Below are 144,179 nucleotides of genomic sequence, written 5' to 3'. Positions count from 1 at the left end.
AAATCTATATATATAATTTTAATATATAGATATCCACTTGGAGGTGCCTGTAGACACCTTAGGAAGTAATGAATGAAGAAGTCAACTTTGAAGGAAATACAAAGTTTAGGATAAAATTGTGAGGCAAATCTAACATCTCATTTGAGTGAAATGGATGAAGAGCCAGCAAAAAAAAAAATGAAGAGTGATAAGAGAGCAGTGAAATTCCCAGGGTTCAGTGGGTATATTAGCTTGCCAGGGCTGTGTGATACTGTGATTTATAGTAAGAAATGTGTATTTGGTGTTTGACCCATTCTTGGCACAGAGCCCCCCAAATTCTTCTAATTTCCTAAGTGGTGATAGAGATAAGTGTCTTTTGGTATGTTAATGAGGTGACTATTGGAATACACCTAAGGAAGGGGGTTGGTTGCCAGGAGAACCAACCAAGTGATTAGAAGATTGGAACTTTCAGCTCCACCCCCGACCTGGGGATGGGATGGGGTGCGGGGTGCTTCTGGAGATTGAGTTTAATCATCATTGGCCAATGATTTCATGACTATTGCCTGTGTAATGAACCTTCATCAAATCCCCAAAGGAGAGATTTTGGAGAGCTAGATGCTTGGTGAATACATGGAGCTTCAGAGAGTGGCACCCTCAGAGAGGGTATGAAACTTCAGGCACTCTTCCTGTATGTTGCACCTGCATCTCTTCTACCTGGCTGTGCATGAGTTATATCCTTTCATAATAAACTGATGACCTAGTAAGTAAAATGTTTCTCTGAGTTCTGTGAGCCACTCCAGCAGATTAATCAAACACCAGGAAGAGGTCCCGGAAATCTCCATTCTCTAAATGGATCAGAAGTAACAAGCTGGGTTTGCCTTTGGCATCTGAAGTGAGGAGGGAGGCAATCTTGTAGGCCTGAGCCCTTAACCTGTAGAATATGGTGCTATCTGTGGGTAGAGAGTGTCAGAATTAAGTTGAGTCGTACACCCTGCTGGTGTCAGAGAATTGGTGGTGGTGTGGGGAAACCTCTCCACATTGCAATTGGATGCAGAATTCTTAGAATGCCATTAACAAAATACATAGGCTGAGTGGCTTAAACAGCAGAAACTTATTTTCTCACTGTTCTGGAGGCTGGAAGTCCAAGATCATGACATCAGTAGGTTTGGATTCTTCTGAGTCCTCTCTCTTGGTTTGCAGGTGGCTGCCTTTGTACTGTGTCCCTCAGGATCTTTTCTCTGTGCACAAGGATTGCTAGGGTCTCTTTGTGTGTCCTCATATCTTCTTATAAAGATATTGGTTGGATTGGATTAGGACTACCCTAATAGCCTCATTTTAACTTAATCACCTCTTTAATGGTATCTCCAAATATAGCCACATATTGAGGTACTTGGGGTTTAGGGTTTAATATATGAATTTTGAGGGGACACAATTTGACATAATGGGAGAAAGAAAAACATTTAAAGCAAAGCATAATGAAACATATCTACAATTAATTTTAGAGCAATCAAGGGGAAAGGGATTTTAAAATATAAGCTATGGAATTCATAAACAAAATTGTTTATTAGTGTGACAGAGATAGTAGACTGAATGTGAAGGGTTTAGATTGAGTGGTTGAATGGGAGAAGAAGACACGTATGAAGTCATTTGAGAGTATTACAAGACTGAAAGGATTATTTTTTTCTTTTTGAGTGCAAAGGTCAGAGTGTTCTAAGTTGAGTGGGAGAAGGTGCTAATAATGCAGACAAATAGATATGGCTGATGGAAAAATCTGTGAAGGGTATCTTAAGGAGAAACCTTAGGAAGAAAAGGGGATAAGGAGACTTAGTTTGCAGGTTTTTTGTTTTTTTTTTTAAGTTGTGGGTAGGAGACATTGAGTAAGTTCACGCCAGTTGGTCTCAGCATTTATTGTACAGTAGGTTGCTAGGCTATTTTCAAAGAATGAAAAGAGTTTGTCCTTCTGTGACTGGCTTATTTCACTTAGCAACTTGTAGGAGGTATCTAAAGTGGTCAGACACATAGATGAGAGTAGAATGGTGGTGTCAGTGGCTGGAGAGAGCCGGAAACTGGGCATTGCTTTCAGTGGGTACAAAGTTTCGGTTTTGTAAGATGATTACTCTAGAGACCTGCTGTACAACACTGTGCCTATGGTTACAACAGTGTACTGTACACTTAAAATTTTGTTAAGAGGGTAGATCTGGTGGTAAGTGTTCTTACTACAAAAAGTAAGCAGTGCAGCTCCAGCTTAGTGGTAAAGCAAATGAATGAGAAGAGGAGTGTTGCGGGGAACAAAAAAGAGGTAAAAGTAATGCTGATGTGGAGAAGGTTAAACAGGAAGAAATGAATGGGAGGTTTGAAAACAGGAAAATTGTATTCAGAGCAGTGTTTGGTGGAATGCTGGAAAAATAATAGGGATAGAATGTACTTGTGCTTTAGAAGAAACAATGCTAATAACATTACGAATTTCAAAGATTTTCTTTATTTATAAATTTATTTAATTAATTTATTTTGGCTGTGTCAGGTCTTCGTTGCTGTGCACGAGCTTTCTCTAGTTGTGGCGCATGAGCTTTCTCTAGTTGCAGCGATCAGGGACTACTCTTCATTTCTGTACGAGGGATTCTCATTGGGGTGGCTTCTCTTATTGCAGAGCACAGGCTCTAGGCACGCGGGCTTCAGTAGTTGCAGCACTCAGGCTCAGTAGTTAGGGCTTGCGGGCTCTAGATCGCAGGCTGAGTAGTTGTGGTACACAGGCTTAGTTGCTCCATGGTATGTGGGATCTTCCCGGACCAGGGCTCGAGACCGTGTCTCCCGCATTGGCAGGCAGATTTTTAACCACCGCGCCACAAGTGAAGCTCCCTCAAAGATTTGGTAAATAAAAGAAAGTAGATTAATTTCACTGAAAAATGAGTGAGAGAGGAACTAATATCAAGCAGCTGACATTAATCGACGTAAGCAACTATTTTTTTATCCTGTCTCTCTAGTGCCCCTGCTCACATAATAAACAATAGTAGGAGCTAAGGGGTTATTTTAGTTCTATAACAATGCCTCATCTTTGAATGATCTGAGTGGTTTTCATTATAAACTTTTGATGTAAATTTTAATAGGCTGAACATACACAGCCTTAGGAAAGTTAATTTGTTTCTAAGGAATCCTTTAATAGCTATTACAAAAACTAAGAAAAAACGGACCTAAAGGAAAAGATTAAAGCTGATTTAACTATGTCTCAGAAAATGCAAGCTAACTGAAAATACAAAATGCCTCAAAGCGTGGAAATTGTTGTCATAAATATAAATTATCTTAGGAGATATGTATTTAGAGAGTGGTAAATAATGCTATTCACTCATAAGAATATACTTTAAACTGGGGGAAAAAATTACTGACATCTCCCATTAAGAGAGATAGCCTCTTTGTTCCTGCATTATAGACACACTAAATGATAGAAAATCACAATACGGTCAGCAAGTCTGAAAACTCACAAGGTCATGTCTACACAATGATAGTAGTAGGATCTAGGTTCAAAAATTGTGCCCATGTTGCCTATTCTTACTCTATTACAAAATAATGTAACTGAAACAAACAGATTTTTATCTGTGGTTTCCTGGAATTAGAAGAGTTTGGTACCTAATCACACTCACAAGTAGATAAATTCAGCAGAAACACATATTCACTTCCACTGCAGTTCAGAGGCATAAAGAGCATGTCAACCCTGATTTCTCTCTCTGTGATCTGTTTTCCCTCAGAGGCCTCTATTCCCACGAGGCAGCTGAAAGAAAGAAAACTAAATTTACCCAATTCAGTAATCTTGAGTTAATAATGTTAAACCATTCTTTAAGTAATTCGTCTTTTTGGAATACAAATATTTTTTTTTCAGATTTCTATCTCTTCCCTTTCGAGAGAGGGCAATGACTTAGGCAGCCTCTTGTCAGCAAAAGAGATTCAGGCTGAGACCCACATGGAGTCCTTTGTGTCCTCTAGGATCTTGGCTATGGAGGGCCTTGGACTCGTCAGCTCTCTGGTCTGGTGAGGTGTGACTGACAATATTTCGCTCCCTGTGTGTCATGTGCTGGCAGCCACTGCTGAAGACTCTGGCTGCAGATTTTTGTCCTGGGTCTTCACATTCCTATCTGCAGTAGCTCCATCATGGACCTGTAGGTTTTACAGACTACCTACTGTCCCTCTTATCACATCTGCCTCCCTCACAGGGGATGCAGGGACTCCCAGAGCCTTGGACAAGTAAAGAAAGGCCTAGAGGAATGAACATGAATATCTACCTGCCTCTGGCCACCACCTCGGAGCCATGTTTACACCACATTGGATCCAGAGAATTTTCCCAGGGGGTTGCAGCCTCAATGACACAAGTTCCCACTTGCCACAGTGTTTCCCAGCTCTAACCTACAAGTATGGATATTTCTCAAAACCCTCAGCTTAAAGTTTTGGTACTGAGTGGGAATAGAAGAAAGAAGTTTTGACCCTGAAACTACTTTATCTTATCTACCTTAGGAGAATAAGACTTATGACCTAATCATCATAGGAAGGTGGAAGGTCTTCTCTGCAATATGAAAGGAAATCTATGGCTGGAGTCTGTAAGGTTTACTTCTTCATGTACTAAAAGAATTTAGAAGACTCATATCTCTTTAAAAAAAAGCTTAGATATCTAGATAATTGTTTTTCATCAAAATACTATTTTAAACATCATAAACTGAGTACAGCCATTAATTCTTTTTTTCTCTTTTCATTCCTGCTATGTCAACTGTTAGTCTCCACATACAAACCCAAAGGGATACCTTGTTTCTGACAGACTAGCGAGATAATCCTGAACACATTACAGAAAAAGAAAGAAAAATGCCTTAAAATATGTCAAAATATTAGATTTATTACATTGAATAAGGAAATTGTAGGGTTAGGGTGGAATTTATTTGAACTTGGAATCTATTATCTACCAATTTCTTCTGGACTTTCCACTAACTTCTTTTGAATTAAGAAAACCAAGCAAGCAGGGCTCACATCTTATCACTTCCCTATTATCTATGCATTTCTCAGGCCAAATCTGGAATTGAGTCCCTATGTAACATGAGTTATTCTTGAGAACATGTGACTCTGGGATGATACACTAATGATACAATGAAAATAAACAAATTTTAACACTCATTTTTTTGATGTGTGGAAGGATTTTATCAAAGTCTATTAATTGTCTACATTTCTTTGATACTGTTCTTATAGAAATCTTGCCTTAGTTTCTCATATGTCTATATTTTCTTTATCCATCACCTTCACCCTAAATTTGGCCCTTATAACCTACACTGGTCATACATGTTTTTCAGTCTGTTCAGTATGATTTCTGTATTAGTTATCAATAGCTCTATCACTTTCACCACATGCTATTTGTCAGAAGCAGATTTTTAAGTCCAGCCCACACTTAAGGGGGAAGGGAGGATTAAACTCTACCTCTTGAAGGGAAGAAAATCACATAATTTGTGGTTATATTGTAAACCACAACACCTTCCTACAGGGAACTACTCTTCTGCCGTAATAATGCATCTGACTTTCATAGTCCTGTCCTGGACCCAGAGGTTAACATATGATTGGACTAAGCCAATGACCTTCATGCACTGGACAATGCTGGTCCATTCCAGGTCGATTACTGAAGATCTTTCACTCTTCAACCCAAGAGATACACCCACTCTTATCTGTCATAATCCCTTTATAAGTACACTCTCTGCTCTCCTGAATCTGTATATTTGTTCACCAGATTTTCTCTGCCTGAAATACATTTCTAAATAATTTCCCCATCTTACTACATCTTCTTAATCTTTGTATATAAAATCCTGATACATCTTTGAGTTCTACCTCAAAGGCTACCTCATGTTAAAGTTTTCTGTATTAAGAATATCTCACTCCATTTTCCCATACTCTTACATTCTCTTAGCCTACCTTTTACTTCAGTCATTGCCTTAGCAACCAGCTTCACACAGGTATGACCTGATAGCACCTTCCCTTAGCTGTAACAGTTATCTTTTACTTTCTGTCCCAAGCTTGTCTGACACAGGACATCTATGGGAACCAATCTGGCCACTTACTCAAGTGTAATCTGGAAGTATTAGGGAGTTAATATCCCAATGGACAACTATTGATCAGTGGAGAGAGAATAGCTGTTATTAAGTTCTGATCTTTTTTGTCCCTCAGGAAGGCAGTTCTGGGGCACAACCTTCATGGCTCCACAAAAGGTCCAGGTAGAATCAAGCCAAGTTTTTACCAGTGGTGACCAATTCAAGAATGTAGTCTGGATTTAGCGTTTCCTCCTTAACTATTTCACTCTGCCTCATCTGCCACTCCTCTTCCCTGGGATTATTTCTGCCTACTTGCAAAAGTTGCAACCTCTGTTTCCAGGTGGATACCTTAAGTATGACATTCTCCCTGACAATCGATAGAAAACAATCACTTCTTTCTTCTCTATCAGAGTAGGCCTTTTATGTTGTTCTTATTATGTCTCCTTGTACTTGTCCATAAGATTCTTTAAGGTGGAAATTATGTGCAATTCATCTTCATAGCTGTGATGCCTACCCTAGGGTTTTCCACATCATAAGCTTTCAATCATTTCTTGAATGAAGACATAACTTTTAAATTCCTTAAAAGTAGATGACATAGAGGAATACATATGCCTGTTGTCTGTAAAAACAGATAAGTATCTTCCCTGTGAAATGTGCCCCATAAACATTTGGTCAATGATACAAATCAAATTGAGATTATTTAAAATTAAATTCTCAAAGGAGATGCAAACTGTGCCAATCTGAGTTTTCTGAGGCCTCTCTTCTGGAAGATTATAGCCATAGATTTATGGGTAACTTTCAGGAATTTTATGGACTTAAGCACAAAGCATCTTGGGAGGATCACCTGAGGCTGTATATATGACATCAGGAAAATAATAACTTAGCAAATAATCAGATTAATATAAAATGAAAAATATTATGTTAAAATAGAAAGAAGTCCCATCATTTCCCTTTGTCTTTATTTTATAATGTTCTGCCGTAATGAGGGAGACTTCCTCGTAAAACATCCTATTTATCTATTGATCATTCCCTAAATTTCCACAAAGTTAGCAGTTTTCATTTTAAAAGATTATAAGGTATAGTTCTCCCTGTTCCCACTTGACTTTGTTAAAATTAATTTCCCACACATAGCAACCAAAATATTTCTAAATGTACATCAAATCATATCATCACCCTGCTTAAAGCAGGGGATGTTAGAACAAATCCACCTCCTTACCTTGACCTAAACAACCCTGCGTGTTCTCACCCTTACTTGCCTATCCCACTTTCATACCATAATCAGTCTTGGTTACTGTGCTAGTCACAAGTCCTTTGTTGTCTAACATTCCACCTCTTTCTCATTTAGGGGTCTCCACCCTATTTCCCTCTATCTGGAGTTCTCTTCTATCTTTTTGTATGTCTCAGTCCTTATCATCTTCAGTTTCAGCTCAGTGTTACCTCATTAGGATAATTCTTCCCTGACAACCACATCTAAAGAAACCAGACTTGACCACTTTTTTCACAGTACCTTTTACATGCTGACATTAAATTATATGTTCATTTGTTTATTATCAGCTTTCCTTGTCTCTCTCTGCCCCGACAAGGTCCATGTGAGCTAGGATCTTGTCTTCTGCATGCATTACTATATCCCTAGTGATCTGACCATAGCAGGTAGTATTCAGTAAATCTCTGTTGAATGAATGAATGAGAAGAAGTCTAGCATGGTAGGAAAATCATGGGGCTTTGGAGACAGACTGATTCACTTTGAATATCAGCCTGACTGCCCACTAGCTATCTACCATGGGCAACTTACTTGACCTCACTGTGCCTCAGTAAAATGTAAATGATAAAAGGACCAGTTTCATAAAATTGTTATAAATGTTAAATGCTAAAAAAAAAAAAAAAAAAGATTAAATGCTTAGAACACAGTCCAGCATAATAAACACTCAATAAGCATTAGATATTATCAGGCAGGATGATTTTTCAAAAATGGAAAAAGAGCAACATAGTCTTATTTAGTGAGATAAAAGCTGCCTGAATCTCTACCACTCATTTTTTAAGTGAGAGACTCTAGTATTTGGAGGGGAGAGAGGAGGAGAGGAGAGTCACAGTAGATATTCTTTGCTCTCTTATGTAGAAAGAGAAATTTTAAAACTTCTCCTTCATTTTGGTCCCTGAAAAAACTGGCCATGATCATGTGGTGACTTAGAAATGGCTAAGAAAAATGTCTAGGAGGCAGTGATTGACCTTCATGGAATACGGCACCATTATGATGTGAAAGATTCTCTGAAAGAAAGGGCAAGGTGGATAAATGCTAGAATTTCCTAACATTAACTCATGTAAAGATTGGGTAGTTTTCCAAAAGAGGCTTTGTACAGATGAAAAACACAATTTTAAACTAGAAGCAATGGATAAGCTAAACAGCAAGTGTTGAACAGCAAGATGAAATGAGTACTAGAAAATGACAGATTCTATGAATCTGAGTTATAGTGTATACATTTTGAAATTACACACACACACACATACACACACACACACACACACATAAATACTCATTATAAATGGTTTTGAATAGCATTAAAAAAATACTGTGAAGAAATTCACCAAGTGGTGCCATGTCTGACACCAAGGAAGTGGTCCTCAAACTTGTGTGGACAAGAGAATCACATGGTGATATTACTCAATTACAGACCTGGAGTCTTTAAAGCCAAAGAGTCTGATTCAGTAGGGTTGAGTGGGCCTAGAATCTGCATTTTAAAATTTTGTTCAATGATTAATTATATGACAAGCTGTATGAGGACTAAATTTAAATAACACTCTATGTCCTAAAGATTTGTCAAAATGGTAGTTACGACAAATCAAGAAGGAGCCTTCATAGGGTCATTCCACAGGAGAGTAAGACTCCTAGATTTTAGACTGTATGGAAAGAAGGGAGTGAATCATTGAAAATACAAATGCCATTAGTTATGACCTGAAAACCTGGTAAGCAACATTTGTTGTATTAACTGTTAAGTAGAAAAAGTTGAAACATTTTAGAGAATGCAAGCTCTGTATAATCAAAAAGTTTAGGGAAAAGGAATCTTACAAAGAAAAGAAGACAACATTTCATATATTTTATTCTTCCATTCTCCCTAATTAATTCATTTCCAAATAGCTTAAATTATATCAAGTCAAATACCAGGCTGTCCCAACTGCTGACAAGCACCTTAATTTTATACTGATAAATGCACATAATCAAGGGAAATACGTTCCTATAGGAGCCTCAAGTGGCTTGAGCCTATTTGACTTTTAAAAAAGAATCTTCTTCCCATTGTGTGATTCCATCTACATGTTAAGTTCAGTGCCAAGCACAACAAATCTATGTTTTAGAGCTCAGGATTGTCCTTGCCCTTGGCGGAGGGCCAATAGTGCCAGAGGATGGGGGTCTGGGGAGGATGAGGGGGCTTTGGTGGCACTGATAGTGATCTAGGAGCTGGATGTACAAAAGTTTAAATTCACTGAGCTATATATTTAGGACGTGTACTTTCTAAAATAATTTTTTTTAATTTTAGAATAGTTTTAGATTTACAGAAAGACTGTGGAGGTCATACAGAGATTTCCCAAATATTTCACATCCAGTTTTCCCTATTATTAAGACCTTACATTTGCCACAGTTTACTCAGATTTCCTTAGTTTTTACTTATTGCCCTTTTTCTGTTCCAGGATTCCATCTAGGATTCCACACTGCATTTAGATGTCATGTTTCCTTAGCTGTGACCATTTCTCAGAGTTTTCTTAGTTTTGATAACCTTGACAGTTTTGAAGAATACTGGTCAGGTATTTTGCAGAATGTCCATCAGCTAGCATTTGTCTGATATTTTTCTCATGATTAGACTGGGTCATGGGTTATAGGGAGGAAATGTCAGCGTCACATCATATCAAGAGTACATACCATCAACATAACATGTCATTAGATGTTGACCTTCATCATCTGCCTAAGATAGTGATTGTCAGATTTCTCCTCTGAAAAGTTCCTTTTTTCTCTCCCTTTCTATACTGTGCTCTATGAAAGGAAGTCACTGTGTGCAGCCCACACTTAATAAGTGGGAAGTTATTCACTACCTCTCTGAGGTTGAAATACCCGCATAAATTATTTAGAATTCTTCTGCACAGGAGATTTGTCCACGTTCCTCTATCATTTATCATTTATCATTCTATCATTTAGTTATATCAACAAGAACTCATAAATATACTTTGAATTAAATATAATATTACTTTATGTATTATGTTGCTCAAATTCTTTCAACTTCAGCCTTTGCGAGCCATTTTAGTTGGTTTCTGTGCCTTTTTGGCACACTCTTACATTGTGTCTTTTTGGTTTTGCTGCATTTGTTCATTTGCTTGTTTGTTTTGGTAAGCATTTCCTTCCTTTCTGGCACTGCAAAATGCCCCAGGCTAATCTTATCTATTTTCTGCCCTTAGCCCAGAATCAGACATTCTGTTAAGGAGCAACTGGTTCTTTGTATAGGACAATGGTAACACCAAGGTCTGGGCGATGTGGTTATAGCTACTAGCATGTTGTTGATTCTAAGCCCTCTCAGCTGACAGACCAAGAAAATACATGGATGTGTATACTAAGCCCGTGTATGTACATATATCTATGCTTCTGTATGTCATCACCTAATTGTATTTTAAGCTGAATATGAATTAACACAGATGTAGCAAACTTGAATCCATTACTCCATGGATTCTTCTAGCATCTTCTCCTTGCTTATCTGTATGTAATCTCCCACTCCAACAATGAGAAACCTGGTTCCCACTATATGCCATTCATTAATTTAATTCTTCAATTCCAGTATACAGTTGGCCCTCCATATCCACGGGATTCACACCCATGAATTCAAAATATTCAAAATATTTCTCAGGTGAAAATACTTGAAAAAAAGATTCCAGAAAGTTCCAAAAACCCAAAACTTGAAATTGCCATGTGCCAGCAACTATTTATATAGCATTTACATTGTATTTATACCTATTTACATAGTGCTTACATTGTATTAAGTATTACAAGTAATACAGAGATGATTTAAAGTATACAGGAGGTTGTCCATAGGTTATATTGCAAATACTATGCCATTTTATATAAGGGATTAACGCATTCATAGATTTTGGTATCCGTAGGGGTTCTTGGAACCAAGTCCCCCATGGACAGGGAGGGACAACTGTACATGTAAAGCATTATGAGGATTGTTAACAAGTTCTGCTGTGTGAAACAATTTTATCAACTAGGGAACAGTGCTTATAAGCAATTTCTTTTGCCTTTAGTCATACAGACTCCCCCCATTTCTAGAATAACTTCAATCAGCACCTTTTACTCCATCCCCTTCAGTGAGGTTGTTTGATAGATTTAGATAATTTTGGCCACACTCTGCATTCTATCCTGTGGTATTCTTTTAAATCTTTTAAATGATTTTTAAAAAATTTGCATACATAAAGGTTCACTCTGTGCTGTAAAGTTCTGTGGGTTCTAACAAATACATAGTTTCATTTGTCCATCATTACAGTATCATAGTGAACAGTTTTGCCTTCTCAAAATTCCCATCCTCTGTACTTCAAAGATTCATCCTTCCCCTGCTACCATTGAACCCCTGGAAGTCACTGATCTGCTTATTGTCTCTATAGTTTTGCCCTTTCCAGAATGTGATATAATGGGAAGCATATGTATGTAGACTTTTCAGACTGGTTTCTTTCATTTAGCAATATGTATTTGAGATGAATCCATGTGTTTGTATGGCTTGATCCTTGATTGCTTTTTAAAATTGTTGAGTAGTATTCCATTGTATGGATGTAAAACAGCTTGTCTATCCATTTACCTATTAAGGGACATCTTGGTTACTTCCAGTCTTTGGTAATTATGATTGAAGCTGCTATATAAAAAATGTGTATGTGGGTTTTTTTGTGGACATATATTTTTAAGTCATTTGAGTAAATATCTAAGAGCTTGATGGCTGAATCACATGTTAAGATTATGTTCAGCTTTGTAAGAAACTGCCAAACTGTTCTCCAAAGTAGCTGTATCATTTTGCATTCCCTCCAGTAATGAATAAGAGTTCTTGTTGTTTAATGTTCTCATCAGCATTTGTAAATGTCTCTGGATTTTAGAGATTCTCATATGTATATAGTGGTATCTCATTGTAGTTTTAATTTGCATTTCCCTAATGACATATGATATTGAGCATCTTTTCATATACCTACTTGCTATCACTATATCTTCTTTGATGAGGTATTTGTTCAGCTCTTGTGCCCATTATTTACTGATTTAACTTATTTTTGTATTTTAACAATTCTCTGTGTATTTTGGATGTGTCCTTTATCATATATGTGTTTTGCAAATATTTTCTTACAGACTGTGTCTTGTTTTTCATTTTCTTAATATTATGTTTTGTGGAAAAGTTTTTAACTTTATTAAAGACCAACTTACCAATCTTTTTCTTTTATAAGTTTTTTTGTGTGTGTGTGAGAATGTATAATGGAGAGGAAGGGCAGACAGAAGTTGGGGGTAGCTTGCACATGGCATGCTCTCGAATTCTTAGGTGCCATAATGTTTGAGGCTCAATCCTGTAACATGGATTTTATGCTAAAGGAAAGACAAAGTAACTTGATTTGATTATATAAACTAAAGTTACTTTGTTCTTATGCAAATTTTACTTCAGCAACTGATACCAGGAGATTGCTGACAGCCAGATTGATTGACAGCTCCTTGGAAACCATAGCACAATTATAAGAAAGGCAAGCGGATGGGCATGGCTGACATTTTAAAAACTAGATTAAAAAAAAAAAACTAGATTCATTATACAGCTAATTCTAAAGTTGAAGTACTCTTCCTTGGGCTGGACTTCAGTATTTGTTAATTAAAAACCTATTTATCTAAATTTTATTAGGTTTCCCTCAAACTTGAAACGTGAACACCTGCAAGTGATGTTGATTTGGTTCTAAAGCCCAGGCTGCGTAGGAATTGGTGAGTTATTTTTCATTGTCAGAAATTCTGTTAATCCAGATCTTTCTATGAAGAAAATAAGTACATAATGGAATAAAAAATAAAGACCAACATTGTTCTCTGAGCATATGGATACTTTTTAGAGGCAATGAAACATCACTGTATTGATAAATCCTTATCATAAATTATTTTGCAGTAGATATTTGGAAGCAGTAAAATAATATGATAAATGAAAGCTCTGATGCCAGAGTACATGGGGTTCTATCCCAGCTCCAAAACTAACTGGATAGCGATCTTGCACAAGTTATTTAATCTCAGTTTCTTAACCTGTATGTAATCATAGTGGGTCTAATGTCAGCTATGCTCACAAGGACATACCTCACTGGTTTAATTTAGCACCGCTTTGTCCAGGAGTGAGGTTTTTTTCTTCAGCCGTATTTCTATCAGGATGCTCAAATATCCTACCATGTCTTCAAGGGGGAGCTTATAAACTTCAAACTGTGGTAGACCAGGTTGGTGGGGGATTCATGACCCACTGCAGTTCCATCTTAGATGACTCTCCAAACCATCCAGTCTCTCCTTTAGGTTTTAGATGCCATATCATTTTTTCCTCTCATTTTGACAGGCCTATTTTATTTATTTATTTTAACTTTTATTTTATATTATAGTTGATTTACAATGTTGTGTTAGTTTCAGGTGTATAGCAAAGTGATTCAGTTATACATATATCCATTCTTTTTCAGATTATTTTCCCATATAGGTTATTATAGAATATTGAGTTCCTTGTGCTATATAATAGGTCCTTGCTGATTATCTATTTTATATATAGTAGTGTGTATATGTTAACCCCAAACTCCTAATTTATCAACACATTTCCCTTTTGGTAACCATAAGTTTGTTTTCAAAGTCTGTGAGCCTGTTTCTGTTTTGTAAATAAGTTCATTTGTATCATTTTTTTTTTAGATTCCACATATAAGTCATATAATATGATATTTGTCTTTGTCTGACTTCACTTAGTATGATCATCTCTAGGTCCACCCATGTTGCTACAAATGGCATTATTTCATTTTTTATTGCTGAGTAATATTCCATTGTATATATGTACCACATCTTCTTTATCCATTCATCAGTTGATGGACATTTAGGTTGCTTCCATGTCTTGGCTATTGCAAATAGTGCTGCAATGAACATTGGGGTGCATGTACTTTTCAAATTATGGTTTTCTCTGGATATATGAATAGTAGTGGGATTGTTGGATCATATGGTAGTTCTATTTTTAGTTTTTAAGGAACCTCCATACTGTTCTCCATAGTGGCTACCAATTAACATGCCCACCAGCAGTATAGAAGGGTTCCCTTTTCTCTACATACTCTCCAGAATTTATTGTTTATAGAATTTTGATCATGGCCATTCTGACTGGTGTGAGGTGATAGCTCATTGTAGTTTTGATTTGCATTTCTCGAATAGCAATGTTGAACATTTTTTCATGTGCTTTTTGGCCACCTGTATGTCTTCTTTGGAGAAATGTCTATTTTTATCTTCTGCCCATTTTTTGATTAGATTGTTTGTTTTTTTGATATTGAGCTGCATGAGCTGTTTGTATATTTTGCAGTTTAATCCTTTGTCATTGCTTTGTTTGAAAATATTTTCTCCCATCCTGCATCTTTTCATTTTGCTTATGGTTTCCTTTGCTGTGCAGAAGCTTTTAATTAGGTCCCATTTGTTTATTTTTGTTTTTATTTTCATTACTCTAGAAGGTAGATCAAAAAAGATTGCTGCAATGTATGTCAAAGTGTTCTGCCTGTGTTTTCCTTTAAGAGTTTTACAGTGTCTGGTCTTACATTTAGGTCTCTAATCCATTTTGAGTTTATTTTGTGTATGGTGTTAGAGAATGTTCTAATTTCATTCTTTGACATGTAGCTGTCCAGTTTTCCCAGCACCACTTATTGATGACACTGTCTTTTCTCCATTGTACATTCTTGCCTCCTTTGTCATAGATTAATTGACCATAGGTTCATGGGTTTATTTCTGGGCTTTCTATCATGTTCCATTGATCTATATTTCTGTTTTTGTACCAGTACCATACTGTTTTGCTTACTGTAGCTTTGTAGTGTAGTCTGAAGTTAGGGAGCCTGATTTCTCCAACTTTGTTTTTCTTTCTCAGGATTGCTTTGGCTATTCAGGGTCTTTAGTGTTTCCATACAAATTTTAAGATTTAAAGCCTGTCTCTGAAAAGAAAATCATTTTCTTCCCCTTAGGTTGGCTGTTTCTTTCAATCTTTCTTTTTCCTTTAGTGTAAGATAGATGGAGGGAAAATAGCCCTTGGGGTACAAGTGCAAGAAAAGAGGGATAGAGAATTAGAGAATTAACTAGATTAATTAATACTTCAGGATATAACTCTATCATACATATAATACCATAAGCCCAGTGCCTTGCATGAGTAAGAGGGTAGAAACAGACTTATGTTATTTTCTAATCATAATCACCAGTATTATGATGACTGTCTTAGTTCGAGCTGCTATAACAAAATACCACAGATTGGGTAGCTTATAAACAACAGAAGTTTATTTCTAGAGTTCTGGAAACTGGAGGTTGGAGATAAAAGAGCCAGCATGGTTGGTGAGGGCCCTCTTTTGGATCACAGACTCTCATGTGTCCTCACATGGCAGAAGTAGCAAGGGAGCTCGCTGAGGATTCTTATGAGAGCACTATCCCCTTCACAAGAGTTCCACCTGCATGACCCAAGCACCTCCCAAAGACCCCACCTCCTAATACCCTCATCTTTGGGCATTAGGTTTTCAACATATGAATTTGGGGAGACACAAACATTCAGACCATAGAAGTGACTCAGAAAGTTTCACTAATTTGGAGGTTAGAAAAGATTACAAATAAGAATTTCTGACTAGAGAGACAAGAAAAAAATAAAAGGGAAAGCCATTTTAACCACTTGAAATAGCAACAAACAATAGAGACCTAAAGAAAGAGTGAACCAAGAGGTGAAGAAAAGGAATCAGAATTTTCCTGAATGCTTTCTCTGACTGGCTTGTACTTTACTCTCAATAGCAGCATCTTGATCTCAGATCTAGGAAAGAAAAAATCAGTCCTGCTCAGGAACCAATATATTTTTTGACCAGTGCCAAGAGAATGTTTTTTAATGAACAGCACAACAGGTAACACACATCTCTCTTGCATCAGTCTCGACTCTAGGTGTTGGTCTCTTCACAGCCTCAGTGCTCCATATGGGGCCAAGACAAGGGCTACTGCAGGAACCAGGCTGGGCGACCTCTAACTTGTTTCCTTTTCTATTCAGCAGAAATGATTACCAAGTCACTTGGGGTAAACAAATTTAATAAATAGGCAAGAAACTCTCACACTATTAGCTAATGTTTATTAACCAGAAGAATAATGTATTTAAGATATTGATTGCAACTTAAGGACTTAATCAATTTGAGAAATCGCTTGCTATTTCTTAAGCCATACTTGGGTCAGTTTTACATGTTGCATCCAGAAGCTAGAGTTTTTCCTTTTATTAAAACAAGCCATCAAGCCCACTCCTTTTCCTTCTATTTCTTTGAAATTCTAGGATATTTTCTGAAGCTACTCTGAGGCTACAGTGACCTAATCATAATTTTTAAAATTAGTTTTCACTAAACATGCAGATGTTTAGCACTGAACCTTATCTTGATTTTTTACATAATAGTCTATTTGCATATGTTTCACATGTTAAGTATTATACTGCTATTCTCTTTGCTATAATCAAAGTTAGCACTTCATTATAAAATCCTGTTTTTTAAGTTTTATAGCATGACAGTAAATATTCCCTGAAGCTAATACTAACCTACCCAATTATTTGCATTTCCTTTTTATATATTGAGATATACATGTGTATGTGTTTCTGTATTTGCGTGTGTGTGTATTTTCGCTAAGCTCGGGAATGGTAAAAAGTTTGGAAAGTCTTGTATTTTGGTTTTGTTTTCATTTCTTAGCCTCAAGTTGAAGTTTACTTCAGTTTTACAATGATTGAACAGTTTAATTAACACTTGTTTTGTCATTGCTACAAGTAGTTTGGGTTACATATATTTGAAGCTACGTTTTCTGTATCAAAACCTTTGATGTTAAATCATCTCTACTATCTCGTGATTTGTGTGAGTTCTGAATAATCCAACTATTTCTGAGTGGTCTTCTTGCAATGGAAATGGACCTTACCAGAACTTTGCTAAGGCCTAACACCAGTATTGACTCAACCAATCTTACTAACTTTAGAGACTCAAGGGGAACTCCAAAGCAGATATCATTTACTTTCTAAAACATAAACCATGTCTAGTTTCTCTTCCAAATCCATCTTTACTAACTTTGAAGAAAATATTCTAAAAAGCAGTTGTGACAATATGGATTGGTTGTCAAGAGACCCGAGTTCTACCTGGCAGTCTGTCCAGGTATAAGTCTCTTAGCTTTTCTGGTATTTGGTTTATAACATAAGGGTTTGCATGAGATCATTTACAGGGTCTTCTTTTAAAATTCTGAGATTCTGAGAGCTGAATTTTCAATATCAAAAGACCCATGTCCAAATCCCAAATCTACTCTGACAGACTACTTATTGGCTATTAACGTCCTTTGGGTTAGGCTTTCCATCTGTGAAACAATGGAGAGTATCTGATATCCATAGTCTTTTCCAGGTCACGTTAAGGGTTATAGATTACTAGATTCATATATAGTAGCAACAAAATAAAGAATAAAACTGCACATGATGACACATTGAATATATGCATTATGTTCTGCTCCTTCCTAAAATCCCATTAAATGACACCAAAATAATGTTTATAAGGTAGAAAATGACAGAAACAATGAGAATGGGCAACAAAATTTGGAAGCTGGAAAGCAGAGGCACAAGGAGGGACTGACTTGGTACACCCAAGAAAACTGAACCCAAAGCCAACAGTGGGGAAAGCAGAGGAACAATTATATTTATACCACGGAAACTTCAAAAGGCTCCAGAATTTAATAGTTGATTCTGGACATAGGGTGAAAATAGGGCTATACAAGGCTGACTGAAAATCTCTTCAGGTACTGGTAGACCTCTGCATACCTTCCCACTCTTGCAACCGGGCAATGACTCTTCCTCTATCCAGATAGTGATTGAAGTTCTAAGTTTTTGGATTGGGTCAAACTGAAGGTTTCTGGACTGGGGGACAGCAGACCAAGGTGAAAGTTGGGATCCATATAGAAAAGAGGGAGGAAGTAAAAATGTACATACTGATTGTTGAGTCCTCCAACTTTCTTCATACTTGGCCCCTAGAATGCTAGCAGCTAGGCAAGTGGTTGAAAGAATCTTTTCCAAGTAGCCTGGATCATAGGAAAAACCAAATCATACTGACAGGAAGTTTCTCAATAAATGGTCCAGAGAACATCTCACATTAAAAATACACTCAAGGGCTTCCCTGGTGGCACAGTGGTTGAGAATCCGCCTGCCGTTGCAGGGGACACGTGTTCGTGCCCCAGTCTGGGAAGATCCCACATGCTGCGGAGCGGCTGGGCCTGTGAGCCATGGCCGCTGAGCCTGTGTGTCTGGAGCCTGTGCTCCGCAATGGGAGAGGCCACAACAGTGAGAGGCCCGCGTACCACAAAAAAAAAAAAAAATACACTCAATATGTCCTACTCAGATGTTCCTATCAGGTTTTTATTGCCCATTCTGTAATATGAGTGGACAGCCAAGGGTAATCTGACATTTGAGGAGTGCATTTAATATGAAAGACAAGGCCAAAAAGGAACACAAAAACTGAGTGAAAAAATAGCTTGGAGAAAACAGAGACTAGACAATGAGGGAAAAACTCAAGATAACTTCTTCATGCTCAATTCTATAAACATTAAAAAAAAAATTTAAAAAACACAAATTTTAAAAAAAGCAAGGTGACAAAGAATGACCAAAAAGATTTGGAGAGATGAGGAGGAAGTGTAGGAATGGAAGAATGTGAAGGAGGAGAAGGAGGGGCATAGGGGAAGAAGGAGAGAAGAGACTACTCTCTGGGTAACGTAGTAAATGGAGCCAACTTTCAATCAACCAATGCCAAGAAAGAAAACTTTCTATGTTAATTGACCATTTCACTTCTTTCATTAATACAAAGAAATCAAAAAACAGTATAAGCAAGTAGGTACATTTCAGGCTCAAGGAATATTCAAAGAAACTCCTAAAGTAAGAACTGATAACGAACTTTTATTGTTTGGACGTATGGTCTCAATTTGCCACTCAATTTTGCTAGAAGAATTCTGGCTACAGTGAAACAATCATGCTGAATTCTTTCTTCTTTGCTTGTTTTGGAACTGATCCAGAAGAAGACCCCAAACAACCCCTTTGTATATCTAGAGGTCCTCTGGGGGACTTGCAGCAGCAATTCTAGAGGCTAGAGCTACACCTACATTGGGGAAACCACCAATTTACCCCTTGTCCTTTCTAGAACTCTGTGGTGAAGGGAGTGTTGGAGGTGTGAAGCAGCAAGAATCTTGGCAGATCTGTCTGAGACAACAGTACAGTCATCAGATGGAGAGAAGAGGCTCACTCTGCGGTCTGGGACCCCACTGGGGAGCTTCTGACTGTGCTCCTGAAAGGAAATGCATGTGTACATGGATCCATGTGTCTGATCTTCCTCCTTGGGGCATTGTTATCCAGGAGAAACAGGAGCCAGGCCCAGCTCATCACTTTCTGTCCTTTCTACAGAACAGGGCCCTTCTCAGTGTGTGCCATCCACAGGCCCAGTTGCCCACTTTTCTTTCTGCTTTGTCAATGACCAGTTTCCATGTTTTAGCCCAGTGCTTGACCAGACTCAGGAGCCTCCAACTCGGAGAGGAGACCATGCTGTGTAAAGTAGCCCCTCTGCTTTGCAAACTAGATTTGCCAGCCAGTAGAAGAGGCAGGACACAGATCTTCTAATATATTGTGTGGAAAAGGAAATCAATATGCTTCCTGTGTTTGTTTCTCTGGCACTGCTTTTTGATGAGTATGCAGGAGAGTAATTATTCTTTTTTTGAACACCAATTTTAATTGATGAGATTTTATCTTCTATTTTTAGGTGTGGAAATACTATTTAATCATACAGTCGTCCCTAATATCCCTTCTTGTTCCAATATTCCCTACTTACTTGACAAAGGTGGAAGAGATTGTCACACTTCAGTGGAGGATCCTTCATAAGCTGAGAGTGCTAGTTTGAGAAAGCTGACAGTTGAGAAACCACGCTGTGTTTCCATGGAAATGACTTACAGTTTTAAGAAAAACTCCGGTTTTAATCTCAAATGCAAGAAGTGCAGAACTACACATTCTAAATGGAGAAGAGGAATGGAAGAACTGCTAATGTGAAGGCACACAGTGATTGTTTTCTGCAAATTTAAAACTTTATCCTAAAGCTATATTTGTTGTGTGTGTATAGTTTACCAATAGTGTGTACCAATTTGATTTTGTCAGCGATCCAGGCACATGGAAAATGAAGCATTTTTAGTAAGAGGCTCTCATCTTCATTTTCAGGGGGAATTTGAGAAAGCCATTAAAAAGGAAGAGTACGATGAAGGAACAGTTTTATGATTATGTACAATGGGTTATGAAAGTTTGGCATAGACTCATCTCTGTGGAAGCATGACACTATCCCTAGGTACTAAATGGCAAATTATGTGTTAAACCTATGAGGACGGGCAGGTGTGTGAGAAGTATGTTAAACAAAGACTCAGAATAAGTGAGTAGAAGTCTTTTGTAATATTTACAATGAAAAATAAATGGGAAGAAAAGGAAAAGCTTTGTGACAATTTCAAAAACATTCATGGGTACATTGGCACCTATAAAGAGGAAGTTGGAAGGAGGTAAGAGGTATTGCCAGTCAGGATAAAGAAAAAGTCTTTTAAAAAGTTTTGAAAAATCTTTTTGATCTTTTCACCTTCTCGGGAAGGTCAAAGCTAACTAGAGGATTACTGAGTAGGGGATGAATCTTACAAAATGTTCTAACCAATTATTTTTCCTCAGTGAAAATCCTGGAGAAGAAAAGGATCAATTGATGAGAATTTCTTAAAAGCCTGGATAAATAGCGCTATGAAATTTAAATGAAGGGTTATTTTAAATGAATCATGGTGGTCAGGGACAAGGAGAATGGAGACAAAACCCCCTATTGCCCAGAAGGAAATAAAGGAACCTATCAGAAATGTGATAAGGTCATTTATACATAAATAGCTACAAATAAATTATAGCACATAGGTGATGAATCTATTGTATAACAGCAAATTCTTCATCAAGACAAACATTTTAATGGAAAACTGCCTTTTCTATCACTCAACCGGTGGTGATATTTTGATATTTTCATTTTCATGATTTGCTGCTGTGCTCATGCTTCACCTCTCCCCGGTGAACTTGTCTGCATTGTGAAACAGCAGTGAGTAAACAAAGGACCCACTAGGACATGGAACTTACATTCCAGAAAGGATGACAGACTCTAAATACAGCTATGGAACCTTGCCTCTTGGTGAAAGAGCCTTGAAGAAAAATGAAGCTGCGCACGGGAGGAGAAAGTGATATGGCTGCTAGTTTACATAGTATTCTCGGGGAAGGAATTTTGAGGAATTTCTAAGGGAACTCCATGCTGTTCTCCATGGCGACTCTACCAACTTACATCTCCCCCATAGTGTAAGAGGTTCCCTTTTCTCCACGTTCCCTCTAGCATGTGTTGTTTGTAGACTTTAAATCATGGCCATTGTGACTGCTGGCAGGTGGTAGGTAACCTCGTTGTAGTTGTGATTGGCATTTCTCTAATAATTAGCGATGTTTTTATGTTCCGTTTTGGACACAGGGGGCGCATGAACTGTACCTGTGGAAACTGGGGTCTTGAAAGTCGGCCCTGTTTTGAATTCGTTTGCGATTACCCACCCCAGGACATTTCTTGAGGCCTTGTGAATACGAAGTGCCCATAATCACCGGTTTTAAACTTGTCATTATGGGATGTGGCCACAGGGCAGCGGCATTTCTTCATGCCCAGATTTGGTTCCTGGAGCAACCAGACCCTTAGCCGAAGTGGTGTTCCTGGGTTGGAAATTAGGGTGGAATATGCCAGCACAGACATCCAAACGTTTGTGTCTCATTACTTCCCACTCCCGTTACACTTCACCACCCCCAGTTGCACCCCAACACCTGCAACACCTCGATCCTGAGGGTCCTGTCAGACATAGGTGGGGCGACGACTCTAAGGAAAAAGGCTGGAGGTGGGAAGCCCACCACCAGGAGACGGGGACACCAGGGGACTTTTCAAAGCTCTTCCAGCCCAGGGGGTCCACCATCCTTGGGTGTACTCGGCCTGCTTTAGCCATAGGAGGGCCCGCCTGGATCTGGAGATTGTGGTGCCATCCAGAGGGGACGAGTCACTCCAGGTCCAAGGGGGGTCTCGTGTGCTGGCACATCCTCCCCAACTCCCTCAGCCCCACGACGGTCCAGCCTTGGGACCCAGCTTGCTCGGGCTCCAGGGATGTGACCACAGCCTAGTTCCCCGAAGCCTGAGGAGAATAGAGAAGGCATTTCTTTTCTGTTTTTTTTTTTTTTAAATTCGATTTCATTTTATATGGGAGTAGAGTTTATTTTCAATGTTGTGTTTGTTTTAGGTGTACAGCAATGTGATTCGGTTACACATATACATATATCCATTCTTTTTCGGATTCCTTTCTCATATAGGTTATGACAGTGTTGAGTCGAGTTTCCTGTGCTCTACAGTGGGTCCTGGTTGATTATCTGTTTTATGTATATATGTATGTATATATATATATATATATATATATATATATATATATATATATGTGTATATATGTATACACATATATATATATATATACATGTATATATACACACACATATATATATATGTGTTAGTGTTTATATGTTAATCCCAAACTCCTAATTTACCCCTCCCCGCCACCTTTCCCCTTTGGTAACCGTAAGTGTGTTTTCTATGTCTGTAGGTCTGTTTTGGTTTTGGAAATACGTTCATTTGCATCCATTTTTAAACTTTACACATCCGTGGTATCAGATGATATTTGTCTTTGAAAATGAGGGTAGCAGTGAGCCTTGCAGATACCTTGTGGAGCATCATTCAAGGAAGGGGAAACAGCAGGGACCAAGGAAGGAGGAACCTGAGGCATGCACCAACTTACATTCCCACCAACAGTGTACAGCAGTGTACAGAGTGCTCCAGAGACAGCGAGAGGTCTGTGTGGCTGGGGTGGAGTGCACAAGGGAAGAGAGAAGGAAGAATGGTCAGGGCAGAAGGGAGGGCTAGATCATGCAGGCTTACATGCCTACCGTGTATACTTTGGATTTTATTCCTAGTGTTAAAGGAGCCACTGGATGGTTTGAAGAAATAAAATATCATAATGTACTTTAACATGTTATAAAGGATGACTCAATCAGCTACAAAGGGGCGGATAAGCTGTAAGTTTCCCCCAAAAAACAAAAAATAAACAAGGTGTGAGAAGGTACTGCCAGGGAAGAAAATGTTAGTGGCTAGAGCCAAAGTGGTCTTAGTGAATGGAATGAGAAAGTTTCATATTGAGAACACATTTTGAAGATAGAACTGGCAGATTCTCTGCAAAGGAATGAGTGTGGGATGGGAAATAAAGAGAGGAATCAAGATTGATTCCAAGGATTTTGGCATGAGGAACAGAAAGTATGCTAATGTCACTTCCTGGGAAAGCAAATATTTGCGGGATGCAGGAAAGTAAGAGTTCAATTTTTGAAAAGTTAAACTTGAGTTACCTGTTAGAAATCCAAGTGCAGATTAGATATATGAGCCTAGAGTTCAGATGAAAAGTCAGGGCTATAGATATAGTTTGGGAAGTGATACGCATATCCATGAGACTTAGAGCCATGGAACTAGACAAGGTTGACTAGGAAGGGGATGTGGATAGAGAAGAGAAAATGTGCAAGGACAAAGCTCAGAGCATTGTAAGATTTAGTGGTTAAGAAAGGCAGAAGGATACAGCAAGGTATTGAAAAGGAGCAGTCACTGTTAGAAGGAAAACCAGAAGTGGGGGATATCACCAAAACTAGAAGAAAGTGCTTCAAGGAGGAGGAAAATCAACTGTGTCACTGCAGAGGGTTTGAATAAGATGGAGACTGGGAATTACCTCTGAAATTTGTCAATTTGGACGTCATTAGGGACCCAAATAGGAGAACTTTTAATGGAGTGGGAGGAAAGAAAGACTAATTGGATCCAAAAGAGAATAGCAGGAGAAGTAAGTAAGAGAGTATAAACAACTCTTCTGAAATATTTCCTGTATCAGGGAACAAGGGTCTGTAACTAATGAGAGATGAAGTCCAGGGAAGTTTTTATTGTGGTTTTATGATGGGTGTATCATACATGGACTTCTTTGCAAATGTGAACTATCCAATAGAAAGGGAAAAAAATTAATGATGGTGAGGGAAAAATAATTACAGGAGAAAAGCCTTTGAGATGGAGAGAGGGAATTGAATCAAACGCACAAGTCAGAACTTAGGAGCATGGTAAGTTCTTCCATTTTAATAGGTGAGTCAGCTGAATAATCAAGAAAGAAAGGTAGGTAGATTAGAATACTTGCTGATGGATGTAGAAATTCTCTTCTGATGATCTCTATTTCCTCAGTGAATTCCAGAGGCCACAAAGAGTTGGGAATTCAAGGGTGTATTAGCTGCATATTGTTGGATGACATCACAATGTAGCAGCTTAAAGCAATTATTTGTCATCTCCCAATTTCTGTGGGTCAGGAGTCTAAGCATGGTTAATCTGGCCCTCTGAAAGGTTGCAATCAAGGTGTCAGCCAAAGCTATGCTCTTAAGACTTGACCGGGGAAGGATTCCCTTCCAAACCCATGTGATTGTTGGCAGAATTCAGACTTACAGACTAATGCATTCAGAGCCTTAGTTTCTTGCTGGCTGTTAGCTGGAGGTCACCCTTAGTTCTTTGTCACTATTCCAAATGAGGCAGCTTGCTTCATCAAAACCAGCAAGAGAGAGCGTCTTCCAGCAAAACAGACACTACAGTCTTGTATCTCATAAGCACAGATGTGATGTCTAGGTCTAGTTGTTTTTGTAGTATTCTGTTGGTTAGAATCAAGTCACAGGCCCCACCCACACTCAAGGGGAACAGATTACACAAGAACTTGAGTACCAGGAGGCTGGGAAAACTAGGGCTGTCTTAGAGTCTGTCAACTACAGGAAAGAATGGGAACTTGAATAAGAAAAGTTCAGTGCCATATGGAGCTAAATTGAGAAAGGATATGGGGTTTGGACTTCTTTTCAGGGGGACTAACATAAACAGGAGTATAGGACATAGTGTTAGTGGTAATGATGTTATCTTATGGAGAGATGGATGATTAAGTTGAAATGTAGACCCTTCTTGGATTTGGTTTAAAGTAAAGTGGGGTGATTAGAGCATGGGAAGTCATAGTCATAGTGAAAGTAAGCCAAGCTCTGTCATCCTCCTCACAGTTCAGTTGAAAGGGAGCAGTACAGGGGAAGGTGTTCTTTCCAGCAGCAGTTAGCTTTCAGTATGACATTATAGCACAATTAAATACACAAGGTCTAAAGTTATACAGGTCTGGGTTTAAATCCTGGTCCTATCCCTACTTAGCTTTACAACCCTAAGTAGGTTACTGTGTAGCACTTATTTCAACTAATAGCATATAACTCCAGGAGGTATGTGCTACTATTATTTTGTGTTTTATGGATGAGGAAACTAAAAATGGAGCTAAAGATAGCTCCCCTACCCCACAGGATGTTCTGAAGTTTAATGAGACAACAAAATTAAAGTACAACCATAGATACTCAGAAAATTTTAGCCAGAAATGTCATCCTTATCTATGATAAATTGACATGCTCTAATCAAAATATATGTAGGGAGTGATGCAATGTCAACTATTATCTTATTTAGAGTTTGTAATTCATGAAAATATGTAATAGGCCATTCATAGCCCATAAAGTTCAAGGCAGATTATAAAATGTAAAATGTAAAAATTATTTTGGTGTTTACAATTTAAGAATTGAAAAGAAAATTTTAAAAGATACATCATCCTACTTTTTTATTGAAGCATAGTTGATTTACAATGTGTTAATTTCTGCTGTACAGCAAAGTAATTTAGTTATACACATAATTGTTTATATTCTTTTCCATTATGGTTTATCACATGATATTGAAAATAGTTCCCTGTGCTCTACAGTGAGACCTCATTATTTATCCATTCTATATATAGTAGTTTGCATCTGCTAACCCCAAACTCCCAATCCATCCCTCCCCTCCTCCCCCTTCCCTGTGGCAACCACAACTCTGTTCTGTCTGTGAGTCTGTTTCTGTTTTGTAGATAAGCTCATCTGTATTTTTTTTTAGAGTCCACATATAAGTGATATCATATATTTGTCTTTCTCTTTCTGACTTAACTTCACTCAGTATGATAATCTCTAGGTCTATGCATGTTGCTGTAAATGGCATTATTACATTCTTTTTTATGGCTGAGTAGTATTCCATTGTATATGTACCACATCTTCTTTAACCATTCATTTGTCAATGGACATTTAGGTTGCTTCCATGTCTTGGCTATTGTGAATAGTGCTGCTATGAACATAGGGGTGCAGTTATATTTTTGAATTATAGTTTTGTCCAGATATATGCCTGGGAGTGGTACTGCTAGATCATATGGCAACTCTATTTTTAGTTTTTTGAGGAACCTCCATACTGTTTTCCATAGTAGCTGCAGCAACTTAAATTCCCACCAACAGTATAGGAGGGTTCCCTTTTCTCCACACCCTCTCCAGCATTTGTTATTTGTAGACTTTTTAATGATGGCCATTCTAACCTGTGTGAGGTGATACCTCATTGTAGTTCTGACGGCATCCTACTTTGGATCCTGATAGTTCTGTCTGTAAGAAATCTGATCTGGAGAAATGTCATTTGTAACACTAAGCTTTTTTTTTTTTTTCCTTTAATAAAGAAAGGAAGGGAAGAAGAGGAAAGAAGGGGGAAAAGCAGAAAGCAAGGAAAGAATGTAGAGAAAGAAAGTAAAAGATAAAAGTAAAAGTAAAAAGTAAAAGTAAAAAGAGAAAGTTTTTAGAGTTTGAAAATACATTTAAGCTTATTTCCAAAGTGCTTATCAATTTTTTTAGTGAAAGTGCCACTAAAGAATTGTTAGCTCACTTGAAGCTAGTTAGGTAAAATAGGTTTTTCATATTCATAGTAGATAATAACTTATTTCCTGGAGCACAGTAATTACCATTAAGAAGGCATGATGCTTCTAAATGGTGAATAAAAATATATCTTCTAGAGTTCCTGGAAATCTGTGCACAATAAAGAAGAAATATTTCAGCTTATAAATGCTTGGATTTGTGCATACAGAAGTTAAAAATTCAAAAAGACTGAAGTGTTACAGGGCATCATTAAAGAAAATCAGTATTTTCTCAGCTATTTTAATAATGTATGATGCCAAAATGCTAAGCAACAAAAGAACGGTGTCAATTAGAGATATCTTAATTAAAGAAAAATTTGGGGTGTTTCATTAATGATAAAGAGATGACTGAGATCCATCTACATGGAACTATAATCACGTCTGCAGAAAAGCAGATATTATTTGAATAAAATGAATATTTTATTAGGGATATTTACGAGAGGAAAAGTTTAAGAAGCCATAGCATATAGAAAAAATCTATATCAATTGGTGTTAGATGTTACTAGATTTTGTGAGCAAACAAATCTGAAGTTCTCTTAAAACTGTCAGCTCTTATAGGACTATTCATCCATTCTCAAAAATATTTACTTTTCCCCATAGAAATTAACATATATTTTTTGTAAAAATACCCTAGTTCTACTCAGAAATAAAGCATTTGAGAAACATCACACTAATGTGTCTCAAAAGTTTTTTTCTTTGCCTAAGTTGTATTCATGGAGAGGCCATCCACTAAGCCATCCAAGAAGTTGTCACCAGTACTATCTGATTCAATGTTTCAGCCACAGTAGGGGAAATACCTGATTCTCAGAAGAAATTGTACATAACTGTATGTACTCAGCAATCACTGCTCCACTCAGGAGTTAGCAGCCCACAGGTAGTAGACTTACAGTCTTATAAAATAAGATTTTATAAAAATAAACTCAGAGTTACTTTTATCTTCTTAAGCCTCATTTCTGTTTTACCCATTGGTCTCTAGTATACTAGAGACCAATTACTCTTAATTAAACCAAAGTTAGATGATTTCAGGCCTCAAATTATACCCCTTTGTAAGGAAATCCAATCCACAATAAATAAATTGTGTATTAGTTTGAGTTCTCAGAACACATGGCAAACGTTTCACAACCCACATATAAAACTTGTTTTCGTTAAAAAAAAAAAAAAAAGAAGAAAGGCATAGTGTGGAATTCAGCTGATGATTCAATTATCAGATGTAAACTTGGGCAAGGTATTGCTTTCTTCCTCAATTAGGAAACTGGTGACAATACTAGAATCTATTTCATAATGTATGTAATGTATTTAAGATAATGCTTGGCACACAGTGAGAACACAGATATTCAGTGAGGTGTTTCCCTTGTTTGCCCGTATGTTGAGCCCTTAGACTTTAAACCTTAAGAGTGACTCCTCTGTAAATGTTTCTGTAACCCTTCAGAGACGATTGACTTTTTCTTCCTAATGCCTTCTTCATATCTACCTCAATTTTGAAACTTATAACACTATATGCAGTTGTATTAAGCAGGACTCTCTCAGTTCCATGAAATAAATCCAACTAAAATTAACTTTATTGAAAAGGTTTACTGGCTAATGGAGTGGAGCCAAAAGGCTGGCATGGTTCAGGATAGAATTTGAAGGTTCGAAATACACCATCAAGGCTCTGTTTCTTAACCTCTTGCTGTTTCCTTCCACGTGTTGCCTTTTTTTTTTTTTTTTTTTTTCAGACAGAAGCTTTCCATGTTAGACAAAATATATCTATGAAGTGTTCCAAGTCTATATTATTAGAGCTCAGCTGAGCTTGGTTCACACGCCTAGCCCTAGAGCAAAGGGAGGAAAGTCATTTGCCGGTTGATACCATATGTCCAACCCCAAAATACAGAGATTAATAATGCCATGAGGGGCATACGGGGTGTATCTTTAAATATAAAGCATGGGATTTTTATCAGTGGGAGTTAAGGGACACTGGGCAATCAGAAACAACCGATATCTTATGAAGAAATTATTTTTTTGCTTTTAATCTGTGAACTCCTTGTACATGGATATATTGCATTTAAATAATTTCCTCATTATCTAAAAGTAAGCATACTATATGTGTCTGTTAAATGGAAATAGGTGGTGTAATCTAAAATAAAATAGGGTAGTCAAAGAAGGCCTCACTGGGAAGATGATATTTGAGTAAAGACCTCAAGAAGATGAGGAACCACCATGGTATATGTATCAAAGCTAAGAAGTAACATGGATTACTTCTGACTTTATTCAGATTTCAGCAATTGTTCCCTTAATGTCCTTTTACCGTAACAGGATCCAGTCACAGATACCATTTGCATTTCGTTTCTATGTTGTCCTAGTCTCCCCTGGTCTATGACAGTTTCTCAGTCTTCCCTTGTTTCATGTCCTTGACAATTTTGTGGAGTTTTGGTTAGGTATTTTTCAGAATGCCCCTCAATTAGAGTGCATCTGATGTGTTTTCTCATGACTAGACTGGGGTTATATAGCTGGAAAGAATACCACAGAGGGAGCATGCTTTTGGAAGTTGGAAGAAAACAGATACTGTTTGCTGATAGGAATGATTCACTAGAAAGGGGTAGATTTAATGATGTAGGAGTGAAAGAGGACCATTGTCAGAGGAATGTCTTTGAGCAAACAAGAGGAAATAGCGTTTAGAACACAGAGGGAGAGATTAGCCTTAGATGAAAACACGGACAGTTTACACATAGTTAAAAGAAGGGCTGACAGAGCTTATGAGAACAGATGATACATGCAAGAGAGTGCAGTGTTAGAAGATTGGGCATGTTTTCTTTTGACTGTGTATTAGTTTTCTATTGCTGTGTAACAGGTGATCACAAATTTAGCAACTTAAGACAACATATATTTTATTTTCTCACAGTTTTCATGAGTTAGGATACCTGGCATAGCTTAACCTGCTTCTCTGCTCAGGGTCTCACAGGGCTATAATCGAGGTGTCAGCTGGTGCTGAAGACACATGAAGTTCAGAGTCCTCTTCTCAGCTCACTTGCTTGTTGGGGAATTTCATTTCCTAGAAGCTTTAGACTTACAGTGGTTTGCTTCTTCAGGCCAGCAAGAAAATATCTGTCTTCTATCTCTAACCTCTTGACCTCTCTTAAAGGGCTCACCTGAATAGGTCAGTCCACTGATGATTCCTACGTTTCGATTAACTTAAAATCAACTGATTAGGATTCGCAATTACATCCTCAAAATCCCTTCACCTTTGCCATTTAATAATCACAGGAATGATAGCCCATTAACTTTACCTTATTCTGTTAGAGGTAAATTATAGATCTTGCCCATACACAAGGGAAAGGGATTCTCTAAGGGCATGGCTCACTGGGCATCATTTTCAATGGCTTCTACTTTCTTAGTTAAGTAGGAAGCAAAATCACAAATTGTTTGGACAGAAGAGAAGGTAGTGGAAGTTTGAGGAAATGGGAAAGAATAAAATGTATCTAAGAATGAGTGTACATTTTGACTCTGAACAATCTCTTCAAGATTTATAGGGTTTCTCCAGCATGTGGTCTCCTAGGATAACTGCTCAACCCAATTCTCACACTGTAGACAATTACTAGATATTCCAAAAGATATTTGTGGGGCTTTGTCACAAATAGTAAGAATTAATTCTGCTGTCCTTCTTAAGATTTATTGATCTATGAGGAATTATGATTAATGGAGAAATGAGGTTAATAGTCAACTCATGATTTCTAAATCTGAATATTGTCGATATTTACTTTTTAAAAATGTGTGGTTCATGCTCTGTTTTAATAGCTCTGTTAAATTTAGCAAAATATTTAGTGGAAAAAGCACAGGGATTACGCAAATAACTTAGAAGTTATGACTCTCTCAAGCATTATACTGTGAGAATAAATGACTGATTAAAAGTCTGTTAAACTGGGACACTTCTAGAATTTCTGCCACTAATATGTTAAATCAACACAAGAGTCTATTATGTAAGCAATGGAGTTTTTTTTTTTTTGTTTGCTTAGAGTTTTTGTTTGCTTTACAGAACTTCCCTAAAATTGACTTTGGATAAAAGGCTCATTAAATAATAACTTATGAAATAGAGCTACAGCTGTATTTTTTCTTTTTTAACATCTTTATTGCAGTATAATTGCTTTACAATGGTGTGTTTATTTCGGCTATATAACAAAGTTAATCAGCTACACAGACCCATACATCCCCACATCTCCTCCCTCTTGCGTTTCCCTCCCACCCATCTAGGTGGACACAAAGCACCGAGGTGATCTCCCTATCTGCTTCCCAATAACTACCTATTTTACTGCTTAACCCATTCTTTTTTAAAAATTTTTTTGTCTTACTGGAGAGTCTTTTTTTTCATTTTATTTAAAAATTTTTAAACATCTTTATTAGAGTATAATTGCTTTACAATGGTGTGTTAGTTTCTGCTTTATAACAAAGTAAATCAGCTATACATATATCCCCATATTGCCTCCCTCTTCCATCTGCCTCCCACCCTCCCTATCCCACCCTTCTACCTGGGATAAGGAGGGTGGGAGCACAGAGCTGATCTCCATGTGCTATGTGGTTGCTTCCCACTAGCTATCTTACATTTGGTAGTTATATATAAGTCCATGCCACTCTCTCACTTCGTCCCAGCTTACCCTTCCCCCTCCCCGTGCCCTAAAGTCCATTCTCTACATCTACACCTTTATTCCTATCCTGCCCCTAGGTTTTTCAGTACCGTTTTTTTTTTTTAATTCCATATATATGTGTTAGCATACGGTATGTTTCTCTTTCTGACTTACTTCACACTGTATGACAGTCTCTAGGTCTATACACCTCATTACAAATAACTCAATTTCGTTTCTTGTTATGGCTGGGTAATATTCCATTGTATATATGTGCCACATCTTCTTTATCCATTCATCTGTCGATGGACACTTAGGTTGCTTCCATGTCCTGGCTATTGTAAATAGAGCTGCAATGAACATTGTGGTACATGACTCTTTTTGAATTATGATTTTCTCAGAGTATATGCCCAGTAGTGGGATTGCTGGATCATATGGTAGGTCTATTTTTAGATTTTTAAGGAACCTCCATACTGTTCTCCATAGTGGCTGTATCCATTTACATTCCCACCAACAGTGCAAGAGGGTCCCCTTTTCTCTACACCCTCTCCAGCTTTTATTGTTTGTAGACCATTTGATGATGGCCGTTCTGAGCAACAGGTGTGAGGTGATACCTCACTAGTTTTGAAGTAGTTTTTTTGTTGTTGTAGGTATAGGACAGTAATGGGACATCTTGTATACCTGTGAGGAAGTTTGTGCTTTCTTCTGTAGGCAGGCAATTGGGAGTCACTTACATAATTTGAAGCAAGAGAATGGCCTAGACTCTGAGTCTAGAGGTTGATTTGAGTTAGACAATACTGTAGGTATATAAACTAATTGAGAAGATATAATAGACCAAGTGAAAAATGATGATGTCTTGGATATGATCAGAAACAGTACACACAGAGAATAGCATAAATATTTAGGAAATAGTTAGGGAAAAAAGGAAGTAGTACTTAATGGTTGATGGGATTTAGAGCATGAGGAAGTGTGATAAGGCAAAGAATGACCTTAGATTTTTGGTTGTGTGGCATGAATGACAGTGTCATGAATGGAGAGAATGAGGAGGGAAGATGAGAAAGTCTACTACTAGTGGAAGAGGAATTCTTGGTCATATGGTAAAGATAATGATTAACTCAACAAGAAAATGCCAAATGGTTTTTGAAAGTAGATGAAATGTTTTATACTAACACCAGAAAAGTATGAGAGCTTTAGCATTGTCCTTTTAATTTTAGCCATTTGTATCAGTGTGTAGTAATACCACATTGTGGGTTTTAAAAAATATTAATATATAGAAAATTCATTTGTTTTGGGTATGCTGGTAGGGGAGTTGTATAGCTTTGAATTTTGGCAGATGTATAGACTCAGGTAATCACTACCTCATTCAGGATACGGAATAGTTCCCTCACTTCTAAACCTTAGTGGCTACTAATCTGTCTGTAGTTCTGTCTTTTCCAGAATGTCATATAAATAGAATCATAAAGTACCTAATCCTTGGAGGCTGACTTCTTTTACTTAACATAATGTATTTGAAATTCATCCATGCAGTTGTATGTATCAGTGTTTTGTTACTTATTGTCAAGCAATACTGTATGAATGTACCAGGTTAATTTATCCTTTTACCCACTGAAGGACATTTGGGTTGTACTTTTGAGTATAAAAATGACAGTAATGGCCAACATTTGTTGAACATTACCATGTTTCAGGGCTGTTTTAGGCACTTTATTTGTATTAACATATTTAATATCCACAACAATGTGATCTGAAAGGAAAAGATTAGAGTAATAAAATAGAGTGGATGACAAATGTTAATTTTTGTTGTTGTTGTTGTTGTTGTTGTACGTGGGCCTCTCACTGTTGTGGCCTCTCCCGTTGTGGAGCACAGGATCTGGACATGCAGGCTTAGCAGCCATGGCTCATGGGCCCAGCCGCTCCGCGGCACGTGGGATCTTCCCAGATCGGGGCAAGAACCCGTGTCCCCTGCATCGGCAGGCGGATTCTCAAACACTGCGCCACCAGGGAAGCCCCTGACAAATGTTAATTTTAAGGTTGGTGTAATCTTATAGAATTCTTCCCCCCAACCCCCAGCAGATTTTTGTCTTAATTATAGAAATGCAGACTTTTTTTTCTTTTGATGCTGTTAATAACATTAATATAAAAATAATTTTAGTGCTGATTAGCAATCTGAGCCATCATCGAATCCAACCCCCTCCTATTAAAGACACGGAAACTGGACAGATCAGATTATAGTAAACGTTTTGATTTTTTGTTAATGAATGGTGAGCTATGGTTAATATACTACCAATTCAGCAAATGTAAATCTTTCTCTATATAAAATTCTGAGCTATATAGTTAATTTCATTTTCCTTTCTGGAACTAATCTATATTTGACTCAGTTGCCTTTCATTTTGATTATTTATGAGAAAAGCTCTGTCATGGCTATAGCTGATTAGACAAGGAATCCAAAACTGTAAACTGCATCACCTAAAACATAATGCTTTATAAGTTAAAAAATGTAAGTATCTTGAAAGAAGCTAGCACCTGACTTAAGTGTATATCCCCTTCACCACTACACTCATTATTAAGATATATACAATGGAATATTACTCAGCCATAAAAAGATTAATATAATCTTTATTGTATTATATTATTAGTATCCTCTTTATGAGATTCCTCAGAAGAAATTCCTCTCTTAATAGCAAAGCAGCTATACTATTCTTGAGAAATTAATTTCTAATACTATGGACAATGCACAATGTGTACATGATGAGATGTTCTTTTTCATACTGGCTCCTCAAAGCTTGGAGTTATATTTGTGACCACCAGTATAGCAGTGTATTTACCACATTATTCAATTTTTATTTAATGCTGGGCTCAATAAGTGTATTTTTATTCTTGCTCTCCTTTTAAGGCTATATTGTTACACGTTATGTATTCTAACAAATCACTAACATCCTTTCTGAAAGCAGATAAGAAAGGCAGGTGAATTGAGACTACGAAAGATAGGAAGGCTGAATAGCGGGCAGGTAGGCAGAGGCAGGCAGGCAGGCAGCAAAAGGACAGAAAGTAGGTTGCAAAAGTGAAGACTAGAATTAAACAGAGTTACCTACAGTTTTTTTTTCTACCTACTTGCCAGGCTTCCACAATGGATCTGTATCTAAAAAGCAACAAAATAAAAAGCATTCCAGGGGCTTCCCTGGTGGCGCAGTGGTTGAGAGTCCGCCTGCCAATGCCAGGGAAACGGGTTCATGCCCCGGTCTGGGAAAATCCCACATTCCGCAGAGTGGCTGGGCCCGTGAGCCATGGCCGCTGAGCCTGCGCGTCCGGAGCCTGTGCTCTGCAACGGGAGAGGCCACAACAGTGAGAGGCCCACGTACCGCAAAAAAAAAAAAAAATTCCAAGTCCCTCTCAGTGAGTATTAATTCAAATCAGCTATTCAAAAGTCAAATTAGGAGGAATAATAGAGAAGATTGGCTGAGAGATATGCACCTAAGTCACTTTCTTGGTGCCTTAATTTCTGATGAGATAAGACCTGGGGAAAGCTATCACATTATCAGAGCCACATGGATTCACTTTCACTGACTTGTGTTTTATTGTTTTATACTTGGAATATGTCCAATGATCATCACAATAACTAGTCATAAGAAATCCCCTTGAGTGTTATAAAACATTCAGGACATTTTTAATAATCCAGTTTTAATTATTTACATCAGCAGTCACAAACTAATGACCAATGAACTAGAGCCAACCAGTGAATATTTTAAAAATCTTTTGCAGTATCTGCCAGCATGTTATAATTAGAAAAATTTACAAACACGCAGGCATACATACTTCTTCGTTTTAGGGACGCACAGCTACAGAAGGGGCAACAGTGACAGGAGCTGTTAGCAACTACTCTTATTAGATGACAGTTGTCTACAGTCGCTATGACTCTATAGGGTTTAAACCTGATGCAATTACTTATATTGCCTGACAGTCTTCTATAGGTTTCTTCATTTTTGACCCTAGGTATAATGCCTATTTGAGAAATGTATTTTAAAATGTATTGACAAGGCAAAGTTTGCCTTGCATAGGAAAGGAGGTGCTTCTTTTCTGGTAACAAGAGCCATATAACATCTTGCATTAACTACTCAGAAGCTCTCAATACCAAATGTGTAGTCAACCATATATGCTTGTATCATACATGTATGTTCCTTTTAAAAATTCTGTCATTCGTTTATATATGTTTCTTATGAAAAATATGTCAAATCCTTTTTTCAAAGAATCAGCATGCACATATTCTTATAGGAGGAAACACTACCTACATTTTATTTAAGAATGACTCAAGTAAAAAAATGAAATGAGAAAATAATGTCCATTAATGGAGTATTTTATTTGAGGATTAAATTAAGCCTTTAGCTACAAACACTCATGAGGAAAAATAAAACAGAATTTCAGCTCAACTACTGTTCATATAATGACTGTCACTAAATATTGTTCTTACAAGATACCTAAAAAGCCAAGAGCATAATTTTCAAGAATGTACTTTAAATATAACAATGCAGCAAATTTTCAAGTAGAATTTAGCTATCAGATTTGCAGCTGACTTTTTACATGAAGTCAGACTGGACTGCACAATTTTAATAGCAATGGCTTAATAGTCTGCCATATGGATAATATGTTTGGGTAATTAACGATATATAGAATGGCAGTACTCAAATATAAATTTAGTGTGTATAAACTAAAAAAAGTGTGGCTGCTATTCTTAGGTGACTGTGTTCAAACATATACATTTCTTTCTTTTTTTTTTTTTTTGTGGTACACGGGCCTCTCACTGTTGTGGCCTCTCCCGTTGCGGAGCACAGGCTCCGGACGCGCAGGCTCAGCGGCCATGGCTCACAGGACCAGCCGCTCCGCAGCATGTGGGATCTTTCCGGACCAGGGCATGAACCCATATCTCCTGCGTTGGCAGGCAGACTCTCAACCACTGCGCCACCAAGATAGCCCAAACATATACATTTCTAAAAGGTACTGCATGTATTACAACTGAATTTCTTCTAAGTATTTTTCTCTTTTGCATATGATATTTCCAAGATCCGTATAAAAGTCACATTGTTAGATACTATAATCAAATTAACATGTTGATATACAGTGCTTTGAAAATGGCTTTTATAAAACGGACTGAAAAATACTTTTATGCATGGACATAATTAATGTATTTTAAATGCTACTGAGTAGCAGAAGACTGCCACTTTGTGTTGTTTATAATGATTGTTGTTTTGACTTTTTAAAAGAATAGGTTAAAAATCTAAAGTAGGAGATATCTGTATATGTATGGCTGATTCATTCTGTTGTGCAGTGGAGGCTAACACAACATTGTAAAGCAACCATACTCCAATAAAAATTAATTTAAAAAATCTAAAGTAAAAACACAAAAGCATGACAATACAATCATATACTATAAATTGAATTGTATAAAGAATTATCACTACCATGGTACATCATTATTTTATTTCATGAAATATTCCAATGAGATAGAGTCTAAAAGGCTTTTTAACTTTATGGTTACATTTAAGGTTATATAAATGAGAAATTTGAACTTCAATATATAAGATGCTTTAAATGAAGTTTAGAACATACAATATAAAAAGCGCCACTATGTTTTGACTTCAGCAAATTTTAGATCTATGACTATTTGCTTATTAGGTCTTAAATTATTTTGTTTTTTGATATAATAAATTGTAATTATAACAACAAAATCTAATAACACTGAAAAATGTTCCCCCCTTCATTGATAGTTGGAATATAATAGCACTACCGCTAAATTCTTTGACTTGACTAAGGATGACTCTGTAAGTAAGCCAGAGTAGTACCTGCATTCTGAAGGATAATAATCCTATATTAAGCATACTATAACATTTAGCCTTTATATGGATACATAACAGTATATAATTCAAATTTAAGGTACATTTAAATTTACAGTACTTTTTTTAAAAAAAAAGGAATAGCTGAGCCGAAATCTTTTTGGCTCAATTTTTCCTTTTGAAATTGTAAATATTTATAAAAATAACTGAAATTTTGCTGGTCATAAATAAAGTATTGCTTCTACACTATGGGACATGAGAGTGTTTGACCTTAATTCAAATTTTAGATAAAGACTTTTAAGGACTGCTTCTGTAGGCACTATAGAGTTTAGGAGCAGTCACTGTGTTTAAATTGAATAACGGTGATCAGTTTCAAAAAGGGCTTGGTTATTAACTTGGTTCTCAAGTGGCTTGTTACTTTTGCTGTTTTAGGGGAAAATAAATTTTCTAAAGGATGTTGGAGCTCATATATGATTATGCCCAAATAATAAAAAAATAAGAAACCATCTTCCAAACTTGAAAAAAATCATATTTTTGTGTGTATAACAAATTCACAGATTTTAAAAGTACAGTTAAAAGATATCTACTTTTTAAATGCTGTACATTTCAAATAGAGAAGATATATAGAGTGGCGACTGAATACTACTTTTGAACTGTTAATCAGAAATTAAACATTTCATAAAAAAAGATTTATATCTAAGATACAGTTTACTCCGTGTATGCTTTTATTAGGTGAAAGCTAACTACTTCATGTAACAAAATAGTCATTTTAAAATTACTCTTAAAACAAAAAAGTTAAAATATAGCTGAGATCAACATCAATTACAGCAGTTTTTGACAATATCAGTCCTTAAAGAGAGCAGTAAAAGATTTGGTTTCTATACAGTCAAAACAATTAGACTGATTAAACCATAAAATAATTCATTTTGATTCATGCATTGCATATATTACACTGTTTTTTCTTTAAAAGTTACTTTAGTTTATTGAATTAAATAAAAGCAAAGAATTGATTTCTTTTGATTATGCAATCTAAACTTGTTATAAGTCAAATGGTAAAGGCAGCTGTAATGAATACCTGAGGAAGATTTTGATAGTGTTCTTCCCTAAGAATAACAAAATTATTAGAGATAATTCCTTCTAATAACTGTTTTTTTAAGAACAGGAGAAAAGAAACATGATATTCAAATAGTTATAAATCAGTAAACTATCATTAGAGCTGATTCCAAACATGCTTCCCTTGAGAATTAATTAATTTTCTGCAATGAAGACAGAATCTATTTTATCTTAACTTTGAAACCGACTATCAGTGGCTGGTTGGGGTACTGCGTTAGAACAAAGCTCAGAGGGAAATTCTGCAGTCCTAGATGATCTATCTATATGTCTGCAATGGGAGCAGGAGAGAAATGGTGGTGTCCGTGTTGAGGATTTGCTGACCTTGTTTTTATACACTTTCTCTTAATCTCAGAACTATTTCATAAAATTGTCTGTCATTATGGGTTCAAACATACAACATAAGCAATGACAAAAATTCCTGTGTGTTAGAGATCTCTCTAACTAAACTTTAATAAAATATGGTATGTTATAAATTATTAAGTATACCATATTTAGAGTTTATCCCTAAGATAACATATAGTGGCTAACTGGATGTAAGAAAAAAAATCCACAGGTTATATCTGTATGAGTGTTCCTATGGAGATGCTTAGTTGTAACATTATAGTGATTTATTCTTGTAATTTCCTCTACAAGGTGAATTACCAAATACTATTATACTGGTTTCCCATGGTCTGAACATTCTTAGAAATGGCAAATTCTCAGTTATAAATAAGTTTAACATTAATCATGCTTCTTTTCAAAGACATGATAGTTAACTTCAAAAGCACTGCTTAAAATTAAATTTCACTGTCTAATGAGTTATTTTATGATAAATTCCACTGCTAATTTGTTTCTGAATGAATGTCCATATATTCAGAATATTTGTATGTATTGTTTAGTATTTCCCTATTACATTTAATAAATATCTTTAAAAAATTCATGTAATAGCATATATATTAGATTTTTTACTATAATTTTTTACTATAGTTCTAGTTACAAATATTAACTATAATAATACAGTATATTTTTCTAGTTTTTAAAGTAAAGAGATTTATTTTTACAGATGATTAATTTGTCACAATATGACAATTGATCACAACTCTTTAACCTGTTAGGTAACATAAAAGTATAATGTTTATAGATGGGGATGTTATATTATAGACAATAAAGTCTTAAATATTTCCATCATTAAGTGTTATACCTAATAAAAAGTCAAACTTAGTAATGAACTTTCATTTCCATATCCTTAAAATCTGAAATGGTAAGTAAATTTTCTCTATTAGTTTTAGTAAAAATAGCTTAAAATCTTAAAAGAAGGCAATCCAATGATAGTATCAACTTTTTCTTATCTAACAGTTGGTCTCTGATTAACATTAAATTTAAAAATATGAATAAGTTAAAGATTGACAAGGTATCCTAAAATAACATTTGAGGCACTGTATTTTCATAATTGTAGAGCAGCTATTTTTTTAAATAACTGAGAAGCAATCCTTAAACTTTATGAAAAGATTTTCCTTACTTCTAAAGCCTGAAATTCATCATTATAATGTAGAAACATTAGACATGCAAAACACCTAGCAAGCTCTAGGAAACCAAATATCTGCAAATGACGATACATACTGTGCTGTAGAAAGCAGATCTTCCTAACACAATATGCTTCACAGTAAGGCTTAAGGCATATGATTTTTTTCTGAAGAATTGTTATTGGAGAGTTATCCAGAGTCTGAATGCTAATATGATGAAGTTGACTGGATCATTAAAAAAATGAAAAAGGAACCATGTACATTATCTTTTAGGTCTTTGTTCTTCAATAGACATATCAAATATATACACAGTCCTTTTTCTCTGGGCCCAGAATACAAGTAGGATTTAATTGTGTGCTAACTACTCTATATAACACAAGCAATTACCTATTGTGAAACAAAAATAGCTATAAAGCAGGATTTCAATTCCAGTCAGAAATTCAGCAAATTATGACACAAGGAATGTTATTTGCACAACTTTTCTCAGTGCAACATCGCCATCGTGAAAGGTGGCAATGATAATATTACTACCTTTAAAAATGTACAAATTATTTTTATTAGCGATAATAGTACATACTAACTTTAACAGTTTTCTTTCCATAACTCAAAACAAAAGGAATGTATAGAAATTAGGTGATTTCTATAATTATTAAACTTTAATCAATGCATTAAGAAACAGGTAGCTGATGATCTAATGCATAAGTTGCTCTTTCCTTACTGTATTTTTCAGACCACTTACGAGTTAGTTCTAGATAAAGACTTGGTTTATGAGGCCGGTAATCCAGGTACACAGTATTAGTGGTTCTTTTGGGAACAGCTTTTTCAATCTGAGTTCCTTCATGCCACTCATTAAAAGAGGTGATGGAAATTATACTGGGGTGGGCTTGGAGTGCAGCACTCAGAGCATCCTCATAATATTTCCCATTGACTCGGTTGCGAGTGTTCTGAGTGTTCCATGGACGGATGCTGGTATCTATGTATCCTGGGCCCACACTTGGGATGAACATTAGGTCGAACTGATCACAAAAAAATTTTAACTTAGCCCAGTTCTCATAGGATGAGCCATAAGTAAAGCCATTTGTGGCAAAATACGTATAAATTCCATCAAAACCACCTCGAAGAATTTCATATCTATGTTTTTTTTCTACTAGAAGTGCAATAAACAATGCATCATAAGGAGAGTTGCGAATGCTCTGAGACCCTGAGCTGGTTAACAGATTGGCCCATTTTTCAGCTGTTGTGATATAGGAATCATAGACATAAAACAGTGGAAGAGCACTGCCGTTCTTAGTCTTGTACCTGTAAAAGGCAGGATGATTTCCATATCTAGAATACAAACATATATGAAAGCAAAATGAAATCCATAACTCATTTGCAATAGACAATAATTGTTTACATATTGAAAATGAAGGTAATCAGTGCAGTTTAAGCACACTGTTCACCTTTGGGGAATTAGCTATATAAATGTAAACATTAAAAATGCATTTTTAATTTTACACATTGAAAAATGAGATACTGGATACATTAAGACATTAACAAACAAGAAATTATATTGAGGTTTAGAAATGATGACTAACAATAAAAAGCCAATTTTCTACATGAAAATACTGGTTTTTTTGTATAAGTGATAAATGTCCCACTGTTGCTGACATGTTTTTTTAAGAGTATGGCATCTGTCACAGACAATTATCAGTAAACCCTTAAACAAAATGAAACTGTTTTAATAAATTCCTTCCTTGTAATCATATTAAATGAAAATATTAGATGTGGATCTACCATATCTAATAGCAATTCAAAATTGCAAAAGCAATTCACATTTCATAGTCTAAACTTTCTTTTAAAAAGACAACTCTACATTCATAAGATTTGCAGAATACCAATTTAAATGTCAGATGACAGAAATCATAGTCTAATATACACTTAAAACAGTAAAAACAGGAACCTGTAACTATTCATACAGAAAGTGAATTATAAGGAAATTCAGAAATGTTCTTTAAAATGATTGCAGTATTCATTACAAAATTAGTTTAAACTAATTTTAATATGTCATACTGTAAGTCATTCAAATCTCTCAAATATAATACTTTTCTTAAACAGTAATTATCATTGGATCACATAACAGTAATTATAGGACAGAAGAAACTCACTTGTCTATAATGTATCTGACATTTTGGTACATGTTTTTATCATCTCGATTCTTATATGGTTCAATGTGAAAAGTGACCTAAAACAAAAAATATTGATTAGAGAAAAAATTTATATAAAAATAAAAAGGAAGTCATGTCCCATATTTTTAATAAATTGACTTAATAAACTTAAGATGAATGCTTATTAAAGTATAGTTGATTTACAATGTTGTGTTAATTACTGCTGTACAGTGAAGTGATTCAGTTATACATATATACACATTCTTTTTTTATATTTATATTCTTTTCTATTATGGTTTATCATAGGATATTGAATATAGTTCCCTGTGCTATACCAGTAATACTTTGTTGTTTATCCATTCTGTATATAAAAGCTTACATCTACCAACCCCCTCCCCTGGCAACTACCAGTCTGTACTCTATGTCCGTGATTCTGTTTCAGATAGGTTCATTTGTGTTGTATTTTAGATTCCACATGTAAGTGATATCATATGATATTTGTCTTTCTCTTTCTGACTTCATTTGGTATAATCTCTAGTTGCATCCATGTTGCTGCAACTGGCATTATTTCATTCTTTATTTTAATGGCTGAGTAGTATTCCATTGTATATATGTACCACATCTTTATCCATTCGTCTGTTGATAGACATTCCATGTCTTGACTATTGTGAATAGTGCTGCTATGAACATTAGGGTGCATGTATCTTTTTGAATTATAGTTTTGTCTGGATATATGCCCAGGAATGGGACTGCTGGATCATATGGTAATTCTATTTTTAGTTTTCTGAGGAACCTCCATAGTGTTTTCAACAGTGGCTGCACTAACTTACATTCCCACCAACAGTGCAGGAGGGTTCCCTTTTCTCCACACCCTCTCCAGCATTTGTTATTTGTAGACTTTTTGATGATGGCCATTCTGACAGGTGTGAAGTGGTACCGCATTGTAGTTTTGATTTGCATTTCTCTAATAATTAGCGATGCTGATCATCTTTTCATGTGCCTACTAGCCATATGTATTTCTTCTTTGGAGAAATGTCTATTTAGGTCTTCTGTCCATTTTTGGATTGGGTTTTTTTGTTGTTGAGTCGTATGAGCTGTGTATTTTGGAAATTAAGCACTTGTCAGTTGCATTGTTTGCAAATATGTTCTCCCATTCTTTAGGTTGTCTTAATTTTAAAATAAATTTATTTATTTATGGCTGCATTGGGTCTTTGTTGCTGTGTGCAGGCTTTCTCTAGTTGTGGCAAGCTACTCTTCATTGTGGTGTGTGGGATTCTCATTGTGGTGGCTTCTCTTGTTGCGGAGCACGGGCTTCAGTAGTTGTGGCTTGTAGGCTCTAGAGCACAGGCTCAGTAGTTGTGGTGCACAGGCTTAGCTGCTCCGCATCATGTGGGATCTTCCCGGACCAGGGTTTGAACCTGTGTCCCCTGCACTGGCAGGTGGATTCCTAACCACTGTACCACCAGGGAAGTCCTGTCTTTTTGTTTTGTTTATGGTTTCCTTTGCTGTGCAAAAAAGACAGATTCTCCTATACCATTAAAATAGCATTTTACAAAATAATCTACATTTAATATGTACTCTTATTCAAATAATTTGTAACAAAATTACTTTAAAAAATCAAAAACTATAATGGATGATAATTTTCAGAATGCTTGTTACTGATGTGGTTTATATATTTCTATCATGATAGCAGAAAGCAGTAACCAAAAAATGTTAGTTATATATAAATCAAGAAAAACTAATTATGGCTACAAAACCATTTTGTATGTCATTTATAACTAGTGGAGTAGATTAAGGGAAATATCGTGTGTACTGTCTACTTAAGATCTGCCGAAACAACTATGAGAATTTTCACTTTTATTACTAATTTTACTGACTTACATTAACCATTAAAATACTTTATAGCAATATAATAAACTAAAATAGTCAATAAGAGTTTGGTTTCTATGAAGCATATATGGAATTAGAGACTTCTATGCTACTGCAATATAAAATGCCTTTGTTTTCAACCACCTAATTAAAGTGAAATATATTTTACATTCATCAGTGCTACTAGTTTTCACATAATTAATTATAAAGTCAGATAGCATTTAGTGAAAGTATAATTCTCTATTTTTAATAAAATAAGATTTCAGTAATATTATACAAAGAAAGTTTTTATTAGTAACAAAGTAAGGTCTATTTCATTTGTGCAGTATATTTTAAGTATGGCTAGGGCAGTTAGATTTTGCAGTAGCTCTGGTATGTATGTGGCTTTTTAACTTCAATTGAAAGAAAAGTGGCAGGGTATAGGTATTTTCATACCCTTATATACAGTGTAACCTTGGGTAATCTCCCTTTAGCTGTAACATTTCCTAAGTATCCATTTTATATATAAAGGACACCAAATTTAAACAAATATCCTATATCATAATGAATTTGCTTTTAAAGTTGCAAACTCTACATGGCTTCCTTCTTTTTTGTAAAGTGCAGATCAATACATTTATAGTAATTCAAAAAGCCATTATTTTATACAAACTTAAGTTAGAAATATGAGTGAAAATATTAATTGCAATAATATTGCCTTGTAGGCTTAGTGAATAAATAATGTGATGTATCACCATTCCACTGTTCCATTTGGAAAAATCTATTAGACCAATACTACAATGGCTTTAAAAATGAGAGAATGCTATATACAAAATCAAATGTTTGTATTATCTTTAGATGGGGAAGAGTCCTATAAATGTTCCCTCATTTCATGCTTCTAATTTTGACCATGCACCAAAAGTGAACTTTCTAAAGTGAAAATCTGATGATCCTGGAGAGTGATATTAGCAACATGATGACATAAAATGTTCCTACTATTTATTCCTTTTTAAATCAACAAGTTGGACATTCATGCATGAGCAAAAGTGCCTTTGTGGTGTTCTGGGACCTAGTGTCTTATTCCAAGGAACACAGGAGTTGTCTCACTCACCACAAAGATGGTAAGAGACAAACGTCTGTTCGAGCTGGGGAACCAGAGGAACCAGCCAAACTGCGTAGACCCCTTTTGTTCTTGCCAGGCAAAAACTGTGTCAGTAAAGACCCAGGCAGGCACTCACATACAAGACAGAGAACCTGCAGAAGTCTAGTCCTCCAAACGGGAGACTCCAGCACATAACTGGAGACAAAACAAAAAAGCTAGTTTGATTGCAACAGAAGGCAGTAGAGAAGCTTTCCTGGCACCATGCCTCTGCCGAAAGAAACATTGAAAGCAGTGAGTGAGCGCCCAGCTATCCCAGCTAGACTGGAAGTGGCTGGAAAAATCATTTCTCCACCAGCAACTGGAGTACTAAGATGGGAGCTTTATAACCAAGGGTAGGGAGGATATTAGGAAAGATGCAAATTAGAACTTCAATTGGTGGGAAACGGATTGTTCTTAGCAGTCCATCTAGCAGCCACTGGGATCACCCTACTGGATCTGCAGGTGCCCCCAATGTACCCAGTGCTAAACCCACACTTTCCCCCCACTCTATGTTTGCTCCTTGTGTGGGCTCCCAAGTGCCACTGCAAGAGAAAGCTCCAGTAGACTGAGAGCATGCTCCGAAACCATGAACTTGAGCTATAGCAACCTTTTGGAAAACAAGAGAGGTTTCCAATAGCCAGCCTGGTGAACTGTAAGAAACAGAGAGGGCATAAATGTTTAAAAACTCACCCAAAAGAGGGAACAAGAAGACTAGAGCAGGTATAAATTCACAAAAACAGTAAAAACTTGGATAATATCAACACTACAGAATATAACATACCATCTGCTGAAGACAACAAGAAAAGAGTTAAGAGGGTATCTACTACTTCATATGCAAAAACAACAATGCAAATCTAAAGGGATTATGAAACAGCAAGGAAACATGGCATCACATAAAAATTATCTATTTCTAGCAATCATTCAAACTCAAAGGCACAGAATATTATTGCAACCTATCTGATAAAGTTGAAAATAGATGATATAAAGAAACTCAACAGATTACAAGAAAACTCAAAGACAATTCAATAAAATTAGGAATAAAATACGTGAACAAAACAACCCTTTATTAAAGAGAAAGAAATTTTAAAAAAGAACCAAACAAAAATTCTGGAGCTGGATAGCATGCAATGCAGAGAATATGTAGCAAGGCAGAGCATATGAAGATAGAAAAACTGACTTGGAGGATAGAAATTTTGAAATAATACAAAAGAGAAGAGGGAACGTAGAAAAACAGCAAAGAAAGCCTACATGATCTATGGCAATCCATATATCCATCCATATATCCTGACAAATGTCAGGATAATTGGAATCCCAGACAGAGAAGGCTGGGGCAGGAAGTTAACTTAAAGAATAATAGCTGAGAACTTCCAAAATCTGAGGAAAGACTTGGACATACAAGTCCAGAAAGCTAGTAGATCATCCTAGTATCTCAATGCAAAAAGACATTCTCCAAGACATTAAAGGCAGTCAAGGAAAAAGAAGAGAACTTACAAAGGACTGCCAATAGGCTACCAGCAGATTTCTCTGTAGAAATTCAATAGGCCAGAGGACAGTGGAATGACATACTTGAAGAGTTGAAAGATAAAAATGGCCAGCCAAGACTACTTTATCTAGCAAAGTTATCTTTAGATATGAAGAAGTAAAGCCTCTCCCAGACAAACAAAATCTGAGGGAGTTCACCACTATTAGATCTGCCTTGCAAGAAATGCTGAAAAGAGTTCTTCAAGCTGAAATGAAAACATACAAAATTACAAAATACTCTGGTAAAAATGAGAAATATACAGCCAGACTTAGAAAACTATAATTCTGTAGGAGGATGGTGTGTTAACTACTCAACTATAGTATAAAGGTTAAATGAAAGTAGGAAAAATAACTATACCTACTATAAGTTAATAAATATACAATAAAACAGAGGTAAACTGTGGCATCAATATGCAAAAGGGAGGAGCAAAATAATGGATACCTGAGGGGGTTAAAGATGTTTCTATAAACCTAAAATGGACTGTTTTATCTAAGAGATGTTTTATGGAAACCCCCCTTGATAACCACAGAGCACAAATCTAGAGCAGACACACAAAAGAGGGGGGAAAAAGAGCATACCACCATGAAAAATAACCAATTTTCAAATGCAGGCAGAAAGAGAGAAAAAGAAATAATGGAATTACAAAACCAGACTGCAGATGATAAGATTACATATTAATAATTGCTCTGAATGTAAATGGGTTGAGTTTACCAATGAAAAGACACATAGTGACTGGATGGATAAAGAAACAAGACCAAACTCTATGGTGGTCTTAAGAGATCCCATTAAGCTTTAAGGATGCACACAAACTCAAAGTGAAGTGGTGGAAAAGATTACATGCAGGTAGAAACTGCAGTGGAACATAAATTTCAGAATGTAAATTTTAACAGGGCTGAAAAATTAACTGACCAAGTAGAAGCTAACTTTTTATGGAAATGTTTCCATGTGCTGTGACAATTATTTTTGTGTTTCTTCTGGTTATTTTCCTCCATATCAACAGATCTTTATAATTCACTGTACTTAAGATGATTACTGTTAACTTTCTTTACAAAATTGTGTCTCAGTGATTGTCAAATATTTTTGTTTCTTTGTAGTTTTACTTTATGTTTTATTGACATAAATATTTCTCTGTTCTAGTAGGAAAAATAAATGGTTCGGGTGATGTAGGAAGATCCTGAACTTACCTCCTCCCATGGACACACCAAATCTACAGCTAAATATGGAACAATCTCCTCCAAAAAGAACCAGGTGGAGTGACCCCATCACATCTGGCAAACGAGAGGGAAACCACATCAAAGCAGGTAGGAAAGGCTGAGATACGATCTCACCATAAACCCCATCCCAGCAGTGACATACAATCAGGAGAGAACTCAAAACCCAGAGCTTCTCCCTGAAGAACAAATAGTTTGTATCCCACATCTGGCATACCAGTTTCTAAGACCAGCCTCTGAAAGATGAGTCCCCCAAATATCTGACTTTGAATAGCCAAAGGGATGTAGCTCTTAAAGAGCTTGCATGCAGACTCATCCATCCCAGGGATCAGTGCAGAGCAGCCCTTCAAAAAGCACCCCAAATTTACGTAAAAGAAACTCATTTGCTAGTTTTAAAAGCATTGGTCTGAGAGGCAAGGGTCTGCTGGGATATTCTATGGGGAATGAGGCTGGAGGGTTCTATTTTCCTGTTCACCCTCTGCTTGCTAAAGCCAGCAGCTGCCATTTTTTAACTTTCTTTTCCTTTTTATCTTTTTCTTCTTTCAGCAGCTGCTGTCCCTGTACTCCCCCATCTGCCCCACTCCATGTAGTGGGTGTCACCGTTGAGCTCTCCCTCTGTCATGCTCCAGAGCACCAGTATTTCCCAGAGGGGTGCTTCTACATGTTTGGTTACCTAGATTTTGCAGCTGCCACAAAGGAACACCTCTTGATCACCTGGACCTGGAGGCCAGGGGAGCTTGTGTCCTGGGTCCCATGGGACTGTAACAGTTTTTGGTAGAGTACCACTTCTACAGCATTGCACACATATCCAACTGAAACATACCCACAGTCTTACTGAGAAATAGGCCTATTTCCTTCCATAGGAGCTTTGGCCTGTGGGGCAGGCTTCTGATTTTGCACACTTATAGGAACCTATAGAGGTACTCTCAGGGAATGGAGACAGTGGGCACAATCTTTGCACTCTCTTTCTGCCTTGCTCCAGGTCACTGTTATCTTCAGAAAATGAGTTATATTCTTATATCCTTGGCTGGTGCCCTGATTTTTGCAACTTGCCAGGGGATGCCCCTATATCACTTGGCTCTGGTGGTCAGGGGGAGCTTCAGGTTTGGCAGAGTTCCAGAGTCTACAGAGGTGCTCAGGGTATGGAGGTCAGAGAATGCCATCTTTTTGCTCTCCCTCTACCTCACTATAGCTCACTGGTATCTCCCAGAAAAGAACAGACACTTAACTGGAGCCCCAATTTTTATGACTGCCACCCAGCAAACACCCCCAGATCACCTGGCTCTGGTGGCCAGCTGGGCTTACACTATGGTCCTACAGAACTGAATATATTTGCACTTGTTAAAATCTGCTGCCTGAGGGTCTAAATTCTAATCAGCCTGAATCTAGGTGCTACCTGAAATCCTCTCCTTAAGGACAGTGACTGGTCTCAGCACATCTTCAACTACTAGAAGCTATTAAAAATAAAATAGGCTGCTTAGACAACTACAAAGGTTTGAGACAACCAAGAGCTAGGGAAGGGCTGAATGATAAAGTTCATCTCATATGCAAGGCCAATGCTTTAAGACAGAGAGAGGTGAATGTACCATCAAATGCATAGAAACCAACACAGAGAGTCAAGCAAAATGAAGAAATAGAGGAATATGTTCCAAATGAAAGAACAAGATAAAACCTCAGGGGGAAAAACCCTTAAAGAAACAGAGATAAGTAAGTAACCTGATAAGAGTTGAAAAGTAATGGTAATAAAAATGCTAACCAAATTCAAGGAGAGAATGGTTGAACACAGTGAAAACATCAACAAAGAAAATGTAACAAAGGGGTCACAGAGTTGAAAAATACAGTAGAGAGGTTCAACATAAGATTAGAAGAAGCAGAAGGAAGGATCACTGAACTTGAAGACAGGGCATGAGGCACTCACCTAATCCAAGCAGCAAAAAGAATGAAAAACAGTGAAGATAAATTAAGGGACTTCTGGGACACTCGTGTGAAAGTTAGTTTGCTAGATGTTGTCCTATAAGGAGCAGAGAGAAAGAAAGGGGCAGTAAACTTATTGGGAAAAGTAGTGACTGAAAAATTCCCCAACCTGAGGAAGAAAATACACCCAGATAAAGGAAGCCCAGAGAGTTCCAAATAAAATGAACCTGAAGAGAACCACACATAGACATATTATATTTAAAATGTCAAAATTAAACATAACCCACACATATATAGTCAAGTAATCTACGATAAAGGAGCCAAAATATACAATGGGTAAAGGACAGCCTCTTCAATAAACGGTGGTAGGAAAACTGGATCACTACCTTACATCGTATAGAAAAAATAACAGTGGATTAACGTGAATGTAAGACTGGTAACCATAAAACTAGAAGAAAATATAGGCAGTAAGCTCACTGACATAGGTCTTGGCTGCAATTTTTTGGATTTGACAACAAAACCAAAGGCAACAAAAGCAAAAATAAACAAGTGGGACTATATCAAACTAAAAAGTTTCTGTACAGCAAAGGAAAATATCAACAAATAAAGAGGCAATGTAAGAAAATATTTGCATATAATGAATCTGATAAGGGGTTATTATCCAAAATATATAAGGTCCTCCAACTCAGTAGCAAAAACAAACAAATAAAAAAAAACCTATTAAAAAATGGGCAAAGGTTCTGAAAGGATATTTTTCCAAAGAAGACATACAGAGGGCCAACAAACACACAAAAAGACACTCAAAATCACTACTCGTCAGGGAAATGCAAACTAAAACCACGATAAGATACCACTGCATGCATATCAGAATGACTATTATCAAAAAGAATAAAAAGTGTTGGCATGCATGTAGAGAAAAGGAAACCCTTGTGCACTATTTTGGGGAATGTAAATTGGTACAGCCACTATGGAAAACAGTAGGGAGTTACTTAAGTTAAAAATCGAACTATCATATGGTCAGGCAATTCCATTACTGGGTATTTTTTGAGGAAGACAAAAATACTACGTCGAAAAGATACATGCACCCTCATGGTCACTGCAGCATTATTTACATAGCCAAGATAAGAAAGGAAACAACCCAATGTCCATCAACATATGAATGGATTAAAAAAATGATGTGTATGTATATAAAACATATCCCACCATAAAAATGAATGAAATCTTGTCGTTTGCAACAACATGAATTAACCTTGAGGGAATTATGCTAACTGAAGTAAGTCAGACAGAGAAATACAAATACCATACAATCTCAATTATATGTGGAAAAGACAAAACAACAAAAAAACCAAGCTCATAGATACAGAGAACAGACTGGTGATTGCCAGAGCATGGAGGTGGAATGTGGGCAAAATATACAAATTTCCAGTTAAAAGATAAATATAGCATGGGGATGTAATGTACTGAATAATGGTTATAATTCATAATACTGTATTGCACATTTGAAAGTCCTTGAGAGAGTAGATCTTAAAAGTTTTCATCACAAGAAAAAAAAAATTGAAACCATATATGGTGATTATATGGTGATGGATGTGAACTAGACTCATTGTGGTTAATCATTTCACAGTATACTTAAATGTCATATCTTTACCTTGTACACATGAAACTAATGTTACATGTCAATTATACTTTAATTTTTAAAAAAGTAAAAAAATTAAAGAATATCTCAAATGAAAATGGAAACAACACACAATCCTATGGTGTTGCAAAAGCAGTTCTGAGAGTGAAAAATGCATATAATTAAGAAATGAAAAAGATCACAAATAAACAAACTAACTTTGCACCTCAAGGAGCTAGAAAAGTAGCAAACTAGGCCCAAAGTTAGCAGAAGGAAGGGAATAATAAAGATCCTAGCAGAAATAAATGAAATAGAGACCAGAAAAACTGGTTTTTCAGAAAAAAAAAAGGAAAAGCCTCAAGCATAACTATGAAAACAAAAGAGAACACTGAAATAAAGTCAAATGAAAGAGAAGAAATTGCAACCGACACTACAGAAATATATGTGATGATGAAACTACTATGAACAATTATAAGCCAAAAAATTAGATAAACTAGAAGCAATGGATATTTTCCTAGAATCATTTAACCATCCAAGACTGAACCAGGAAATGGAAAGTATGGACAGACCAATAACATTTAAGGAGATTGAATCAGTAATCAAAAGCATCCCAACCCTGAAAACCCCAAGACCAGATGACTTCACTGGTGAATTCTACCATATATTTCAAGAAGAATTAATGCCAATCTTTTTCACTTTTCTAAAAAACTGAAGAGGAGGGAATACTTCTGAACTCATTCTATATGCCAGTATTACCCTGATACCAAAGCCAGAAAAGGACCCTACAAGAGTTGAAAACTATAGACCAATATCCCTATAAATCATAGATGCAAAAATTCTCAACAAAATACTAGCAAATTCAAGAATTCATTAAAAGGATTATGTACCATGACCAAGTTGTATTTATTACTGGGATTCAAGGATGGTTCCACATATGCAAGTCAATAAATGATACAGCACATTAACAGAATGAAAGATTAAAATCATATGATAATCTCAATAAATGCAGAAACAGCGTCTGACCAAACACAGCATTCTTTCTTGATAAAAACTCTTAACAGATTGTGTATAGAAGAAACACACCTAAGTATAATGAAAGCAATATACACTAAACCCACAGCTAATATTGTACTCAGTGAAGAAAAACCCACAGCTAATATTGTACTCAGTGAAGAAAAAGTGAAAGCTTTTCCTCTAAGATCAGGAACAAGGTGCTCACTTTTACTACTCTTATTCAACCTTGTACTTAAGAATCCTATCTAGAGCAATCAGGCCAAAGAAATAAAAGGCATCCAAATAGAAAAGGAAATCACTTTTGGCAGATGATATGATCTTATATACTGAAAATCCCAAAGACTCATCATCGCAGGACATAAAATCAGTACACAGAAATCAGTTGCATTTCTATTACACTAAAAATGAAACATCTGGAAAAAAAAAACACTATCTCATTCACAGTAGCTTCAAAAACAATAAAATACCTAGTAATAAATTAAACCAAGGAAGTGAAAGACCTGTACGATGAAAGCTACAAGACTGACTGAAGAAATCAAAGACGACAATATAATGGAAAGACATGCCATATTCATGAATTGGAAGAGTTAATATTGTTAAAATTAACTGCCCAAAGCCAATTATAGATTCAACATAATCTCTATCAAAATCCAATGGCATTTTTCACAGAAATAGAAAAAACAATCCTCAGACTTGTATGGAACCACAAAAGACCTTGAATAGCCAAAGTAATCTTGAGACAAAAGAACAAAGCTGGAGGCATCACACTCCATTTTCAAACTATATTACAAATCTATTGTAATCAAAACCGTATGGTATTGACATGAAAACAGACACAGAGATCAATGAAACGAAGTAGAAAGCCCAGAAATAAACCAACACAGATGGTCAATTACTCTATGACAAAGGAACCAACAATATATGAGTAAAGGACAGTCTCTTCAATAAATGGTGTTGGGAAAATGATACCACATGGAGAAAAAGAAAACTGGACCCCTACCCTTACACCACTCACAAAAATTGCCTCGAAATAGATTAAAGATTTAAACATAAGACCTGAAACTGCAAAACTCTTAGAAGAAAACAGCTTCATGACATTGGTCTTATTAATGATATTCTGCATATGACACCCAAAGCACAAACAACAAAATTTTTAAAAAGTAAGTGGAACTAGATCAAACTCCAAAGCTTCTGCAATGCTAACAGAACAACAAAATGAAAAGGCAACTACAGAATGGTAGAAAATTTGCAAACCATGTGTTGGATAGGGGTTAATGTCCAAAATTTATAAAGAACTCATACAACTCACTTTCTAAAAATCTGATTAAAAAATGGGCAGAGGACCTGTAGAGACATTTGAGTTTTCCAAAGAAGACAACAAAATGACCAACAGTTACATGAAAAGGGGCTCAACATCACTAATCATAAGGCAAATGAAAACTAAAATGACAGTCATAATAACAGATGTGAGGTGCTATCACAAAAAAGATAAAGTGTTGGACGAGGATATGGAGAAAAGGGAACCCCTTTTTTGCCTTGGGTAGTTCCTTCAAAGAAATGAAATCATCTGCACCCCCATGTTCATTGCAGCATTATTTACAATAGCCAATACATGAAAACAATGTTAAGAGTCATCTATGGAAAATGGATAAAGAAAATGTGGCACACACACACAAGATGAAAAACTATTCAGTCATGAGAAAAAAGGAAATGCTGCCATTTGTTTACAACATGGATGGACCTTGAGGTCATTATGCTAAGTGAGATGGATTGGACAATGAAAGACAAATATTGTATGATATCTCTTATAGTGGAATCCAAAGTAAAATGAACTTGAAAAAACAGAAAGGAATGGTGGTTACCAAAGGCTAGGAGGTAGGGAAATGAAAGAGATATTGTTTAAGAATATATATTTGCAACTAGTAGATAAATAATTAAGTTATGGAGATCTAGATCTAACAGTGATTATAAACAAAACTGTATTATATTAAACTTGCTAATCAACTGTATCTTAACTGTACCCATCACTAGAAGAAATGTTAATTGTGTATCATGATAGAGGTATTGGCTATCAATGAAAGTAATATTGCAATATAAATGTATCCAATCAATATGTTATATACCTTAAACTTACATAATTTTATGTCAATTATACTTCAATAAAATGAAAACTTAAGCAAAAATCTGATGATGCTTTTCTCCTTCTCAAAGTCCTCCACTCACTCCTTCACTCCTGCACACCCTCCATTCCCCACTATAATTATACTGAGGTAGATCTTCCTACCTACCATCTATGTGGTGCCATCATACTCCTCCTGCAAATACTTGTGTTTGTCTCTGACCTCCAGTAGATTGCAAGGTCTCAAGTGCATAGAAAATATCTTATCCTTCTTAGTACTACCAGCATCTCCAACAGTACCTGCCACACAGCAGACCCTGAATGCATGAATGCATGCAGGAGTGAATGAATGATTTCCATGCAATAGGTAACAGTCAAATTAAACTCTAAGTCTGCCATTTATATACCCCATTTAGGTAATATTCACCAAGTTTTCACCATAAATTCATATTAAGAACATAAGGCAAAAAGGAAAAAAAATAGACAGTAAAACATTTTTTCAAATGGAGCTGAAAAATCATTTAGAAAAGAACCACAGACATACCACACGCAAATTTCACATGGTCGAAAATCTGCAGAAGCCTGAGAAGCAGATATTATGATGAGTCTAGAGCAATGGGCCAAATAAATAATTGATGGCAAAAGCAATACTACAAGAAATGTGATTTATATATAAAATAGAAAAAACTTGCTCTTTTAGAATATGATATGAAACTTATTAAAATGCAAGAATACCACCAGTGACTGAGTTATTAGTTCTTTCCCTTAAAATCCTGATTTTCCTTAACCTAGATGGATGGTTTAATTCAATCAGGTTTGATGTGATGATGTTTTACAGTAATCCACCATTTGATTGCCTTTCAAAGCCAAACACTTGTTTATTGCACACAGGTCTATGTGGCTATGCTGGCTCTGCTCGACTGTGGATCAAGTTTAGTTCTGCTCCACATGTCTGTCAATCTGGGTCCTAGACAGAAGGCACACCTGGGACATGCTGTTCTCATGGAAGAGGAACACAACCATTGAAGCACATATAATACTTCTGCTCAGACATGGTTTTCTTACAGTTTTCATACATGACATTTTCTTACATCTCATTAGTCAAAGCAAGCCATGAGGCCAAGCCTGACAACAATGGGGCATGAAGTATACTTGCTCTTTCCACAGAGGGGAAGGAAAACAGGAATATTTGCTAAAAATGATACAATCTATCAAAACACATCTATCATGTTTCACACAAAAAATTAATTCTCTGCTGTGTTATTAATGACATAGTGGTAAATATCCAGCTCTGATATTTACAGTCTCTACAAAACCAGCCTACTCAATGACCATCAAAAGTGCTAGTGTTGGGCTTCCCTGGTGGCGCAGTGGTTGAGAATCCGCCTGCCGATGCAGGGGACACGGGTTCGTGCCCTGGTCCGGGAGGATCCCACATGCCGCGGAGCGGCTAAGCCCGTGAGCCATGGCCGCTAGGCCTGCGCGTCCGGAGCCTGTGCTCCGCAACGGGAGAGGCCACAGCAGTGAGAGGCCTGCATACCGCAAAAAAAAAAAAAGTGCTAGTGTTTGCTCTAGTGAATATGCAGACAAGTATATGTATAAAAGAGCAAATATTTAAATCTTTTTGAAAAATGACTTACATTTTAGTTTTACTTTCCCCCCCCAAAAAAATTACATTTGCTAAAGATAATGTAGAACAAGTAACTAAAGTGTCCAACATTTTTGTTATTCCTGCATGTTTGTTTATGACTTAAAAAGCACTCACCTAAATGACTTTTAATTGAAGTTAATAAATCAAAATCACAATTACAACATATTTAGTAATGAATATTAGTTAAAACATTATGTAATCAAACCTAATGAGCTATGAAAAAAGCTTAACCATAAGACAAATTAATTCCTTAAAAATTCTCTATTCTTAAACAACATAAGAAAATAAAGAAAAAAACATTTTCACTTCAAAAAGTAGAGAGAGAACAAACCCAAGCAAAGAATGAGAAACACATTAATCAAGAATGAAGAATTAATAATTATAATCATTAGAATATTTTAAAAGTAAAATCATCAATAAATTGAAGGGCTGTTTTTGGGGAAAGGGGCTAAATAAATCTATACTAATCAAATTGGAGAAAAGCGCAGATTATTTCCTTGGTTTGAAGATTAGCAAGCAAAAAGAGTTGTTAATAATGGACCCACTTATTTTACATTTAAGGTTTCAGGTGTGATTAGTTATGTACACTACAGACCCCAGTTTATCAGCATAGAACTCACAACACTATTATTCATCTATTTATATCACACTGCCTTAAAAGTTTCACTAATTCTAATCATTATCATTAATTAAACATTAACTTGTCCTTATATTAGGAAACAAAGTTTTCCATTCTTTACAAAAACAATTTATTATACTTCATCTAATTATAAAAAAAAATCAATGCAAAACATCAATACAACAGAAATCACACAAAAATATTATAAATAAAACCATCTTATGGTTTCATCCTGTAATTCTACAAATGAAGCAGATAAGCCAAGAAGATGAGGTAATTAATAAGATTCCAGAGCTACTCAACTGGGACAAGAACTCCAGTCTCATGGTTCCTGGTCTATTTTTTTTAGCACAAGGCCAAGAAATTGTTCTAAAATTTTTGGAAACTATTACCCTGTCTGGTTCCAAATTTTTCTGATCACCATATATACAATCTGAAGCACAGAGAGATCAAGTAAGTTGGTGACTAGACCTCTTGGCCACATTCTCCTTCTACACAGAAGCTTTAAGCAGAAAAACCAAGCTATATTCATGCATCAGAACATTTTACTTTACCTTTAAGAAACCTCCTGAAAGTACTAAAATTGCCAGCTCTCCTGAGTTGTGAAGGCCTCTTATTTCCCATCTTCAGGATTATAGTAGGCCCTGGACAGGCCTTTGGAGTGGCCTTTGGACCTGTTCTGTGGAAAATAAATCGTATTTATCCAGTCTCAGACCTGATGCCAGAACCTGCAGGTCTGTCTAATTGCAGATATCAAGTACCAATAAGAGCTCACTGAATGAAACTGAGGGACATGGCAAATGACAGCTCTTGCCATTCAGCTAATCTAAGAGATGCTGCCTTAGCTTCAGGATTGTAAAGTAGAAAGAGAAGTCTTCATTGACAGGAATTAAAAAAAAACAAAAACAAATTCTTGCATATTTAGCTATTTCTCTTTCCCCAGAGTCCCATTTCTATTCCCCAATAACTACAGTCTTTAAGCTGCAAAAGGAATATTAAGATAAAACTAATTTTTCATATTTTTATTTGGAAATAAATATTTCAACTGTGACCCCTATTATCTCTTAAAAAGCTTACTCAATTACCTGTACTGGATAAATCAGCCTGTGTTCCATTAGGCTATACAAACTGCAAGAAGTCTCAGAGTAAATGAAAACTTTAAGCAATTTTTAAAAGTGATAGCAACCTGAGAACTCAGGGTAAACAGTCTCTAGTTAAAAGATACTCTAATTCATGTTTTCAATAAGATTTGCAAACACATTTGCATTGAAAAAGAATAAACTTGAAGAATGAACAATCTGAGAAGTAGAATTATTAGACATGAAAATTAATGTGCAAGGACACAGAACAGCAGAGTGGATAATGCAAAAACCAAACCAGTATCATGAAGCTAAGATCATGAATAAACATTCCTTTTACACTTCACTCTAAATGATTCTTGTATTACATATTAGATTCTCATATAAAGTGCCTTGTTTCTAGACTCTGTATTATGTTTCACTGATCTCTGTGGATATTGATGCTAATGCCATACCCTTAATATCTGCCATTTTTAAATACGTTTTAGTATCTGCGAAGACACATTTTAAATGTTTAATAAACATTTTTTAAAAGTCTAACATTTTTCTTACACATTTATAAACTTTAGGGATAGCCTGTCAAATTCTTCATTTAAAATTTCACTGAAACTTTGAACTGGGATTGCATTAACTTTATAAAGTATATTGAAAATAAAATACAAATATTAGAGCATGGCCACTTTTGCAATTTTGGATCTTCCCGTAAAATTCATGTGTCTCCATTTATGTAAGTCTTCCTTCAATAAAATACCAAAGATATCCCTGTATCTACTGCTAATGTTATTTTCAGTGTAGTTTTTCCCATATTTTCTCCTGTAATATAGGAATCCTATTGGCTTATATATTGGGTTGGGCAAAAGGTTCATTCAGTTTTTTCTGAAAGATGGCTCTAGTAGTGATTAATTGTCTTTAACTTCATTTGAAACAATTTTGTTAGATTGTGTTGTGACAGCTGTCATATCAATGTGCATTTAAAAACAAATTATCAAAATTGGTGAATTTTTGTGTAGCCATTTTAATATTGAAGATAGAAGGAAAAAAGCAACATTTTCAGCACATTATGCTTTACTATTTCAAGAAAGGTAAAAACACAACTGAAACACAACCAAGGACTTGTGCAGTGTATGGAGAAGGTGCTGTGACTGATCCATCATGTCAAAAGTGGTCTGTGAAGTTTTGTGCTAGAGATTTCTTGTTGGATGATGCTCCACAGTTGGGTAGACCAGTTGAAGTTGAAAGCAATCAAAGCAAGACATTAATTGAGAAAAATCAATGTTACACCATGTGGGAGACAGCTGACATACTCAAAATATCCAAATCAAGTGATGAAAATCATTTGCACCAGCTTGGTTATGTTAATCGCTTTGATGTTTGGGTTCCACATAAGCAAAAAAACCTTCTTCATCATATTTCTGCATGCAATTCTCTACTTAAACATAACCATAACATTCCACTTTTAAAATCGATTTTTAAAAAATGGAAAAGTGGATACTGTACAATAATGTGGAATGGAAGAGATCATGGGGCAAGTGAAATGAACCACCACCAACCACACCGAAGGCCAGTCTTCATCCAAAGAAGCTGATGTTGTGTATAGGTGGGATTTGAAGGGAGTCCTTTATTATGAGCTTCTTCTGGAAAACCAAACAATTAATTCCAACAAGTACTGCTCCCAATTAGAAAGCAGCACTCAACAAAAAGTGTCCAGAATTAGGCAATAGAAAACACATAATCTTCCATCAGGATAACACAGGACCATTTGCTTCTTTGATGACCAGGCAAAAAGAGTTACAGCTTGGCTGGGAAGTTCTGATTCACCCGCCATATTCACCAGACATTGCACCTTCAGATTTCCATTTAATTTGGTCTTTATAAAATGTTTTTAAAATACATCTTTATTGGAGTATAATTGCTTCACAATGCTGTGTTAGTTTCTTTGTGCAACAAAGTAAATCAGCCATGTGCATACATATATCCCCATATCCCCTCCCTCCTGAGCCTCCCTACCCCCACCCCATCCCACACTTCTAGGTTGTCACAAAGCACGGAGCTGATCTCCCTATGCTATGCTGCTGCTTCCCACTAGCTATCTATTTTACATTTCATAGTGTATATATGTCAACGTTCCTCACTTCACTCCATCTTCCCCTTCCCCCCACCCCCATGTCCTCAGGTCCATTCTCTATGTCTGCGTCTTTATTCCTGCCCTGCCACTAGGTTCATGAGTATCACTTTTATTAGATTCCATATATATGCATTAGCATACAGTATTTGTTTTTTTTTCTGACTAACCTCCCTCTGTATGACAGACTCTAGGTCCATCCACCTCACTACAAATAACTGAGTTTCATTTTTTTTTATAGTTGAGTAATATTCCATTGTATATATATATATATATAATATATATTATATAATATATATATATGTGCCACATCTTTTTCCATTCATCTGTTGATGGACATTTAGGTTGCTTCCATGTCCTGGCTATTGTAAATAGTGCTGCAATGAATATTGTGGTACACGTCTCTCTTTGAATTATGGTTTTCTCAGGGTATATGCCCAGTAGTGGAATTGCTGGGTCAAATGGTAGTTCTATTTTTAGTTTTTTAAGGAACCTCCATACTGTTCTCCATAGTGGCTGTATCAGTTTACATTCCCATCAACAGTGCAGGAGGGTTCCCTTTTCAGCACACCCTCTCCAGCATTTATTGTTTCTAGATTTTTTGATAATGGCCATTCTGACCGGTGTGAAGTGATATCTCATGGAAGTTTTGATTTGCATTTCTCTAATAATTAGTGATGTAGAGCAGATGTTCATGTGCCTTTTGGCCACCTGTATGTCTTCTTTGGTGAAATGTCTATTTAAGTTTTTGGCCCATTTTTTAATTATTTTTTTTTTTTCGATATTGAACTCCATGAGCTGTTTGTATATTCTGGAGATTAATCCTTTATCCGTTGTTTCATTTGCAAATATTTTCTCCTATTCTGAGGGTTGTCTTTTAGTCTTGTTTATGGTTTCCTTTGCTATGCAAAAGCTTTAAGTTTAATTAGGTCCCATTTGTTTATTTTTCTTTTAATTTTCATTATTCTAGGAGGTGGACTGAAACAGATCTTGCTGTGATTGATTTATGTCAAAGAGTGATCTGCCTATGTTTTCCTCTAAAGGGTTTTTTTTTTAAACATCTTTATTGGGTGTATAATTGCTTTAGAATGGTGTGTTAGTTTCTGCTTTATAACAAAGTGAATCAGCTATACATATATCTCCATATCTCCTCCCTCTTGCATCTCCCTCCCACCCTCCCTATCCCACCCGTCTAGGTATAGTGTCCAGTCTTACATTTAGTTTTTTAATCCATTTTGAGTTTATTTTTGTGTATGGTGTTAGGGAGTGTTCTAATTTCATTCTTTTACATATAGCTGTCGAATTTTCCCAGCACCACTTACTGAAGAGACTGTCTCTTCTCCATTGTATGTTTTTGCTTCCTTTGTCGTAAATTAGGTGACCATATGTGTGTGGGTTTGTCTCTGGGCTTTCTATCCTGTTCCAATGATCTATATTTCTGTTTTTGTGCCAGTGCCATATTGTCGTGATTACTGTAGCTTTGTAGTATAGTTTGAAGTAGGGTTGCAGGATACAAAATTAATGCACAGAAATCTCTGGCATTCCTATAACACTAACAATGAAAAATCAGAAAGAAAAAATAAGGAAACAATCCCATTTACCATCTCAACAAAAAGAATAAAATACCTAGAAATAAACCTACCTAAGGAGGTGAAAGACTTGTACTCAAAAAACTATAAAACACTGATGAAAAAAATCAAAGATGACATAAACAGAAATATACCATGTTCTTGGATTGGAAAAATCAATATTGTGAAAATGACTATACTACCCAAAGCAATCTACAGATTCAATGCAATCCCTATGACACTACCAACGGCATTCTTCACAGATTTAGAACAAAAAAATTTACAATTTGTATGGAAACACAAAAGACCCCGAATAGCCAAAGCAGTCTTGAGAAAGAAAAATAGAGCTGGAGGAATCGGGCTCCCCAACTTCAAACTAAACTACAAACCTACAGTAATAAAATTCTCTTAATGGAAAAAATTCTAATTCCCTGGAAGACTGTAAAAGGCACATGGAACAGTTCTTTGCTCAAGAAGATAAAAAGACTTGGGAAGATGGAATTATGAAGTTGCCTGAAAAACAGAAGGTAGTGGAACAAAACAGTGAATACACCTGCGCTGATGGCTTCCTAAATGCAGCACCTATGGAACATCCAAACAACAAGTGCTCCTGCAAGTGAGACAGGTCTGGCTTTAGCAGCTGTGGGCTTGGTGGGCACATTCACATGAGAGTTGGGCCAGGCCAGACTCTGAGCAGCCTCCATAGCTCCCACAGCAGGCCCAGGTGAACAACTGTTGCATGTGCTGGGACCTGACCTCAGTGGATCAGTGGTCTGGTGAAAACTACACAGGAGAGTCACCAGGGCCATTTGCTGGCATACCCATGGTTATGATGGGACAGAGAGCAGTGCCAACAACAGTGTACTTTGTGAGCCCGCACAATAGGCAAAGGGTGACATAACAGAGCACACTCACAGTTGAACGTCTCCAGAGGAGGAATACTCAGAGGCTTGTCTCCCCGTGGAAGTGCTTCAATCCAACGTACCTCTCACTGCAGATCAGAAACACAGCTAAGAAACAGATCTTCGGGCCTCTACTTCAACAACTAAGGAGCACACCATGCCCCTGACAGGGCAGTGACAACCACAGAGCAAAGGGGAGGCCCCACTCAATATCTACCTCACACACCATGGGGCAGACATCAAAAGCAAGAGGAGCTATGATCCTGCAGCCTGCATAAAGGAGACCACAAACACAATAAGTTAGCCAAAATGAGATGACAGAGGAATCTGCTGCAGACGAAGGAGCAAGATAAAAACCTACAAGAACAACTAAATGAAGAAATAATGAAAACGAATCAGAATAATGATAGTAAAGATGTCAGAAAAAGAATGGAGGCATGGATTGAGAAGATGCAAGAGATGATTAACAAAGACATAGAAGAACTAAAGAACAAACAGAGATGAACAATACAATAACTGAAATGAAAAATACTCTAGAAGGAATCAGTAACAGAATAACTGAGGCAGAAGAATGGATAAATGAGCTGGAAGACAGAATGGTGGAAATCACTGCCATGGATCAGAATAAAGAAAAAAGAATAAAAAGAAATGAAGACAGTCTCAGAGACTTCTGGGACAACATTAAACATACCAACATTCAAATTATAAGGGTCTCAGAAGAAGAAAGGAGAGAGAAAGGGCCTGAGAAAATATTTGACGAGATAACAGTCTCAAACTTCCCTAACATGGTAAAGGAAACAGTCACCTAGTCCAGCAAGTGCAGAGAGTCCCATACAGGATAAACACAAGGAAGAATACACCGAGACACATGTTAATCAAACTAACAAAAATTAAATATGAAGAAAAATATTAAAAGCAACAAGGGAAAAACAACAAAAAACATACAAGGGAATCCACAGGTTATCAGCTGATTTCTTAGTAGAAACTTTGCAGGCAAGAAGGGAGTGGCATGATATACTTAAAGTAATAAAAGGGAAAAACCTACAACCAAGAATACCCTACCTAGCAAGGCTCTCATTTAGACTTGACAGAGAAATCAAAAGCTTTACAGACAAGCAAAAGCTAAGAGAATTTAGCACCATCAAACCAGCTTTACGACAAATGTTAAAGGAACTGCTCTAGGCAGGAAACATAAGAGAAGAACAAAAAAGAGAAAGGGAAGAAAAAAGACCTACAAAAACAAACCCAAAATAATTAATAAAATGACAATAGGAACATACATATCAATAATTACCTTAAATGTAAATGGATTAAATGCTCCAACCAAAAGACACAGACTGGCTGAATGGATTCAAAAACAAGACCCGTATATATGCTGTCTATAAGAGAACCACTTCAGACCTAGGGACACATACAAACTGAAAGTGAGGGGATAGAAAAAAATATTCCATGCAAATGGAAATCAAAAGAAAGCTGGAGTGGCAATATTCAATCAGACAAAATAGACTTTAAAATAAAGACTATTACAAGAAACAAGGAAGGCCACTACATAATGATCAAGGGATCAGTATAAGAAGAAGATATAACAATTGTAAATATATATGCAGCCAACATAGGAGCACCTCAATATATAAAGCAAATGCTGAGAGCCATAAAAGGGGAAATAATAGTGGGGGACTTTAACACCCCACTTACAACAATGGACAGATATACCAGACAGAAAATTAATAAGGCAACACAAGCTTTAAAGGACACATTAGTCCAAATAGACTTAATTGATTTTTATAGGGAATTCCATCAGAAAGCAGCAGAATACACTTTCAAGTGCACATGGAACATTCTCCAGGATAGATCACATCTTGGGTCACAAATCAAGCATCGATAAATTTAAGAAAATTGAAATCATATCAAGCATCTTTTCTTACCACAATGCTATGAGATTAGAAATCAATTACAGAAAAAAAACTGTAAAATACACATGGAGGCTAAACAATATGTTATTAAATAACAAAAAGGTCACTGAAGAAATCAAAGAGGAAATCAAAAATACCTAGATACAAATGAGAACAAAAACATGCTGATCCAAAAACTATGGGATGCAGCAAAAGCAGTTCTAAGAGGGAAGTTTACAGCAATACAATCTTACCTCAAGAAACAAAAGAAAATCTCAAATAACCTAAAGTTATACCTAAAACAAAGAGAAAAAGAAGAAGAAAACCCAGACTTAGTAGAAGGAAAGAAAAATCAGAGCAGAAATAAATGAAATAGAAACAAAGAAAATAGTAAAGATCAATGAAACTAAAAGCTGCTCCTTTGAGAGGATAAACAAAATTGATAAACCTTTAGCCGGACTCATCAAGAAATAAAGGGAGAGGACTTGAATCAATAAAATTAGAAATGAAAAAGGAGAAGTTACAATGGACAAAACGGAAATACAAAGGATCATAAGAGACTACTACAGTCAACTATATGCCAATAAAATGTACAACCTTGAAGAAATGGACAAATTCCTAGAAAGGTACAACCTTCCAAGACTGAACCAGGAAGAAATAGAAAATATGAACAGACCAATCACAAGTACTGAAATTGAAAGTGGATTAAAAAACTTCCTCAAAACAAAAGTCCAGGACCAGATGGCTTCACAGGTGAATTCTATCAACCATTTAGAGAAGAGCTGACACCTATCCATATGAAACTCTTCCAAAGAATTGCAGAGGAAGGAACACTTCCAAGCACATTCTATGAGGCCAACATCACCCTGATACCAAAATCAGACAAAGTTATCACAAAAAAAGAAAATTACAGGCCAATATCACTGATGAACATAGACACAAAAGTTCTCAACAAAATACTAGCAAACCAAATCCAACAACACATTAAAAGGATCATACATGCTGATCAAGTGGGATTTATCCCAGGGAGGCAAGGATTCTTCAATACAGTATATGCAAATCAATCAATGTGATACAGCACATTAACAAATTGAAGACTAAAAACCATATGATCATCTCAGTAGATGCAGAAAGAGCTTCTGACAAAGTTCAACACATTTATGATAAAAACTCTCCAGAAAGTGGGCATAGAGAGAATCTACCTCAACGTAATAAAGGCCATATCCGACAAACCTACAGCAAATATACTCAACGATGAAGATCTGAAACATTTCCTCTAAGATCAGGTACAAGACAAGGATGTCTACTCTTGCCACTTTTATTCGACATACTATTGGAAGTCCTAGTCATGGCTATCAGAGAAGAAAAAAAATAAAAGGAATCCAAATTGGAAAAGAAGAAGTAAAACTGTCAATGTTTGCAGATGACGTGATACTATACACTGAGATTCCTAAAGATGCTACCAGAAAACCACTAGAGCTCATCAAGGAAATTGGTAAAGTTGCAGGATACAAAATCAATACATGGAAATCTCTTGCATTCCTATATGCTAACAAAGAAAGATCAGAAAGAGATTATTAAGGAAACAATTCCATTTACCATTTCATCAAAAAGAATGAAATACCTAGGAATAAATCTACCTAAGGAGGCAAAAGACCTGAACTCAGAAAACTATAAGATGCTGATAAAAGAAACCAAAGATGACACAAACAGATGGAGAGAGATATCATGTTCTTGGATTGGAAGAACATATTGTGAAAATGACTACACTACTCAAAGCAATCTACATATTCAGTGCAATCCCTATCAAATTACCAAGGGCATTCTTCATAGAATTAGAACAAAAAAATTTTACAGTTTGTATGGGAACACAAAAGACCCCAAGGAGCACAAGCAATTTTGAGAAAGAAGAGCAGAGCTGGAGGATGAGGCTCCCTGACTTCAGATTAAGTACAAAGCTACAGTAATGAAAACAGTATGGTACTGGCACAAAAACAGAAATATAAATCAACGGATTAGGATACAAAGTCCAGAGATAAACCCATACACCTATGGCCACCTAATCTATGACAAAGGAGGCAAGAATATACAATGAAGAAAAGACAGTCTCTTCAATAAGTGATGCTAGGAAAACTGGACAGGTACATATAAAAGAATGAAATTACAACACTCCATAACACCCTACACAAAAAACAGACTCAAAATGGATTAAAGACCTAAATGTAAGATCAGACACTATAAAACTCTTAGAGGAAAACACAGGCAGAACACTCTTTGACATACATCACAGCAATATCTTTTTTGATCCACCTCCTAGAGTAATGAAAATAAAAACAAAAATAAACAAATGGGACCTAATGAAACTAAAGCTTTTGCACAGCAAAGGAAACTATAAACAAAACAAAAAGACAACCCTCAGGATGGGAGAATACATTTGCAAATGAAGCAACTGACAAGGGATTTATCTCCAAAATATATAAACAGCTCATGCAGCTCAATAACAAAAAAACCAAACAACCCAATGAAAAAATGGGCAGAAGGTCTAAATAGACATTTCTCTAAAGAAGACATACAGATGAACAAAAAACACATGAAAAGATGCTCAACATCACTAATTATTAGAGAAATGTAAATCAAAACTACAATGAGGTATCACCTCACACTGCTCAGAATGGCCATCATCAGAAATCTACAAACAATAAATGCTGGATAGGGTGTGGAGAAAAGGGAACCCTCCTGCACTGTTGGTGGGAATGTAAATTGGTACAGCCACTATGGAGAACAGTATGGAGATTCCTTAAAAAACTAAAAATAGAGCTAACATATGATCCAGCAATCCCACTACTGGGCATATACCCAGAGAAAACCATAATTCGAGAGGATGCATGCATCTTGATGTTCACTGCAGCATTATTTACAATATCCAGGAAATGTAAGCAATCCAAATGTCCATCAACAGAGGAATGGATAAAGAAGATGTGGTACATATATACAATGGAATATTACTCAGCCATAAAAAGGAATGAAATAATGCCATTTGCAGAGACATGGATGGACCTAGAGACTGTCATACAGAATGAAGTAAGTCAGAAAGAGAAAGACAAATATCATATAATAGTGCTTATATGTGGAATCTAGAAAAATGGTATAGATGAACTTATTTGCAAAGCAGAAATAAAGTCACAGATGTAGAAAACAAACTTATGGTTACCAAGGGGAAGGAGGGGGGGGTGGGATGAATTGGGAGACTGGGATTGAAATATATACACTACTGTATATAAAATCGATAAGGAACAAGAACCTACTGTATAGCACAGGGAATTCTACTCAATGCTCCGTGGTGACCTAAATGGGAAGGAAATCTAAAAGAGTGGATATATGTATCTGTATAACTGATTCACTTTACTGTACAGCAGAAACTAACTCAACATTGTAAAGCAACTACACACCCTTTATCAAGTTAAAGAACATTTTTTATTAAGAGTTTTATTAGTAATGAGTTTTTATTTTCTCAAAAGTTTAGTATCAAGATGATCATGTTTTATCTCCTTTAAATAATCAATTAAGGTTTATTTACTTAACACTTACATAGTGTTTACCATGTCAGACACTAAGGGCTTTACATATATTACCTCATGTAATCGTTATAACCATTCTGTAAGGTAGATATTGTTACTTTTTCCATTGAGAGATGAGCAAACTGAGGCATAAGAGTTAAATACACAGCTACTAAGTGCTTGAGCCAGGACTGAATGTGGGAGATTTGGATTCAGATTTCATACCCTTGAACCCCCTCTTAGATTCTTGCTAATAAACACTTCTCATATAAGTTTTCTTTAGAAATTTTGCATATATTTTCATTAATGAGATCACTGTATAAATCTTTTTGTGCTATCCTTCTTTAGTGTTTGAATCAGATCTGTGTTATCATTATAAAGTTGCAAGTCTTCTCTGGTAGCCAGTCTCTGAGATGGCCACCAATACTCCCCATCTTCTGATATTCATAACCTGTGCAGTTGCCTCCCACATTGTACCAGGGTTGGTTTACCAGCAGATAAACCAATGAAATATGGCATAAGTGACAGTCACTTCCTAAATTAGGTCAAAACACTGCACCTTCTATACTGAACTCTCTCTTTCTCAAATCACTCATTATGGGGAAGCCAGCTGCCATGTATTAAGGAGACAGTCCTGTGGAGAGGGTGCCCGCAAACTAAGTCCTGTATATCTGAAACATTGTAAATCAACCATACTTCAATTTAAAAAAAAAAGTACTAAGTCCCATTCCAACAGCTAAAAGAAACTGAAGTCTGTCAACCACCACATAAGAATGCTTAGAAGTGGATCTTCTAGGCTTCCGATGACTATAGTACCAGACAACTTGATTATAACCTTCTGAGAAATCTTGAACCAGACTCACCAGGCTAAATCACTTCCAGATTCCTGACCTTTAGAACTTGTGTGAGATATAAAATGTTTGTTGTGTTAAACTGCCAAGTTTTGGGGTAATATGTTATACAGCAATAGATAATGAGTAAGCTTTCCATTGTATTTCACTATCACAAAAATCAAGCAGTTCTCAAAGGTTGAACAGAACTGACAGGTAAGATCTGGTGCTTTGAGAAAGATATACACTCAATAAAATAGGATATAAGTCAATTTAGATTTTTTTAAACTTCTCTCTGCACAAAAAATAAAACTTTTTTGTATTTTCCAAGAATGCTGCCTATTTTTTATATATTTTAAATATGGTTATCTAAAACCTTAAACACTCTTCTATCTCTATAGATCTATTCCCTTTCAATTTTTGATATTATGTCTTCTCTATGTTTTTCTTTTTTAATCTTGCCAGTGGTTTGTCTATTTTTTTCATCCCCACAGTGGAAAAATAATTTATCTAGGCTACTGATTTTGAAGGTTTTGTATTTTATTTAATTAATTGCTTACTTCATCCATATTAATCCCTCCTTCTAATTTTAGTTTATTTCATTATCCATGTTCTACTGGTATTGATAATCTCAGTGCTATTTATTTTTAATCATCCTAAATTTTCACTTTTGATCTTTACTTAAAAGAAGTGTTATTTTTAGTTAAATGTTATAATTAAAATTTTAGACAATTTTACACTTTTAAAATGTTTATTTTGGCCTTATTTTTAATGTTCAGTTATACTGAATATGGTCAGACAATGCAGAACATATGATTATATTTTTTGTGAATTTATTAAGATTAATGTTGCTAACTACCATGTAACAAATTTTTGAAAAGTATCCTTGGATTTTAAAAACGATTCTTATTCTCTTGCTATTCATTATAAAATTTCCTTTGCAGTGCTATTCACAATCCTTTTCATCATTACTTCTATTTGTTTCCATGATTCATTAATTTCTGAAAGAAATAAATAAAATTTTATACTGTGAGAAATTTTCCTACATTTGTAACACGCCTTACTATCTGGGTAGAATATACTTGGTCTTACAACTGTCTTCAGACTTTCACCTGCATTTTTTGTGTACCTGGGTGTGTATGTGTTTGTGTGTGTATGTACCTTATATAACAATATAAGGTTTAAATGAAATACAGATTTTGACAAATTTTTAAGCAGCAGTTTGTTTTCTAACTACTTTAGAAATATTTACATTCATATGGTTAACAAAATTTGTTTTTAGTAAATCTTTGACATCCAAGATACTTAGACATGTTAACCTCACTAATTATTGTATTATCTTCATAAAAACACTACAATTTTCTTTCTTTTCTGCTAAAATAAACAGTAAGTATATGAATATAAAACATACAGAATAATAGTAAGGAAACTTTAATAAGGTATGATCTAGATGAGGTTTGGAACTCAGAAATGTTTTATGAAAAAATATATTATTAAAAAAGATTCTAAGTCATTTTCACATCAAGTTTTAATTAAAATGACTACTCCAAAAATTGTAATTACTATCCTCATGTCCAAAAGAATAGTTCATGAGTATTTTATTTTATTATCAATAATAGATAATAAAATAAAATACCTTTAGAAGTTATAGCTCAAGATGGCAATGTAGGGGGAGCCTTAACTTACCTCTCCTCCCAGGGACACACCAAATCTACAACTATATAAGGAACAATTTTCTCTGAAATAAACTCCTACATACTGGGTAAACAAAAAAAGACTGATGTTGAAATGGGTAGGAGAGGCTGAGACACAATCTAACCATAAACTCCACTCCTGGCATGGAGACCCATAATCAGGAGGGAACCCACAACTCTGAGCTACTTCCTGAGGAGCACAGGATTTGAAATCTACATCTGGCACCCCAACTTTTAAGACCTGTACCTGAGAGACAAGCACCCAAAACATTTACCTTTGAAAGTTAACAGGGCTGTTGTCCATGAGACACACAAGGCTATAGTGAACTGAGAAACATACTTAAAAGGCTCATGAGGATTCACTACGCCTACACCCCAGCGCCCAGCACAAAGGCAGCCAATTAAAATGCTTAGTCTTTCTGTAAAAGAGACTTATATGCTTATCTTAAAGCTTCGGCTTAAGTGGCAGGTACCTAATTTAAGACATACCGAGAAGCTTACTGAATACTCTCCAAAGACCAAGGAGCCTCCCCCGTCTCACTCCAGGTCACCTTATCTTCCAGACAGAAGCTTGTATATACACCTGATGGCCTGGTTTTTGTGGCTGCTTCTAAGTAAGGGGGCACTACCTTGATCACCTGGCTCTGGTGGCCAGAGTAGTGGACGTTTATGAGTCCCATAGGACTGAAACAAATAGAGAAAGAGTTCGTAACCAGAAACAACCCACAGGACAAAGCAGAGAGACAACAGACAGGCACCCAATCTTTCTGTGAAAGAGGACTAATAATATCCTATTTTCATAGCTTTGGCCTGAGGGGAAGACATCAAATTAAACACACATCTAGTGGCCAACTGCAATCTTGTGCAGAGACCAGGGAAAGAAGTGGGCACCTACTTTGCAAACACCCTCCGCCCAACCCCAGGTCATGTGAATCTTTGAGAAAGGAGCTTCTGCCAATATTTGGTGCACCAGCTTTTGTGGTTGCTGCCCACAAGAAATAACCCTTGATAGCCTGCCTCTGGTGGCTAGTGGTTGTGTTCATGGGTCTAATGGGATGGCACAAAGGAAGAAATGGTGCTTAACTATCATGCAGGGCTCAGTACAGAGAAAGCAGAATGAAGTGTCCATCTCCCAGGCTTCCATGGAAAGAGGTATATATGTATAACTTAAAAGCTGCTGCCCAAAGTCTGGCTTCCAATCAGCCTGAATTTAGGTGCTGACTGAGATCCTCCCTTTTAGGACACTGGCAGGTCTTGGGAAACCCTCAACGGCTGGGAGCCACTAAGAACTAAGTAGGTTGTTTGGACAATCACAAGGATATGAGAGACAGCCAAGAAACAGGACAGGGTTAAACATTAAGGTTCATCTCCTACATGAGGCAACACCTTCAAGACTGGGAGAAGAGGTTGTTTCATCTAATACATAGAAACCAACACAAAATGTCAGGGAAACTGAAGAAACAAAGAAATATGTTCCAAATAAAAGGACAAGATAAAAACTTCAGGAAAATACTTAATGAAAAAGAGATAAATGATTTACATGACAAAAAATTCAAAATAAGTAATGAATATGCTCACTAACGTCAGCACAAAACATGAAAGAAGTGAGAATTTCAACAAACAGAAAATAAAGGAAAGTACCCTTACAGAAATGATGAAGTTGAAGAATACAACCACTGTACTGACAAATATGAGGGTTCAAAAGCAGACTAAAAGCAAAACAAAAGATCAGTGAACTCAAAGACAGGGCAGTTTAACTCCTCCAACTAGAGCAGCAAAAATAAAAACGAATAAAAAAGAGCAAAGATCGTTTAAGAAATTTATGGGAAAACATCAAGAGGACCATTATTTGCATCAGGTTCCTGGAATGAGGAGAGGAAAAGGGCAGAAAATTTATGTGAAGAAATAATGGCTGAACACTTCCCTAATCAGGGGAAGGAAACAGCATCCAGATTTATTTATATATATAATATAAATAAATCATCAAAAGTTAAAAGCAAGGACAGACTGTATGAAGAAGCAAGAGAAAAACAACTTCTTATATACAAGGGAATCCCCCAAAGACTATTAGCATATTTTCCAGCAGGAAAAATTGTAGAAGGGTGTGGCATGATATATTTAAAGCTCTGAAAATATTAAACTGCCAACCAAGAATACTCTACATGGCAAAGTTATCCTTCAGAATTGAAGGAGATATTAAGAGTTTTCCAGAAAAATAAAACATAGAGTAATGACCAATAGCTCAGTCCTATAAGAAATGTTAAAGGGACTTTTTAAGCTGAAACAAAAGGGTGCTAGTCAGTAACAGGAAAAAAAATACAAATATATGAATCTCACTGGTAAAAATTAACATACAGTAAAATTTAGAAAAACCTAATGTTGTAAACGTGATAGATTAATTGCTTATACAAAGCACTAGTTAAAGGTTAAAAGACAAACAGTAAAAATAACTATAACTGCAATAATTTGATAGTGAATATGCAAGATAAGATGATGTAAATGGTGACTTCAAAAATATAAAAAGGGGGTAAGTAAAAATGTAGAGCTTTAGACTGCTAAGAAATTTGTTATTGACTTAAAACAGACTATTATAAATATAAATTGTTTTATGTCAGCATTATGGTAACTACAGAGCAAAAACCTAGATTAAGTATACAAAAGACAAAGAGAATGGAATCTAAGACTGCCACTACAGAAAATCATCAAATCACAAAGTAGGAGATCAAGAGAAGTAGAGAGGAAAAATGAAATTACAAAATGTCTATAAAACAATAAACAAAATGGCAATAACTCCATACGTGTCAATAATTAAGTGTACATGGACAAATTCTAGGAAAACAAACAAACAAGCAAGCAAAAAAACCATAGAGTAGATAAACAGACTTTTTTAAAGTCATCTATATCTTACCCACAAGAGTCTTACTTACATGTACAAACACACACAGTCTAAAAACGAAGAGATGGAAAAATATATCCCATGCTCTTGGAAACCAAAAGAAAGCTGGGGTGGCAATACTTACATAAGACAAAGAACATAAAACAAAGACTGTAATAAGAGACAAAGAACAAAGCAGATCATTACATAATGATAAAGGGATCAATACAATAAGAGGATATGACATTTGTAAATATTTATGCACCCAACATAGGACCATCCAAATATAAAAGCAAATATTAACAGACCTAAAGAGTAAAACAGCCATACAATAATAATGGGGGATTTTAATACTCCACCGACATCGCAAATGGATATATTCTTAGAAACATACAACCTTCCAAGGCTGAATCATGAAGAAATAAAATCTGAACAGACTGATTACTAGAAAGGAGATAATCAGTAATCAAAGACCTCCAACAAACAAAATCCAGAATCAGACAGCTTCACTGGTGAATTCTACCAAATATTCAAAGAATTAATACCAATCTTCTCAAATTCTTCCAAAAATTAGAAGAGAAGGGAACATGTCCAAACTCATTTTATGGGACAAGCATTACCCTGACACCAAAACCAGTCAAGACACCACAGTAAAGAAAATTACAGGCCAATATCCCTGATGAACAGAAATGCAAAACTCCTCAACAAAATATTAATAAGCTGAATTCAACAATACAACAAAAGTATCATATGCTGTGATCAAGTGGAATTTATTCCAGGGGTGCAAGGATGGTTTAACACCCTCAAATCAATCAATGTGATATACAACATTCACAAAATAAAGGATAAAAGTCATGTGATCATCTCAAAAAAGCAGAAAAAAGCATTCAACAAAATTTAACACCCATTCATGATACAAAGTCTCAACAAAGTGAGTATAGAGAAAAAGTACTTCAACAAAATAATGGCCATATATCACAAGCCTCCAGCTAAAATCATACTCAAGGGAGAAGAGTTGACTGTTTTTCCTCCATGATCAGCAACAACTCAAGGATACCCACTCTCACCACTTTTATTCAATAAAGTATTGGAACTCCTAGCCAGAGCAATAATGCAACAACAACAATAACAAATGAAAGGCATCCAATTCAGAAAAAGAGGAGTAGAACTGTCTCTATTTGCAGATGACATTGTGTGACATACAGAAAACTCTAAAGATTTCATCAAAAAACTGTTAAAATAAACAAATTCAATAAGCTTGCAAGATACAAAATCAATATACACAAATCACTTGCATTTCTATTCACTAATGAACTCAGAAAGATAAATTAAGGAAACAATCCTATTTATTGTACAACTGCATCAAAAAGAGTAAGATACCTAGAAATAAACTTAACCAAGAACATGAAAGATCTGTACACTGAAAATTATAAGATGTTAATAAACAACATTAAAGAAACAGAAATAAATGTTAAGATAGCCCACACTCATGGATTGGAAGAATTAATTTTGTTAAAATGTCCATACTACCAAAAGCAATACATAGAGTCAATGCAATCCCAAAGGCATTTTTCACAGAAATAAAACAAACAATCCTAAAATTAGTATAGAACCACAAACGACCCTAAAGCCAAAGCAATACTGAGAAAAAAGAACAATGTTGGAGGCATCACACTCCCTGATTTCAAACTATATTATAAAGCTATAGTAATCAGAACATAAAAACAGACACATAGATCACTGGAACAGAACAGAGAGCCCAGAAATAAGCCCAGGCACCTATGGTCAATTAATAACAAAGGAGCTAAGAATATACAATGGGGAAAGGACAGTCTTTTCAATAAATGGTGTTGGAGAAACTGAGCTGCCACATGCAAAAGAATGAAACTGAACCACCATCTTATACCATATACAAAAATTATCTAAAAATGGATTAAATTCTTAAGCATAAGACCTGAAACCATAAAACTCTTAGAAGAAAATAAAGGTAGTAAGCTTCTTGAAATTAGTGTTGGTAATGATGTTTTGGATTTGACACCAAAACCAAAACAACAAAAGCAAATATAAACAAGTGGCACTACATCAAAAAAGCTTCTGTACAGCAAAGGAAACCACTAACAAGTGAAAAGGTAACATAATAGATGGGAAAAAATATCTTCAAATCATGTATCTGACAAGGGGTTAATATGCAAAATATATAAAGGACTGTTACAACACATTAGCAAAAAAAAAATCTGATTGAAAAATGGGCATAAGTTCTGCACAGACATTTTTCCTAGGAACACATACAGATGGCCAACAGGTACTTGAAAAGGTGCTCAACAACACTAATCATCAGGGAAATGCCAATCAAAACCGCAATGAGATATTACTTCATACCTGTTTGAATGGCTATTATCAGAAAGACAAGAAATAAGAAGTGTTAGCATGTGGAGAAAAGGAAACCCTTGTGCACTTTTGGTGGAAATATAAATTGATGCAGCCATTATGAAAATAGTATGGAGTTTCTTAAAATAATTTAGAATAGAATTATATTTTCCTGCAATTGCCCCTCTGGGTACTTATCCAAAGGAAGCAAAAACACTACCTTGAAAAGATGACTGATGTTCACTGCATCATTATTTACGATACCCAGGAAATGGAAACAACATAAGTATCCATAACGATGAATGAATAAAGAAAAATGGTGGATACACACACACACACACACACACACACACACACACACACACAAGGATATTACTCAGCCAAAAAACAAAACAAAACAAAAAACAGGAAATGCTGCCACTCATGACAACATGAACAGACCTTGAGGGCATTATGCTAAGTGAAATAAGTCTGTCAGAGAAAGACAAATACCATATGATCTCACTTATATATGGAATCAAAAACAAAACAAAGCAACAACAAAAAGCCCCCACAAAAAGTTAAACATAAAACAACCAATTCATAGATACAGAGAACAGATCTGTAGTTGCCTGAGACAGGGGTTGGTGAAGTGGGTGAAGATAGTTAAAAGGCACAAACTTCCAGTTATAAAATAAGTAAGCCTCCAGGATGTAAAGTACAGCTTGATAACTACTGTTAATAATACTCTATCATATATTTAAAAGATGCTAAAAGAATAGAACTTAAAAATTCTCATCACAGGAAAAAAATTGTAATTATGTGTGGTGATGGAAGTTAACTAGACTAACTGTGATAATCATTTCACAATATATACATATATCAAATCATTATGTTGAACACAAACTAATCTAATGTTATATGTCAATTACATCTCAATAAAATAAATTAAATAAAATACCTTCAGATTATATTTATGAGCTTTATCCAAAATAGTTGGTACCAAGTTATCAGTAGGTTCTCCATTCTCATCATTTGAGTCAGGTGGGTACCAAGATAGGGCTAGTACACCTAATAGAAACAACCAAAAAGAAAAGAAAAATAAACACAGGAACAGGAATGAGGTATTGTTAAAAAAATAAAGGTATTGGTAAAAAATACAGGTATTGTAAAAAAAAACAAATATATGGCAGAATAAGGACCAAATTGTTAACAATAAAAAGAAACATATTCTCAAAAAAGTTTTGTTACGTTACTTAGATACCACTTATGATTACTTGATTACTTTGTATACTCAATACTTTAAACTTTTTATCAGGCATTGGTATATTTTAATTAATTAGATTTTACTTTCTAGAATGTTTTAGATTTACAGAAAAAATTGTACAGAAAGTAGAGTTTCTATCTTCTCTCCTACTCACCATCCCCCCATGCCACACAGTTTCTGTTAGTATTAACATCTTACATTAGTGTGGTAAATTTGTTACAACTGATGAACCAATGTAGGTATATCATTAACTAAAGTCCAGAGTTTACATTAGGGTTCCCTCTTTGTATTGTACAGTTCTATGGCTTTTGACAAATGTATGGTGTCATGAACCAACTATTACAGTAACACACAGAGTAGTTTTACAGCCCTCAAAACCCTTTGCACTCCACTTATTAATCCCTCCTCCTTCTCCTTCCTCAGTCCCCCAGAAAATAACTCATCCTTTTACTATCTCTATATACTTTGCCTTTTCCAGAATGCTATGTAGGTGGAATCATAAAGTAACATTTTCAGACATTTCTTATACTCTGAAATATGCATTTAAGTTTCATTCTTTTAAGACTTGATTTTTTGACTTTTAAGACTTCATTTTTTATTCTTTCATTCTTTTTAAGACTTGACAACTCATTCTTTTTATTGCTGAATAATGTTCCATTGTATCAGTGTGCCACAGTCTGTCCACTTACCTATTGAAGACATCTTGGTTTCTTACAATTTTTGGTAATTATAAATAAAGCTGCTATAAACATTTATGTGCAGATTTTTGTGTGGATCAATATCACTTAATAGAAGATTCAAGAAATTTTTTTTAATTACAGTTTATCCCTGTAGTAGCTACTTACTTTTGAACTGATAAACTACAAAAAGAAGGTTTTAGAAACAGTAAGCCTGCAAAGAAATTACTAACTGGAGAGGGATATCTTTGAAATCAACTAATCCAAAGCCTCATTACATATATAAAGAAGCAAGAGGCCACTAAAAGTATGGTACTAATTTCTAAATCATTTAACAGACTCTTTCAGACAAGGAGGAAAATGCAACGTTATCAGAAGACAAGCATGTGGAAATACAGAAAAGGAAGGCAAGGTTAGAAACTGGCAGAGAACTAAATTTTAAGACTTAAATTTGTGTTAACTATGTCGTGTACAAACAGCAGTCCCATCTAAAGACAAAACAGAACTTCTAGGTTAAGTTAACAGAAAAAAAAAAAAAAGATATCTGTCCCCTATACAATCTGAAAATAAAAATAACAACAAGAACACAGAGAGATAGAAGAAAGAATCCATAATATATGGGGCTTCAGGGGAGATTTTGGCTACTTAAGAAAGCAGTCATGGAAAAACAATGTTAATGAGAAAAGTGTCTGAAGACAACTGACCAAACATTCAAGCTGCCTACTTCTCCAGCTTATAAGAAGAACATCACCAATGAAAAGTGACAATAAAGATTATCTCAACATGGGACCTATGAAAAAATCCTGCAAAAACATGGTGGAAAAGAACATGGGAAAACATTATAAAGGAGAAACATACAAAAGAAAGATTATGCCACAGAGCTCAGGAAAATTATGAACACGGCATGCTTCAATGAAATTAAATACAAGATTCCTGTTTCTAATAGTAGATTAGGTTACTTAGACCAACATTCCCAACAAAAACAAATTATTAAATAAGATATGGGGGGGCTTCCCTGGTGGCGCAGTGGTTGAGAGTCCACCTGCCAATGCAGGGGACGTGGGTTTGTGCCCCGGTCTGGGAAGATCCCACATGCCATGGAGCGGCTGGGCCTGTGAGCCATGGCCATTGAGCCTGCGCTCCACAATGGGAGAAGCCACAACAGTGAGAGGCCTGCGTACCACAAAATAAATAAATTAATTAATTAATTAATTTAAAAAAATAAGATATGGGAACAAAAAACTTCCAAAAGCCAAAGAGCTGAAAAGTAAAGAATTACCTTTCTAAAATAAAAGTGAAAATGTGAAGTCAGAGAAGTAACTGGGAAAGGAAGTCAGTCTGCCCTAAGCATAATTAGAAGTAAACCAGCCCTCAAAATCAGTGGATTAAATCCCAGGTGGACAGTGTTTGGGAAGTCCTCTAGCTTGAAAGGGAATTTAAGGTTGGTAATATTTTCTACTGTATTGGCAAGCACAGATATAGAATATTTTCATTATCACAGAAAAGTTCTATTGTACAGCATTGCCAGTATTCTGATTCTCTAAACACCTTATCAACTTGTTCTTATCCAATGATTTTTTCTTCCTCCCTATCCTTGCTGAAGGTATACTCTAAGGCTTGGGGAGAATGTTCCCTATTCTTCCTTACCCTCTTATTGTGTTACACTCAATTATCACTTCTACATGTTGAATTATACCCCCATATTGTGCTCTACAATCCTATTTATCTTTGTACCGTGTCTTTTGGGCTGTGTCACTCATGAACTTTGAATAAGTAATGGCCTGGGAACCAAGCCAATGATGGTCCTACTCCTGAGGAGAACTGGCCCATTTAAATATTAATGAATCCTTCACAGTAACCCAAAAGGTTTCTCTAAAATATGTCAATCAAGTATCATTTATAAATAAAATCTATTACTGTGTATTTCTACCACTCCAATTACTAAGGGAAAAGGGATACTCTTTAAAGTCCATTCTTAAAATATTAGCATATTAAATGCAGACCACTTCATAATGATCACATCCTCCCTCCACAGCACTTACCACAGGATCCTCAATATAAATGATACCCAACAATATTTTTGTTAAGCTAAATGCTTCTAAACAGGGTAACAGTTAAAAACACAGGTAGGAAATCAGACAGACCTGGAGAATCCAGTCTCAATTCTGCCATTTGATAGATATTTAACTTTAGGTAAGTTTGTCTACTTAAGTTTTCACATTTGTAAAATGGGAATAAATTCAGTTCATAACCTAAAAGGCTGTTTTAAGAAGTATATATGAGAGAATGAATTATGAAGAGTAAGACCTTCCCCAAAAAGTGATTACAAAAAACATTTAATAACAAGAAGACAGTAAAACAGTAAGTAAATTTGTTTATGTTTACCTCAACAGAGCTTGTGATAGCTTCTTTTATATATAGGGAACTTAGTGCTTCTTTCAAACATTCTTTCAAACTAAAGATTGAATAGAAAGAAAGAAAGCCCATTGCCAGGCATAAACACAATTACGCAGGATGACAATTTCAAGAAAAATTATAAGACATATAAAAAAGCAAGAAAAATAATGCACATTCAAAGCAATCAATAGAGCCAGACTGATCTGAAATAGATGTTGAAATCACTAAACAAGGAATTTAAAATTCCTATTATGATTAAATGTTAAAAGATCTAATGGGAAAGATAGTCAACATGTAAGGTCAGGTGGAAAATATTAGCAGAGAGATGAAAACTAAAAGAATCAAAGAGAAATGCTGGAAATGAAAAAAAATTAAAAGAGATGAAGAATGCCTTCAACAGACTCATGAACAGACACAGCAGAGCTGAGGAAAGAGTCAGGTAATTAAGCATGTCACAAGAAATTATCATAACAGAAATGTAATTAGAAAAAATGGGGGCAAAAAACAATAAACAATGCATCCAACACCTCTGAGATAAATATCAAAGTTCTAACACAAATGTAATTGAAAGCTCAGAAGCAAAAGGTATATATAGAGAAATAAAAGCTAAGAATTTTGCAAAGTTAATGACACAAAGCAAGAAGCTCAGAGAACATGGAGAAGGCTAAATACCAAAAAACAACTAAAGATATATTAAAACTGCTAAAAATCAAAAACCAAGAAAAATCATTGCATAGAAAGTCAGAGAAAAAAGACAGATACATACAGGAAAATTACGATACAGGAAAATTAAGATATAAAAAGATGTTTAAAAATTACAGTATGGGGGGGAGCGAGAAGGTGGCGGAAGAGTAAGACGCGGGGATCACCTTCCTCCTCACAGATACATCAGAAATACATCTACACGTGGAACTTCTCCTACAGAACACCCACCGAACGCTGGCAGAAGACCTCAGACCTCCCAAAAGGCAAGAAACTCCCCACGTACCTGGGTAGGGCAAGAGAAAAAAGAATAAACAGAGACAAAAGAATAGGGACGGGACCTGCACCAGTGGGAGGGAGCCGTAAAGGAGGAAAGGTTCCCACACACTTAGAAGCCCCTTCGCGGGCGGAGACTGCAGGTGGCGGAGGGGGAAGCTTCAGAGCCGCGGAGGGAGGAGAGCGCAGCAACAGGGTGCGGAAGGCAAAGCGGAGAGATTCCCGCACGGAGGATCGGTGCCGACCAGCACTCACCAGCCTGAGAGGCTTGTCTGCTCACCTGCCGCGGCGGGCGGGGCTGGGAACTGAGCCTCGGGCGGATCACAGGGAAAGGTCTGGAGTTGGCAGAGTGAAAACAGCCTGAAGGGGTTAGCGCACCACGGCTGGCCGGGAGGGAGTTCGGGAGAACTCTGGAGCTGCCAAAGAGGCAAGAGACCTTTTCTTCCCTCTTTACCTCCTGCTGCGCGAGGAGAGGGGTTTAAGCGTGCCGCTTAAAGGAGCTCCAGAAATGGGCGCGGAGCTGCCGAAGAGACAAGAGACTTTTTCTTGCCTCTTTGATTCCTCGGGCGTGAGGTGAGGGGATTAAGAGCACCACGTAGAGGAGCTCCAGAAATGGGCTCCAGCCACGGCTGTCGGCACAGAAAACAGAGACGGGTGTGGGACGCTAGGGTTGCTACTGCCGCCACCAAGAGGCCTGTGTGCAAGCGCAGGTCACTCTCCACACCGCCCCTCCAGAGAGCTTGTGCAGCCCGCCACTGCCGGGGTCCCGGGATCCTGGGACTGCTTCCCCGGGAAAACGCGTGACGCGCCTTGGGCCGGTGCAGCGTCACGCTGGCCTCTGCGCCACGGACTCGCCCCACCCCCCACCGCCTGAGTGAGCCAGAGACCATGAGTCAGCTGCTCTGTTAACACTGCTCCTTTGACCCCGCCCTCTCTGAGCGAAGGGCAGACGCCCTCGGACCACCTGTGCGCAGAGGCGGGGCCAGGTCCAGGGCTGAGCCCCAGGAGCTGTGCGAACAAAGAGAGGGGGAGGTCCCTCCCAGCAGCCTCAGAAACAGCGGGTTAAAGCTCCACAGTCAGCTTGAAGTGCCCTGCAGCTGTGGAAAACCTGAAGAGACAGCGAAATATCCCAGGTTGAGGGAGTGGACTTTGGGAGCAAGATATACTATTATTTTCCCCTTTTTTCTTTTTGTGAGTGTGTATGTGGGTGCTGTTGTGTGAGATTTTGTCTGTGTAGCTTTGTTTTCACCATTTGTCCTGGGGTTAGACCGACCTTTTTTTTTTCTTTTTTTTTTTTTCTTTAATAGAAATTTTTCTTAATAATTATTTTGTTATTTTAATAACTGTATTTTACCCTACTTTATTTTGTCTTCTCCCCTTTCTTCCTTTTTTCCCTCCTTTCTTTCCTATTTCCCTCCTTCCTTCCTTCCTCCCTTCCTTCCTTTATTCCCTCCTTCCTTCCTCCCTTCCTTTCTTCCTCCCTCCCTTCCTTTCTTTATTCCCTCCTTCCTTCCTCCCTTCCTTTCTTCCTCCCTCCCTTCGTTTCTTCCTCCCTCCCTTCCTTTCTTTATTCCCTCCTTTCTTCCTCTCTCCCTTCCTTTCTTTATTCCCTCCTTCCTTCCTCCCTTCCTTCCTCCCTTCCTTTCTTCTTTCCTTCCCTCCCTTCCTCCTTTCTTCCTTCCTTTCTTGACTTTCTATTTTTTTCTCCCTTTTGTTTTGAGCCGTGTGGATTAAAGGCTCTTGGCACTCCAGCCAGGTGTCAAGGCTGTGTCTCTGAGGTGGGAGAACTAACCTCAGGACACTGGTCCACAAGAGACCTCTCAGCTGCACGTAATATCAAACGGCGAAAATCTCCCAGAGATCTCCATCTCAACACCAAGACCCAGCTTCACTCAAGGACCAGCAATGAACAGGGCTGGGCACCCTATACCCAACAAAGAGCGAGACAGGTCTACAGCCCCATCCATTAGCAGAGAGGTTGCCTAGAATCACAGTAAGGCTACCGACATCCCCATACACACCCCCAGACGTGGACCTGCCCACCAGGGAGACGGGATCCAGCCTCATCCACCAGAACAGGGGCACTGGTCCCCCCAACCAGGAAACCTGCTCAACCCACTGAACCAACCTCAGCCACTGGGGACAGCCACCAAAAATAGATAGAAATACGAACCTGCAGCCTGCAAAAGGGAGACCCCAAACACAGTAAGATAAGCAAAATGAGAAGACAGAAAAACACACAGCAGATGAAGGAACAAGCTAAAAACACACCAGACCTAACAAATGAAGAGGTAATAGCCAATCTACCTGAAAGAGAATTTAGAATAATGATGGTGAAGATGATGCAAAATCTTAGAAATAGAATAGACAAATTGCAAGAAACAGTTAACAAGGACCTAGAAGAAATAAAGAGGAAGCAAGTAATGATGAGCAACACAATAAATGAAATGAAAAATACTCTAGACGGGATCAGTAGCAGAATAACTGAGGCAGAAGGACGGATAAGTGACCTGGAAGATAAAATAGTGGAAATAACTACTGCAGAGCAGAAGAAAGAAAAAAGAATGAAAAGAACTGAGGACAGTCTCAGAGATCTCTGGGACAACATTAAATGCACCAACATTCGAATCATAGGGGTCCCAGAAGAAGAAGAGAAAAAGAAAGGGACTGAGAAAATATTTGAAGAGATTATAGTTGAAAACTTCCCTAATATAGGAAAGGAAATAGTCAACCAAGTCCAGGAAGCACAGAGAGTCCCATACAGGATAAACCCAAGGATAAACACGCCGAGACACATAATAATCAAACTGTCAAAAATTAAATACAAAGAAAACATTGTAAAAGCAGCAAGGGAAAAACAACAAATAACACACAAGGGAATCCCCATAAGGCTAACATCTGATCTTTCAGCAGAAACTCTACAAGCCAGAAGGGAGTGGCAGGACATATTTAAAGTGATGAAGGAAAAAAACCTACAACCAAGATTACTCTACCCAGCAAGGATCTCATTCAGATTTGATGGAGAAATTAAAACCTTTACAGACAAGCAAAAGCTGAGAGAGTACAGCACCAGCAAACCAGCTTTACAACAAATGCTAAAGGAACTTCTCTAAGCAAGAAACATAAGAGAAAGAAAAGACCTACAAGAACAACCCGAAAAAATTAAGTAAATGGTAATAGGAACGTACATATCAATAATTACCTTAAATGTAAATGGATTAAATGCTCCCACGAAAAGACACAGACTGGCTGAATGGATACAAAAACAACAACCATATATATGCTGTCTACAAGAGACCCACTTCAGACCTAGGGACACTTACAGGCTGAAAGTGAGGGGATGGAAAAAGATATTCCATGCAAATGGAAATCAGAAGAAAGCTGGAGTAGCAATTCTCATATCAGACAAAATAGATTTTAAAATAAAAACTATTACAAGAGACAAAGAAGGACACTACATAATGATCAAGGGATCGATCCATGAAGAAGATATAACAATTGTAAATATTTATGCACCCAACATAGGAGCACCTCAATACATAAGGCAAATACTAACAGCCATAAAAGGGGAAATCGACAGTAACACAATCATAATAGGGGACTTTAACACCCCACTGTCACCAATGGACAGATCATCCAAAACGAAAATAAATAAGGAAACACAAGCATTAAATGATACATTATACAAGATGGACTTACTTGATATTTATAGGACATTCCATCCAAAAACAACAGAATACACATTTTTCTCAAGTGCCCATGGAACATTCTCCAGGATAGATCATATCTTGGGTCACAAATCTAGCCTTGGCAAATTTAAGAAAATTGAAATCGTATCAAGTATCTTTTCTGACCACAACGCTATGAGACTAGATATCAATTACAGGAAAAGATCTGTAAAAAATACAAACACATGGAGGCTAAACAATACACTACTTAATAACGAAGTGATCACTGAAGAAATCAAAGAGGAAATCAAAAAGTACTTAGAAACAAATGACAATGGAGACACAACGACCCAAAACCTATGGGATACAGCAAAAGCAGTTCTAAGAGGGAAGCTTATAGCAATACAATCATACCTTAAGAAACAGGAAGCATCTCGAATAAACAACTTAACTTTGCACCTAAAGCAATTAGAGAAGGAAGAACAAAAAAACCCCAAATTTAGCAGAAGGAAAGAAATCATAAAGATCAGATCAGAAATTAATGAAAAAGAAATGAACGAAACAATAGCAAAGATCAATAAAAGTAAAAGCTGGTTCTTTGAGAAGATAAATAAAATTGATAAACCATTAGCCAGACTCATCAAGAAAAAAAGGGAGAAGACTCAAATCAATAAAATTAGAAATGAAAAAGGAGATGTAACAACTGACTCTGCAGAAATACAAAAGATTATTAGAGATTACTACAAGCAACTGTATGGCAATAAAATGGACAACCTGGAAGAAATGGACAAAATCTTAGATATGCACAACCTGCCAAGACTGAACCAGGAAGAAATAGAAAATATGAACAGACCAATCACAAGCACTGAAATTGAAACTGTGATTAAAAATCTTCCAACAAACAAAAGCCCAGGACCAGATGGCTTCACAGGCGAATTCTATCAAACATTTAGAGAAGAGCTAACACCTATCCTTCTCAAACTCTTCCAAAAGATAGCAGAGGGAGGAACACTCCCAAACTCATTCTATGAGGCCACCATCACCCTGATACCAAAACCAGACAAAGACGTCACAAAGAAAGAAAACTATAGGCCAATATCACTGATGAACATAGATGCAAAAATCCTCAACAAAATACTAGCAAACAGAATCCAACAGAACATTAAAAGGATCATACACCATGATCAAGTGGGGTTTATTCCAGGAATGCAAGGATTCTTCAATATACGCAAATCAATCAACGTGATACACCATATCAACAAACTGAAGGAGAAAAACCATATGATCATCTCAATAGATGCAGAGAAAGCTTTTGACAAAATTCAACACCCATTTATGACAAAAACCCTGCAGAAAGTAGGCATAGAGGGAACTTTCCTCAATATAATAAAGGCAATATATGACAAACCCACAGCCAGCATTATTCTCAATGGTGAAAAACTGAAACCATTTCCACTAAGGTCAGGAACAAGACAAGGTTGCCCACTCTCACCACTTATTCAACCTAGTTTTGGAAGTTCTAGCCACAGCAATTAGAGAAAATAAAGAAATAAAAGGAATCCAAATAGGAAAAGAAGAAGTAAAGCTGTCATTGTTTGCAGATGACATGCTACTATACATAGAGAATACTAAGGATGCTACCAGAAAACTACTAGAACTAATCAATGAATTTCGTAAAGTACCAGGATACAAAGTTAATGCACAGAAATCTCTGGCATTCATATACACTAATGATGAAAAATCTGAGAATGAAATTAAGAAAACACTCCCATTTACCATTGCAACAAAAAGAATAAAATATCTAAGAATAAACCTACCTAAGGAGACAAAAGACTTGTATGCAGAAAACTATAAGACACTGACGAAAGAAATTTAAGATGATACAAATAGGTGGAGAAATATACCATGTTCTTGGATTGGAAGAATCAACATTGTGAAAATGACTGTATTACCCAAAGCAATCTACAGATTCAATGCAATCCCTATCAAATTACCACTGGCATTTTTTACAGAACTAGAACAAAAAATTTCACAATTTGTATGGAAACACAAAAGACCCTGAATAGCCAAAGCAATCTTGAGAACGAAAAATGGAGCTGGAGGAATCAGGCTCCCTGACTTCAGACTATACTACAAGGCCACAGTAATCAAGATAGTATGGTACTGGCACAAAAAACAGAAATATAGATCAATGGAACAGGATAGAAAGCCCAGAGATAAACCCACACATATATGGTGACCTTATCTTTGATAAAGGAGGCAAGAATATACAGTGGAGAAAAGACAGCCTCTTCAATAAGTGGTGCTGGGAAAACTGGACAGCTACCTGTAAAAGTATGAAATTAGAACACTCCCTAACACCATACACAAAAATAAACTCAAAATGGGTTAAAGACCTAAATGTAAGGCCAGACACTATCAAACTCTTAGAGGAAAACATAGGCAGAACACTCTATGACATCAATCACAGCAAGATCCTTTTTGACCCATCTCCTAGAGAAATGGAAATAAAAACACAAATAAACAAATGGGATCTAATGAAACTTAAAAGCTTTTGCACAGCAAAGGATACCATAAACAAGACCAAAAGACAACCCTCAGAATGGGAGAAAATATTTGCAAATGAAGCAACTGACAAAGGATTAATATCCAAAATTTATAAGCAACTCATGCAGCTCAATAACAAAAAAACAAACAGCCCAATCCAAAAATGGGCAGAAGAACTAAATAGACATTTCTCCAAAGAAGATATACAGATAGCCAACAAACACATGAAAGAATGCTCAACATCATTAATCATTAGAGAAATGCAAATCAAAACTACAATGAGATATCATCTCACACCGACCAGAATGGCCATCATCAAAAACTCTAGAAACAATAAATGCTGGAGAGGGTGTGGAGAAAAGGGAACACTCTTGCACTGCTGGTGGGAATGTAAAATGATACAGCCACTATGGAGAACAGTATGGAGGTTCCTTAAAAAACTACAAATAGAACTACCATATGACCCAGCAATCCCACTACTGGGCATATACCCTGAGAAAACCATAATCCAAAAAGAGTCATGTACCAAAATGTTTATTGCAGCTCTATTTACGATAGCCGGGACATGGAAGCAACCTAAGTGTCCATCAACAGATGAATGGATAAGGAAGATGTGGCACATATATACAATGGAATATTACTCAGCCATAAAAAGAAATGAAACTGAGTTATTTGTAATGAGGTGGATAGACCTGGAATCTGTCATACAGAGTGAAGTAAGTCAAAAGGATAAAAACAAATACCGTATGCTAACACATATATATGGAATCTAAAAAAAAAAAAAAAAAAATGTCATGAAGAGATTAGTGGTAGGATGGGAATAAAACACAGACCTACTAGAGCATGGACTTGAGGATATGGGGAGGGGGAAGGGTAAGCTGTGACGATGTGAGAGAGTGGCAGGGACTTATACACACTACCTAATGTAAATTAGATAGCTAGTGGGAAGCTGCAGCATAGCACAGGGAGTTCACCTCTGTGCTTTGTGACCACCTAGAGGGGTGGGATAGGGAGGGTGGGAGGGAGGGTGACAAAAGAGGGAAGAGTTATGGGAACATATGTATATGTATAACTGATTCACTTTGTTGTAAAGGAGAAACTAACACACTATTGTAAAACAGTTATACTCAAATAAAGATGTTAAAAAAAATTAAAAAAAAATAAAAAAATTACAGCATACTTCTCATCAGAAACCATGAAAGACAGAAGACAATGGCATAATATTTTTAAAGTTCCAAAAGAAAACAAATAAAATATCCCCAAATCTGCCCATTGAGAATTCTGTAGCAGATGAAGTATCATTCAGATAAAAGATACAAACAAAATGTAAAAAACTTCATTGCAAGCAGATCAGTACTACAAGAAATGGTAAAGGAAATTTTTGAGGGAGAATGAATGTGATACCAAACATCCACTCAGATTTACTCTAAAAAATGAGGAACATTGGAAATGTAATAAATGAAGGTAAAATAAACACTTTTTTCTTCTTTTACTTTTAATTGCTTTATAAGATGACCAAATGTTTGAAGATGTGGTCAGCAACACATCGCCCATGAAGCAAATCTTGACCTCTGCAAGACAAGTGTTCTGAACCTTTGTTTACACTTTGTTTATAGCTACCTTTACACTACAGTGGCAGAACTGAGTGGTCGCAAAAACAATGTGGTACATAAAAATCAAAAATATTTATTGTTACCTGGTCCTTCAAAGAAAATGTTTGCCAAACTCTGGTCTATAATAGGAGTAGTGTATAGGGTCTCTTCTAATAGAAGAATTATGACAACGTTAGCAAAAAGTATGGGAAAGAAAAACTGGGAATATACTCTGGTGAGGTCCTTATACTACATATGAAGCATGTATTATTTGCAAGTAGACTCATTACACATAAAGGTATATTTTGTAAACCTTAGGTTATCAACTAAAAAAGAAAAAAATTAAATACTAAACAAATAGTAGACACTAAACGTAATCATAAAAAGTATGACCTAAAAATCTTATATGTCCTGGTATATTGTTATAAACCATAATTCTAGTTATTACTTTAAAATGTATATCTCAGAAATAACTAAATTTCCTTGTCAGTTGCATTATTATGAACTTTCATCAAAAATAAAAAAGAGGGTTTCCCTGGTGGCGCAGTGGTTGAGAGTCCGCCTGCCAATGCAGGGGACACAGGTTCATGCCCCGGTCCAGGAAGATCCCACATGCCGTGGAGCAGCTAGGCCCATGAGCCATGGCCACTGAGCCTGCGCGTCCGGAGCCTGTGCTCCACAACGGGAGAGGCCACAGGAGTGAGAGGCCCGCATACCGCAAAAAAAAAAAAAAAAGGAAGGGACTGAAAAGATAGTAGATTTCAATCAATCCAACTATATAAATAAATCACATTAGGTGCAAACAATCTAATCATACTGATTTAAAGACAGAATTTTCAGATTGGATTTTAAAAAGGCAAGACCTAACCATATGTTGTGTCCAAGAAAACCACTTTAGGTATAAAGACAAAGATAAGTTAAAGGTAAAAGGATATATGAGGCAAACATTAATCAAAGAGAGCTGGAGTTGTTATAGCAATGTGAGACAACATAGACTTCAAAACAAAGAATATTACCAGCAATAAAGAGGGATTATTTCATAACAAAGGACTCAGTTATCCCCAAAGATATAACAGTCCTAAATGTTTATGTACTTAAAAAAAAGACCTTCAAAATATATGAAGCAAAAACTGACAAACCTGAAAGGAGAAATAGATGAATCCACAATTCTACTTGGAGACTTCAAAACTGCTTTATCAGTAACTGATAAAACAAGCAGAAAATCAGAAAGGATAAAGAAGATCTGAACAACACTATCAAGAACTTGAACTAACTGACATTTATAAGATAGCCCATTCAACAGCAGCAGAACACACATTCTTTTTCCAGAGAATCAACGAAACCAAAAGTTGGTTCACTGAAAGAGTCAACAATAATCAAACTCTGTAAATATTGACAGGAAAAAAAGGAGAAAAGAAGCAGAAATCTTTTGGCAACATCTATATAGATGCCATATACTTTAAAAGCATAAGAAAAATAATACACACAGCCCTTTGCCCAAAAAACTAACAAATTAGATGAAACGGACCAGTTCTTTCAAACATAAAAGTACCCAAACTCACTCTATAATAAATAGATAACATGAATAGTCCTATGTCTATTAATGAAATTTTGTAGTTAAAAAAATAATGAAATCACCAGCCCAAGAGGATTTCGCAGGTGAATTCTATCAAATAGGTAAGAAAAAAAAAAAAAAAAAACCAACTCTACTCAATCTCTTCCAGAGAATGAAAGAGGGAAGACTTCTTGACTAATTTTATGAGGTCATAACCTACTCTAATGACAAAAGACAAAGACATCAAGAAAAGAAAAACCACAGACAAACATCTCATATGAAAAAGGACACAAAATCCTTTAAAAAGATAAGCAAACAGGATTTAGCAATATAGAAGCAGGATAATAAATCATCACCAAATGGGGTTTATTCTAGGAATAAAAAATGAGATTCAACATTTGAAAATCAATCTATATAAGTAACTATATTAAACACTAAAGATTAAACAGTCAATGGATCAAAGAAGAAAATCACAAGGGAAATTGGAAAACACTTAAGAGATGAATAAAACAAAAACAGGACATACCAAAACTTATGGGATGTGGCCAAAGTGATGCTAAAAGGTAAACAAATAGCTGTAAATGTTTACATTTAACAAACAAGGAAAATCTCAAATAAACAACTTTACAACTTGAACTAGAAAAAGAACAAACATTCTAAAGCTAGCAGAAGAAGGAGATAATAAAAGATTAGCTCAGATATAAATGGAACACAAAACAGAAAAACAATAGAGAAAATCAATGAAACCAAAATTTGTTTTTTGGAAGAGATCACAAAATCAACAAACCTTTAGCTGGATGAACTAAGAGGAAAAGAGAGAAGATACAAATTACTAAAATCAAAGATGAAAGTGAGAATATTACTACTGATTCTACAGAAGCAAATGATAACTAAAGAGTACTAGGAACAATTTTACACCAGCAAATTTGATAGCCTAGATGAAATGGACAAATTCCTAGAAGCCCCAAACCTACCCAGACTGAATTATGAAGAAATAAACAATGTGAATAGACTTATCACTATTAAGGAAACTGAATCAATAAACAAACATCTCCTGACCGTAAAAAAAGCCCTAGACCGGATGGCTTCATGGGTGAATTCTACCAAATATTTAAAGAAGAACTGCAGCAATCCTTTTCAAACTGTTCCAAAATCCAAAGAGGAGAGACTATTTCCCAACTCATTCTATAAGGTCAGCATTACCTTAATACCAAAGCCAGACAAAGACACAAGAAAACTACAAACTACTATCCTTTATGAATACTGATGCAAAACTCCTCAAAAAAATATTAACAAATTGAACTTAGCAGCATACTAAAAGGGTCACACATCATGACTAAGTAGGGTTTATTCCTGGAATGGTTAGGATGATACAACAGATGGAAATTGATCAATGTAATATACCACATTAACAGAATGAAGGGAAAAATAAATAAATGGTCATCTCAATTGATGCAGAAAAAGCATCTGACAAAATTCAACAGTCTTTCCTAAAAGCACTCAAGAACTAGGAATAGAAAAAAAAATACCACAACATAACAAAAGCTTTAGATGAAACAGCTACAGTGAACAGCATACTCAACAGTGAAAGACTAAAAGCTTTTCCTCTAAGATCAAGAACAAGACAAGGATGTCTACTTTCACAACTTCCATTTAACACAGTACTGGAAGTCTAGACAGCAATTAGGAAAAAAAAGAAATAAAAGGCATCCAAATTGGAAAGAAAGAAGTAAAATTTTCTCTGTTTTCAGATGACATGATCTTATATGTAGAAAACTCTAAAGATCCCACATACACAAAATAATTAGAATACGTGAATTAATCATAATTGCAGAATACAAAATTAACACACAGAAATTAGTTTCATTTCTATACAATAACAACAAACAATCTGAAAAGAAATTTCAAAAACAATTCAAACACAATAGCATCAAAAAGGAAAATATACTTATGAAGTAACTAAAGGAGGCGAAAGACTTGTACAATGAAAACTAACAAAACATTGCTAAAAGAAATTAAAGACAGCACGAAAAATGCAAGCATGTCCCATGTTCATGGATTGAAAGAAATAATTTTGTTAAAATGTCACAACTATTCAAAGTGATCTACAGATTCAATGTGATCCCTATCAAAATCTCAATGACATTTTTTGCATAAATAGAAAAACCCATCCTGAAATTCATATGGAATTTCATGTGATCCTGAAGAGCCAAAATAATCTTGAAAAAGGACAAAATTGGAGGATTCATACCTCTTGATTTCAAAACTTATTACAAAGCAACAGTAATCAACATAGTGTAGTACTGGTATAAAGACAAACATATAGACTAATGGAATAGAATAGACCAGAAATATACCCTTGCATATATGTTCAAATCTTTTTTGACAGAAATGCCAAGACCATTCAATGGGGCAAGGACGGTCTTTTTAACAAACGGTGCTGGGAAAACTGGATGTTCACATGCAAAAGAATTAAGATGGACCCTTATTTAACACCATACACAAAAATTAACTCAAAATGGACCACAGATCTAAATGTAAGACCTAAAACTATAAGATTCTTAGAAGAAAACATAGGGGAAAAGCTTCCTGACATCAGACTTGGTAATGATTATTAGGATATGACACCAAAAGCACATGTAACAAAATAAAGAATAAATATACTGGACTTAATGAAGATTTAAAAATTTTGTACATCAAAAGACACTATCAACAGAGTGAAAATGCAACCCACAGGATGGGAGAAAATATTTGCAAATCATTTATCTGACAAGGGATTAATACATCCAGAGTATAGAGAGAACTCTTAAAACTCAACAATAAAAATAATAAACCACCAGACTAAAAATGAGCAAAAGACTTAAATAGAAATTTCCCCAAAGAAAATATTCAATGACCAATGAGCACATGAAAAGATGTTCAACATCACTAATCATTAGGGAAATGCAAATCAAAATTATAATGAGATACTACCTCAAACCCATAAGGCTCGCTCCTATTAAAAATATATATATATTCCAGAAAACAAATGTTGGCAAGGATGTGGAAAGATTGAAATCCTTGTGCACTTTTGGTATGTAAAAAGGTACAGTTGCTGTGGAACACAGTAGAGCAGTTCCTCAAAAAATTAAAAACAGGATTACCACATAATCTAGTAATTCCAATCTAAGTATATAACTAAAAAAATTGAAGCTGAAGTCTGGTTATTGAAGAGACATTTATATTTGTACACATGTTCACAGTAGCATTATTCACATGCCTAAAATGTGGGAGCAACTCAAGTGTCCATCAACAGATGAATATATAAGCAAAATGTGGTATCCAAATACAATGGAATATTATTCAATCTTTAAAAAGAATGAAATTCTGCAATATGCTACAACATGGATGAACCCATATGATGCTAAGTGAAATAAAACAGTCACAGAAAGATAAATACTGTATGATTCTACTTATATGAGGTGCTTAGATACAAAATAATAGAGACAGAAAGTATAACGATTGTTGCCAAAGGTGGGATGAGGGGAATAGGGAGTTATCATTTAATAGGTAAAGTTTCAGTTATGAACATGAGTTATGAAGATGGATGGGGGTGATGATTTACAGTGTATGTATTTAATATCACTGAACTGTACACTTAAATATGGTTAAAATGGTAAATTTTACGTTATGTGTATTTTACCAGAATAAAAAGAATTTGAAAACAAAATTTTTAAAGATCTTATCAATGGGTACAGAAAGAAAGCATTTGATAAAACTCAGCATGGTAAAACTCTCAGCACTAGTAATAGAAGTGAACTTCTTTGACTTGATAAATGACATTAAAAAAAAACCCTAGAACTCATATAATACTTAATGAAGAAAGACTTCTTTTCCCCTAAGATCAAAATCAAGTCAAGTATATCCTCTTCTCTTACCACTTATATCCACATAACATCAGAAGTCCAAACCAGTGCAATAAGGAAAGAAAAAGAAACAAAGGTATACAGATTAGAAAGGAAGATAAAACATGTCTTTATTTGCATTCAATTGTCTATAAACACAAAGAATCCACAAAAATGCTCCTAGAGTTAATAAGTTGAGTTTATCAAAATCACAAGATACAAAATATAGATATAAATATATAGTATTTCTATACACTTTTGATGGGCAAAAAAATAAAAATTTAAGAAACAGTACCATTTATAATAGCACCTCCCCCAAAATACTTAAAATAAATGTAAAAATATATGTACAGAATCTGTACACTGAAAATTATAAAAATCTAAAGGTAGTTAAAAAAATTTAAAGTCCTGTATAAATGGAAAAATACATCACATTTATGGAATGGAATATTTAACTTGTTACTGTTCAACAGTGGTAACTTTATTATTTTAAAAATGTCAACTTTCCTCAAATTGATCTATACATTCAAGGCAATCCCACTCTAAATTCCACCAGGATATTTTAAGGATATGGACTAGTTGATATGGATAGGCAAAGGAATTAAATAGCCAATGCAATTTTGAAAGAGAACAAAGAGGAATCATACTACCTGACTTCAGGAAGCTAAAGCAATCAAGACATGGTGGTAGTGATGAAAGGATAGACATATTAAATCAACAGATCAGAATAGAGTCCTGAAATAAACCCAAACAAATATACACAGTCATTGGATTTTTGATAAAAGTAGAAGAACATGTCAAAGGCGACAGTACAGTCTTCTTAACAAATGAAGTGAGAAATGCCTATATTACATTCTTAGCAGAAAGAGAGGCATGTCCATTTTCCAGAGATGAAAGCTACATACTACAGTCTCTATGGACCTACAAAAGACAACATGCTTTCAAGAAAAAAATTACAAGGCATATGTAAAAACAAGAAAAACCCAGCACACTCCCAAGAGATAAAGTAATCAGTAGAACTAAACTCAGTTATCTATAGCAATATGAAACTATCACCAATCTGCATTTATAAATATGCATTTTAAACTTAATTACTCTAAAAGGAAAATTTATGACATTGTGTTAGATGTTAATTTAAACGTCAAAAATCTAATTCAGCTTACTGTAAGTTCTATTTCTTCTACTTTTATGTACAAATTCTAAAGACAGGAGATACAGAGATAACTGTGGCCTTGTAAAAACTGATAATTTCCACCTTCAGAAAATATTCTAATATTAGTTTCCATCTACTGCTTTTGAAGTACCAATGAAGGAAACAAAGGGAAGTCCAAGATATGTGACTTCTTCTTCTTGTCCCTAGAATCTAACATAAGGTTGGGACATGGTAAAAACTCAGTAAGTATTTAGTGCTAAACTGAAGGAAAGGGAAGATAATTTTAAAGACATAGAATGAATTATGTTTTGCTAAGTGTATTAGTTTTCTATTACTACCACGAATTAACACAAACTTAATGGCTTAACACAATGAAAATTTCTTATCTTACAGTTTTACAGGTCAGAATTTGACATGGGTCTCACTAGGCTAATATCAAGGGGTTGCACTGAACTACATTCTTTCTAGAGGCTCCAAGGAAGAAGGTGTTTCCTTGCTGTTCTGAGCTTGTGGAAGACCCCACATTGTTTGGCTCATGACTTTTCTAACCCCATTTCAAAAGCAGGCAGAGCAAGCTGAGTCCTTTTAAGATCACTATCTCTGACTCTCTTTTCCCTCTTCTACTTTTAGGGACTCCAATGATTAGATTAGTTCCACCTCAAGGTGAACTGATTAGCAACCTTAATTATGCATCTGCATCCTTAATTCCTTTTGCCTTGTAAGACAATATATTCAGAGATTCTGGGCATTAGAATGTGTACATCTTTGGGGCCATTATTTTGAACATCCCACTATGTTTTTTGAAAATTTTATTAAAAAAAAGAAAGGTACTCATCTGTGATACTTTAAAGACTTGAAAAGGATACATATCTATCAGTGGCTTCTATCTGCTATCAGACACATTATAATATAATGGTTGGAATTTAAATATAACATTAATACTTCATTTTAATTTCATCATTCTTTTCTAGGAAAAAAAAGGTTAAACCGCTAATATTTATACACGTAACACTTTAATTGTAAAGCAAATAATTAACCAGCTTGTACTGTGAGATACAAAAGTATCATTACCTCACAGAGCAATTAAATAAAAATAAAAATGAGGCCATTTATATCAAAGGAAAAATATGAATGTTAAAGAAGTCAAAGCACATTCAACCATATAGCAATTTAAATAGCCTTCACTGACTGTCTTCTTCAATTAAAAAAATGCCAGGGTCAGCATAATAGTTCCATGGACCAAAATAGTGTTTTGTGTTCACTATTTTTATAGTTAAATTATTCTCTGCCTAATAATGATAAGTATAATAGGAAGTGACATCAGCAACATGGTGGCATAAGACGGTCCTCCTTTATATCCCCCTTTTAAATTAGATATCCGTACATAAATGAATCACCTCTGTGGGTATTTTGGGACCTAGCACCTCACTCCAAGGGACCTGTGAGGAATCTCCCCCAACAGTGTAGCAAGTAAGAAACAGACAAACCTCTCCTAAGGGCTGCCAAACCAGCAGGGCCAGCAAATCTGCTTAGACCCCCACTGGCTGCTATCTGGCAAAAACTGAGTGAGTGCTATCCCTGGCAGGCACTCATGCATGAAAAAAAACTTGCATAGTCCAGCCTTCACAAAAGGACTTGAATTTGGTCACAGAGAAAGAATTATGAGAAACTTTACTGGTGCTGCCCCTCCCCCAAGGAAACACTAAACAAGGCTGGTTTATCCAGTGGAGGTAACCTCTCCTTCATGGGAAAATGAAAGCAGTGGGTAACAGGCTACCCCAGCTGGGCAGGATATGGCTGGAGAAGCCCACTTTTCTTCACCAGCACCTGGAGTACTAAGGTGGGAGCTTCACAACTGAGGGAAGGGAGGATGATAGCAAAGAGGAGAAAGAATTTCGAATAGCATTAAGGGGATAGCACTCCAGCCATGAGCCTGTTGGACACCACCCATTGAGATTGCTCAACTAGGTCTGTGGGCACTCTCAGTACACCTCAGTGCTATCACCCACACCTCCTCCCATTTTGCTGCTGGCTCCTTGTGCTCGCTGCAGAGTGAACCTCCGGAAATGTGTGCTGGTAAACAGGGAGCCCACTACGAAAACAAGCCACCACAGTCCATGGTTTCTCACAGTAAGTGAGAAACCACAAATCTAAGCTATAGTGGCCACATTCTGAGATACAAAAGAGGTTTCCAACAGCCAACCTGGTGAAATGTTAAAAGCCAATTAGACATAAAAGCTTAAAAGTCTGCCCACAGGAGGATAAGAAGTATACTGGAGCAGATATAGCTTCACAGGGGAAAAAACTCAAATATCAACACTATAAAGATACTATGTCATATGCAGAGGTCACAAGCAGAGTTAAGGAGGTATCTACTACTTCAAATGTGACAGCATCAAACCATATCCACAAGAACTATAAATAAAACCAAGGAGATACAGCATCACAAAAAGAAAATAGTATTTTCCAGCAACCAAGCTACAAGATGCAGAATATATGGTCTAACTAATAAAGAATTCAAATTAGCTGTTCTGAAGGAACTCAACAAGTTACAAGAAAACTCAGAAAGACAATTCAATGAAATCAGGAATAAAATTATTTCTTTTTCTTTATTAAACAGAAGGAAATTATTAAAATTATTATAAAGAACCAAACAAAATTCTGAAACTGAAAATTGAATGAATGACCTGAAGTATTATGCAATAGAGAAAATCTGCAGCAGGCCTGACTATATGGAAGAAAAAAAAAATGTAACTTGGAGGATAGGAATTTTGAAATGACAGAAGAAGGAATTTAGATTTTAAAAGAGCAAAGAAAGCCTACGTGATCTATGAATATCCATCAAAAAGGCAAATATCAGAATAATCAGGCTTCCAGACAGAGAAGGGGGAGGGCAGGGAGTTAATTTTAAAAAATAATAGCTGAGAACTTCCAAAATCTGAGGAAATACTTGGATATACAAGTCTACAAAGCTAATAGACAATCCTATTATCTAAATGCAAAAAGACATTCTCTGAGACTTTAAAGGCAGGCAGGGAAAAAATAAAAAAAGAATTAAATCTACAATGGACTGCCATTAGGCTATCAGCAGATTTCTTTGCAGAAACTCTTCAGGCCAGGGGACTGCAGAATGACATATCTGAAGAGCTGAAAGATAAAAATGGTCAGCCAAGAATGCTTTATCTAGCAAAATTATCCTTCATATATGAATGAGAAGTAAAGTAAAGGTTTTCCCAGACAAACAAAATCTAAGGGAGTTCACCACGACTACATCTGCCTTGCAAGAAATGCTTAAAGGAGTTCAAGCTGAAATGAAAACAGGCTAATCAGCCAAATGAAAACATACAAAATTACACAATACACTGGCCAAACTGAGAAATATACAGTCAAACTTAGAAAACTATAACTCTGTAGTAGGATGGTGTGTTAACTATTCAACTATAGTATAAAGGCTAAATGAAAGAGTAGGAAAAGTAACTATAGCTGCTATAAGTTGTTAATAAACATAAAACAAAAAAGAGGCAAATTGTGACATCAATAATATAAAGAGAGGAGCAAAATGGTAGACATATTAGGGAGTAAAAATAAGTTGCTTTCAGCCTGAATTGGACTTTTTTATGTGTAAGATGTTTTACACATAACCCCCTTGGTAACAATAAAACAAAAATCTGGAGGAGATCCACAAAAGACAAAAAAGGGGGAAAAAGAGCATACCACCATGGAAAATAACCAATATACAAATGCAGGCAGAAAGAAAAAATAATGGAAATACAAAACCAAAATGCAATTAATAAAGTGGTATTAATAAGTCCTCACATATTAATAATTACTCTACATGTAAATGGATTGAATTCACCAATCAAAAGGCACATAAGTGGCTGGATGGATTAAAAACAAGACCCAACTGTATGGTTCCAACAAGAAAACTTTAAGGATGCACATAAACTCAAAGTGAAAGGATGAAAAGATATTCCATGCAAGTGGAAACCAAAAGGAAGCTGGGACAGCTATACTTATAACAATCAAAATAGCTGGAAAATCTACAAATATATGGAAACTAAACAACAAACTCATGAACAACCAATGGGTGAATGAAGAAATCAAAATGGGAATCAAAGATTATCTTAAAACACATGAAAATAAAAACACATCATATGTAAACCTATGGGATGCTGCAAAAGCAGATCTGAGAAGAAAGTTTACAGTGATAAATGCAGATATTAAGAAATGGGGGGCTTCTCTGGTGGCGCAGTGGTTGAGAGTCTGCCTGCCGATGCAGGGGACGTGGGTTCATGCCCCGGTCCGGGAGGATCCCTCATGCCACGGAGCAGCTGGGCCCGTGAGCCAGGGCCGCTGAGCCTGCGCGTCCGGAGCCTGTGCTCTGCAACGGGAGAGGCCACAACAGTGAGAGGCCCGTGTACCGCCAAAAAAAAAAAAAGAAATGGGAAAAACTGCAAAGACACAATCTAACTTTACACCTTGAGGAATCAATACATGACAAGAGAACCAAGAACAGCCTATGGGGAAAGGATAGTCTCTTCAACAAGTGATGCTGGGAAAACTAGATAACCATAGGTAGAAAAGAAAGTTGGGCCTATCCTACACTATTCACAAAAATCACCTTGAAAAGGATCAAAGAGTAAACATAAGACCTGATATAAAACACCCTGAAGTAAACATAGGATGGAAGATCTTTGATATTGGTCTTGGCACTGATATTTTGCATATGACACCGAAAGCAAAAATAACAAAAGAAAAAATCAGCAAGTGGAACTATATCAATCTTAAAAGCTTCTACACAGCAAAAGCAAAAATAGCACAATTAAAAGGCACCTACAGAATGGGAGAAATTATTTGCAAACCATGTAATGAATAAGGCATTAATATCCATCATTTACAAAAAATTCATATAACTCAGTAACAAACAACAAACAAAAAAGCAAACAATCCAATTTTTAAATGGGCAGAGGAACCAAAGAGGCACTTTTCCAAGGAAGACATGCAAATGGCCAACAGGTACGTAAAAAATTATGAATCTCCTGGGAAATACAAATCAAAACCACAGTGAGGAGACTCTGGGAGGGCTCACACCAAGGAGTACTTCCCAGAACTTCTGCTGCCAGTGTCCTTGTCCCCACAGTGAGCCAGAGCCACGCCCCGCCTCTGCAGGAGACCCTCCAACACGAGCAGCCTTGTGGCTGACAGGGTTGTGGTGCTCCAACCAGGTGTCAGGCCTGTGCCTCTGAGGCGGGAGAGCCGAGTTCAGGACATTGGTCCATCGGAGACCTCCCAGTTCCACGTAAAATCAAAAGGCAAAAGCTCTCCCAGAGATCTCCATCTCAACGATAAGACCCAGCTCCACTCAACGACCAGCAAGCTAAAGTGCTGGACACCCTATACCAAACAACTAGCAAGACAGGAACACAAACCCATCCGTTAGCAGAGAGGCTGACTAAAATCATAATAAGGTCACAGACACCCCAAAACACACCACTGGACGCGGTGCTGCCACCAGAAAGACAAAATCCAGCCTCATCCACCAGAACATAGGCACTAGTCCCCTGCACCAGGAAGCCTACACAACCCACTGAACCAGCCTTAGCCACTGGGGTCAGACACCAAAAACAATGAGAACTATGAACCTGCAGCCTGTGAAAAGGAGACCCCAAACGCAGTAAGTTAGGCAAAATGAGAAGACAGAGAAACACACAGCTGATGAAGGAGTAAGGTAAAAACCCACCAGACCTAACAAATGAAGAGGAAATAGGCAGTTTACCTGAAAAAGAATTCAGAATAATGATAGTAAAGATGATCCAAAACCTTGGAAATAGAATGGAGAAAATACAAGAATCATTTAACAAAGACCTAAAAGAAGTAAAGAGCAAACAAACAATGATGAACAACACAATAAATGAAATTAAAAATTCTCTAGAAGGAATCAATAGCAGAATAAATAACTAAGGCAGAAGAATGGATAAGTGACCTGGAAGGTAAAATACTGGAAATAACTATTGCAGAGCAGAATAAAGAATAAAAGGATGAAAAGAGTTAAAGGCAGTCTTAGAGATCTCTGGGACAACATTAAATGCACCAACATTCGAATTATAGGGGTCCCAGAAGAAGAAGAAAAGAAAAATAAAGGGACTGAGAAAATATCTGGAGAGATTATAGTTGTAAACTTCCCTAATATGGGAAAGGAAATAGTCAATCAAGTCCAAGAAGTGCACAGAGTCCCATACAGGATAAACCCAAGGAGAAAAACACCAAGACACATGCTAATCAAGCTATCAAAATTAAATACAAAGAAAAAATTTTAAAAGCAGCAAGGGAAAAGCAACAAATAACATACAGGGGAATCCCCATAAGGTTAACAGCTGATCTTTCAGCAGAAACTCTGAAAGCCAGAACTGAGTGGCAGGACATATTTAAAGTGATGAAAGGGAAAAACGTACAACCAAGATTACTCTACCCAGCAAGGATTTCATTCAGATTCGACAGAGAAATTAAAACCTTTACAGACAAGCAAAAGCTAAGCAAATTCAGCACCACCAAACCAGCTTTACAACCAATGCTAAAGGAACTTCTCTAGGCAGAAAACGTAAGAGAAGGAAAAGACCTACAATAACAAACACCCCCAAATTAAGAAAACTGTAATAGGAACATACATATCAATAATTACCTTAAATGTAAATGGATTAAATGCTCCCACCAAAAGACACAGACTGGCTGAATGGATACAAAAATAAGACCCATATATATGCTGTCTACAAGAGACCCACTTCAGACCCAGGCACACATACAGACTGAGAGTGAGGGAATGGAAAAAGATATTCCTTGCAAATGGAAATCAAATGAAAGCTGGAGTAGCAATTCTCATATCAGACATAATAAACTTTAAAGACTATTACCAGAGACAAAGAAGGACACTACATAATGATCAAGGGATCAATCCAAGAAGAAGATGTAACAATTGTAAATATTTATGCACCCAACATAGGAGCACCTCAATACATAAGGCAAATGCTAACAGCCATAAAAGGGGAAATCGACAGTAACAAAATAATAGTAGGGGACTTTTAACACCCCACTTTCACCAATGGTCAGATCATCCAAAATGAAAATAAGGAAACACAAGCTGTAAATGATACATTAAACAAATTGACTTAATTGATATTTATAGGACATTCCATCCAAAAACAACAGAATGCACTTTCTTCTCAAGTGCTCATGGAACATTCTCCAGGATAGATATCTTGAGTCACAAATCCAGCCTTGGTAAATGTAAGAAAATTGAAATCGTATCAAGTTATCTTTTCCGACCACAATGCTATGAGACTAGATATCAATTATAGGAAAAAATACAAACACATGGAAGCTAAAGAATACACTACTTAATAACCAAGAGATCATTGAAAAAATCAAAGAGAACATCAAAAAATACCTAGAAACAAATGACAATGAAACCATGATGACCCAAAACCTATGGGATGCAGTAAAAGCAGTTCTAAGAGGGAAGTTTATAGCAATACAATCCTACCTCAAGAAACAAGAAACATCTTAAATAAACCTTATACCTAAAGCAATTAGAGAAAGAGGAACCAAAAAACCCCAAAGTTAGCAGAAGGAAAGAAATCATAAAGATCAGATCAAAACCACAGTGAGATATCCTTTCACAGCTGTATCAATAGTTATCACCAAGAAAACAAGAGTGACAAGTATTGGTGAAGATGTGGGAAAAAAAGGGAACTCTTGTGCACAGCTGTTGGGACTCTAAACAGTTTAGCCACTATGGCTAATAGTGTACTAAAGAGTACACTATTCCTGTACTCTTGGACAGGAATTCCTCAAAAAATTACAAACAGAACTACCACATGATGTAGCAATCTGACTTCTGGGCATATATCCAAAGGAAATGAAAACAGGTTATTATAGTGATACATGCACTACCAAGTTTAATGCAGCACTTTTCACAATAACCAACGTACAAAAACGACTTAAGTGTCCACCAATGAGTAAATGTGGTGTGTGTGTATATATATTCCATTATATATATATGAAATATATATGTATATACATAAAATATATATGTATATATATAAATATATATGCAACTGTAATACTACTCAGCCACAAGCAAAAAGGAAATCCTACCATTTGCAACAACATGATGGATAGTGAGGATTTATGCTAAGTGAGATAAGTCAGACACAGAAAGACAAATATTACAAATTATCTTTTATATGTGGAATATAAAAAAAAATATTGAACACAAGGAAACAGAATGGAAGGGTGGTTACTAGGGGATCATAAGTGGGGAAATGGGAGATATACTGTTTAAGGTACACACTTGCAACTAGTATATAAATTAAGACCTGGAGATACAATACGCAGTACAATGATTATAGACAACAAAACTGAATCATAAACATGAAACTTGCTAAGAGCCTATGTGTTAATTATTCCCATCACTAAAGAAATGATAATTAGGGGATGTGATAGAGGTTTTAGCTAATGCTATAATGGCAATCATACTGAAATATAAATATATAAAATCAATATCCTACACATCTTAAACCTATATAACATTATATGTCAGTTATTTCTCAATAAAATGAGTATAATTCAATATTTAACTGATAAGGAAATAATTTATTTACAGATAGACTGTAATGTCACTTTTATTACTCACAAGTGTTAGGTGTTCCCCAGTAGAAAATCAACCAAAGAAACAAAATATTTGCATCTATAGTGTGATTGTCAACACTTAAAATTAACATTGTACTGTTGACAATGTTTTGAAACAGTTCATGTTCAAAAAATTATATAGCAGTAAATAATATATGAAGGAAGATCTTTATAAATTTAGGCATAAATCTAAACTGAAACTCTTCCTAATCACAATTAAAATTATAAAATATGCAGTATGTCATTTATATATTTATATATAATAGTTATATGTGTTATGAGTATATGTACATATGTAAGTTATACATCTGAGATTTTAAAACACCCTCATTGTATACTTTTATAGCCATAAACAAATCAATCTTGAAATAACAAAAATGACTTGAATGTGACACAAATACTTTGTAGAAAACAGGAAAAAAGTCTTTTGAAAGATTCTCCCTCCAGAAGTAAATTGTAAATAGAGGCAGATACATACACACACAGCAGTCAATGTTCTCTCATTTACCAATCCTATTTTATGTCATATTTTGTCATACAACATAGAAACTAGAGCTATAAATGTATACTAGAATGTTAGATTTTCAAAAAATAGTTGAAAAGTAACCAATTACTCCACAAAAGAAAAACAAGTCACCTTGCACATAGTTGATGTAGATTCACAGGACTCTATATTGTTTTGTTCATGAAAAAGTCTTGCATGTCTCTATACCTATATCAGCTCAACAGTGAGTTGGCACCTTCTGAAGAGTCAGAAAAATGTTAGAATACCCAATTTCTTCTTGTGGCCCTAGTGCTAGAGACACTAACAAGACAGAGGGAACCCAAACAGGGAGAGTTTTATAAAGGGTATATTAATAAATTGAAGAATTTTCAGACACCCAATTACACATTTTTTTCATATTATTTACTTGTGGGACAACATGTAAATATGTGTAATTGGAGTGCCAGAAGTTAGAGGGAAGAGAAAGTTGAGAGGAAGGGGGGACAACAATAAGAATAATTTGTGACTTCCCAACAATTAAGTTAAAGAGGCATGTTGTAAACGTCAGAGCAATCATAAAATAAATAAAATGAAGGAATATATCTAATAAGCCAGAAAAGAATATAAGATGGAATAAACATTTTCAATACCAGTAAAGGAAGAAAAAAGGAGGAAAAGGAATAGAACAGAGAAACAGAAAACAAATAGCAAAATGAAACATTTAAAATCAACCATATCAGTATTACATTAAATATAAATGAAACAAACAGGAGTTAAAATATAAGAGTTTGTCAAACTAGTTTAAAAAACAAACAAAAAAAGACCAAATTCTATGCTACATGCCTAAAGTATGAAATATCACAAATGTGCATCAAGACAAATGCAGAAACAAATTGCTATAATCATACAATGGAATACTATTAAGCAATAATGACTAAACTACTGATAGAGTTAACAACATGGGTAAATTTCAAAACAGCATACTGCGCAAAAGACTCCCCCCCACCCCCCCACACACACTTAAGTGTTGGATGATTCTATTTTTATATAATAATAGAACATTTACAACTACTACTCTATAGTGATAAAAATAAGATATATAGTTTCCTGGAATGTAGGGAGGGCTGAATAAGGGAAGCTATGGAATACTTTACTTCACGATTGGGGTGATATTTAAACAGATGTACATCAAAGTGAGAGAATTCATTGCAGCTTATGTCAATCATAATTTAATAAAATTCAGAAGGAGTATTAAATTAAAAATGAATAAAAATATTATATCCAGAAATGTTAGTGTTAACATGTTAAAAGATGCTTAACAACAGTTTTAGTGTGTAAGCTTAAAATTATAATTAACAACAATGTGAAGACTAATTAGTAATTAATGTTCTACAAAAAATTATTTATACACACAAACTCACATACATATACATACACACTCACATACATACACACACATATCTAAACACACACGTAAAATAATTACCAATTGAAGCTGAGTACATTTGTTTCATGTGAGTTTCAATGACAGAAGGATCCCGAGAGCTGTAACTTCCCAACTCAGGGTAAAAGCTGGAGCCAATGTCATCTGGGGGGTTGTGTTTCCCTTGTGGATATTTCTTGGCTATTCTAAGGTCCCAATGAGAGAGGACTGGATGGTTCCAATGTATATATTTACCATCAAATTGTGGATTGCCATACCAGCTGTAATAAAATACATGTAAATAATAATTCCGAGGTGGCAGTTCTTCCAGGTAAGGTTCAGAGGCTTTGGAAGGTTTCACAGTGATTTCAACACTTTTTAAATTCTTGACGTTTGTTTCACTGCCGATTTTGTCACTCTTTTGGGAATCAAAAGTTTTTACCAAATGAGGAGTTTGTTGCCGAATTTCTGGAAGAAGGTCAAGTCCAAAAGGATCTCCAAAAGCAGCTTTATGTGGTCTCAGCATTTTTAAACCCATCATCAGAGAGAAAATAAATAGAATAAAAAGTGACAAAGTGATGCAAGTCCTTCTTCGAAACTTTGCCATGATGTCATACTTTAAATTCCAAAATGGTAAATGTTTAGCTGTAATTTATTGAAAAACAGTAATTAATAAGTGGTATTAACAATATTTTCCAATATATTCAAAAGGAAAAGTAAAATCCATAGTGTTGCAAAATTTTAAACTGCATTATGACATTAACTATAAAATCAAATATTAATATATACAAAAGAATCTACATATGGCTAGACTGAACAGCAGTATGTATTTGGAAATATCACAATTACATTTTTGTCAGACAAAGATTTTAAGGATTTAAGAAAATGAATATATTCTTCATCATTCGGAAAGATTTTACATATACTGACTATAGAAAGGAAACATTCCATATAGGGAGACTAAAATTTTCTAAATATAAAATGAAAAGCTCATATTTAAAAATGAAATATTTATGAGTATATTAAAGACCTAGTCATTAAATGGAATTTCAAAAACTTACTCTTTGACTACCTCACTTCTAATGACCTGTTCTTCCACTGCATTTCACCAACTCAGGTGTCATACTCATAATCTTGATCGCATCATTTTCAATCAAAATCGTTATTTCATTTTTTTCCATTTTCTACACATAGTCTTCCACGCTTTGAGCCTCTCTACTTTAGTACTCCCACTTAGTCAATTCCTTTACCTTTTTGAGATGTCTAATCCACTGATTCTACCACTTTTTCACTATCACTTTTTTTCTTCATGTTTTGTCTCTAGTGAAGCAGTTTATAGGCCATAGTCCAGCACTGAAATTTCCTCATTTGCAAAACAGTAGGCCCTCCATATCCACAGGTTGTTTGAATCCACGGATGAGGAACCCACAGATACAGAGGGCAAACTGTACTATGCCACTTTACATAAGGAATTTGAGCATCCACAGATTTTGGTATCCACGTGGGTCCTGGAACCAATCCAAGCTGCCTCACGGATACCAAAGGACAACTGTACCCTTAACTTCCTTTACTTCTCTCCTTCCTTAATACTTATCTGGCAGAACCTCAAATAAATGATGCCTGGCTTGACCTTAATCCAGAATTACTTAATGATATTGGAGAAAAACACACACCATGTTGACTTTTCACTCTGAATTTATGACCATAAATTTCGGACATTCAAGATGGCTTAACAAGCCTATTACTATACCCCAGTACTTTCACTTTTCTAACCTCAAAAGAATTATTTCATTCCTTCTCATTTTTCATCAAATGTGCTACTATATCACCAATTTCCTTTATTCTCTTCAGATAGCCATGTCTTATACTTTGTAGAGAAAACAGAATCAATCACATAAGAAATCCTTTATCTTCCTATTAAGAAATTAACCTAGTAACATCTACTGTTTTATGTCAGCAAATATTTCCAATTTTAACTTTAGTATTGTTTCACTACTTTCCTTCTTCAAGAAGTGCTATTACTTTTATTGAATCTTTGCTGAATTTTTACAACTGCACCTTCTCTTTTTCACCTCTTTCTTCATTTAATTTTGGTTTTTAAGTGTCTTGTTACCCTCTGTTTCTCATATGGCATTATCTGTTACGTTTGTCTTCTAGTCTTCAGTTAGGAATATGAATTTTGTCGATTTTAATTATCTTAATATTCTCTCATTTCTGAGTTTTCATAATTGTAATTTACTTGTTCATTCATATCTGACATAATTACTTTGTTTACTTCTATTTAAATATTAGATTACAGTTGTTATATATTTATGAACATGGTTCTCTGGCATGCTTCAAGTATTTACAAGTTTAACTTTTTTGCCCATAATGACTTTACATGGAATTTGACTGAAATTATTTTTTTTGTTGCTAAATATTACATGAAATAATTTTTCCTTAATGTTTGAAATGAATGTTCAATCATGACAATTTTTCTAGCTTCACAACTCTAGCAATCATTCTTCATTTGTTTTTGTGAAGTTTTAATATGGCCTTGAATTTTTTTCCAAGATCAGTTGGGGTTTACTCCATTCCCACATTTACCTGGAATTTTTTATTTCCCTCACTTTTATTTTGTTCCTACCCTGCTCAACTTGAAAGTTATTTCCAGAAGTTACTCTTCAATATGAGGCTTTGTCCTGAAATGGGCTTCAGCTACTTAATTTTTTAAATTTATAAATAAATTTACATGTTTTTGTTATTGATTTCTAGTGTGAGTCAACTGAAAACATTCCTGGTGTGATTTCAATCCTTTGAAATATGTTGAGACTTGCTTTAAGGCTCAACCTATGAACAATTTTGTTAGGTATCCCATATGCACCAGAAAGGAATATATATTCTGCAGCTAGTGGTTACTGAGTTCTACATATGTCTACCAAACCAAATACACTAAGCATGTGGGTTATAGTTTTCATATTCTCACTCATCTTTCTTCAACTTGTGTTAAAAATCCCCCACCATCATTATGCCATGTCTATAACTGCTTACATTATATAACTGTCACTGATGTTATTATGTGGAGACAAATTTAGGAGTTATAGTTTCCTGAAGTATTAAATCTTGTTTTATAACAAAATGTTCCTTCCCTTCTCTACTGATGGGTTTTGACTTAAATTCCACTCTAATATTAATATAGCTATAACATATTTTATTGGGCTCATGTTGGCACAGAATATTATTTTTATCACCTCATCGTCACCTTAAATGACTAGTTTTTTTTTTGAAATATGGCATTGTTATTGTTGGTTTTAATCTAATCTGATAGTCTCTGTCCAATAATTATAGTATTCAGCACATTTTCAATTCTACAAATATGGCTACTATAGCTTTAAATCTACTTCCTACTTTTATCCTTAAATCTACCCTTACCCTTCTACTTGCTTTCCTTTTGGATTCCTTCTTACTGGCCCTATTTTCTCTCTTATCTTATTTTTAATTGTTTCATTCTTCGCTATTTCCTTGTTAATCATACAATCTCTTTGCTATTAATTTAGTTATCTTAGTGATTACAAGCATGTACTCTCACTTGTCAAAATCCAGTAAGAATTAGAACTTTACTGTTTCTTAAACAATGAAAGCACTCTTAGAAGATTTTGTTTCCTTTATCCCTGCCCCAACTTTTGGCTCTTATTTTGGTATATTTTGGTTTTTTACATATACCTTATACCCCTCCAGATATTATATTGTTCTGTACAGTCAATGTTCATTATATTTACTCTTTCCTTTGTTCTTCACTTGCTCCATCTCCATATTTCCATTTAAAATAATCTCCCTTAGGATGAAGAAATAATTCCCTTTAATAGAGTCTTTGGTGTTGGTCTGCTGATACTCTTTTCATATTACTTTGTTTGAAAGTATCTTTATTTTGTCTTCACTTGGACTTTTTATGTATACACTTCTATATTCGTAATTATTTTCTTTCAGCACCACCCTTAACTTCTGTCTTTGTTTATGATGAAAATCCAACTATTATTTTTTCTCTTTATTCCTTTAAGGATAATGTATTTTCTTTTTCTCTGGTTACTTTTAATATTTTTTCTCTTCATCTTTGGTTTTCAGCTGTTTTCCTATGGAATATATAGGAGTACAGTTCTCTTAAATTTTATCTTGCTTGAGGTTCAAAGTGCCTCTTCAATCTCTGGGTTGGTAACTTTCCTTAGTTTTGTAAAACTCTTGAACATTATCTCTTCAAATATTGCTTTTGCTCAATTATTGCTCTCTTGCTCTCTCATCTCTCATTATGGAATATATTACACATATCAGAATTTTATGTCCCATGTGTTTCTTAAATATTTTTTAAAATTTTCCTCCTTTTGTCTCTCCATGGTTGTCTGAATATTTACTTCTGAACTATTTTCAGTTTCCTGATTCTCTTCAGCAGTGATTAACTAATTTCAGTTATAATTTTAGTCTTAGAACTTCCATTTGACTCTTCTTAGAGATATCAGTTCTCTGCTAAAATTTTCCATCTACTCTTTTAACTCCTTGAATTTTTTAATCCCATTTATTTAAAGTCCACCTCTAATAACCTGAATCTGAAATCTTAGGATTCTGTTTCTATTGCCTGTTTGGTTTTTTCCTCTTAATATCTGTACAGTAACTCTTTTTTTATAGGCTAGGTTATTTTTTTTACTGAATGCCAGATATCACATATGAAAATTTTCAGACACAATGTGAGGCTCTATATATTATTTTCCTTCAGAGAAAGCTTATTTTTGCTTCTTGAAGACTTCTAGGGTAGAGGAAGAGTATCTTAATATAATCACAGATTGAAATCTTCAAAACTAGGTATAAGTCCTTCCGAAGATTTGGTGTATTTCTGATTCATCTTTACTCCTTTATACTCATGGGTTCTGAAATCAAAGTCACAGGTATTTATCAAGATCCCTCCTCTAGGATGGGCTTTGGAAGGGCCCTGAATTCCAATTATGGTCCCCAAAGAGCCATGAAACTACCAAAAGCTCTGTTCATTTTCTCAGCTGCCACTTTCTACTTATATTCTCAGCGTCTCTGCAGCTACTTTTGAATCAGAGGTTTTAAATAACCTCCCCTATTTCCTACCCTAATCTCTCAAAGAAAAATTAAGTTTTAGGGCTAGAATCATTCAAATACTTATATAATCCCACCTGAATTCCCTTATATCCTTAGTATAGTGAAAGGTTTTCTATACCTATGACTCAAAATTCAGATGCAATAAATAAAAAACAGATTAATTTAACTACATTAATCATTAAATATATATATCAAAAGCACTATAAAATAAAGTGAAAGAACTGACAAACTAATGAAAATATTTGCAGGATCTTCTGTGTCACTCAAAACTAGAAAAATATAAATTAAAACCTCACAAAGGTATCAATTATTATCTATGAGATTGGCAAAAAATAAAAAGTATGAAACTACATTTTGTTGGCAAGACAGTGAGAAGCACTCCTATGCATTGCCAGTGAATGCAAATTTGTACATTTTTGGGGAATTGGCAATATCTAACAAAATTACACAACCATTTTCCTTTTGACTCAGCAACCCTACTTCATGGAATTTACCTTGAAAATCACAACCAAGTACATAAGTTCACGTACAGCATTGTTTGTAATTGTAAAATGTTAAGTATTCAGAAAAAAATGAGAAAGAGCTCTTTGAGATGACAGAAAGTGATTTTCTGGATATACTGGCTAAATGAAAAAAGCAAAATGCAAGTAAGAAAAAATACATTTTCTCAAGTGAGCAAAAGGAACACAGAAAAACAAGAATCTAATAAGGTTGATTATCTTCAGAGTTAGAAACTGGGTGGAAAATAAGGGGAGATGAAAATGGGGTAGAAGGGTACAGAATGGAAGTAACTCTTCTCTGAGTATAACATTTTATGCAGTTTTGTCTTTTTGAGCCACATTATATTTCACATATGCAAAACAAACAAAAATATTTAATGTTAAACTCCAGTTAGTAAGTGGGTTATTTTTTGCTACGAAACAGGTTAGTAATTCTTAAAATACTTAATGTGTATTGTAAAAATAAGCAATATATGCTGCGAAATGGGGCCCAGGTTTTTCACTGACAAAAAAAAAAGTGAGTTACAAATGTAGGAAGTGGGAGGCTAAACCAAAACTTGTGTTGTCAGATTGCAATTGGCATTATCAGTATAGATGTATGGCTTTTAAAATATCAATAAATAGGAGTGTGTGGGGGGGTAGGTGGGTGTATACACATATAAATACATGCAATTTATTTCCTAGCTCTGTCCACTAAGAGAGTACAGAACCAAAGAAATCCTGGCATCAATAAACACATCTGATGACAAGACTCTGAACTGTATGTAGCCCTGTCTACTTGATAGAACCAGGTTGATTCCAAGAACGTGGCTGAGAAAGTACCAGATGAGCTTGGGACATCTTGCCAGAAAATCAGGAAGTAGTCAAAAACTGTAGAGACACGTCCATAGGACACAGGAGTCAGCTTGAAGGGGCAACTACTGACTAAATCTGGGACAATTTCAGCATCAAAATAATGACGAAGAATAAAAAATTATAGACATTACAATAAGAATTCATGAATCTATACTGACATTTTTATAATGTAAAAATAAATAAATGGAATAAAGAAGACATTTTAGAATACCAACTAATAAATTTAGATGGAATAATGGAATTGGACTATCACTATTTGACTACTACCATAACTGTATCAAGGAAGAATCATTAATGGATATTAAATGAGGGGTTAAAAGAAGCAGGGTTTATGAGAAACAGGATATCTACATATTGGCAAAGCATCTCCCCCCCAAAAGATATCCAATTAACTACAAAGAGAGACATAGTAACTTAGCAATGCAGAACCTAGCAGACACTGCCTTAAACAAGTGATCAAAATTAACTTTAGCAGTTAATTTTGAATAAGTAGATATCTTCAGTCTACAGAGTGGATGCTCTAAGAAGAACACAGAATAACTGCTGTGGTATTTCTGTCAGTATTAGTCCAGATCTAATCACAAAGATACATCAGACAACATATTAAGATACGCACACAGATATGTACCCACATATACATATATGTATACATATATGCATATATATGCATATGTACACATATTACATATAATATGTATGTAAAATTATATACAATGTAATATAGAAGTGTGTATGTGTGTGTGTGTAATGATAAAGCAAATGTGGCAAAATATTACCATTTGGTGTAGCTGCAGGAAAAATATACAGGGATTGTCGAGTTGTTCGTATTATTTTTGAATCTTTTCTTTAAGTCTAAAATTATTTGAAAATGGAAAAGAAAAAAAAAAAGACTATCACCAGCAAACTGGAGGACATGAACTAACATAATATCTGCTTATTTTGGGCAACGACCAACTCATACAGTCCTTAAGCTTTGCACTGCAGGACTCCAGGGAGTGATATTCCTATATATGGAATGTGACAGCGTTGTGCATAGGAATATAGGATGAGATAACCATTTTGACCTGCTTCTATGATTTGCTGTCTTAAAATTTCCAAGTTGTCAAGATAAAAACAAATCCATCCCTTTACTTAAAGAAGGTAAAAATTTTGACAAGCCATTAAGTAGAAAAAAAAATTATGGATATAATATGATCTCAACTACTGAGAGGAAGGAAGTGTACTTAAACATGTATAATGATTACCTCTGGGTAATCATTTACTCAGTGATATTTTCTTATGCTGTCCTCTAAAATTAGAACATAATATTTCATAAGGAAGAAAAGTTTGTTTGGAGTAGGTATTTTATAAGGAAATAATGGTAATGAATATTGACCAATCATAGAGAATGGGAGGAATGACTACTAGATTCAGAAATTAGTAAAACATTGGTTTTTGAAATGTTGATCAGCTGAATGGGTGAAATGCATGGAAGAGTCAGGATACATAATGGAAAGGATACTGATTTTGAAATCTGAAGATCTAAGTTCAAATCAGCTATGTTGACCTAATTGTGTGACCCTGTTTTTTTTTAATCGTCTTAAAAGAAAAAAATTAACTGTTCTGTTTTCTGACAAAGTTGTTCTGTAAATCATGCAAGATAATGTACGTGAAATAAAATGTAAAAGGGTAATGTTTAATCAAATGTAAATACTGATCGGATTTTAAAAAAAGAAAAGTGAAGAAATATATGAAACAAATAGTTCTGAGACATTTTTCTATTTGTTAGATTCATTTCTCAGAGCTATGGATGAACACAAAACACAAAATATCTATTTATAAAAGCCGCATTTCCCCCCCTTTTGCCTCTAAATCTAATTTCTCTTTTCCTTTTATTTAATTCATTCACTTAAAATGTTTATCACATCATTATAGGTGATCCACTGGCTCTACCCCAACCTCCTGATCTCAGTGAACAATAAGTCATCTCAACCTAAATAAAGGCAGCAATCCACTGTGATTAAAAGTATGGGCTCTGCAGTTCAAATGCCTGGGTTCAAATTCTAGCTGTGCCTTCTTTTAGCCATTTCACCTTTACAAGTGGCTTGATCTTTTCCCTGCTTCTTTTCTCATCTTCATGAGTTATTACCTCATTCAGAGGATTTTGGTGAGGATGAAATAAGTTAATGTTATAAAATCCTTAGAATCATTTCTGGCTTAGTGTAACACTGAATAAATATGAACAATTATTTATTCTCATGATGATTATTATTAAAGATGGGTGTCTGGCAAGCAATCAATAACCAACACATAGTTTACTCTCTCTAAATACCTATTCTCCATATAGTTAACTTCTGAAATACTACTCTAATCCTTCAAGACAAGGCTGAACTGTTGCCTCTTCTTGATACCTCTCCCAATGATTCCAGGGTGAAAAGTGCTCACTTTCCCATACAGTCTATTATTACACCATTACCTACCTTTTAAACTGGCTTTTTTAATGTATTGCTTCATGCTATTTAATGTATTATACCCCCTACTAGATTGTTCCATAAGGTTCAGAAATGGAGTCCTTACCTTTACACTCTAGTAGAACCCAATATATCTTACATTTAGTCAGTGGCCATTAAGTGTTCAGCTTACAGAATTTAATTTCTGGCCCTTTTGTTTTTGACATTGGTATCTATTTGGGCAGTATGTGTATAAACAGATTCTACTGACTGTACATATTGTTGACATGTTCAGTCTATACTAAACATATTATATAGGAAGAATCATAGATAGATCTAATAATTTCAAAAATCCATTTTAATAAAAGTTATCATGTCCAACTTAGCAAAACGATGAAACTTGAGATGCCTTGCGGGTCTAACGATTTTTAGTAGAAAAGGAGTGGTAGAATTACTTATTTGGTTTCAACAAAAGAAAGAAGTTTCAGAAGTCACCTCAGAGAAAAAAATTCCAAGTTAATTGCAGATGTAAAGGTTCCCAAAGTAGTAATGTACTCAATACTCAAGGTACTGGGTAATGAAAATCTAGTATCTTCAAAGGGCAGTTTACATGACATAATAATACATAGAAATAATATGTTCTTTTGAAACTCTATGGCTTCTATTTTTGTGTTTGGTGATTTGGAGGTCTTTTAATCTTTGAAATGATTGTTTTTGACTTGGAGGTCTAGTGAGATATAAAAGATTCAGAATTAGTGTGATATCAATTATGATTTCGAAAAGGATTAGCTCCTACCCAATTACTCAGAAAAGACAAAAAAATTTCACTTTTTAATTATTTATTATTATACAGATTTCTGGTTGCTTTTTTCTTTTTCTAGCTGTGTCCTAATATTAGTTTCTAAGAAGCCATTGTAGAAAAATATAACTAACACTAGAAGACACATGGAACTTTCAAAATCCATTTCTGTATCACGAGTTCCTTGCTTAGGTCGGTTTTAATGTAAACACCTGTACCCTTTCGTTAACAGAAATTCAGTTAAGCATAATCTCACCTTTCCATTTTAATCTTCCCAACAATCTATGATGTAGAACTTCTTTTTAATACCATTTTACAGATGACTGAACTAAGGTACAAAGCATTTGGTAACTTTTTCCAAGTCACAAAGCATTTGGTAACTTTTTCCAAGTCTCTGGGCTAACAAATGGCTAAGTAACCTGTCTGAGGTTAAGCAACTAGCAAGGAGCAGAGAAGTATGGCTCTAGAATTCAAGCTCTTGACCTCATCTTATTCCACCTTCCTACAACATTTTAGACAAATCAAGTTTAGAGAATATAACACCATAAAATTTTGTGACAGATGAAAACTGCTGACATGTGATCATGTTTTCATTTAAAGATTCTGGATTTAGAAAACAACGATTATCTGTTACCTACTCAAAAACTGTAGTCCAAATTTAATCTGAAGAAAGTTTATTATCTTATCATACACTTACTATTAATTGTGTGACTAAAAGCCAACAGCTGTGGTAATGTTTTATGCAGAGCCTGAAAATCCGCAAGATTCACTACACAACACTATTTTTTCATGGTTTTCATATAGCTCAACATGAAAGGAGTAACACATTGTCATGAAAACGATGTGCAAACAACGTAACTTAATATTAACAATACCTAGATTTTATTTTGTATTTTTCTTTCAAACTATTGTCTAAATACTTTACCATTATCAACCCATTCTAGTCCTATTAGCATTTTTAAGGTCACATAATTAACATTTTCCTCCCTTGCTTTATTTATTTTTTAAAGCACTTCCGCATTTTCCCTTAACTCTTATCCGCAGGGTCTTGCAACATTGAAACGAAAACAAACTATCCTAACTGCCTAAATTTCAATTTGCTCCTTTAGAAAATGGGAAAAGATACTATTCCAGCAGAGTTGCACCCTGCGATTTAGCAAACGAGAACAGTCTAAGATGATAGTGCCAAACGTGTGAACAGGTGAATAGAAAACCCATTTCTGCCTCGGCCTCCCCACCCTCGCTCTCCTCTCCGGACGCCCGGGCGGCTGGAGACCGGAGCCCGCCACCTTCCTGCTATAGCCCAAGCCCAGTAGGCCTCGACCTTCCCACCTGCCCCCAAGGCTCAAGGCCGAGTTTGGGGACAAAAGGACAAGGCTCTGAAAGGCTTCCGTCACTCCCGAAATACCCAGCTTGCTGGGGAGGGAAGGGAAAACCGAGGCGACAGGAGGTTCCGCTCCAAATATGGCAGAGACGACGCCAGCAGGGTCGAGATAAAGCAGTACATAGAAGGCAATAAAACTAACCCAGACAAAATAAGGGGTAAGAGTAACAGAGTAGGGTGTCCCAAGGTCCCAAAGCTCGCAGCTTGAAGCCGCCAGCCGCCGGCCAGAGGGGCGCAAGGTAAAACGCCGTCTGCAGGCGAGCAGATTGGCTGGCGGGTGAGCGCACAGGCGCTGGGAGGTGGCCCTGGTGCCGGCCAAAACCTCGTCTGCAGGGCCCAGAATCCTCCAGCCACTCACCAGGGTCTAGGAATTCAGCCAGCAGTAGAGACTCGGCCGTCCGAGACGTGGATGCTGGGAATACAAAGAGCCCACGGCTGCCCTGCTGCGAGCCCGAGCAGGCCCGCCTCCCGTAGAGCGCTCGCAGAGCTTTCCGGGAGCCCCGAGGGGCGGGGCCGGGATAGGGCGGGGCTCACTGAGTGGGCGGGCCTCTGGTTTCCCGGAAGAAGCCCCAGGGGTCCGTGAGGGATGGGAAGGCTTGTGGGTGAGAGAAGGGAGAGCATTTTCTGGGCGTCTAGTAGGAGTGGAGCAAAGGGGCAGAGTAGAGTTGGGCTGGATTCGCATACTCTTTTCCCAACTAGAGATGACTCATTCCTCTCTTAGAAACTGGTCTTCTAAGGTTCTGCGGGGAAGCTTTCACTAATAAAGGACAACTGTATTTGATGTGAGGTGTCCAAAAGTTGCTTTTAACTGGAGGACACTGGCTGTTTTCAAATTTTTTAAATTAAGGAACCGCTTGCCCTTTAAAAAAAAAATGAAACTTTACTTGGAAGCTAAAAAGTAAACAGATGACATTTTAAATTTGCAAACATATTTATAAAATCACGTTTGTGTTGGAATACTCATGGAAATAATTGAGAACAATGAGGCAGCTGTGAAGAGCAAGAACTTTTGAAATAGGGGTTACAGCTGAAGGTTTTTCACCTTTCATCAGCCTCAGAAGCCAAGGGAATTCTCTATTTTGTTTGAGCCATAGTAAAAAGGAAATCCTCACAGCCTAGAAGTTGTTGATGCGAACGATTTTGTAAGGGCTCTCCTTAAAACCTCACTGGATTTTTTAAACAAATTTTAATTGTAAAATATACATATGTGAATGTAACCCATATGTGCACATTTTAAAGAATAATAATAATAGGAATACCCAGGTACCCACCACATACCTGAAGATTCAGAAGAGTACCAGCATTTTTGAAGCCTTTTAAAAGGCCTCTTTAAAAGTATCTCTTTCCCTCCCAGCCAGAAATAATTATTCTAAGTTTTATATTACTCCTTTACTTGCTTTTTTGAAAATATATAAGTCCCTAAAAATATAGCTATCCTGCTGTTGTATTTTTATGTAAGTTATACTACATCTTTTCCTCTAACTTCTTTTTTCACTGCACATTCAGGTTTTGAGATTCACCTACACACAAATCCATTTCACATGGACTAGGCTGGCAAATCATTATCCCTAACACCCACGCTATTGTTAGGTTTTAAAACTTCTGCCTGGTGGTAGCATCTGATTGATCTTTTAATTTGCATTTTCCCCCTTGCTAATAGGATTGTGCATCTTTATATGCTTAGAGGCCTGTTCTCATTTTGGCTCATTTTGTTGGCCTGATTGTTTTTGAAAATTAATTTGTTGATAATCTTTATATGTTTTTAAAGTGTAAGTACTTCTCTCTTGTCAGTTATATGTGTTGCGAATAGCTTCTCTTAGTTTGTGGATTGTCTTTCAACTTTTTACGGTATCTTTTGTTGACCAAAAGCTGTATATTTTAAAGTACAGCTAGTTGAATTTAACAATTTTTTAGATTATAATTTTGTGCTTTTTGCTTTCTTGTTTACAAGGGTCTTCCCAACCAGAGGCCATAAGCTATTCTCTTTTATTTTCTTCTAAAAGTTTTAACACTTAATTACAAAATATTTTAGAAACAGAAAAGTACAGATAACATAATGAACAACCATGCACTCAACTCTATGTATCCAAACATTTTGCGAGTCCCTCTTCCTTACGATTCTTCTCTAAAATTTCCTTAGCTATTCTTGTCTCTTTACTTTTTCAGATAAACATTAAGATGAGTCAGCCAAGATCCATGAAAAACCCTATTTGGATTTAATTGGAATGGAATTGGCAGAAGTCTACTGAGGTCAATGTAGATACTGACTGAATTGTGTCCCCAGACTTTCCCAGACTTACTGGTTTAGAGAGGCTAGTGAGTGGTGGTTCTGCCTAGTGCTTCCCATCCTTGTCCACATTTTGTCAAACAGAGAAAATAATATTTTCATGAAACATTGAGGCAAACAGCCTACTAGCAGTGAACATGGTGGATCTGCGACTCTGACTATCCCAGGCCCTATGTGGTAAATCCTAGGGTTCAAGAGAGTGCTATATTGGCATACCTGTAACACACCAGTGGCACCCTAGATGAGAAGCTCTTCTCTAGCTAATTAATTGCACTTCACCACAACACACCACTATATAGAGTCTTCAGGAAACTGGGGCTCCAGCAGTTATGCTGGGAGATGACTGGAAACCACAGTGTATGCCACTGTGGCTTGTGGACAGATTGGGAAACCATCCATTTGTGGCATCCATCTATGAGTGAGGACTAGGTTTGGACAATTTCATCAGTGCTCTGTATAAGTAAGCCCCTGTTTGTCTTCCATGCACTAGTGTTATTTCCCAGCTCTGCATCATGTACTTTTTTTTTTTTTTTTTTTTTTTTTTTTTTTCCGGTATGTGGGCCTCTCACTGCTGTTGCCTTTCCCGTTGCGGAGCACAGGCTCCGGACGCGCAGGCTCGGCAGCCGTGGCTCACGGGCCCAGCCGCTCCGCGGCATGTGGGATCCTCCCTGACCGGGGCGCGAACCTGTGTCCCCTGCATCGGCAGGCGGACTCTCAGCCACTGCGCCACCAGGGAAGCCCCGCATCATGTACTTTTGTTTTAAAACTTAGTGCATGTCTTTCTAGTTCTTTTCTTCTCTTGAAGTAATAGGGGATTTGGAAAAAGGTGAGATATCAGTGTCCTTTTGGTCATGAGAGATACATTTTGTCATGTTCATCTTCTGATTGGCTAGTGAGTTTATACCACTTCAGGCTTTAAACTCCCTATTCTATTTGATTACAGTTTCAAGAGGAATATTAGAATTGTAGCAATAGAATTTTAATGCAGGCCTGTGTATGCCAGGAAGAAGGGTTTTCTGAGAGTCCAAGTTGATATGTGCCTAGGGGCAGCTGGATCAAGTGGTAACTAGCAGGGCAGATTTTGGTGGCACCAGTGTTTCTGTTATCATATATGGATTTTCAACCCCCTCTTTTCTGTACTATATTTTTTCATAGTAAACTTATAAATTTATAATTAACCATAACCAGCAAATAGGTATGTGTTCTTAAAATAGAGAATATAGCCCTGAGGACCCACACTCTCTTACTTTCATCCTCTAGGATTCTATGATATTGGAAACATTACTCAATTTCTATTTCTGTCAATTTTAAAAACTGATAAATGGGTGACAATAATTTGCCCTAGAGAGAGAGAGTTATCTAAATGGTCACATTAAAAGCTGAAAGGAGTTTGTGTCCTGAAATTCCCTACTGCACTGGAAAAGACTAGTGTCTCCTTGACAACATACATTTTGCCATTTTTATCTTTATGTGTCCAGAGCCAACAAAAATTGTTGTCATGTAACCAGAATTCAACAAACAATTTTGGGGGGTGAAAATAGAGTGAAAAATTAGGTTACTTAGTTGTTATTATTTAACCCTACTTCCCGATATGTTTGTTCTAGTCCCCAAACTGTCCTACTGTCTGTCCCCTTAATACAGTTGTCCCTCAGTATCTGCAGAGGATTCATTGGTTCCAGAACCAACATCCATACTAAAATCTGTGGATGCTCAAGAACCTTATATAAAATGGCATACTATTTGCATATAACCCAGGAACATCCTCCCTTATACTTTAAATCATGTCTAGATTATTTATAATACCTAATTCAATGTAAACACTATATAAATCGTTGGAAATACAATGTAAGTGCTATCTAAATAGTTGTTGGAGTGCAGCAAATTCAAGTTTTGCTTTTTGGAACTTTCTGGAATTTTAATTATTTAAACATGATTTTCGACCTGAGTTTGAGTTTGCAGATGTGGAACCTGCAGATATAGAGGGCCAGCTGTATTTCAAGTCTTTTTTTCCCCTCCAGTCTTGGAAGTTTTATTAGAGTCTCCTAGGCAAATCATGTCATTCTCTCTCCACTCACCTGAGATGTCTTCTCAGTTCCTGTCCACATCCTCTCCACTCCCATCAGTCAGAGTTATTTTTTTCAGGGAATAGAAACTGAATCTGGCAGCTAAAACACAGATAGGCTTTATGTGAAAAGCTATAGAGTACAACATGAAGGTGAAGGCTAGTCCTTTAGGCAATGGCAATGGATAGGAACCCAGAAGGGCTGGGAGTTGGGAGCACAGCTTCATACAACAGTACAGATTAGGACACTGATACTTTCAGGGATGTACTGAACCCTCAAAGTTATTGATACCACCATGAATAATTTCTCAATTCTGCCTGCGTTATTTGTCTCATTTCTTCAAGATTCCAATTTTGGGCTGGAATAATCTGCTTAGCTAAGCCCAGTTTATATGTCTGTATCTCCTTAGCTTCCCCAGGTGATGATATTAGAAGGTGGGGACGTAAGAGCAGAGCTCTCATGAATGGGATTAGTGCCTTCATAAAAGAGGCTTCAGAGAGATCACTTGCCTATTTCTGCCATATGAGGATAAAACTAGAAGTCTAAGACCCAGAAGAGGATCCTCACCTCACCATACTGACACCTTAATCTAGGACTTCCAGCCTTCAGAACTGTGAAAAATAAATGATGTTTATAAGCCATCTGGTCTATGGTATTTGGTTATAGCATCCCTGGACAAACCAAGACAGCAACTAGACTGGCCAAATGTCTTGACAAAGGCTCTTTTCATTCTCTGATTCAAGCACTTGCCCGGATCACAGCACTCCTGAGTGATGGAGATGGGAGAGAGTTCCAGTGTCATACCTTCCCATACAGAGGTGGCAGGATGTTCACCTCTGGTTGACTGGCACTGCTACATGTAAATGCACCAGTGACTGCGTATGGGCCGTCTCTCATGAGGGACACCCTGTTCCTTTCACAGGCATGGTGGCAGTTGAGACAGATGCATGCCTTTAGTTGAAAGCTGGGCCAGCAGGGATATGCAACACTTTCTGAGTGGGGAAACTACTCCACAGGTTGATCCAGAGGCTCTTGGTGTTTTGAGGGAAGGAAGTGTCATGTATTGTGATAGTGTGTTAGTTTCATACCCTAATCAGCCAAACTCAAAATTTTACACCACTTAAACCCAGGCTTTACAGATTCATTTCCTAAGTGTTTGAATTTCTTCCTTTCCAGGATGCTTTAGGTTCCTTAACCAAATTGACTCAACCTTTCTTCTGCCATAACACCACCGTCTCCTGACATAAAAAAGGAACAGTTTGCAAAGTCACTGGAAAAAAAAAAAAAAAAAAGGCTGCTATTTCCTAAGATAGATGAGTCCACTCATCCTCTGTTTATATAGGAGAGTCCACAAGTAATTCTTCTCAACAGTATCTGCCGTAAGGTGATCCTTCTCTTCCTGCTTATTCTAAGTAGCTGGGGATTTTCTGTGCCTGCTTATTATAAGAAGTAGCTGGCAATTTCTCTTAAAAGAAAAGGAGAAAAGACATGCATTTATTCTCTGATAAAAAAATTTTCTGTTAGAGAACCCAATTAAAAAGTAGGTCTGTGCCTTGTACATCTTTTCTTCCTTCCATCGTATCAAGCTCCATGAGTGGAGGTACAGAGATGTCTGACTCACAGCTGTGTCTCCTACATGCAACACATAGTAGGTGCTTGTAGTAGGATGAATAATGGCCCCCAAAGATATTTAGGTCCTAATCTCCCCTGAACCTATGAATGTTACTTCATATGGCAAAGGGGACTGTGCAGATGTGATTAAGGATCTAGAGTTAAGGATTACCTGGGTGGGTCCTAACTGTCATCACAACTGTCCTTATAAGTGGCAGACAGAAGGAGTTGTTTGTTTTTTTTGGTTTTTTTTGTGGTACGCGGGCCTGTCACTGCTGTGGCCTCCCCCGCCACGGAGCACAGGCTCCGGACGCACAGGCTCAGCCGTCATGGCTCACGGGCCCAGCCGCTACACGGCACGCGGGATCTTCCTGGACCGGGGCACGAACCCGCGTCCCCTGCATCGGCAGGCGGACTCTCAACCACTGCGCCACCAGGGAAGCCCCCAGAAGGAGATTTGACAGAGAAAAAGGCAGTGTGCTCACTGAAGCAAAATGCTATGCTGTTGACTTTGAAGATTGAGGAGGGGGCCACAAGTAAAGAGATGCAAGGAATGCAGCTCTGGACACTGGAAAAGGCAAGAAAACAGATTCTCCCCTAAGTCTCCAAAGGGAGAGTGACCATGCCAACACCTTGATTTCAGCCCAGTGAAATTGACTTCAGACTTCTGACTTCCAGAACTGCAAAAAAATAAAGGTATGTTTTTTTAAGCTACCAAGTTGGTAGTAATTTGTTCCAGCAGTCATAAGAAACTAATATAGTGTTCAATGAATGTGTTGGATAACTGAAGCAATGAACAGGAGGGATTCAGTAAACATTACATTAATTATAAGATGTCCAGGTTGGTCTAAAAATAGTGTGTGAAGAGAAAGACAGTAGATATATTGTATATTATTTAAATATAGACCTGAAAAGTTTCTTGGGATGTGAAACAGCATTCTTCAAATATATCCACAGAGTTAAAACTAATTACATTGACTTAACCAGGTGTTTTTATTTACCAAATCTCATTCTGGTTGTTTCGGTTGGTTTTGGTTTGTTGAGACTGCTCAATATGTTAGTTTTATGATAATTGGTTTTATTTGATTATGCATTTATTCAAAATTTGGGGTGGGGGTGACTTCTATAGACTACTTCAATTCATAAGAAATGTCTGTCTTCTAGGAGCTTGCCATCTACCAAGAGATACAGAGCTATACACTGTCAATAATTATATTAATTATCTATTTAACACTGCTTGGGTTACTTCAATAATATTTTATGGTCCATATGTTCAAAAGAGTTTGTGCTCCTATAAGGCAGGCTTTTTTTTCCACTCACTTGTGTATTTTTATAGCACCTAGTTCAATGCATTTCATGTAGCAAGTCTTCAAATATATTTAATTGAATTATCTAGTGGCCAAAAATTCATCCTTTATTGACTGAATAAGAAACAAAGCACTGTGTGTGTGTGTGTGTGTGTGTGTGTGTGTGTGTGTGTGTGTTTATTCATGCATGTGGTAACTGGTGGTAATATTTTTTTACTCCTTCTTCTTTCAGAATAAATTCCTGAGTATGTTTAATCATCTTTTGAAATGAGAAAAGTGCAACAATAAAAGCAAAACTTATCAAATTGCCATTTATGATTTCACAGAGGTGGAAAGAAATACATATATATGCTGTAAAGTACTATCTCTCAATGATATTTTATGATTCATTAGAAAAATATAATGTGCTCCCAAAAAGATATATTAAAAACATAGCTTTATACATACATTTTAACTGCTTTCATAGATTTAGAATGTGTTGCAAGATATGAAGTATTTTCATTCTGCAACATTAACTTTTATATTCCCTACACTTTGCTCATGAAAGTACAGAAATAGGTATCAAAAGAATGAGAAAGTATTGACTTCAAAAGTATTTTTCAGATGAGTATCAGTGATATTTATTGCATTAAAAAAGGAAAATGGGGAAATTTTAGATTGAGTTTACCAAGGAATAGAAGATTTTGGCTTCTCCCAAACTTTTCTCCAAAATTTCTTTTGATTTTGATTTCTTCCTACATATGTTCAAAGTCCCCACACAATTTCTCTTCCTAGTTCTATCCTGCCTCCTGACCTGAGATTTCTTTTCCCTCCAGCTTCTACTGTGAACAGCTCAGCGATAACCTCTACTTATACTCATCTGCAGGTCTGAATATGCTAACTGACTGGAGATACCTGGCTTAGGCTCATTAACCCTCCCTTTGATTATATCAGGTTTGTATCTACTGGGGCTTTGTTGGGGTTATGGCCACTCAGGATTTTAGCGTGTGGCTGGACAAGATTTCTCTTAGTAGAACAATCTCTTCTTCCACTCCAGGCATGTGGTTGCTATACTTTGCTCTGAAACAGCCAAGAATAGGCAAATGATTCTCATAAAGTCAGGACAAATTGATGCAAAGTTTTCCTCAAACTGCACCCAAATGAGTTTCCCTATTCCTTTTGTACACTGGTCATAACTCTATGTGGAGCTCCAGAAAACACTATAACCCCACTTCTACAAGAAAGCCCTAAAAATAAATGAATATGTTTCTAATTTTCATTCCAAGTTTTTAGAAAGGAGTATTTTTAGAAAGGAGTATCTTGACCTCTTTAAAAATTCTCTGTATGACTTTGCATCCATAATAAAGGACTGAGTTGCCAGTGCAGAATACATTCTATTTTCGAAAGTGTTCTTCTGTCAGTGTAACCTGAGATGCCATTATCAGGATTCCTCCTGATAAAGAAAAGGCACCAATTCTTCACATCAACCTTACTTTAAATTTCAGGAGAAAACTTCTGGTGAATGTAACATCGGGTGCACTAATCAATGTGGATAACTCCCCTTGCCCCACACAGAGATGCTGAGTAAAATGTAATTGCAAACTGTTTGGTTTTAATATACAACAGAGTTGAAAGAAAGAGAGAACTTTAAGTGTCAAAAACAAAGAGAGAATTTAAAGCCAAACAACAAAGGCAACAATATAAATAATAGCAGCAACTCGTTAAGTACAGTTTTAGAAGAGGTACCAAAAAATATTCACATAAACAAGAAAAAAGTCTCAGGCAAATATGACTAAATTTTAAATGGATTGTAGGTACCTGTATTTCATATTTTAAAGTATATTTCAAAAGTAAATTTTAATGTAGATTGTGAAATATTTCATGGTTTTTGAAATCTAAGAAGAATCTAGGAGAAATTTGGGGATACCTGGTAAGCAAATGTAATTTTAAATAAATTCCCCATGAAAGTCTTCTCTCATAAAGTTTACCTACTCTTTGTGAAAGCTATTCTATTTTGTGAGTACTCTATTGACTGCGGACTTACATTAACTCACTGCATATTAGCTGTTATGTGTTCATAAAATATACCAAGGCCCCTTTTATGTTTTTATTTAAGTTACTTATGAACTAGTACTCTCAGAACTTGGGGTGGGAAGGGTAGTGGTGGTAGGAAGAGGCTGGAGAGTGGAAAGGGAATCAGGGCAAGCATAGGTAACATCATCAACTGTGGTACATGAAGTATCCAATTGCATGTGGACAGTTAGCTGTCCCATCACTTGAGTCCTAGCAGAAAGCTTTGGAATTCAGAAATATGGACCTTTTATTCAAAATTGTATTAAATATTTTCTGAGTGAATAATCAATATTCTACTGCTAATTCATCACAGACACCAAGAAAATCTACTAGGTCAAGAGGATATTCTCATAAAATCATGTGTGGCCCTCTAACGCAGGGGTCGCCAACCCCCAGGCCACAGACCAGTACAAGTCCACAGCCTGTTAGGAGCTGGGCTGCACAGCAGGAAGTGGCAGGAGAGTGAGTGAAGCTTCAACTGTATTTATAGCCGCTCCCCATCGCTGACATTACCACCTGAGCTCCGCCCCCTGTCAACATTATGGTGAGTTTTATAATTATTTCATTATATATTACAATGTAATAATAGTAGAAATAAAGTGCACAATAAATGTAATGTGCTTGAATCATCCCCAAACCATATCCACTCTTTGTGTGAGCTATTCTATGTTTAGCAATTTCTTCTACAAAATTACACCCATAATGAGCAAAGCTGTATACATAAGTGAGCCCTTTTTGTAAATGACATGAAAAGGTGTCTATGTATATTTTTTAAGAAAAATTAAGTTGCAAAACTATGTAAATAGCTACAGAAATACATTTATATCTGTGTGTCATCTATCACTATCATACCAAATTATCACAAATTTAGTGGCTTGAGCAATACAAATCTATTATCTGACAGTTCTGTAGAAGTCATACTTAGGTCTCTTTAGGCTAGGGTCAAAGTATCAGCAGGGCTGCCTTTCTTACTGGAGGCTCTAGGGGAGATTCCCTTTCCCTACTTATTCAATTTGTTGGCAGAATTCAGTGCCTCACATTTGCATGACTGAGATCTGCATTTTCCTGCTATAAACTGAGGGCAGGTTCCAGTTTCTAGAGGCCATGGCATTATATGGCCCCCTTCCTCCATCATTGAAGCCAGTAATGGCAGGTCAAGTCGTTCTCATGTCACATTCATCTGACTCACTTTATTTTTTCTATTGAAGTATAGTTGATTTATAAGATTGTGTTAGTTTAAGGTGTACAGCAAAGTGATTCAGTTATATACATATATATTTTGTTTAGATTCTTTTCCATTATAGGTTATTACAATATATTGAATATAGTTCCCTGTGCTATACAGTAAACACTTATTGTTTATCTATTTTATATAGTGGTGTGTATCTGTTAATCTCACACTTCTAATTTACCCTCCTTCCTTTCCCCTTTGATAACCATAAGTTTATTTTCTATATCTGTGAGTCTGTTTCTGTTTCTTAATAAATTCATTCATATTATTTTTTAGATTCCACAGACCCACTTTTCTGCTTTCCTCTTCTACTTTTAAAGACTCATGAGATTGTTCTGGGCCCAAGTAAATAATTTTGGATAATCTTCCCATCTCAAGATCCTTAACCTTAATTGCATGTGCAAAGTCCCTTTTGTCATGTAAGGTAACATAATAACATGTTCTGAGGAATAGGGTGTGGACATCATTGGGGGCTCTTTATTATGCCTACCACAAAATCTAAATGTACACTTTATATATATATATATATATATATATGTATATAAATACACAAACACATATGTATATACACATCTTTGTGTGTATGTACATACATATGCACATACATACATATATACAAGCACAGGCGTGAGGAAAGAGAGATATAGAGAGAATAACATTGACAATAAAAATATGTGTGCATGTAGAACAAATTTCTAGAAATAAACATACCAAACTTTTTTTTTTTTTTGCGGTACGCGGGCCTCTCACTGCTGTGGCCTCTCCCGTTGCGGAGCACAGGCTGCGGACGCGCAGGCTCAGCGGCCATGGCTCACGGGCCCAGCCGCTCCGCGTCATGTGGGATCTTCCCGGACCGGGGCACGAACCCGTGTCCCCTGCATCGGCAGGCGGACTCTCAACCACTGCGCCATCAAGGAAGCCCACCAACAATTTTTAACAGTGGTTATTTCCGGGAATTGGAGTTTTAGTTTTTATGTATACTCTTAAGAATGGTTTGCATTTGTACAATAAGCACACATTAATTTTGCACTTAAAAAAGTAAAAGAGAAGTAAATTGATGAATGGGGCTTAAGACACGATTAAAATCACCAGCGCTATCTCCTAATATAAACATCTAGGGAAAAAAATGTTTCTGAGTAAAATATTTGTTTCTTGAATTATTCATCAAAGTAAATTGGCAGACACTTCACCCCAGGTGTTACATGCCATGAATTGAAGAAATTAAACTTTAAACTACTAATTGGCTGAATTGCTGCATAACTAAATAGACTAGCAATTTTTAACATAGAACAATCATATTAGTATCACTACTATAATAAAAATACTATTACACTGCATTGGTAATAACAGTGTAAATAATAAATTATTTATATCTTAATGGTATATATGCTACCATTTTCAAAGCATTTTCAAAAACATTAATTTTTTTAAATTCTGAAAATCATTTTTCAATATTAAATAGGCAGAACAGATAATATTATCATCATTTTTTGGAAAGAATAATATTCAGAAGACCTAGATGGGAGTTGCCCAAGGTCCAAAAGCTCAAAATCATGCAGAAACAAAATAAATACTTAGATGCTGTTTTAGGAACTATATACGAAGTAAAAATAAATATGACTTCTGCTCTAATGCAGTTAACATGTAGGAAGGAAGATAAGACAATTATGTGGGTGGTCACACTCAAGGCAGAAAGTTATAAATATTATAAAAGGGTACCTATGAAGTGTTATAAAAGTTTAGAGAAAAGTAGTTTGCTTGAGTATGAAATTATTGGGAGATTTAATCAAATAAGCAGCAATTGAACTGGGTCTTAAATAATAGGTATAGCATGATTTTCCCTAAACAGGAACTAGATTTGAGGTGCAGGAGTATGAGCCCAGGATTGAACAAGAGTGGCCCTCTTAGAGGCAATGACAAAGAGAAGCAAGAGAGAAGCAAAAGTCCTTGTGCAATTAGAATTCACATCAGCAGACGAAAGAAACAGATCCAAGATGAAGCCAAGTTTTCAATTCTGGATGCTTGGAATAATGGAGTTCCTAGCAATAGTCATGAGAAACATTTCCTTGCCTTCCATTATTACTTCCTAGACCTACTGTAATATGGTTACTGCTCCCAATACTCCTCAGAAATTGCTTTTCTCAAGTTCTCCATGACTTCCTTGCACTAAATACAATAAACACACTTCAGTCTCTACCATAGTTAATGTCTTGGTTTCATTCATCTCTCTAGTTTGTTTCATCTGTGTTGAACACTTTCTTCTTTTGACTTTCTTGACTCCACACTCTCTGGTTTTATATAAAACCAACCCATACAAAGTGCTAACTGCACTCAATGCTCAGTGAACACACATGCTCAAAATATGTTAGCTTAGTCCTATGATTCTTCCTGTTACTCTTCTGATAACTCCACCATCTTCTTTGTAGGATTCCCCTTCTTGGTTGAGCCCTTAAATACACATCTGGATCCTCTCTCTTCTCATGAAGTGTACTCACTGTTGGCATTCTCCATTCAGTTTCATGGCTTCAATAACCATTACTGTGCTAAGGATCACTAAAGCAAAGTTTCCAGTTCAGATTTTTCTCTTAAATTCTAGACCCATTAACTTTCTACTGATTGTGTATGCTTACAAATGCATTAAGAAACTCAAATGTAATATGTCTAAGATTGAACTCAAAATTTCCTCCCTAACCTGCTCCTCTTCTTCTGTTCCATTTCTCAGGAGAAGGTTGTAGTATAACAAAAAATAAATATTTGGTCTTTGTTCCCCATTCCTGACACACAGTTCCTTAAATCCTTGAAATTTCCTGAGTGATAAGGGTTATAGGAGCATCTTTTATTCTAATGAGGTGACCGATGAAACCTCAGAAAACCCCCTCAACAAAGGATTTGGAGAGCTACTGGGCTGGTGAACATGTCAAGGGGCTAGGAGGGTGGTACACCTGGAGAGGTCATGTGTCCCTTCCCCTAAAGCTTGCCTTATGCCTTATGCCTTTCTTCAATTGGCTATTCCTGAGTCTCATCCTTTATAATAAAGCAGTAATAGTGAGTAAAGTGTTTACCTGATCCTTGTGAGTTATTCTAGGAAATTATTGAGCCCGGAAAATGGAGGGGGGCATATTGTGGAAACCCCTGACTTTCTGCTTAATGGGACAGAAGTGTGGATAATCTGGTGACTCAGTACTTGCAACTGGAATCTGAAGTGAGGGCAGATTTGTGGACCGAGCCCTTAAACCTGTGGAGTCTGATTCTACCTCCGGGGTAGTTAGTATTAAGAATTTAACTGAATTGTAGGACACCCAGCTGGTCAGAAGAAGACACACACACACACACACACACACACACACACACACACACACACACACACACAGATATCCTTATACATCCCATTACTCAAGCCAGAAATCTTTTTTCTCCCCTCTAAATCCCCAATTAATGAAATCACCATGTCCTTCAAAATATATTTTAAGATCCTTAACTTTTCTCCATCTCTATTGTCACTACTTCAATAAAAGATTTAATCTCCTCTCATTTGATTCTAACTGTTCTTTCCTCTGCCTTTAGCCTTTCAATGTAACCTTCACACTGCAGTCAAAATGATATTTCTAAGTTCATATTTGATCATATAACTCTCTTCTTTTTAATCCTCCAATATTTTCTCTGTCCTTCAGGATAAAGTACAAATTGTTTAACACAACTTAAAGAGCCCTTAAGGATTTGGCTCCTGATTACCTTTCCAGTGTGAAAACTCATTACTTCATAGCCCCTGCAGTCCAGCTATAACAAACTATTTTCTATTTCTAGGCTTGCTCATGTGTCACTACCTTTCTTACTTTTATATATACTGTCCTCTTTACCCAGAACACTCTCTTCTCTCTTTTACATGGCTAAGTTACTACTCAAGCTTTAGCACTTAACTTAGATGTTACTTTCTTTTTTTTATCTTTTTTTTTTTTTTTTTTTTTTTTTTTTTTTTTTTTTTGCGGTATGCGGGCCTCTCACTGTTGTGGCCTCTCCCGTTGCGGAGCACAGGCTCCGGACGCACAGGCTCAGCGGCCATGGCTCACGGGCTTAGTTGCTCCGCGGCATGTGGGATCTTCCCGGACCAGGGCACGAACCCGTGTCTCCTGCATCGGCAGGCGGATTCTCAACCACTGCGCCACCAGGGAAGCCCAGATGTTACTTTCTTTAAGAAGCTTTGCCTGACACCCAAGTCAAGATTAGGTGCTCCCTTTGTTCTTTCATTCTATCCCAAACTCATTATGACTTGGTACTTATCATGCCATCCCACACTTACCTGCTAACTTGTGTGCTGCTGTGTGCATGTCTCTTGATTCTGTGAAAACATCCTCAGAGGAGTGAGCTTGTCTGCCATTTTCACTAACGTACATCCAGCAACAGGACCTGATACAAAGAAAGTATTCAATAAATACAACAATGAATGAATGTATAAATGAACAGATGAATGAACAAATAGAGAAGTAGATTTGGGAAGGTAAAAGATAATGAGCTGTTTGGGACATGTTGCTTTGACTTAAAAGCATCATCGTGAACCAGAGCCTAGCCTATAGCAAATGCAAAAGTAGATAGTAAGATCTGGGAGTTATGCACAAAGCAGAGATAATTGAAGCCACAAAACTAGATGAAATTGTATATAGGAAATACAGAGAAAAAGGTGATAACTAAAAATAAAACATTAGGGAATGCCTGTATCTATTTTTAGGTGAAAGCACAGTGCTCCTGAAATAAGGTGAGTAAAAAGTCCATTAAGGACTCCAGACAAATAAAAATTGATGAGGGTTATGTTTGTCAGTGAGAAGCCATTCACGGAAGTTCTCACCACAAGAAAAAGAAATTCTGTTTTAATTTTTTTGTGTGTGACAGATGTTAACTGGACTTGTGGTGATCACTTTGTAATATATACAAATATCAAATCATTATGTTATACACCTGAAACTGATATAATGTGTCAATTATACCTCAGTAAAGTAAATAAATAGATAAATAAATGTAAATACATTCACAAATAGAATCCGTTAGTACACTAAAAAAAAAATAAACTACAACACATTTAGATTCATCTTCACAGTGGAATAATAGTTTGACATTAGAGAATTAATTAAAATAGTATGCCCTATTTGTTGGTCAAATGAAATTTTAAAATAAAAGTGTCTGTCTTATGCTATCAAAAACTTCAGATGGACTCCTGAAGTAAAAAAACATAAGACAAAATGATAATCAAAATACTAATTTCAAATCCTATAATGCTCTCGTTACTATCTCTTAGTTTCAAGGATTTGTGCTGAAGATGTGTGTCATAATTGAGGCCTCACTCCCTGCCACAGGTCAATAACAAGAGACTACTGACCTAAGACAGTTAAGAGTAGCTAGACAGGAAAGTACCCAAAGGGTCACTCTTTGTCATGCTTCTCTGATCTGGCAGTTGGCTAATAGCAAGGAGTTTCATTAGAAGAGGGATATAAAGCTTCAGTGCAAGAGTACATCTGAATTGCTTAGACCAGAGTCCATAAATGAAGGCCTACAGATAAAAAGGTACAAGTGCAGAGAAAATATGCATCCATGCAACAAAGAGAGAGCCAGCAGAGACGTTTTTGGGTTTTGTTTTTTTTTTTTAATCTTTTCAAAATTCTTACCAATATGGCAAATTCACAACAAAATGAAAGAGTAACCTATATTAAACATTTCTGCAGGAGGTAGTGGATACAGTACCAGATGAAGTAATATTAAAAATAAAATTCCCTAGGCTCTGGTGGTCTTCGAGTGTAGCTCTCCTCCTCTCTCTTCAGGCAGTTTAAACAATTGAATAGGTAATAAAACCTTACACACTGCCAATCCCTTAAATTTAGGTTCTGAGTGAATGATCAAATGCGGCCCACTAAATAGAAGAAGATTTAAGGAGAATTCAGCCAAATTCTTGCAGCAGATAAGTCACTCATCTGCAAATTGTAAATGACATTCTCTCTGGGCTGTCAAAGTACTGGAAGCTATCCTTTCCTTATGAACTCAACTGGCAGCCAGAATACAAGGGAACGTGATTTGGTCCACAGTGGACTTTCCGTTTGGCATAGTGTGGGTAAAGGTGAAAAACAGACCTCCAGAAGCAAACAGTATGGTGATCACTGATAAAATTAAAAGGCAAAACAACCTGGACTTTTTTCCCCCTTTGAAAAGATCAAATCTAAAAGCAGAATAAACTTAAGAGTGTGCCAGGGCCATAGGAAAAAAGATACATTTTACTGAAATACATGAATAAAGACTTAAATAAATGGAGGTTTACAAGTTGTTTCATGTGTGAAAAGTTAACATTTAAAAACATTGATTTATTCAGTTGGATCAACATATTCATTGTTTTTGCAATCAGAATCCCAAGGGTTCCATTTCCTAACTTGATGAAACAATTAAAAAATACAGGTTAGAAAATTAACCAGTAAGAAAATAAGAGAATATTTTTGAAGGAAGACAAATGAAAAGAATTATAGAGCCACAGTAATTAAAATGGTGTAGTTTGGAGGAAAGTACAGTATGCTAGATCAATGAAACTGAATAGAAAATCTAGAAGTTTGTTCCCAAGTTCCTATTGGCATGTGAAAAATGTGGCATGTCTAATCACTGGGTAAAAAATCGATTAAAAGATAAATGATATCAACTCAATTGAATAACAAGTTTGGTGAAAAGAAAATAGTTAAAATCTGACCTGAAGTAAGAAACATTATAAGAAGATTAAATATTTAAATGTAATTTAAATGTTAACAAAAATCATAAACACATAAGAAAAATTAGATAATGCTTCAATAATTTGGGTATGGGGCTATATAAAAAGTTCTTACAAATCACTAAAAAGATATACTAGAATTTTAAAAACTGGGTGAAAACCACTCATAAACAGTAGTCAAAAATCAAATTAAAAGGGCTAATGTGCATTTAAAAAGCTAAGGCTGGGACCAGATTCATAAGTCTGAATCACACAGACCCCCAAGCTTATAAAGGCACCATGCTTGGTATAATATTCTGCTGTCAAAATCTTGAAATTCTTAATATTTTTTGCAAAAAAGTCCCTGGACCTTCATTCTGCACCAAGTCCTGCATATTATGTAGTCAATCCCAATTAATCTTCACATATAATCAACAAAATACAAATCAAACTCCAAATTTAAAAATTGTTTTCAGATTTTAAAAGATAAAAACTTTATATCATACAACATCCATAGTGTAGACAAAGCAGCACTCTCCTACATTTTTTTTTAACCATTTGCAAACATTCTAGAGCCATATACCACAATTTAAAATGAATAACTTTGGTCCAATTTTTCCTCCAGAATTAAAGGTATAGGAATTAATTGAACCAATATGTAAAACTAAGGATGTTTATCACAGTATTGGTTATAATAGCAAAAACCATCAGCAAACCTAAATGTGCATAAAATTATTGATTATAAACAAAGATATATTTATATAATTGCATATTATGCTTCAATTGAATGTTAGATATATTGTATGTACATATAAAGACATTTGTATACTATGTAAGGATATGTAATGATCTGGAAAGATAGCCTTGATTCATTGCTAAGTGAAAAGCAGGCTATGTAACTACAAAGGGAGTGAAATGCTGCAGTTAACTCTAGAACACTTTTTACATATATCGTTAAAAAAATACGTCTGAAAAGAAAACCACAAAAATATTTTTCTCTGGATTACAGAAAATTTTCATTTTGTTAATATAACTTCTGATTTTTTTTTTAACAATGAGCTTTTAGTTCTATTAAAATAAAGAAAAAAACATTTTATTTTAAATGAATAAGAATTAGGCCATTTAATTGTGTCTGGGATCATTAAGCAGTTAAATATATAACTACAAATATAATTCTAATTTGGTGTAAAACAAGGAAAATGACATAAAACATTTTGAAAGAAAAGATAGACAATGTTTAAAAGTTATAAGTTGTTCCAAACATGCAGATTATACAATTAGAAATTGGAAGGTAGAGCCAAAACTATATTTATTTCCTCATCTTGAAAGGAAGTAAATAAATATACACTGCTTTAGCTTTGCAATAGATAATTAAATTAAAGAAATATAGGTTGAATTTTTTTTTGCAAAGCATAAATGTAGAATAATTTATAAGGATTTTTAGAAGTATGAAAAATTGTATCAGACAGTACATGATTATGAGATAGAACATAAGGTTGTATGTCTTGAATTGGAGTAAAGAATAGTCCTTAATGTGAAAAATAATAATTGATTTAGATTCAATTTAATTAAAAACAGAATAAAATATACCACATAATGAATTGCCAAAAATTTCAGTCTTTCATCTAAAAAGAAAACACACAGAATGTAGCTGAATCCAGATGATGTATTACAGTCATTGAGTTAATTCTCTATGTTGATTAAAATAAAGACATAATCTCCAACAAACTGCTTCCTGATATTCCTTTAAGTTGTTTTGCTTGAAAGAGATTTCAAATGGAGAACAGTAGCAGACATCTAATGTAAATTCAGGACCACCTGAAGTTTGGCTCTTAGAATTCTGATGAGTAAAGATATTTTAGTCAAGTGGCTGATGTAAAACCACATTTCTATCATCATTTTTGATTGGAAAGGGGATTCTTGGAGGTAATCCAGCACAATATGGCCATGAAACTATAACATAATGCCAATTTTATCTGTATATTTGAAATATTAAAACAATTTTAAAGAACAAATTAATGGACATTTACTTTTCTTGCCAAATTCATTTAAAGTTTATTAAGTCATGTTATCTTTTCATTCTTTGGAAGCATTTTAATCTGTACTATCAAAATGGTAGAATAAAAAATTTATATAAAAATCCAAAAATTGAATCCATATTGTTTATATTCATTAAATTAAAAGCTAAATAAATAAAAGAATTAAAGAATTTAAGCCTTTTTAAAAATTAAAAAAGAATATATTATGAGTTCTTAAAAGTAATACTAAATTAATGAACGCTAATTTGTGGAAAACATTGTTTCTTTTAAATAAGGCTGACACTATACAGAGGCAACTGCTTCAGTGACAAAATCTGGCCTTAGGCAAAGGAATGCTTGTGCTAACTTCAGATAATAGGTGGCCAGATGAAAAACAACAAAAGTAGCTGATGAGTATTCAATGTGTTTTCTGTAGGCCATCAGCATAAGGAGGACCTGCTGTGATTTTTGTAAGAATTCAGATATTTAGGCCCTGGTTCAGAATGACCAAATCCAAATTTCTGAGGTAAAACCCAGGAATTTTCATTTTGACAAAGCCATACTAATAGCTTCAAGAAGTCTCAACTAGAGTTTACAGGATGAGAAGCAAGAATCTATGTAGGGGAAAAGGAAAAGCACAGGGAGACAAACAGGGGTCACTAGTTGGTTCTCTTAGAGCAGCTGACTTTACAGGTCTCATGAGCCATGATGCATAGCTCCATAGGTTCTTTGGAAACTGCATCTCCCTACCTGCTATATGAATCTTAGTAAAACACGGTTTTACATCTATTTCACCATCATGTATAAAGGAATAAAAATGATGTTTGCACCCTTCCAAACACAGAAAAACATTTATATGAACAATTAAATGTTTCAAGAAGCTTTGGTATGTGTACAGGGCTGATACTCTCTTAACTAGGCCCACTACTTATCATTCAATTGCATGGAAACACAAAGGACTCCGAATAGCCAAAGCAATCTTGAGAAAGAAAAATGGAGCTGGAGGAATCAGGCTCCTTGACCTCAGACTATACTACAAAGCTAATCAGGACAATATGGTACTGGCACAAAAACAGAAATATAGACCAATGGAACAGGATAGAAAGCTCAGAGATAAACCCACGCACATGGTCACCTTAATATTGATAAAGGAGGCAAGAATATACAATGGAGAAAATACTGCCTCTTCAATAAGTGGTGCTGAGAAAACTGGAGAGCTACATGTAAAAGAATGAAATTAGAACACTCCCTAACACCATACACAAAAATAAACTCAAAATGGATTGAAGACCTGAATGTAAGGCCGAACACTATAAAACTCTTAGGGGAAAACACAGACAGAACACTCTATGTCATAAATCACAGCAAGATCCTTTTTGATCCACTTCCTAGAGAAATGGAAATAAAAACAAAAATGAACAAATGGGACCTAGTGACACTTAAAAGCTTTTGCACAGCAAAGGAAACTACAAACAAGATGAAAAGACAACCCTCAGAATGGGAGAAAATATTTGCAAATGAAGCAACTGACAAAGGATTAATCTCCAACATTTACAAGCAGATCATGCAGCTCAATATCAAAAAAACAAACAACCCAATCCAAAATTAGGCAGAAGATCTAAATGACATTTCTCTAAAGAAGATATACAGATAGCCAACAAACACATGAAAGAATGCTCAACATGACTAATCATTAGAGAAATGCAAATCAAAACTGCAATGAGGTATCACCTCACACCAGTCAGAATGGCCATCATCAAAAAAATCTACAAACAAAAAATGCTCAGGAGGGTGTGGAGAAAAGGGAACCCTCTTGCACTGTTGGTGGGAATGTAAACTGATACAGCCACTATGGAGAACAGTATGGAGGTTCCTTAAAAATCTAAAAATTGAACTACCATATGACCCAGCAATCCCACTACTGGGCATATACCCTGAGGAAACCATAATTCAAAGAATCATGTATCACAATATTCATTGAAGCTCTATTTACAATAGCCAGGACATGGAAGCACCCTGTGTCCATCGACAGATGAATGGATAAAGAAGATGTGGTACATATATACAATGGAATATTACTCAGCCATAAAAAGAAGCGAAACTGAGTTATTTGTAATGAGGTGGATGGACCTAGAGTCTGTCATACAGAGTGAAGTCAGAAAAAGAAAAACAAACACTGTATGCTAACACATATATATGGAATCTAAAAAAAAAATGGTTATGAAGAAGGCAGGACAGGAATAAAGACACAGATGTAGAGAATGGACTTGAAGACACAGGGAGGGGGAAGGGTAAGTTGGGAAGAAGTGAGAGAGTAGCATGGACTTATATATACTACCAAATGTAAAACAGATAGCTAGTGGGAAGCAGCCGCATAGCACAGGGAGATCACCTCTGTGCTTTGTGACCACCTAGAGGGGTGGGATAGGGAGGGTGAGAAGAAGACACAAGAAGGAGGAGATATGGGGATACACGTATATGTATAGTTGAGTCACTTTGTTATAAAACAGAAACTAATACACCATTGTAAACAATTATACTCCAATAGAGATGTTAAAAAAATAAATTCAAAAAAGATCATTGTTTCTAAACTACATCGCACCCTCAACACTCTCCCCCTTTTTTTCTGTATATGAAGAAAATATTGTTAGACTTCCTTGTGGACTAACATTTTAAACTAGCATTGTCACTAAGCATATAATTTATTAATAAGAAATAGTTAATATTATTGGTAAATTGCTAATATTTCATTTACATTTCATGTTCACCTATTTTTCTTCATTCATTGACCAAATATGTTTGAGTCTCTACTTGTACAAGATACTGCTAGGCCTTAGTCAGGGAGTGATGAACCAAACAGACACCATCGTGAAGTTTACAGGATAATGGAGGAACCAAACATCAGACAAGTATTTAAACTAATACATTTTTTTTAAATTAGAAATACTACCAACAAAAAGCACAGGATGCTCTCAGAGAATATAACAGTAATCTAACAGGGAGGTCAGTAAGGGTGTCTCTGAGGGCATCCTATTTGAGGAGGTACTGTTGCCTAAATGATAAATTTGCTGCCATTTGTCCACAGGAGTGAAGGTGAGAGGGTTCCAGACAGAGATATAAATCATATCTTCAAAATCTAGAAAGCAGTCATGTATGGCTGGAATGTAATGAATGAGAGAGGGAGAGAAACTGGCAAATAAGTTGAAGCTGAAGACATGAGTCAAAGCAAAGGCTTAGAAGCATATGCTAAAACAATGGGCTGGGGGAGGCCTGAAGGGTTTGAAGCAGGGGAGTGACTGGATCCTCTTGGCTGCTCCATAGAGAAGATATGGGGGCACAGACAATAGTAGACTTGAGGAGCACATTAGAGGCTATTTTATTCTAGGTAAAAGGTAATGGTGACTTCATCTAGGGTCTTCTAGTGAAATTAGAAATATATTTTGGATGTGCAACCGCCACGTTAGGGATGGATTAGCTGTGGATTTGGTTGGAATGAGATGGAAGGAAACATCAAGCATAACCCAGAGATAAGAATGTCTTGTTTATGTGACACATTCTCATTTTTTAATATGACCAGGTATGGCCCAAGAAATAGGGTTTGGATAATCCTGGACAAATCTTGACCTTGACCTATGTCTAACCATAATCTTGAAATAGAGCTTGCTGCCAGGAATTAGAAAAAGTTCACTTTGGGAGTAGAGTACAACGTTGAAAAGAAATCACAATGGATGGTAGTTTTAGATGCTACGGTGTCAGAGGAAGCTTGCTGAAAGGGCCAGGTTTAGAAGTTCCAGCAGGAAGGCAGAGGAAGAAGGACAGCCAGGCAGCAGCTGACTGTCCTCCTTAGACCAAGGTGCTCCTTGGTCTAAGGCTTTGAACAGAGCAGAATTACGATCCCTTCCTTATTTTAGGAGGTAAGTAAACCCAGAGGATTTAAAGTACTGGGTAGGTAACCAAGAGAGGGATTTGAAGCCACAGAGGAAAAGGCAGAGGCCCAGTTGCCATAACTCACATGTGAGAATGAAACAAATGCAAATTTTTCAAAACTATAGCAAGACCAATGGCACAGGTGACAAAGCTTACTGTCAGAAGGTTGGGCTAGAATTCATTAGATCCGGCTTGTCCTAGAATCTGCTGTGCTGTGGGTGGGGGTTAAGGAACACCAGCTGTGGGAAAACAGGGACCAGAAGCTGGTAGGTACAGGTAAAAAACACATCTCATTTTAAATCACTGGATGATGATAGTGCATTGTGAACCATGGAGTGTTACTATAGAAACCTAAAACATGCCTAGGATTTGTGCTGCACATAAAAGTGATGAGTACAAGCATTAGAATCTCCTCTGTTAGCAGTGCTTGATCAAGTCTTCCCAACTTCCTAGCATGATATCCACAAAAATATTAAAATATGGGCATTCATAACCCCCCAAATCAAGACAACCAGTATTATCTGCACAAATTACAGGTTTCTTTGAACTGAAATAGGAAATATGATTAATGAGTGATGCTTTGCCTTTTGAGGGAAGTATTCTCCAGAGAAATAGGACCAGTAGGTTAGATAGATGTCGATACATAGATTGATTGTAAGAAACTCAGGAGATTGCAAAGGTGGAGAAAACTCACAGTCATCTTCCAAGGTGGAGACCCAGCAAAGTAAGTGGTGTAATTTGGTCTAAGTCTGAAGACCTAAGACTCAAGGGAAGCTAGTGATGTAAATCCCACTCTAAGAGTAGGAAAAGATGAGATGAGATGTCCCAGCTCAAGCACTGAGGCAGAAAAGAAGGGGCAAATTTCTCTTTCCTATTTTATGTTCTATTCAGGCCTTCTATGGATTGAATGATGCCCACTGTGGGGAAGTCCATCTACTCTACTGAGTTCATACATTCAAATGCTAATCATATCTGGAAACAACCTCACAAACACACCCAGAAGTAAATGGGCATCCCCTGATCCAGGCAGGTTGACACATATAATTAACTATCACAAGGGATAACTAATGTGTAAACCTAAAGGTCACTAGCCTTCGCTGTTCTGCCAGAGAGAGCCTCTAGGCCTCAGTGCCCAATGTCTGTACCAACTACAACACTAAACTTCTTTTCCTGTAATGTGAAGGAAAGAGCTGCTTTCTAGAACATACAAGACCACTCAATCCTCCAATTTCTCGCATTTTTCTTTCTCTCTGTTCATTCTAGAAATAACATTATTATTATTCCATGCCTGCCAGTGGCAGACATGGAAGGTGTTGGTGCCCTTCAGGGATATGGAAGTACCAGTGGGGAGGGATTGTGATCAGAAGCCATGGAGCATTGTATGCTGCATGCTGTTGTTGTTGTTTGTGCTGTGTCTAGCAAAGGAAGACTGAATATTTGCAATGATCCTTTTTGAAAGACAAGATAGCCACAAAAGATAAATGTCTTTTGGACGTAAGAAATTTTGATAGAGGCTTGGCTCTGCACATACATAATTCCTCTGGGTCAAAATCCATCTGAGGGGAGACTGTAATAGAGTCAGATGGTTCACAATGTTTATGGACAAATACTATGTTTGGATACATTTTCCTTACTAGGATAAGCAGATATAAAAATATGTGGGTATTGTAACAAATGCTACATAAGAGAAAAATAACAGTATTTAAGCTGCAAGGACATATTTTTGGAAAAGTTTACTGTCAGAAATTTAAAGCACTTTTTTTTTTTTTTTTGCGGTACGCGGGCCTCTCATTGTTGTGGCCTCTCCCGTTGCGGAGCACAGGCTCCAGACACGCAGGCTCAGCGGCCATGGCTCACGGGCCCAGCCGCTCCGGGTCATGTGGGATCTTCCCAGACTGGGGCATGACCCCGTGTCCCCTGCATCGGCAGGCTGACTCTCAACCACTGCACCACCAGGGAAGCCCTAAAGCACTTTTTAAAAAAGCATTTGTTTTGTGTGATTACTATAACTTAAGAAAATGTTGACTCTGGAGCAAAAAAATATATATGAGGTGAAAATTCAACAGATTGACAAGGGAGGGACACTAATTTAGAGGAAAGTAGGAAGGTAGAATTCAAAATAAAAATGCAATAACAAAGAGTCTCCATGAAAAAAAATTACTCAAAGATATGCATAAATCCAGCTAAGAGATGAATTCAAATAAAAGACTAAAGCTGATTCACTTTGTTATACAGCAGCAAGTAACACAACAGTGTAAAGCAATTATACTCCAATAAAGATGTTAAAAAAAAAAACAAAAAAAATTGGTAAAAAATAACTTGAATAAAATGTTACAAATATGATATGAGACAACATACAAAAGTAATTATTGAAATAAAATATATAACATGTAAAAATAATAATAATAATCTAGGCCTCAAATTCCAGATTATAACAATCCCCTATTATCCAGCTGAGAAGTGAATGAGATGAAGGAAGCAAAGTAAAATAATACTAAAATTCAGAATTACATCGGGTAGTATCAAAACACTATTTTATTTATGAAATTGATTATTGGAATTTATTTTTTAATTTGTATGTATCTATTAGATTTGAAACTAAGATGTTTTACAAAAAACTAGCAAAAAGGGTAATAAAATTATAGTCCATGAAGAATCAGAAAAGGAAGAGAGAGAAAGATAAAGAAAAAAAAGAAAAAAACTAACTGAAACTGAAAGGGCAAGTGGACAAACTTTTCAGGTAAAACAGGCTTAAAAGTTTTGAAGTTGGATGGGTTAAACTCTCCTATTAAAGACAAAGTCCAAAGTCCAATTACTTGTTATTTCCAAAAGACATACCTCAGGGAATATGACTTAGGAATGTAAAAATAATAATAAAAAGACAAGAACAAAGGAAAAAAAAAACTGCCAGAGGTATATTAGATGTATTGTGTAAAGGCAAACAAAAGAAAGAATATAATATTAAAATCAGCTATATTAGATTTTTGAGGCAAATAAATCATCACAGGATCAGAAAAAATTGACTGTCATTTTATATTGGAAAATGATACATTCACCATGAAGATATTAGAGGCATAAACCTTTATATGACAAATACATAGCTACAAAATATTTAAAGTAAAAACTATGTAATAAAACTTTATAAGGAAAAATTGGAAAAGAAAATAATGCAGCTTTGGAGAAACACCTTCCAGGTTTTAAAGAACCATGTAGAAAAAAACGTTAAAATATAAAGGCTACATAATACTTTAATTTATAATTTATTTAAATGACAGACCAAGTATGTTCCATATAAGCAGCATATACACTTTCTTCTAAAAGCTAATGTATCATTTACAAAACACTGGACTTATAAAAGTCCACAAAAAAGTTAAATTACAGAAAAGTTGAAATTGTTCATATTATGATATTAGATCACAATACAAAAATTGCCATTAATAACAAATGTTGAAAATTAATTATTTGGAAAAAAAACAATGCATGGCTCATTAACATGGATCAAGGGGGATTACTGATTGTTTACAAGGCAATACTAATGAGAATATGTTATTAAGTATTTGATAGAAGCTCTATGTCCATAAACTCTTTGGCTTAAAATCACAAGATAGGGGCTTCCCTGGTGGCGCAGTGGTTGAGAATCCGCCTGCCGATGCAGGAGACACGGGTTCGTGCCCTGGTCCGAGAAGATCCCACATGCCGCGGAGCAACTAAGCCCGTGAGCCATG

At 36.0% G+C, this 144,179-nt stretch overlaps 1 protein-coding gene across 1 annotated transcript; it reads right to left on the bottom strand.

Moving 5' to 3' along the window:
• Positions 1-36,525: 36,525 nt before the first annotated feature.
• On the bottom strand, positions 36,526-117,758 carry MANEA (mannosidase endo-alpha). The gene is made up of 5 exons (XM_059083268.2): positions 117,605-117,758; positions 106,249-106,830; positions 76,837-76,946; positions 42,360-42,436; positions 36,526-41,538 (listed from the first exon to the last, which is right to left on the bottom strand). Exons 2-5 carry the CDS (start codon positions 106,790-106,792, stop codon positions 40,881-40,883), a joined length of 1,389 nt encoding a protein of 462 aa, XP_058939251.1. The 5' UTR covers positions 106,793-106,830; positions 117,605-117,758; the 3' UTR covers positions 36,526-40,880.
• Between the last annotated feature and the right edge of the window lie 26,421 nt (positions 117,759-144,179).

This window comes from Kogia breviceps, chromosome 13 (assembly GCF_026419965.1).
Source record: "Kogia breviceps isolate mKogBre1 chromosome 13, mKogBre1 haplotype 1, whole genome shotgun sequence".
Classification (NCBI taxonomy): domain Eukaryota; kingdom Metazoa; phylum Chordata; class Mammalia; order Artiodactyla; family Physeteridae; genus Kogia; species Kogia breviceps.
This window is presented reverse-complemented; position numbering and strand designations above follow the sequence as displayed.

What these genes read in the sequence shown, in the direction of transcription:
- MANEA (XM_059083268.2), bottom strand. Translation starts at nt 106,792, where the DNA reads ATGGCAAAGTTTCGAAGAAGGACTTGCATCACTTTGTCACTTTTTATT. An exon ending in CTCATAAATATAATCTGAAG is followed by an intron (nt 42,437 to 76,836) that starts GTATTTTATTTA and finishes TTTTTGTTTTAG; the next exon opens with GTCACTTTTCACATTGAACC. An exon ending in GTCAGATACATTATAGACAA is followed by an intron (nt 41,539 to 42,359) that starts GTGAGTTTCTTC and finishes TTTGTATTCTAG; the next exon opens with ATATGGAAATCATCCTGCCT.